Source organism: Equus przewalskii, chromosome 7 (genome assembly GCF_037783145.1).
Source record: "Equus przewalskii isolate Varuska chromosome 7, EquPr2, whole genome shotgun sequence".
Taxonomy (NCBI): domain Eukaryota; kingdom Metazoa; phylum Chordata; class Mammalia; order Perissodactyla; family Equidae; genus Equus; species Equus przewalskii.
In genome coordinates this window covers 48,240,024-48,384,202 of record NC_091837.1, presented here as the reverse complement: position 1 = coordinate 48,384,202, position 144,179 = coordinate 48,240,024, and the positions used below count along the sequence as shown (strand labels likewise).

At 41.7% G+C, this 144,179-nt stretch overlaps 2 long non-coding RNA genes across 3 annotated transcripts in view; both read right to left on the bottom strand.

Moving 5' to 3' along the window:
- LOC139084516 (uncharacterized) overlaps window positions 1-21,081 on the bottom strand; it is a 41,938-nt gene extending 20,857 nt beyond the window's left edge. Inside the window, exons 1-2 of the long non-coding RNA XR_011541954.1 lie at window positions 20,970-21,081; window positions 3,207-3,294 (exon numbers count right to left, since the gene is read on the bottom strand). This is a non-coding gene — a long non-coding RNA (uncharacterized lncRNA). The remainder of the gene's footprint in view (window positions 1-3,206; window positions 3,295-20,969) is intronic.
- Window positions 21,082-91,881: 70,800 nt separating this feature from the next.
- Window positions 91,882-115,799, bottom strand: LOC139084515 (uncharacterized). Of its 2 annotated transcripts, XR_011541951.1 has the most exons (4): window positions 115,371-115,635; window positions 113,462-113,627; window positions 112,775-113,005; window positions 91,882-92,562 (listed from the first exon to the last, which is right to left on the bottom strand). It is a non-coding gene; the product is annotated as an uncharacterized lncRNA (long non-coding RNA). The 2 variants fall into 2 exon arrangements; XR_011541950.1 differs by lacking the exons at window positions 91,882-92,562; window positions 112,775-113,005 and adding an exon at window positions 113,742-113,781 and having other exon boundaries at window positions 113,428-113,627; window positions 115,004-115,799.
- Between the last annotated feature and the right edge of the window lie 28,380 nt (window positions 115,800-144,179).

Here is a 144,179-nt window from a genome sequence, read left to right as displayed (position 1 = left end):
GTCTCACACAACATCTGTGCTCTCCTCTTATCTGTCTATGTATTTAGATGGCATCTATCACTGTGGTGTCTAAGCACTCAGAAAACCTAATTAGGCTAATTTCAATTTCCTCTGTGAGGGAGAAGCACCTACTTCTCTTCTTCACCCTCTCTGCTAGAGTCTTCTTAAAGCGAGTCATTATTATCTCTCGGAAGAGAAAGGCAGTGGAATGAGCCTCAAGCAAGAAGCAGCATTTCACACCTTACTTGAAAGTTGGGGTTTTGGCTTCTAGAAGTGTTTTCAGCTTGTAAACAGCACCAGAAAGGCAAAAGGGCGGTCAGCGCTAAAGAGTCTGTGAAAGCGATAAAGGACGAAGGACACTGGAAATTTCCTTGCAAGCTCTGTGTTAAAGAATTTGCTGATGGATTATGCTTGGTTATGCACTCACAATGTCCTAGGCCATCACCACCTGACACATGCACAGTTTTTATTTATGAAAGAAGCATGAAGGCAGTGTTCTCTTTCCAACGGTGATCAAGTGCTGTTGTTCTCTGTCTGTGGGTCTCTGTTAACATCCCGACATCTTAATTTCTGTGTTGAGGAAAGCTGCCTGATTTCATTGGTTTTCAATGCCTTGCCTGCAGCTAGAGGTATGGATAAGGCAGCAGCAAAATCATTATGAGCTCCATTTTGCAGTTTTAACACACATGGGCTACTCTTCAGGAGTGAGTCCAAAGGAATGCATTTGTGCACAAGCAGAGAATTGCAGTCCCCAAGCAGAGCTTGTTAGGTGGAAAAGAGAAAGGATCCAGGATGACCAAATATGTTTGCCTGAGCTGGATCAGCAGCTCTTGTGATGGAATGTGAAGAGAAAAGAAGGAGGTAAAAAAAAATCATCGCTTCACCTCACCTCGGTCACAGATCAAGACGAATGTGGCTAACTAGTTCCCACATTTTTAACGTTAAAGTTGTTTTTTCACTCTTTGCTTGGAATCTGTGTTATTTAGAGTATCCGAGAAAGTGGTGGGAATGTTTGGCTGGGAATGCTAAGATTAAGTTCATTGAAAAAGAGGGAATTTAAACATTTACTCCTTCTGGTAAGGACAATGAAAAGGATTATGGTAGACATGAGAATTTGGGATAGAAAGATTGACCCCAGAATTGAGAGGGTGGCGGCCTTGGGGCCTGTGACTGGCCTCCAAGCTCCCCTGGTATTTGGAGAGGCTTCGTGGAGACTCTGCGTACGCTTGTCAGGATCACATTAAAGCTGTTAGTGAGTATCCAGCTTTAGAGAGATTTTACAACCTAAGGATGTGCCAAATTACGACAAGAAAGTAACTGCTGACCAAAGCCAATCCATTACCCTAACAGCTTCAAAGGCCGGGCCTCGGAGCAAGGGCGTCCTTCCAGAGCTAACATTCTGAGAGAGTGCTGAAGGTGGCGGTGCCGCAGATAGGAAGAGTGGAAATTACCACGTGTAAACGACCGTGCAGCAAGAGCGGAGCACAGTACTTCCTCTATCCCTTTTCTCAGCATCACTCAGTAACATCATAACTGGCTGAACACGCTCTAAGGAGCACCACTAAATAAATGAGTCATTTCACTGTCCTGCTCTTTAAAAGCACACAAACATGGTTTGTAGGTTTAGGCTTGGGCCTGACTCAGTGGTCACTCTGGATCTGGAAGACCCAGGCTAATTTCAAGCTTTCTTTGGTAGGGTGTCAATTCCCCTATGAGTTGCTTCTCTACCCAAAGTGCCTGTATGAATACCTTTGTCGGGCGACAGCCATCACCATTAACTGTAAAATGTTAGATAGTCCAACCCCTCTCTGCTGAGGCTCGCTGGATAATCTTCCCTGGGTCTCTGACTTTTTCATCTGGAACAGATTACACTCAGGTCCTCTGTTCTGCATGTGGGTGGCAATAGGGGCAATATTTAATCTGGGCCATAAATCTTTGGGACTACTTAATTTTCAGCTTTTCTACCTTGAAATGCGGCTGCTACTTTATGTATTTAGGTTACATAGTGCTTTTGGAGTAATTCAATGTGAATCCTTCAAGAACAAGAAAATGTATCAGATAGGTTTCTGAGGCCATGTAGGGCTGGGGGCAAAAAATAGATTCAAGATTCTATGGGGTATGAAAACACCAAACAAATGACACCTTCTTCCCCACCTGACTTCTAAAACACTTGAGCAATAAGATTAAAAGTATGACAGGAGCCAAAAATATTACCTTTCCATCAACCCTGGTGGCCTAGTGGTTAAGATTCAGTGCTCTCACCACTTAGGTCAGGTGTTCGTTTCCTAGTCAGGGAACCACATCCGTCTGTCAGTTGTCATACTGTGGCAGCTGCGTGTTTCTGAAAACTATGCCAGCTGTATTTCAAATACCAACAGGGTCACCCATGGTGGACAGGTTTCAGTGGAGCTTCCAGACTAAGACAGAGTAGGAAGAAGGACCTGGCCACCCACTGTGGAAAAAATTGGCCAACAAAACTCTATGAATTAGCAGTGGAGCATTGTCTATACTGGAAGGTGAGAGGATGGCACAAAAAAGAACAGCCAGGATTTCACTCTGCTGTACACAGGGTCTCCAGGAGTCAGAATCCACTCGATGGCACTAACGAAAAATCCTGATATGGAAGAATCCTTCTTCAGGCAGGAAGGCTTTGTAATATAGAGCCCCAGAATTAGACAGACTTTCTGAGTGGATCCTATTGGTTGGATCACCACTAGCCCCCACACATGGGAGCCTGCCCTAGAAAACTTTGGGCATGGAGAAGCAGGGAAAATGTTCTCTTCCTATGAACTACTACCTCTCATGAGCAGAAAGAGAGAAAAAGTCTGGGAAACATGCTCACTTTCTTCTTCCCAACTATTCCAAGATGGTTGATTCCACCATACTCCCAAGGGCAGAGTGGGACAGGGTGGAAAGAGGCCAGGAGTGTTATGTTTACTCCCCATAGAAGGAAACCTCAAGAACAGGAAAGAAACATTCCCTCCTAACATTAGATGGTCCTGGAGGGTACCTGGGTCTTTTCAAAGAGACCTCTTATTTGTATACCTCCCCAAGAGGAGGCAATGTTGTCTGACTCCTAACCACCCTTAGAAGTTAAGCCTAGAAGCTTGGTACCCAGGGATTATGCTAGGTCAGCTTTGATGAAATATCTTAGTCTTTCTCAGGATTTTAAAATAGCATCAGGAGAAGGCATTCAACAAACTCACCCCAGCATTATTCTTATATTTTTATTGCTGTGATGTGTTCAAAGTTATTCATTCTTTTCTGACTTCCGGAGGGCAGGATCATGGTTATCTGGGGGAGAGAAAGGAAAGCTTCAGTCTAGATTTTATCACAGTGGCAATGATCCTCTTGAAAGATGTACTCACTTATAGTGAACTTCAGGAGTCGTTTACTCATTCATTCATTCATCCATCTACTCAGTCAATTATGCATGCAGTTTTGAAATTCAGTAGAGTTTACTGACTTTTTTCTATATACCAGGCACTATATAACTGAGGCAACTCTGTTTATACTAACAGAGCTCAGTAAGGTATCAAGGTCGTCCTGGGAGACTAGGACATTATTTTGGCCAGCATCTCACCACATACTAATGTGTCCATATATCTCCTTTAGATCCTGGTATGCACTGAGCTTGGCAGTTAAGAGACATAAATATCCTGATTTGATTTCTACATATAAAGTATGTTACTTTAGACACGTACCACTTAGATATTTACATCTGTCCTCCAAAAGATTTGTACAAGAATTTTCATGGCAGTGTTATTTATAATGGCTCCAAACTTCAAACAACCCAAATGTCCATCAACAGGTTAATGCAATGGAATAATGCTCAGGAACAAAAAGGAAAAAGCGCAACTCAGATGAATCTCAAACCACTACACCATTATGTTAAGCAGAAGAAGTCATATTAGGGCTGGCCCAGTAGCATAATGGTTAAGTTTGTGTGCTCCGCTTTGGTGGCCCAGGATTTGTGGGTTTGGATACCAGGCATGGACCTACATACCACTCATCAAGCCATGCTGTGGCAGCATCCCACATAAAAAATAAAGGAAGATTGGCACAGAAGTTAGCTCAGGGACAATCTTTCTCACCAAAAAAAAAAAAAGAGAGAGAGAGAGAATCTAGATTAAAAGAGCACATGCTACTGATTCCATTTTTGTGAAGTTATAGAATAGGCAAAAATAAGTTATAGTGATAGAAATCAGAACAGTGCTTGCATGAGGCCTGGGGTGGGGAGATTAACTACAAAGGGGCACGAGGAAGCTTAGTGGGGCAGTAGAAATGTACTGTATTTTAATTGGAGTGTTTGTTACACAGCTGTATGCATTCATCAAAACTCACAAAATGATACACTTACTGCATGTGCATTTTATTATATATGAATTAGACCTTTAAAACATAAAGAAAAATATACAAAAGGTATAAACTGATCAGAGAATAAAAGCACTATCAAACATTTTAAAAACTGAAATCTATCAAAACATTTCAAATGTTTCCTGTTATTTGAACTGTACTAATTTTCACACCTTACATAAATCATGATTTGTAATCCCAAGACACAGAAAGTTTTTCTCCCTATTACCAAACTTGTGGGGAAAAAGTTTTATTACAAAAATGGGATACAATAGAAAAAATATGCTTGTGCTCAAATATTTACCTTACTAGGTAAAGAAAACTAGGACTGTCATAATTAGAGAGAACACAGTGAGTCTTTCTATGTCCACATCTATAGCTGACATTGTTTTCATGTAAATTTAAGTGGTAGTAATTGCCTTGGTATGGAAGTTTGTGAACATGTGTATGTGTGTACCAAGCAACACAGATAAATAAAAGAAAAAGCAAGAAGGAGAAGCATAATTAGCATAATTTGAAGAAGAGGATGAAATTATTTCAAGAATGTCAAATTATAATCATTTACAAAAAGAAGATATATTATTGGTTATTTTCATGTGTATTAATTGGCATTCAAGCCATCTGTATCATTTACTCATATATATTTAATGGGATCATAAATATCCCTCTGCCAGCCAGAAAAGAGCCATATATCAGGAGAGATTACAATCTTGGGGCTATCATTCACTTGGTATTAAAGGCTGAGCATTTTCTTGAGGTTGTTAGAGTTTTATTTTAAACTTCTTTTATAGTAACATACAATAGCATATAAAACACATTGTTTCAATGGATTTTTAAAGCCCCCTACAAAAAATCCTCTGTAAGTATAGTGAATGCTTATCTATGATGACGTCTATTCATAAGCTGTAGTAAGTTTTTGAGCTTTTAATAATATACTTTGTTCTAGAATGCTGGTCAAATTTCAGTCGACCTAGAAATAAAAATGGAAATTGTTGTGAACCCGTTCAGCTTCTATGTCACAACTTTTTTCTCCAGTAGTTGTGCACACATTTCCTGGAATTCACAGAAGAGTTTCAGTTCCAATATCAATGAAAGTTAGCCAACTTTCATTCTGAGAGTTGTCTCAATATGCTACAGCTATCAGCATTGCCTGAACAGAACTACCAAAAGTGCTTTGAAATGAAATTGTATGTTAAAAGAAAAGCAGAATGTGACTTGGTTGGTTTCAGCTCAGCCTGGGAGTGGTCAAGCTGACCCTGGGCCACCTGACCTCATCCTGGCTTCTGGGACTTCTCAGTGCCCTGTAATCTCCATGTAGGTCTTCTGTGTTGCTAGGATCTTCATGGTCTCACGGAGGACTGCCGATTAGCTTACATCATAGCAGACAAGGTTAACTACTGTCACATTCGGAAGCAGAGATGAAAATTTCTTTAAGCAGAATGAACGTATGGATTTAATCACATTCTCCCATTGTCTGGAATAATTTGTTCAAGCGTATGCTTACTGTCCTCTGATCAGCGAAGGCGACCTTCCGTTACAGACCACCATTTTCAACAACTGGCAGAAACAGGGGCCGTTATTCCTTTGCTCTGACTACAGAGAATCCATTGGTCTTGTGTGTACAGTTTCTAATAACCACCTTTGTCTCAAAGTGAGTTGGAATCTGTGTCTTTAAGAATGAGGACTGTTTCAGATTTGATGAGAAGAATAGAACGACCTCTGACTTCTGATGTAGAACTCTGAGTTCAGTTAGTGGTTCGATGTGACTGGCTGAGATTGGATTGCTTCTCAACCCTGCCTGTACCTTGGAATCTCCTGGGGAGCTTTTAAAAAATTACTGATGTCCAGGCCCCACCCCCAGAGAACTCGTTTAATTGGTCCAGGGTGGAGCTTGGGCACTAGTAATTTTTTAAAAGCTCCCCAGGTGATCTTAATGTATACCAGGGTTGAAAACTACTGCTTTACAGTGAAATAGTTTCAGTCATATAGCAGCAGCAAAAAGGGGGGCCTGGGACTGAGTGTGGCAACGAACAGAAATGTTTGTGCAGCTTCTATAACTCTAGCAAACACCCACAGCGAGGTTCTGGAGGTGCAAACATGAATCAGGCAGGGCTCTGCCCCCAGGGGCTCATGGACGGTGAAGGAGGAAGACTCATAACTCACGACTAGAGTAGAGGGTGGTAAGTGCCCTCCGAGCAGGGGTGGGAAGGGAGGTGAGGCTTTGTCCTTAAGTGAGAGGGGAATGAAACGTCCCTGGGTATTATCTAAGCCAAGGTTGAAAGAATCACTCTTACTTAGTTGAATCACACCTTAAACACCTGGGCTTACATTATTCATTCATGTCGTCTTCACAACCTCCCTGGGAAGAAGGCATGGCCTTGTTGTGGACTACATGTTGAAATCCTAACCCCCAATGGGATGGGATTAGGAAATGGGACTTTTGGGTGTTAATTAGGGTAGACAGATTCCTAAGAGTGGAGTCCTCATGATAACATTAGTATCCTTATAAGAAGAGGAAGAGACTAGAGCTCGCTCCCTGCCATGTGAGGACACAGCAAGACAGCAGTCTGTAAGCCAGGAAGAGGGCCCTCACCAGAACCCCACCATGCTGGCACCTTGATCTTGGACTTCCAGCCTCCAGAACTGTGAGAAAAAATTTCTGTTGTTTAAGCCACATATTCAACAGATGAGGCTGTGGAAATACAGAGATGTTGAGGATTTGGCCTACAATCACAGCATCAGAGGCAAAGACAGTAATAATCCTAACAGGCATTGGCTAGATGCTTCATATTGCATGGCCTCACTCAGTCCTCACTGCACAACCCTTTAAAATAAGTAGTCACTACGTTTTATAGATGCATACACTGAGGCTCAATCTCATGAAGTATCTTGCCCAAGAGCAAGTTACTGCCTATTAATTGCTAAAGCAGGGTGTATTCATCTCCAATTGCTGCTGTAACGAATTACCACAAACTTCGTGGCTTAACACAACACAAATGCATTGTCTTACACTCCAGGGAGGTCAGGAGCGTTGGGCTGGGTTGGCAGGGCTGGTTTCTTTTGGAGGCTCTAGGGGAGAATTTATTTCCTTGACTTTTCCAGCTTCTACAGGCTGCCTACATTCCTTGGCTCATGGCCTCTTCCTCCATCTTCAAAGCCAGCAGCATAACACCTTCAAATCGCTCATCTCTCACGGACCTGCTTCCATCGTCACATCTCCTCCTCTGACTCTGACTCCCCCGCCCTCTCTTTCCCTTATAAGGACTCTCGTGATTAGGTAGGACTCACCTAAATAATCTGAAATAATCTCAAGCTTTTTAATTTAGTCACATCTGCAAAGTTCCTTTCACCATGTAGGGTAATATACTCACAGGTTCTAGAGGTTAGGATGTGTTCGTCCTTGTGTAGGGGGAAATCATTCTCCCTACCCCACAGGGACAAACTCAAACCCAGGTCTGACTCCAAAGCCCTTATTCCCTGCATGATAGTCCTTGTCTCCTTTTCCAAAACACACCCCTAGAAATGAGATCTCTTGACTTCCCCAGAATGGAATATTTCCCCTTTCCAATACTGTTTGATTCTTTCATGCAAATATTTCATGGCCTGAACTATTGGGATAATTGTCTCAGTGCCCCCTTTCATCAAGAATGTGGTACATATATGTTCTGATGATTGAAAGTGCTGGGGAAGAAGCCGGAGCTAACACACAAAGTTTTGCAACTAAGATAAAAAAACGTTTGAAGTCTTTAAAAGGGGATAGACTTGTTCTTGGCCTTCATTATGGCAAATACACATACATTTCTATCAATATTTATCCAGTGCTGCTTGGACTTAGTTTTTCACTAATGATCCAGAATGTCTCTTCTCACTGCATCTCCCTAAAGTTCAGAAATTGCATCTCTCATGTTTGGGTTGTTTTCTACGACTCTGGCTGAATGACATCTGTGACCTTTTTTCTGAAGTTGAAGGTTTAAAACAAGGGGACAGGTTGAAGACTAAACCTGCCTTCTGATACTGTTGCACCTTCTCAGCCCAACTCCCTGATCTTCACTGAGAAGAAGCCAGAGCTCATTTGAATCAATGCAGAAGGAGAACTTTTTCCCACTGCCAAAACGGGAGTTATAATATTTATAAGAACATTAAATACATTTTTCATGACTATCAGTAATACGTTCTTGGACTTTCCCAATGCAGACCTTGAAGGAGTGGATTTAGTTGAGACTACTTTAGACAATATTAAAAGTAACCTGAGTTTAATTGAATACATGTGTAACATAATACTCAACAGCAGCCATTTACCAAGGATGATTAGAAACAAATAGTGAGTTCACTGAGGTGGTCTCACCGATACTGTATTATAGTCTATTAAGTTTCTGCTTTTCATACTTACTTTGTTTCTTTCAAGACACCAAACATGGGAGAGATGAGTTTTTGTGCTTAGGCCATAGTTGGCCCTCAGCCAATGTTAGGTGGTAATAATGTGTAGGAGAGTGAGGGGTTAACAAGCACTTTAATTTTCATGTAGATTTACCTGAATCTGGAGTAGAGTTGACTGTTGGAAAGGATCAGACAGCGAGGACCGTGTATGCCGCGGCGGAGCCCTGGCCACAAGAGTGGGGAGAACTACCCCGTGGATGATGTGGAGGACTCCCTGGGGACTGCGAATGCTGCCCTGGGCAGGTCTGTATAAGCAAGTTGAGCTTCTGATTCTGTTTATTCAGCCTTGCTGTCAGTGCAGGAGCAGACTCTACCCATCTCTCACGCCATAATTAATGTGCTCCCTCTTCCAGACGATGTTTTTTGATCCCACCAAACCAAAATCTTCTCTTCCACCTCTGGATTCTCAGAGCACGTTATCTGGTTGACTTGCACTCATCTGCTTGTGCTGCCATAACAAAGGACCACAGACTGGGTGACTCAGACAATAGGACTTTATTTTCTCACAGTTCTGGAGGCTAGATATTTAGCATCAAGGTGTCAGAAGGGCTGTTTCTTCTGAAGCTTGTCTCCTTGGGTTGTAGATGGTCATCTTTTCCCTGTGTCCTCACACAGTCTTCCTTCTGTACTTGTCTCTGTCCAAATTGCCTCTTTTTATAAGGACACTTGGATTAGGGCCCTCCCTAATGACCTCATTTTAACTTCATTACTTCTTTAAAGACTCTGTCTCCAAATACGGTCACATTCTGAGGTACCAGGGGTTGGGGCCTCCACATATGAATTTGGGGGGACACCGTTCAGCCCACAACACTCTCAGGGCACTTGTCTCTTCAGCCTTGTCGTATCGTTGCTTATTTACCTGTTGTTTCTCCTGTACTCCTTGGCAAGCAAAGAAAGGAGAAGGGAGGGAGGGGGAGAGGGAGGAAGACAGAGGTTAGATTAAACAGGTGTGACACACACCGTTTAGAGGTTAAACAATCATGCAACTGAAGAAAAATAAAACCAAGGTGTTATAGAATAGGAGACTGTGGAATTGTAAATAACTGAGGAAAAGTTTTCAAACTCACCGGAGCTTCTCAACTGGAAAAAAAAAAAATGTCTGTGAGAGCACATGGACATTCTCTTAGAGAATGTCACTAGCAGATCTAAAGGGAGTAGGTTTCGTGTGATTCTGGGTGGTGCGTTCGTGTCAGAATGGAAGTGGTCTCTTTTGCCTGAAGCAGTCCCCCAAGAAGGCGTTGAGTCCTGAGAAGGCTGTGAGACTGGTCCCCGCGCTCTCCAGCACCCCTCGTGCTTCCTGCCTTTGTTCTGCGCTCTCTGGAGGCCCTGAGCAAAGCAGGACGTTTTGTTGCTTCATCCAACTGTGCAGTCCTGTGATGTGGGCCTCTCCAAGTCACCCTGCTCAGCCGGGCAGTGTTTCAAGGGATCAGGAAACCGTTTTCCATCCCAGGAGCCAGCCTCCAAGTTAGAAAGTTCTGTGGTTTGGTTTGGATTTCGCTCATCCCTACAGAGGACTTGGTCTGCCAATCTCTACATACATGTCAGCATAAATAGCAACAGATGTACCTTCAACATGTAAAATCTCCATAAAATATAACAAACTCTGTTTTTCCATTTGGGATGAGTCATTAACCATATGTTTGTGATCCTCTTTCATTTGCAGATCTGAGGCACACATTTCACCTTGCAGGAGACCAAGAGCTATTTCTTTTTAGGAGGTTCCTTCCTGTCTCTAGAATTGATTCAGCAACGCCTTGGTCTCTTTCTGTGGGGTATCTTGAAGCAGCCCGTGGAAAATGCATGGAATTTTCTTTATGTGAGCTGCGTGGCGTGCCTCGGCTCTGCCCTTGGAACTGTTCTTGGCCAGAATATTTGAAAACCCGCTCTGCTGCTCGGCGTACTGCTCATGTGACTGTCAGTGGCTGGGCGCTTGCAATGGAATATGCTGATTTCAGGAGAGTTTGCTTGGTTTCTCATACTTCAGAGAGAGAAATGTGGTGCCTGGCAAGGCTGCAGGCAGGGAAGACAGGAGGTGAGTAATTAGTGGATGTCATAGTGCAGAGAGAGTAGGAGGGTCTTTGTTTGTTTTTGTCTTGTGTGAAAGAGTTGTTTGAAAGTCCTTTTTGTGCGTAGGTCTCTGAAAGTAAGCTGTCCTTTTAGGAGGAATTTTGCCTCCTATCAAAGTTAGTGTTTTCTGAGAATTTACATTTTTCTCTTCCAAAAGACAGATTAAACTTTTTATTGTGAAAGATTTTGAAAATACACAGAATAAGGAATATATGAACCCTCATATGCTCATCACGCAGATTCAATAATTATTAACATTTTGCCACAGTTGCCTTATTTATTCTATTTTCTCTTTCCTTTTTCTTTCTTTGTTTGTTCCTTTAAAGTATGTAAGAAAACTGTGACATCATGTCAGATGATTTCTGACCCTTATGCATAAGGAATTTCAACCTTATGCATCTCCAAATAAAGACATTTTCTTACAAATATAATGTTATTTTCACAACTAATGAAATTAACAATAATACCTTAATATCATCTAATGCCAAGTCTGTATTCGAATTTCCTGGATTATCTCAAATACATCATTTTACAGCTGGTTTGTTCAAATCCAGATCTAATCAATGTCCACATGATGCATTTGGGTGTTTTGTCTCCTAAGTTTACTCTTTTATTCTCAAATAGTCCCCTTGTGCTTGGGGGGGGATTTCCCCAAAAGCAGACATTATGATAAGGACTTCGGTGCAGGTATTTTGAGGGGAGGTGATGGGAGGAAGCAAGAATGAGAGAATAGGAAAAGCAAGATGGGAAAGGTCAAGAGAAGATGCAGTGGTGAGCAGGTTCTCGCTGGCCTAGGGGTTAATTCTGCAGGGGATGCTTGAGGGAACTGCGTAGCATGCATCGCAGAGTTGCCTTCCCAGAGGTCTCCCCAGACTCTCATGCCTCATTGGTTACTTCTGGACTGCCTTGCTCACAGGCTGAATGGGCTCCTGTGATACCAGAAGAAGGCCTGAGACCGAGACGCAAAGAGCTCCAGTGACCCTGGTGGACACTGCCAGCATGGGCAGGAATGGCCCACTGTGGCTGCTGGGAACTCACCTGGGGTGTTCTTATTTTTGATGCCATTGACTTGTCCTGCAAAATGTCCCACATTCTAGACTTGACCCATTGTTTTCTTGTTGATGTCTTAACTGGTCCCCGCTGCCCGCTATTTCCTGTGCACTGGAAGTTAGATCTAAAGGCTCATTGGAGTCTGTTTCCATTTTTTTTCAGCAAGAGTTCTTCATAGTTGGTGTTCTTTCTATAGATTTGATGGAGAAGTTCCCGGGTAGTTTACATCAAGGAGAGTGAGCTCTTACTTCGCCTTGGCTGCCCCATACAGCAGCAGGGACCTTGGAGACTTCAGGTCCAGCTTCTTATGTTATGAGAAAGGAAATGATGACTAGAGAGATCATTGACTATCTCTCCTGCCACATGTTCCTTTCACACGTATTTCACATATTTAGTAACCTCCGGCAATCTCTTCCCTGCCCCAGACATGCCACTGAAGCTTCCTCCTCTATTCCACCTACATCAGTGGCCTCCCTGTTGTGTAAATCCTATGGGCTCCTCTCAGTTCCCATTCTATAGGCTATCTCTGCAGCATTTAATATTAATAACCACACTATCCTCTCAAAATACTTGCTTTGCTCATCTTCTCTGATCTCATTCTCCAATCTTTCTGATCAGTCCCCATCAATCACATCCATTTGCCTCTAAAATGTAAGCATTTCCCAAGATTTGAGAAATACCTATCAGATATGCTACAATATAAAGGAAAATTCCATGTCAAATTCAAAAAGGATTCCAGGAGTCAATATGTAATTCCTGTACTTGTGAGAATGGCTGAAAATTAAGGGAAGTGGGTAGAGACAATTCTGTCAGTTCCTGATAATGTTTCTCAACTTGGAAAGATGGGAACAGAGACGGGAGTGGGCTACGGAAAAGATGGGACCACATTACCAAGAGTCCATTCTCTCCCTATGGATCAACAGAGGGTACCAATCTGATGGAACCTCAGTGTTCACTGGCTCCACGTGGTTTTTTTCAAGCTTGAGAGAATGATCTAGAAGCAAGATTAATAAAGATGAAAAATTTGAGAGAATCTTCTAGGAAACAACATTACAACCATAGATCAGCAGCAACAAACGTTAGTCATTGAGTTGAGAAAATATCTGACCAACCAAACAACATGCTTAGGTGCTAGGTCTCAGGATAACCAAGTTCCCACTCACACTATAGTTGGTAAACAAACAGAAACCTCAGGGCCCCCTCTTACCTCCAAGTGCTGGCCCCATTGAAGGAGTTTCTATTTATGTCTATCAAAATTCAATACACAAAGTTGTCCATGTATCTTAGCTCCTTCTCTACTTCCTCAGGAAAATGAAGTGACACTTTAATCTACAACATCCAGCCCCCCATCTTATATCTTATGGAATGAGGATTTAGGAGATTCAGCCTCTCTCTGTTGATGGTAACTTCAGAGCTCCAAGGACGAATCTCCACTCAAAGGCAAGAACACAGAATAAAAACAGACGCTTTCGACCTAGAAAAATTATACAATGAAAAGGGAGAAAATGAACCTAATATGCAAAAAAAATATGAGAGATAAAAAAACGTAATTTGAAGTAAATTTTACAGCAGAAGACACACACAAAAAGTATACAACTCCATCATGCTCCTAAGAAAAGGAAAGGAAAAGTGAACTTATCAAACAAGAAATGGGAGAAGATAACAAAATGAAAAGGGACCTGGACAGGTAAGTAAAAAACCAAGGAGAAAAATAATGTTATTATAGAACTAAAACTATAGTAAAAGTATCACAACAGAATTGATGCTAGAAAAATTGAATGAGTAGAGAATCATCTTGAGAAAATCACTCAGAATGAAGAGAGAAGGACAAAGGAAAGAAAATAATTAGAGCAAAGATGATAGCTGTGGAAATCCAATAATGAAGACTCAACAGATAGTTTGTGGGCCCGAAGAAGTCAACAATGATAAACAAAAACACAAAAAGAGGCATATGCAGTTTGCAAAGGCTCACTATAGCAGGTAAAATGGATAAAATTTTTTCTCTTTTTCATTTGAGCAAAGGTACAAAACTTTAAGGACAAAAAGAAAAACAATCCTTCAAATCAGTATAGTACTGCTGCAGACTGCAGTCACATCATCTGGGTTCAAACTGCGTGCTCAAATGTTGGACAGACAGTATACAGTTTAGAAGATTATCCCACGGTGGTGTGTGAAAATCCACGCCAAAGTACTTAGTCTGTTGCCTGCCGTATAATGTACTCGGCAAATGCCATCTGTTATTCCAAACGTTTAGCTAGAGGAAACATGTAACCAACAATAGAAATCATCAAGTCCAGAATTCACATTAGCAGTACTAGAGAATCTTAAGGAGGAAAATTTGTAGCCAAGTATTCCATAAATAGTCAAGCTATTATTTTTGTAAAGGTAAAAGATATGCATACTCGAAAGAGCAAGAATTTGGGACGTAGATCACCAATGAACAATTCATGGAAAAGGTCAGTTGCAGTAGTATCCCAACAACAGAAAAGATGAACCAAAGAGAATAGGGAAGTTGTGGTATTAAAGAACTCTTAGCGAATATGGATCAAGTAATTCTTTTCTTCTTAAACCCTGGGAGATTCTGAGGAAAACAAGGACCTTCTCAGAAAAGAATGTACATACATATACAATAGAAGTGTACATAATATTTCAGGTTATTTAGAAATCTATAGGAATTAATCCATGGGCTCCTTTGGAATCCTGATAGATGATAGATCCTGTTGTAAATATGAATCTAAGTTTAAGTAAGTGTGATCACTGTGATTACAAAACAAAAATTAAATGCTAAATTTTAAGTATTAAATCTCTAGATATACAGATACATATAGATATAGAGAGATATTTATCTATATGTATGATATAAATTAATAATTTGAATATAATGGATATGGATAAGAACTTCACAGCAAACAGAACACACACACACCTGCACATATACATACACACATCAGGAAGTGAAGGAAGTCAGTGGCAAGAAGAAAAATGCACGTGTGTAAATTTCTGCATTTTTCCCATTTTTTTCAGGGAATAGATGAAAAAATATGGCAATTTTGATAGATTTGAGCAAGTATATCAAGACATAAAAGTAACAAAAAATACAAAGTACACAAAAACACAAAATATACACATTCTAAATAGTAAGAACACATTAAATAAATACAAAGTATTATAGATTAATCAAACATGGCAAAATTCAAATAATTGGTGTATCTAGGCAGTGAATGTATGGTTGTTCATTGTACTATTCTCTCAACTTTTCTACACATTTAAATTTTTCTCAGTAAAGCCATGAATGAAGAGAGAAATAAACAAAATATATAGTAAAAGCTAAAGAAGTAAAGAAAGCATAAAACAAATCACAAAAGCTACTGTAGACCTGCTCTTATGCAACTTAAAAACAAATCTCAAAGGATTAAGCCAAGAAACTTAACTATCTCTCCAACAAAATTTAAACCCTCTTTAAAAACAGAACAAAAAAATCCAAGTACTCAATAACAATATTATTCATAATATGTCATCTAATCAAAAAGTACAAGATATGAGATGGAGGAGGAAATTGTAATCCATAATGAGGAGAAAAATATCAATCATAGGAACAAATCTACAAATGACAGAGTTGATGGAAATGTCAGGAAAGGATTTTAAATCAAAATTAAAAACGTGTTTGAGGACTTAAAAAAAAGCATTATGGGGTCGGCCTGGTGGTGTAGTGGTTAAGTTCAGTGCCCTCCACTTTAGCAGCCCAGGTTCGCAGTTTCAGATCCCAGGAACAGACCTACACCACTTGTCAGCCATGCTGTGCTGGTAACCCATATGTAAAGTTGAGGAAGATTGGCATAGATGTTAGCCCAGGGCTAATCATCCTCAGCAAAAAAAAAAAAAAAAAAAGCATTGCATAATGAAGAAAGAAATGGAACAAATGGGGAAAAAACAAATAAAAATTCTAGAGATTAAAAATACAACATGTGAAAGGAAAATTTCAGTAAATGGAAATTATCGACACAACATAATAACAGATCAGTGAACTTAAAACATAGCAATGGAAACTATGCAAAATGAAATATAGAGAAAAAAGACTGACAAATGTGAATAAAGCCTCAGTGACCTGTGGGACTCTATCAAGTGGCATAATACACAAGAAATTGGAGTCCCAGAAGAAGGGGAATGAGAAAAGAACAGAAAATATATTTGAAGAAATAATGGCTGAGAAAAATTTCAAATCTAATAAAAAGTATAACTTCAAACAACCAAGAGATTCAAGGAAACCTAAGCAGTATAATACTTTTTTAAAACATAAAGACACATCATAAACAAATTTCTGAAAACTCAGTGATATAAAGAAAAGTTTCAGCATATCCAGTAAAAGAAAAAAAAGATACCTACATAGACAGGGACATACATAAGAAAACCAGGGCCGGCCCCGATGGCCTAGTTCTTAATGTTTGGCACACTCCACTTCGGCAGCCTGGGTTCAGTTCCCGGGCATGGAACCACACCACTCATCTGTCAGTGGCCATGCTGTGGCAGCAGCTCATGTAAAAAAAGAGGAAGATTGGCAATGATGTTAGCTCAGCGTGAATCTTCCTTAGCAAAAAAGCAAAACAAAACATAGACTTTGCATCAAAAAGAATCCATTAGAAGACAGTGAAATGGCATATTTAAAGGACTAAAGAAAAATTTTATAAACCCAGAATTCTTTATCTAGCAAAACTATTCTTTGAAAATGAAGGTGAAATAAAGATATTTTCAGATAAACATAAGCTGAGAGAATTATTAAGGAGAGCTACACTACAAGAAATGTTAAAGGAAGATCGTTAGGTGGAGATAAAAGACCCCAGATGGAAACTTGGATCTACATAAGGGAATAAAGAACTGAAGAGGTTACATTAGTGGGAAATAGGAAATATTTTTTCTTGTTTTTTACTTTCTTCTAAAGATGATTGACTTTTCAGATAAAAAATAATACCAATGAAATTCTTTATTTAATATTTCATATTTTTTAAAAATTATTTTTGATCATTGCACTTAGTTTTTTATCACTGTTACAAAATTATATAATTCTATTTTGAAGAGAATTTATTGTTCACTGTTTTTTTTTTTGCTATAATGTAGAATTAAAACAGTGAACATGTTTTAAACCTGAATGAAATAAATAAAGGTGACTCATATACAGTTAAAAAAAGTTCTGTTTATCTACACAATTAGATATTTTGTACCACTGGAATAGTATTTTCAAACATTATTTAATAAAATAAAGAGTAGTTCTGGTACAGTGTGAAATAAATTCAAAATTATAATAATTATATTATACATCATACTTATTACACATTTTATAATTACATATTTTTACTGTATTATATTTTATATAATGTTTAATACATGTTTAAATATAAAAACACAGGCACATATACATATATTTTGTGTACATTAATTTCTATATTTTGTTATTCAATTTGTATTTTAAAATACATCTGTATCTACACATAAATATTTATGTTTGTATATAGAAATTTAAAGGAGTTGTAGCAGATTGAGCGTAAAAATCGCCTCAGTTTTTCATCCTTCCCTTTGCAATGTATCTTTGGAGCTTGTACCACCAGGAAGTGGAGTTTGTTTTCCTACTCTGGTACATGCTTTGACCAGCAGAATTCAGCAGAATTGACAGTGTGCCAGTTACAAGCCTAGGCCCCCAGAGTCCTTGAACATTTCTCCTTTGCCTCTTGGAATGTTACTTCTGCCAGGAGAACACTAAACCTAGGTTCACCTACTGGGGGATGAGAGACCATGTGGAACAGAGACAAGTCATCCAAGCTGAAGCCATCCTCGATCATCCAGACTCCCTGCTGATCCCAGCTGCCCCTTTAGCTAACAACAGCTGCAAAAATGAGCCCGTCTGAGACAAGCCAGGCCCAGCCCAGATCAGAAGTACTACCCTGCTGACCTATGAACCCACAATCCACAAGCATTAATAAATGATTACTTTTTTTAGTAAAAAAAAAAAGAACTGTAAGATTTATAACATACAGAGAAATAAATTGTATGAAAACAATAACACAAGGATGGGAAGATGAAAATGAAAGCACACCTGCAGTATAATATTATTTAAGGATAGAGTATGATACCTTAAAGATGTATACTGTAAAACCTAGAACAAACACTAAAAAAATAAAACAGTGACATACAGCTAGCAAGTCAATGGTGGAGATAAAATGAATCCTAAAATAATCAATTCAAAGAGGGCAGGGAAAGCAGGAAAAGAAAGGAACAATGACACATTGGCCAAATGGAAAACAAACAGCATACTGATGACTTCATTAAATGTAAATTGGCTAAACACTCCAATTAAAAGGCAGTAATCCTCATTTAAAGAAAGAAGAACATCCCCATAGAGATCTTAAGTATTTGCTGGTATTCTTATGTTCAGTAGAGTTTTGTAGGTTCTTTGGTTTTGTTTGGTTTTGTTTTTACTATTATGAAAGCTAATTTCTGGTATTTTTTCTATTTAATTATTACTGATGTAGGAAAAAATGCTACTGATTCTTATAAATTGATCTCAAATCAAGCAACCTGTACTTGTAAAGTCTATGGATTATTTTTTTTCTATATAGAAGATCCTATCATGTAAAAATAATATCTGCTTTGTCTTTTTTTTTCCAGATCTAACTCCTCTGATTTTTTTTCTTTTATTTCTTTTGAACATCGGTGAGGACCTAAGGTGGAAATATGTGTCTATTTTGGGCTGGAGTAGTTAAGAAACAGGTACACTTTATTCACCTTTTTTCCCCATCTGCTGGCAAATGTTTCTAAAGCATGGGAGGGGAGAGCCAGGATAAAAACACAGAAGAAGGTTTGACCCCTAAATTATGAAGTAGAATGTAGTCCCTTGAACCCTGATTGGACTTTTTGTGTTAAGCCATTGTATTCAGAAGTTATCTGTTTCAGCAGCTAGTGTTCCCATAACTAATACAAAGAAACTTGAAAAATAGAGATTCACATCTTATCTTAGGCAAGAGATCTCAGGACTTTGAGATATAAATCTTCATTACATCAATCTATAATTTAAACACTCTCCCAATCCCCTTCCCTAATTTGGTATCTATGAGAACATGACAAATATTCTAAGTTTTATATTTAAGAGTAAATATTTGAGAACAAATATAAGAAAAACTAAAGAATAAACAAGGTTATTGAAGAATTTGTCCTATAAGACATTACAATGTAGATTAATGCTATATATATATATTTAAATGTGATGCTGGTGAAAGAATAGAGACTAATTAATGTAACAGAACATATAGTGCTGATATACAGATTCAGTATATGCTAAGGGGGATTTTAATTCAGTAAGGGAAAGGACAGAGTAAGCTGAGTACTTACTTTATATCTTACTACAAAATAAATTTCAGGTGGGTTGAAGATTTAATTTCATTCATTCAACAAGTGTTTTGTTGGACACTTACAAGATGCCAAGCCTGTTCTAGCTCCTAGAGATAAAACAGTTAACAAAAAAGACAAAAATTCCCACCCTCGTGGAGCTTACATCCTAATGGAGGTTGGAGGGGACAATAAGACAATTAAGTAAGTGAGATATGTAGTAGGTTACACAGTGACAAGCGCTATGGAGGAAAACAGAGCAGAGAGTTAGTGTTTCCCCAGTTGCTGGGCGTGGGGTACAATTTCAATGGAAATGGTGACTTTTAAGTAAAGTCTGAAGAAGGTGAGGGAGGAACGTTGTACTGCCATGTAAATAATGAAATAGTAAACTAATAGAAGAAAACCTAGTGGCTATTTCTATCCCTTAGAATGGGGAAAATTTTTCAAAACATGATACTGAAGCTGGAAATCATAAAGAAAAAAATGGGCAAAATGTATAACAAAAATTTAATCAAACTTTAAATTTGACAAATGATAACCTGAGGGAAAATAGCAACATGTTCTCACACTAAGGGGTTATATCTAGGGTGACCATATAATCTATTGTCCAAACCAGGGTACTTTGGGAGTGAAATTGAGTGCTATTTATACCTAGACTGGAAAAACAGGCAGAAAGCAGAAGAGTCGCAAACTAAACTGAGTCCTTATAAATAAAACAGAAATCTCAAGGGAGAAGTCCACATAAATGAGTAAACAAACGTATGACATTATGTTAGACCTCACTAACAATGAGGAAAACAATGAGGAAAACAATGAAAACAATGAGACATCATACTTTTTGCTCATTTATGTTAAAGATGAAAATACTGATAATGCCTTTGATGAGGCTATGCTGGTGGGATTTCAAAATGATGTATATTTAGTTTGGACACAAGCAAAATACATCAAATTTAAAATATCCATATTCTTTACCCCTACATTTTCAATTACAAGAATAAATTGTAATAAAATAATCAGACAAATGGACAAAACTTAGTATCAGGATGATTAAAGTGGGGCTTTTTACATCGCAAAACAACTGGAAACATGCCAACTGTTCATAACAGGGGTTCCTTTAAACAAATTGTGATATATTCCTACAATAAAATACTATATAGCCATATTAAATTAAGGATATCTGTTTTAAAAACAAAACCAAAAATGTCCACATGATAGAAATTTAATTCTCTTGCCCATTAAGTCCAAAATGAACTCTCAGGAGTGTCTTTCATCTCTGCTTGAAAAAGAGCCAGTTCTAGCTGCAGCATATCTTTTTCTTATAAAATCTGGTTAAAATCAGATTATGATAGCCACCACATACTCATACTGACTCTTTCCAACAATTTCCCTGAGTTAACAGTCTTGGTATGGACATGGTTAGCCTTCCAAGTTATTGCAGGCAACAGTCTTACCAAATGTTTTGCCAATGCGTAATGGAGTACTACTGAGGCTTCTAGACTGCTAGTTTTCTTGCTGTCTGCCATTTCACCACTAAGTCAGATGACATACACTTTAGGTTTTGGTTATGGAAGCACTCCACTTCAAAGTACCAATTTCTTTAAAAGTTAAGGTAATGCTAGCTGCTCCTGTAAGCAACACCAAAAATTGCAATGGATTGAGCATGATAAAAATTTATTCCTACTCACATGAAGCTGGCGCAAACATTTCAGAATGGCAGGCAGCTGTCCTCCAAGAAGTATTTCAAGGATCCATATCCTTTTAAACTTGGGGTTCCTTCCTCTCCTAGGCTTCATGGCCCTCAGCAGGAAGACATAAAGGGGAGAGAAGGTGTACCCACTTCTTACTCATCTCATCTCCAAAGTAACGTGCATAGCTTCTGTTCACAATCTATGGGCTAAAATTCAGTCACAAAGTTGAGGAAGGCTGGGAAAGGAATCTGGCTGAGTACCCAGCAAAAGGAGGAAATGGATTTGGTGACCAACATATTAGTCAGGGTAGGCTTACTAATGCTGCAGTAACACCAAACATCTCAGTGGCTTGACCAACAAAAATGTGTTTCCTGCCCACATAAAGTCTGGATGACATTACAGGCAGCTGTCCTCCATGTGATGATTGAGCAGTCCAAACCACTCTCATCTTGTGGCGCTATCATCTCAACGCAAGGCCTCTTCCATGATTACTAAGACGGTACAGCGGGAAACTGGAGATTCACATGTGGTCTTTTTGCTCCTTCAGCCAAGAAGGAGCATTGGTCGCTTCTGCTCACAATTAGTCACATGGCCATGCCCAACTGCAAGGGGGTGAGAAGTGGGGTCTTCCATATATCCAGGAGAGAGAACCAGGTATTGATGAATACTAGTAACATCTATCATAATTACATAGCCAATCCCTCTCACAGCCACATTAACATGATGATTATGGGTATCAATTTTCATGGATGGCCTTGAAATATTTGTTACGTGAAAATCTGTAGCGTGTGAAATAACATACCACTTTTAAAAGGATCTGCATGTAATCTAGGTGAAGGCCAAGCCACCCTACCCTTTGGAATTCACATTAAGTTCACTCCAAACCCATTCCAGGTTCTCTCCCTTTCTCCTTTTCTCTCTAGAGATGCTCTTCCCCAGGTCCAGGACTTCATGAAACAGGGGGTGACAGCTTCCTGTTTTCTTCATTCTTTTTGGCTCTGAGCTCGTGCTGTTGCTGAAGCAGGTCAGTGTGCAATCTTGTCCTTCTCTGTGCTACCCCGGCTTTATGTCCCAGCACATCCCCCTGGATGTGGGACAGAGCATCTTTCCCTGATGTCTTCCAGAAAGCATCCCTGAAGTCACTGGAGATTTGAGGAAATCGCAGGAAGAATGACACTTCAATTCCACAGAAAAGAAAAATCCAAATGAATGTTAGATTTTCCTAAAATGTCTCAAAATGTCCCTCTGCCACTTTTACAGCTCCATCTCTAATCTCTGAATATCTGCACTTTGGCCATCTCTTTGGTCTACTTGTCTCTTGTCAATCATGAGTTTGGTGTCACACTGTCCAACTTTGAGCAATATATTAAGATATTTTCCTAATTGTATTGTATTTATTGTTTTTCTTTATATAGTTGCCTCCAGAATGGAAATTCTGATTTGTTAAAATAGTTAATATTAAGTTATGAAGATAATACTAATAATATATAATTATAGATAATTATACTTGAATACACATGAATTCACAGACACACATACACAGATACACACACAAACACACTCGGAGAGAAAGGTTTCAAGCCAACGTTTTAATAGCAGTATCTATGTGGTTAGATTGAAAAATGATTTTTCTCTCTTTTCAATTTTCTATATGTTTTTTACTTTTCCATAATGAGCAAGTATTAATTCTGTAGTAAAAAACAATAAAAATAGCAAAAACCATTTAAAAGCGTCCATTATTCACCAGTCCCTTTCAAATACCAGAAATTTTGCTAACTCCATGTTCCCTTTCCAGTTCAGAATCAGTCTCACCGAGATTGTTCAGCCTCACTCACTACAAGGCCCTGGCATTCAGTGGGGGGGGGGGGGGGGGGGGGGGGGGTGCCCCTGGATGGGAGAAAGCAAGGTTAGCATCTCCTTTTGTTTTGCTTTGTCATACTACCCTTTAGGCCATATCACATGGCACTAGGATCTATGCTCCCCAGGGAAACCATCTCCTGAATTTAAAGTCAGAGCAGAGAAGAGGGCAAAGGTGATAAGAAGCAGAGCTGAAATTTTTAATAGGAAATGCCTCACGGTGCTTACAGAGAGTTAGAGAAGAGAGAGAGAGCTGTGTGTTTTAAGGTTGTTTGCAAATCAAACTCTTTTTCCCTTCTAGCTCTATATAATAATTACTTATTTCTGATGAAAAGAAATTCTAGAATATTTCTGATGGAGCCTGCTGTAGACAACCAGGTAGCTGTTTTTACTTAAAGATAATTACTTTTTCTAGCTCAGGCTAGTGAATTCTGTGTTTTTAAGATCTAAGGTGAGCTAAGATAGGAGTGCAATGAATTTGTTCATTCGAACTCTATTGAACACACTCTATTTGGAGGTCTGGCATTTGAATCAGTAAATAGTGGCCCATGAATGCTGACCAATGTCCATACAGAATGGATATATTCAGGAGCCTGGCTGAGAAAACAGCTCTGCACCAAATAAGAGTTTGTAATTATTAAGTATTTAAGAAGTATTAAGTAATGATCCCATGTAAGAGGTCAAATAATGATGTCGAGGATGGGGCCTTTAAAAGGCCTATGATGGGAAATCCAAAAGGGTTAAATATCTGATCCTATTACTACCCTCCATTATCTCCGTCTCTGCCATCTGATGACTGATTTGCGAGGCTGTAATTCAAGAATTTGTGTAAGGAATGTGCACAGATGTTTATAGCCCATATGTCACTGCATTTCCCTTGAATTTTCCATAACACACTCACTGAATTCTCTCTGAGCCTGTCAGCCTACCAGGTTCCTTGGGCCCTCAAAGTAAGGTGCATATTGGTTACCATGAAGAAGAGACAGTAGACCAATGGATGACATCACAATCCTCTCAGTGTTTCTGGCACTGAGTAGTGCTACTTCATAAGTATGCAAGAAAGTTTTAGAACAACTTGCCTGCTCTAGTCTGGATAGGTCATTTGCCACCCCAAAGCTCAGTGGCTTATGACCACAAACATTTAAATTTCACTCATGCAAACTCAGCTGTGGGTTGGGGCAACTCTCCAAGGCATCTATTCTCCATGCAGTGACTCAGCAATCCAGGCTGCTTTGATCCTCTTGCTCTGCCATCTCAACATGAGTCCCCCATGATCAGCACAGCAAGGAATCAAGTCTTTGGAGAATTCATGCCTATTTTTCTATGCTTTGGCAGAAAAGTGACACACATCACTTCCAACTGCAATCCAATATTCCACATGGAATATTTCAGGGCATTATTATCTCTGATCTTTGACTTTCCTTTATTCTTCCCAAGAAAAAATTTGATTGGTTGGCATATGTGCATTCAGTATGGAGCAGTTGTAGTGGGTGGAATTCCTGCTGGCATCTCCAAGATGGCCAAGTTTCCTGTGCTAGGAATATGTACGGCTATCTTGCTGCTCATCTTGCACCCCTGGTTTCACCTCCTCAAAAGAATATACCATAGCAACTGAAATTTTAAAAAATCAGTTGAGGCCACTTTGGTTTTTAAAAAATGCTGTGCATGAAGCCCTGCAGCTTCATACAAGTTCCTTCTACTGCATCCATCACGCACACTCTGTCACCATGACCACAGGTCCATGGCCCAGGTCTGTACCACAAACAAGTGTCTAACATAAGAATGCCATCTTCTCACCAAACATTGACCAAATCAGGACCATGTACCAGAAGGGAATATAAAGAGAGAATTTCTACCTTCCAATACTTTTTGGTCCAGTAGGAAAGATTAATAAATTAATTATTCTAGCATCTCATGTAATAAACGATATGAGGGATGCTAAGGGAGACCTAGAAAGGGTAAACTAATTCAGATTAGGAAAACCAGAAAAGAACCCAAGAGACAATGAGATTTGAACTGGATGAGAAAGACGGAGAGTAAAGAGCAGGGAAGAGAAACTGAAAGTCGATCCTCCAACTTCCTCGAGCGAAAAGTGTGTGTGGGGCAGGGGGAGGTGGGGTTGGGTGGAAGGAGTGGAAATGAGGCTGGAGAAGTAGGTGGAGCTCTACCAGGAAGGTCCTTCGGGCATTTCCTAAAACAAAACCTTTCTATACCTGGCCTTTTTTCAATTTGACCCTGGAATATGGAAATGAAGATTCACCCAGGATCTCACAGGGTCACTTCCTCCCAAACGTCCACATCTCTTTAATGTAGCCCTGAGATCAGAACCCCAAACAACGGCTAAAGCCTCATTTGCTTCCTCTGGTCTGGAGCCAGCTGGCAAAGTAACAGGCAAATAAAATCAATCCAGTACAATTGGCGGCTGGTCACCCAGACACTCCCGCAGCCCCTAACATTTGTGTCCAAGACTATCCTCATGGCTCACAGCGTCCCCTCCCCGACCTGGTTCCTTCCCGGAGAGTGGACTGCATAAGCGGCAACCCGCCAGGCTTTTCACCTCTACGCTCTCCTAGACTGCATAACCCCAGGCCACTCCCCAGACTCCCCAGCCTGGCTTTTCAGGGCTTGGCAAGAACGTGGAGTTAAATACGTGGCAGATGTGCTCAGGGTCAAGTGGCTTTCATTCTTTTGCTGATTTGCAGTTTCTCTGACAGTCTTACTCTGTCCAGGTCCTCTGATTATTTCCTATCCCATCACACTATGAGGTCTGGAGGTCTGTGAGTTTAGCTTTGAGCATATGACCAAACTGAGCAATCCAGGAAGTGTCAGGGACCCAGGAGCTAGTCTACAAAAGAGATTGAATAAAATGGCATCAGTGGCTGTTGCTGGGAGAAACCAGTCACAAGAGAGTTTATCTTGGGAGGTGACAGACAATGATGGGTGTTGCAAAGTCTTAATGTCAACCAGTATCTTGGCAGTTGAAGTTCAGCTTGCCAAGGGTAAGAGGACGTTATCAACTTTGCTCATGCTCTGAGGAATAGACGTGTCTGCTACCAATCTAAGGAGCCCAGGACACTATAGTAATAAATGTTATGCCACCTAGCAACAATGGCTGTGACCCTGAAATGAATTGTTTGGGGAACAGGTGATATCAGAGTGACTTTTAAATAGCTGTCCCCTTTCAACCTCCTGTTTTTCAACTGGGCAAACATTCCTAGCTTAAATGCCACTCTCTGTCCCTTAAGGGTGTATATGTTTAGGATTCTATGTGTCTGGAAAAGCATATGCTTTCTTGCCAGATCTGGAGAACTTCATCAATTTTGATGGAAAATGACTGAGATAATAGTCTACAGTAAGTCTGCATAGAGGAGAGTAAGGTCCTAGATTGTTAATATCTTTAGAAGCCACATCTCAGCTCCTTTCTGGAGGTGGCAAAGACAACAGCAAATGCATGAAATGATACTCCTGTATTATATTGGTCTTATAGCTTTGCATTCTAGATTTAAAATGGAAAAAAAATTAAGGTGCAAAAGAATTGTTCTCCTATTCACCTAGGCAAAGAACACATTTTAACAAGGCAGCTGCGGGCTGTTGTTAATGAAAGGGGAGTCCCATTTGCAGTAAGCTGAGTAATGGTCCCCAAAGATATCTGCATCCTGGTCCCTGGAACCTATGAATGTTACCTCATATGGCAAAAAGGACTTGGCAGATGTGATTACGTTTGGAATCTTGAAATGGGGGGATTATCCTGGATTATGCTGGTGGGCCCTAAATGTCATCACAGGTGTCCTTATAAAAAGGAGCCAGAGGGAGACTTGGCTACAGAAGAGGAGAAGACAATGTGACCAAAGAGGCAGAGATTGGAGTGATGCGGCCACAAGCCAAGGAATGTGTACAGCCACAGCAAGCTAGAAAAGGCAAAGAAAACCTTCTCCCCCTGGAGCCTCTGGAAGAAACCAGCTTTGGAGTCAAGGTGTCAACCTTGACTTTAGCCTAGTGAAATTGATTTTGAACTTCTGACCTCCAGATCTGTAAGAGACGACATTTGTGTTATTTTAAGCCACTACAGTTGCAGCAATTTGTATAGTAGCCACAGGACACGAATGCACTATTTTACACCAATGGCCTACTTTCAAGATGAAGCCTCAGCTATGTAGTTACTTCTTGTATATTTTTTCAATGGATTATATATTTTTAATGGAAGCAGGTGTGCGGGTAGCTATCTGTCAGATTTGCCCCCTTGTAAATCTACTTGTATCATTTATAACCAAATGTTGAAAAGGAACTGTGGCAAAAGAGCCTCCTGAAGTTCAGGAATTCTCACTAGTGCGAGAGAGAAGTGTTTCTGTCAGTCACTCCTTGAGGTTTTGGCCAATCAGGGCCAGGGGGCTCCTTGTATACTGCTGTGGTGAGCAAGTGCTGGGCATAATGCAGGAACCTTGTGGGGATCAGTGCTGTGGGGGTAGGGTAACTGATGATGAAAAGTCCATGACAGATATGGCACAGCTCCCTACATTGCCATCCTGAGGCTGAACGGGCTGCTTCCCTTTTACTGCTGGCACATATATTCCTTAGACTTTTCCTTTGGTGATATACCCATCTTCAATTCAAAACTTTCCTTGAAATTCACTTAAATCTGATTGTGTCTTTGTAAACATGTTGGGAGTGGGGACACACGGTGTAATTCGCTTCAGCCCCACATACCCTAGGGATTTTCTTGGATCCTCCATCCTTGGACTGGACACAATTGTTTTAGTGACGTAGGACCAGGAGAATTTGCACAGTTATCAACAAGAGCATAGGGTCAGAGAGAAAGAATGAAGCAAAGACAGGGAACTTTAGAAATGTAATCTTATTTAATCCTCACAAATACCCATAAATTGAGGATGATATCTCACATTCACAGATAAGCTGAGGACCGGGAGACTTAAAGTACTTGCTCATAGTAACCCACTTAAGTGGCAGAGCTGGGCTTCGAATCCAGACTGGATGGATTCCAAAGCTCTTGTTTTTCACTACACAATCCTGAAGGCAGGGCAGGTTCCTGAACAAAATGTTCTGGGCATCTCAGCCTCTCAACTCTCACCAAAGAGCCCAGCAAAGAGGAGGGGAAATCCATTCAGAACACTATTCTCAAGTGACCAGAAGAAAGAGTCCTGTTTTGAAGGCAAAGCCTTTTCTTAAAAGCTATGCTCTCTACCCAGTTTATTTCTGAAGAAAGGCTTTGGCGTGCAGAGACTACGGCCTCTTGCTTGAGTACTGGATGGGATCCATGTGGCATTGTTCTGGTAATAACTCTGCCCCGGAGATATTCGATCTCCAGCAGTTGTCTGAAAGCATCACTCCTGTTTCATTTCACCTTCCTGCATCCAGTTGTCCTCCATCTCTGCCTCACGCTCCACCTGCTCCAGAAGGAGAATGGCAGCACTCAGAGCTCCAGAAGAGAGGCGTGGAATGAATTCAGTCTCTCTTGGGGGGAAATTTGTTTTCTGTCATGTTGATGACATGAATGACTCAGGATGAATATCCAAGGACATATCAGAAGTTGGTCGACAGTGGTGGGGGAAAGGAAGAAAGGCTGAGTTGAGTTTATGAAAGTTTTCCACTAAAGTCAGCAACAGCTTAAATTCAAACCAGGCACAAGACGCTTGAATCTCCATATGAGTTGTTCATCAAAGGAGTAAAAGAAAGGAAATCTGAGCTGGAGCAGGGTCTGGCCTAAAAGCTTTCAAGTGATTCCTCTCCTTAAGGAAACTATTTCCTTCGTCTGTACATGGTCAGGAAAACTGCCTGTTTGGAACCTGGTTCACTCAATTCAGATCACAGTTCTTTTGACTAGTTTAAAAAAATCCTTAAGTATGGAAATGTCTACTGTGCTTGACACACACACAAATACACACACTCAATTATAAGTATCTGGACCTCGCTTATTCATGCTGGAATACTCCATGACTTAAATATTTAATCTGGGCAGATTTACACTGTGTTTAATAAAGCAGGGGAGTGAAGTGGATATTTAGATTATCTATGACTATGCATGCTAAAAATCAGGGAAATCGTGTGTCATTGTGATATCTCTGACACTCCTTTTAAAAAAAAGTGAGCCCAAAGCTTAAGCCCAGACTCAGCTGCTAAGGAAAGTAGACCGTTTAGACAAGATTGCATTGATTAACAGCAAGAAGGAATAGCCAGACTCCACCAAGAAAGGAGTCTGAGAGGCTGCTTGCTTCATCGCAGGCTTCCTTTCCTTCAACACTTTCTTTAGACAAAGGCTCCCAAGTTCTCAGTGTCATTCAAAGTAAGTGCAGCGGGGTCTCCCCTCAGCCCCTCTGGTTTTCAGCTCCCTGCCTGTGTTCCCTTAAGACACCCAGCCTTCCGCGGCAGCCGGGTTGTGATAGTGGCTGGATGGGGATTAGGGTTTACCAGTGTGTATTCTAACTGTGTGCCTTCACATGATCACATCATTCTCTCTTCTGGCTTTTGTTCCTTTTTTTTCTTCCTGTTTCAAATTTTATTTCCTTTTCTTCTCTGTAGTCTAATCAGGTTCTTAGAAATTAGAGCTGGAAAGACTTCTTAAACTTGTCTCCTCTATCCCCTGCCAGGGCATGATTGTTCCCTATGGTTAATTTTCCATAGCTCCAGCCAGGCCTCCTTCTAAATGTCTCTGGTTGTGGGGTTCCCACCACTCCCGTTGGGAGACACCTCCCTGGCCACAGAGACTTGACTGTAAGGAATACTTTCCGAATACCCAGCCGTCAAATTTCCTTTCCTTGGCTTCATGCTTCTCCTGAAGGCCTCCTCTCCTGGAAGCGGATTTGGGTTCCTGCGTCCACTGCACCCCCTGCAGGAGACACTTATTTGATATCCGTGTAGAGCAATGGCTATTTTTAAGTGGCTTCTCTTTTGGGGAAATATGAATCTGATTCTGGGTAATCCATCAAGGGACCAAAATGATAAGATACTCAATTCAGGAGACTTTTACATTTACGTTGTGGGTGGAGAAACTCTAAAAATGAAATAGAGTCAAAATTTTGCTTATTGGTTGTCCCTATTTGTACTAATTAGTTAGTTGAAAATAAGTACTACTGATTGTCTCCTTTCTACTTATTAACAAAGTGACTGACTTTATTACCAGGGTGACTAGATGCTTCTGTCCACTTCCTAGGAACTAGTCCTTATAGCATCGGGGGAGAGGGTGTCCACAAACGTTCTCTGCATAAGGGACCCCATTGTAGTGCTCACTGTAGACTCAGCGGAGTGTTCTGGCTGAGGGCCTGCACGCAGACGCCACCAAACCACCGGTGGAATTCAGTTCCCAGTCAGTCTTTCTACATGAAACCCTAGACTCGGGAAACTTCCAAACAGATCCTGGAGTTTTAGAATAAAGAAAGCTTCTCAAAATGAATTAACAATAAGTATAAAAAGAGATTTACGACTAGCTTTGGAAATCTTATTTGAGTGATGTAGGAACCAAGTTAGGATTTGCACAAAGTACAACATATTATCTTTTCACCCTAGTTGGAGAAAACAATCCCAGCCATTCTTGGAAAACTTAGAGACCTGCCTGATTACAAATTTACAATTTCCTTCCTTATTGCACTGAGGAAAAAATATGTTAATTAATAAAAACTTGTGCGCGGCTTCCTTCATTTCTGTCACGCTACACACGTCAGTTGTGTAATTATAACCTACCTTTCTTTAGGTCTCCTTGGGATAATTGCCAAGAACCTAATAAAGTTTGGGGAGGCCAGAAAATTGCCCAGCTGAATGGAAATGTCATTTCCGGGGGAACAACTTAACACAATAGAGTCCTCTTCTCCTACAAGCTAACACTCTTCCCTTTTTTGCCTCGTGTCTCAATTTTACACATTTTGCTTCAGCACTTCATCTCATTTCGAAAACATTCCTTTCTCAGTTGCTTGGCCCTGACCAACCCAGGTGGGAAAAAATTTTGCTTTTAAATATCTTGTTACACCAACAGTTCTTTTCCCTTTAGCAATAATTTTCATCTTCAAACTCATTTTGGGCATAGGAGTGATTCCCAGTAAGGGATCCCCAAACACCTAGAGGTCCTGAAAGTAGTAATGTGAGTCTATATATTTTACATATTTCAAAAAAGCCTAATGGAAATCACATATTTACTCAGAATAAGGCTGCAGAAGAAATCAGTAAAATTTCTTTGATTTGGCTGGAAATAGGCTAGAAATATAGCAAGTCCACGTGCTGAGAATGGATAATTTGTGTGGATGAGAAAGATGTCATTGTCATCACAGGGATTCATGGGTGTGGCTAGTCAATCTCAAGGTGTCACTGGAGCCCACTGCCAACTTTCTTTGGTAGATTGGAAAACCTTGGAGCAGAGAGTCTGAGGTGGGAGGAAGGGAGGAGGAGCAATTTCTAAAAGGGAGTTTGAGGAGGAGAAAGTCAAGAATCATTGCTTTGTAGTGTTTCTTAAGTGACCCCTCAGTCCTCTAGGGCCAGGACCATCGCTTTTGCTGCCTTTCCAGAAGACGGGCAGTTTCATGAGGAATCCAGTGGCCCTGGGGTTTGTCAGGGTGTCTTGTCCGATTTCTTCCTTGCCTGCCTCCTTCCGCTAGAGCAGGAATGTGATGCAGATTCCAGGGGATTGCTGGTTCTAATTCTTACTCATTGCTGCCTCCATCAGTTTCTTGGTTTTCCTCTCTAGGAAATAAAAGGACATGGCATCATCTATTTCTTCATTCACTATAGAAGTGGGAGAATAAACCAGATATTTTCAATGTTTGAATTCCTTGGAGTGTGGTGCTTTGTAAACACAAGTTATTATTATCCTGTAAATCCCCCAAAGAGCAAGAATCCAAAGACAGATATACGTAAAGAGATATTGTTCAAATGGAGCCCTACATATTTATACATATAGATAGACGTGTGTGTATAAGATATATATATATATATATATATCTTATACACAGGTATACATATGTATGTCATATTATTTGTGCACACACACTCACTTTTTTCCCCTTTTTGGTCTGATTTATTAATAATTAGTGTTCCATTGGAAAATGAGTTTCACGCGAATCACACACTCCTGAAATCGTTTCAGTGGCAGATCATATTTTACCATTGGGGTTTCAGAAGTCGCTGCAGAGCACAATGCCATCTCCATATTCATATTTCAGATCTGTCAAGACACCCGGATAGTTCATCTGATCACATGGGTTTCCATTCCAGGCCTTGAGAGACAAGAAATCCGGCCATCACAGAGAGCAGGGGCAATTAAACTGAATCAGCGCTCCCAGTCTCAGCGGATGTCTTCTGGGTTACCATGGGGGACACGGGTTGGTATGAGGTTTAATCAGGCACTAACAGCACCTTGCTGGGAACTTCATGGTTGATAAAGGCAGCCGCATCAGACCAAGTAGCTCCTATTTTTTAAAGAGAAAGCAGCCTCTTTTGAAATGTAAAAGAGGCAGGCTTTGTTGCACAGGCAGGACTGGAGAATCTGAGAGGAGTTGCCCGTTGTTTTCTTTCAGAGTCTCCGGCATTCTTTCTGGGTTTTGATAATAAAGTGAAAGACGCCCTTAAGGCTAAATTTTTACAGGGCCCTCCCCAGCGCCCCGAGCCTGCACTCCCTTGTGAGTCCCATTGCTGGGCCCGCTATTATGTGGGTCTCACTATTACACTTGTCGTTGTCACGCTGCTTTGTGAACCACTCTGGTCACAACCAGGTTCTTGTGCCATTGAATAGCTGGATCTATGTGCCAAAAAAAAAAAAAGGAAGAAAGAAAGAAATACTCTCCAAATGGGGCCCAAGGATGCATGAATGGGGGCCTCTTCTGAGGTCTAGCAGCTCTTGTCTCTGAGAAAGAAAAGTGATCTTGAAGGAGTTATTCTTTGCCTTGGAGTTTCATTCTGCTGTAAACTCTTTTCAGGTGGTTTTTATTCTCAACAGGGTGGGGTTGGTGATAGCTCTGTTAAAGGAAGCCCTCAATTTGCCTATATGTAGGTGGCCATATAATTTATCATGAAAACAAGGACACTTTAAAGAGTGAAAGAGAGTGTTACTAATAATCACTCAGGGACAAGAGGCAAAGCTCAGGTCTGTGCCAGGCAAGCTAGGACAGAGGTCCACTCAACCCAGTGGTGGTCTTGCAGCCTGAGCAGCAGAATCCACGCTTCCTCACAGATGACCTCCGTCCTAACCGCAGAGAATCACAAGTGAAGAGAGTCCACTTAGAGAAACGACTTAGGAATCCCAAGATGGAGATTAAGGATTTATGGTTAAAAAAATAAAGAGATATATGGCATTTCTTTCACAACTGGATAACTTGGTATTCTTCCAGAATTACTTAATGCTAGTGGCATCTTCTTTAGTATTATTTGCCCTCTTTCCTCCATTTTCCTCTTCTTCTTCCTCTTTCTTTTCTAGCTCTGAGACGTATAGCAATGTCCATGTCTCTTGGTGGCCACAGCGATGGGGGTTACTAAGTGTGCCCTCTCATCCGTCCTTGACATCTCTCTCCTCTGTAGCTACCAGGGACCATCACAAATACCATATTTAACCCCTTCCAGCTGCCGGCCTCAACCCCTGCCTTCTCATCAGATTCTTCTAGAGTTGCTGACCTACAGTGACATTGCTGGGACCCACAATGGTACTGCTCACCTGCCAGCTGTCCTGAAGTCCAGAGGCACCTATTGGGGCTGGTGGGGGTCAGGAAGGGGTATGTGTTGAAATAACCAACAGCACTCACCTGGACCACTCACCACTGCTTACGTCACCCTGTCCTTACCAGCCTTTGCCTGTAGCCCTGTCCCAGAGAAGGGAAAGGTGCCAAAATTCCTTCTCAAAAGCTTTCAGGTACTTTCCCAGCGTCAGTATATTCCCTCTCCATATTTTAATTCCATTTAGTTATTGTATTCCGTTTCAAACAGGACTAAGAGGAGGAAGAGAAAAGAAGACAGGGGAAAACAGGAACTCTGAGGCACTTCTGGGGGCCATTCCTGGGGTGAAATAACACAGGGTGACAGTTATTTTGCGGCAAAGGAGAGAAGGAGCAGGAGCAAGGATATGATCAGGATAATGAAATGTTGGTGACCAAAAGGTCCAGGAATGTAGTCAAGCGTCAGAGGGCCCTGGAAGGAAAGAATTCCCTCTTCACTCCTCACAAGTCTGTTTTTAAGGCCAGTTCTTAAAACCTGAAACACAACTTTGTGTCTGTTGTCACAATTTCTCCTCAGTGTGAAACACGACAGTATTTAAGCCTTCATTGACACATCTGTAATGCCCCAAAGAGAAAGGGGTTAATTGGAAAGGTTGCCAACCGTCCAGTACACAGGGCTTGAAGCAGGCGCACAAGCGCATTCCTGTGTATGTGTGTGTGTTCATTTCTGGGCTTTTCTTTCTAGAAGATGTTGACGGTGGCTGCACTGTATCTTAACTGTCAAGCTATTTTTTCCTTGCTAGCTTTCATTTGTGTTTTTCTTCACCTTTTGGAGACCCCTTACCTCTCCTCTCTTAAATCTACACTCACCACAGAGCAGACATAATCCCAGATTTTCAGTAAATCAACACTATTTGCTCCCCACTGACTGAGAGAATTTGATACTGACAGACTGTTATACCTAAAAGAAAAATACTGCCATGGTTCCTCTCACATTCTTCGCCTGGAAAGTAACGCGGGAGAAGTGTGTGTGGTATCCATTATAAATTAGGTAACACGGGCCCGTTATTCTTAACGTGTATTTCATGAAAGTGGGTGCATATGTTACACTACCCTTGCCCACAGCTTTGACCAAACAAACCCCAGTACCTGGAGTATTTCCAAATGCAATTAAGTCCCTTCAGTAAGGGCACTGGTGATTTATTCAGACTGCAGCAAGGGTAGAGTCCACCGTCTGAGAGAATACACAGCCCTCTGCATGTGAGAGAGGCTGCTATGTGGGGACTCTGAACACCACACCTTGACAATTCTGGGTTCCATCTTATGAAGGCACATTCTGGCCGTGGGGTGGAAAGAGTAGTTTTCTTTGTTATTCATCTCTGCATCTACGATGGGCATGGTGGCAGGATTTAGACTTTGTGTTACTGGGTCAGAATTACTCAGAATGGAACTAGCTTCAAGGTTTCTGACTCTATCTCGAGTTTAGCTATCAGGTTGTGAGCTTATGCTTAGAGCTAGAACTGACTCCCTTTGGCGAGATAGGGACTTTACTGATGTATCCCAGGCTGCCCAGTGGAGGGAATCTGAAGGTAGTATGCTGGAGGCCAATGAGGTGGCAAGTAAGCTCTATGTAGGGTCCAGGTGGGCAAAAATGCCTTGAGATACAATAAGTGACAGCTGTAGTTTTACAGTGATTCCAATCATCGCCAAGACCAATGAGCATGGAAGGCTGCTATTGCTTGGCAGGTCTTGGCTGGAAGTGACCACCAAGAGATTGTGAGCTACTTAAAGGGAAGGAGCTATGAGTTTTCCGAGGAACAAATACCACTAGCAAATACACTCCAAAGGTGTGTGTAGGGAGGAGAGGAGGTTTTCACCATCAGTTGTGCTTGGGAAATGATGCAAATCTCTTCCTGTCTGGGAAATCCACAAAGTGGATTCACTTATTAAAGGATATGAGAGATCCTTGTAACATAAAGCTAAACTTAGCATCTCTCATGTTTATTTGGACCAAGAACTTCCTTCTCCCCACCCCTTCAGAATACCTATTAATACTTCACAAGACTAGTTTGGGAATGGCTGACTTAGTCATCTCTCCATTCCCGATGCCTGTCAATGCCCAACACTGACAAAGCAGTCAATATGATCCCACAAATCTGGATTGAGCCCCAGGTATTGGTCTAGGTCTTGGGGATACAGAAGTGAACTAACAAAGACAATTCCTGTCCAACTGAATGTGATATTCTAGTCTGTTCTCTGTAAGCTCGGTTTGATCAATGAGGTTCAATATCAACCCAATCCCTGAGGGTCACTAAAAGTGAACTGGAGGCAGCTTGGGCCACCCAGGTGACCTACCTATGGACGTGACCCAGCATGGGAGTCACGGGCCACACCTACAGGGTTCTTCAGGTAGAAGATGACCAGCCTCTGCCATGTGCACATCGGGTTCCCTGGCATTGTTACATTCAGCAGCATGAACCCAACCAGTCTGCTTTGCAGGCATCAACTTTAATCTGTCAATCCCAGTTCTGTGGCTGCCACAGCATGCGAGTCAGGAGGTAAAATCACTCATTTTCACTTTACCTCGGTTTCCTAACATGTAGCAAATAGGGATGATTAATAATATTCATCTCCCATTTCATATCCCCTTTGGGAGACACCAACTTCTCTGTAGCACATAATATAGTGCCTAGGCCCTCTGGGCATTCAAGACTATTTAAATTATTTCATAAAAGCCGAATTCCATTCCTCCTATTTCATCCTTTTCTGCCTCTATATGTATTTTCTTTCCACAGGCAATGTTTCTTTTCTGGTTTCTGTTTTGTTTTCTGAGGGCAACGACTGATGAAAGAAAGCAATCATCCCGGTCCTCTGTGAAGTTGAAAATCCCCCAACTTCTCCTTTGGTGCCCAGAGATACCACTGCGTGTCAGCATGCATCTGTCTCCTTCACTCATTTTCCTTGGACCCTCTCTGTGTTTTTAGTAATTGATTAGGGGCCCTGCAGAGGTCTCCTCCACCCCCTGTGGTCTGTTTCATTTGTGATGACCACACCTCCCTTACAACCCACTGAGATGTCAAAAGCTGCTATTCAGAGGCTGGTTGATCAATGGAAGTAGGTTTTGGCTGGGAAGACTCCCCCACTGCCTCCAGCTTTCCCCTCAAGTGCCAGAATCTTCTGAGATCCTCCTGATCAGGGAGCTTGGCAAGGAAGGAACTCAAACTCCAAGTGCTGGAACAATGAGGTAGGGTTTGCCTTTCTGTGAGGGACACAGGTCTCAGTCCCAGCTCCCAACCTTGTGACCTAGTGTATCTAACCTTCTGGCGAATACTAAGCATGTCCCAGGCACAGATTAGCTTCCATCTCCATCACCCTTGTTTCTTGCTATCTTGTTTAGGGAACTGGGTTCTCCTCAGCCTCTGGGTTGAAGCCTGTTTTCTTTACATAAGCTCACCACCCCCTCCACCTCTTTACACTGGACCCAATTATAGGTTTGAATTATTAGTAACAAGTTCTAGACCCTCTCATATCCCATTTTCATTGTCACTCAATAGTCAGTGCTTTATTTGCCTATGTTCTTGAGAGGAGAGCCCAAGAGACAGAAAAGAGAGAGAAAGAGAAAGAAAAAGAGAGAGTATGCTGACTTTGAGAACTTGAGAGAGTTAGCCCATTTAGGAAGCTACTATAAATGGACCCTTGGGAGAAAGGTGCTCATCTAAAAGTTTTAAGTAAGCTCTTTTAAGATGCCAGATAGTAGTCTTATGCCATATACCGAAAGCCAGACAATCAGAAATTGACACAAATGAGTGCAGGTAAAGCTGGTGGAATTTTGAACAATGTCTGTGGATTGTGCTGATGTCAATTTCCTGGTTTTGATGTTGGACTATAGTCATGTAAGATGTTACCATAGGGGGAAACTGGGTGAAGTGTACACAGGACCTATTGAAACTCCTTGTGAATCCTTAGTTATTTCAAAATAAACAGTTTTAAATATTTCATGGTTAGAATAAGCAAACATTTTACACTAGAAAGGCCCTTTAAAATTCAGGGCCTCTTTATGGATCTTATCCACTCTTGCTGCAATAAGACTGCAGCATCCAAGCTTTTCTCAATAAACATTTTATTGAGGGCCTACTAAGTTGGCAAGTACTGTGGATATATTTTTAGAATGATTTTATACATGTGGCAGAGAATAAATGTTGGATGAATAATTGAACGAATGTAAGAATGAATGAAAACCTTATCACACCAACTAGATGGCAGGGGAATCACCAGATCTTAGGACCTGAAGTGGAATGATTCCCCTGGAGTGGAATAAAGAACATCAGTTTGGACAAAACCAAGCATCAGGATGATTCATCCACTTGAGCTCTTTAAGGAACATGAGTTTCATACTTCCTACTTGCTCTTCATCCTCCCTCCAGATGCTGGACAGCCCCGCCTGCCCCAACCAGGCTCACCTGCTCCATCTTCCCCAAGACAGGAGGACCAATGCCCACTCTTGACAAAGTGGAGAGGGACAAGGCATGGTGGCCAGAAAGTGACTATCTCCCCTGGGCCCAGGAAAGTAATATGGCCCTGTAGCCCTGCACAATCTCATCAAATAATTCAAGAGACCTGTCACCTAGAAGAGTGGTTAAGCTCCCTCTGTGTGGCTCCGGAAAGCAGACGGAAGAGAACAGTGAAAGTTACAAGGCCTCCTCTGGACAGAGTCTTGGTACCCTCAAGGATTTCCTAACTATCAGATCTCGCTCAAAATTGAATGAGTTTCCAGCTCAGGAGGGCATGTGTTTGCCATCCCTGGGGGCATCCCTGCAGAAGCTGGGTGGCCATTTAAGTGACATGGGGTGGAAGAGATTGTTGCTTAGGATAGAGTTTTGAGTTTGAAGCTCTGTCCCAACCCTCCTAAGTCTGAGTTCATGTGTTTCTGCGAAGTTCAGCAGAGGCTCCTGATGAATGTGTGAGGCCCGAGAAGAGGCCAGCAGCGTGAGAAACAGGTAACCAATGCTCCCCCATTATCTCCATCCCTATCCCTCGACCACGGCTCAAGACAACAGTCCCAGTGGCCAGTGGCCACTGGCTTCTGCATTTCAGCCTGGCTTGTATGGAGTGCACCCTCTCCATACAAGCCATTAAGGGGAGGTAAAGGGAGGATGTAGAAAGGATTACTTTCCCTGAGGGCTCCCCAGGGATTGTGATTCTCTCCCAGTGTACTGTTGGGTGGGAAATCATGTATACAGCTCAGCATTTGGTCCAAGGGCCCAACCAAATACCATGACATAGCAAAAGCTTTCAAAATCTTCTCTGGAAAAGAATTCCAACCTCTCCTTCAAATTTTAACTCATTATAGCTTGAAAGCTTAATTCGGAAACCATGTCAGATGTGAAATTTGAAGGACACTCATTACCTCCGAGCACCCGCTTTGTGCCCAGCACGGTGGTTTGTGGTTGTGCATCCTTGGTACAGAGATATGCACAAGCACCTTCTTGTCTAAAGTAATTTTTTTTGGCAGACTTTTATTTGAATACAATAGCTCCAGTATTGTGAAGTAACTCCAATGGAGCCACTGTTCCTTGATCTATGACATTTCCCTTTACAAGTAAAGATTTAAGAGGGAAATGACTGGGAAACTTGGTTTGGGTTAATGTAAATAAGACACAAGGTTTCTATGCCCTTCTGCTTTCACTGGGGACTCATTTCCCTAATACGGTCTCGTTGTAAAACAATCCACTCCTGAGGAGGTCAACAGTGAAAAGTTTGTCTTCTGAAATTAGTAATCAAAGAGTGAAAATAATTAATAGAGAAAACAGCACAGTTCCACACTGCGTTCCCATGTAGATGTCTATAGAACAATAAATCAGTGAGGGAAAGAAACAATATAGGCATTTACAATTAGGCCTCATGCATAATACCCTGGAAGGAGAATTTGTGTTAAAAAAGACAACATCTGCTGCAAGTTGGTTTATAAATAATACAGCTAGATATTCAGGTAATGACATGACAGACGGTCTCTTGTGTCCTTGTCCTTTTGTGTCCAGTGCTGAATGTGTTTACATCCTGCAGCTTATGACATACATGCCTGGCCTGTTTGTGCTCGGGCCAGGAGCTTCTCTCTTCTCCAGTTAAATGCTTGTTTGCCCAAACCATAGCATTCCACATCGACGACCCAGATATCCAGAGAAATCTGCTCCATTTGGTTTTAATTGATCCCTTACTGTGAGAAGGTAACTGCCTGAAAGAAGTGTGATCAGATGCACATTCGGTACTCTCATCCATGAACCAATTTCTTTTGTGTTGACACCCAGGCTTGACAAAAAGAGTGATGGTTAAGGTCAAGTGCATGAAAGCTAATTCTAAACAATGATGGATGAGCCAAGGCTTGGGCTCTATCTTATCTAGGATGTTCTGCTAAAAGGTTGGGTATTGTCCCCCCATTTTTAAAAGTCTCCTAATTCTCAAATTAATGAAGTTATCATAGATCCAGTATTTGTGGGGGCTCTTTCTTTTCTTTTGTTATTCAGTTCTTCACCAGTCTCCTGACAACAGCGTGAGTGATGGCCTTCAAGCAGATGATTCTTCTTTGCCATGAAGGAACTGATAAATACTGCCTGTCTCGGCAATAAATTGTGCATGAAATAGTCCACTCTGGTAATCTACAGAGTTACGGTAAGGAAAACAGCATTGTGAAGAAATACAGCAAACCTGCAATTAACTGAAACCTCAAATAACCTGAACTATGTTTTTATTTGTTATTGTTTCTGTTTGTATTCTGCATTAGGGGAAAGAGTCATAGCAAAATAAGGTGCTATTGGGGGTTTAATTCAAAAGTTTATTTTCAGGGTATTTAACGGAATTAGTAGACATTTATTTCAACCTCTGGTAACTGCTATGGCCTCAGTCCTGGAATATGAGGTTTCCTGTTTATGATGATGATCCATACACCGAGAAGCACCCAGAATTCTCACATAAAAACAAAAATAAGCTTACTAATTTTCGTTTCCTACAATAAGAAAGCAAATTTATGTATTATATACATTTTTCAACAGTAAAGATTGAATTAAAAGAATAAAAAGTAAAAGATTTTAAGTTAGAAATCTCAGGCTCTGATTTTGGTATGTAAAGATTTTTACTGTACTTAGAAATACACAATATATTTCAAAAATAAATTTAAATAAGTTGTTGGGTCAATTTTTGTTAGTTTTTTTGGATGGGTGCTTTAGACTACACTATTTTCTAGAAAGTGGTTCTGGTGCTTCTTGTGTAACATGGAGATACTCTTTGAGTGTCTTTCTCTAGGACTACAGCCATACACAAATGTTGCTTGGCCTGTGAACTAACTGGACATGTTGTCTGTCATTTCTACACGTCAAACTTATATATACTAGGAAACTCAATCATACACTCAAATACTTTGTGTCTTTCCCATGGATAGTTATTAAAATGTGCTCTGATGTTAGTCATTCACAAGAGAGTATAAATTTAAGTCAATATGTTAATGCTTCCAGGGATGTTCCCAATGTGAGGATTATCTCAAACAGTGAAATAAAAATGTCTGTTGTCATTAAAGAATGAGTAGGTATTGTGTTGTAGACCAAGAGTCTCTCAGCACCATGCTATTTTTGGCCTGGAAAGAGCCTTCGAAGTCATCCAGTAGCCTATTCCAATTATTTAGGTTCAACTCATATTGAAGCCTTGCTTTATGTCAGGCTCCTGCTCTGTTTCCTCAAAATGCTATCTCATTTCATCCTCACAAAACTCTATGAAGTTAGGATGATTATCATTTTTACTATCATAGGTGAGGTAATGGAGACTTCGAGAGTATTAATTTATGGGCTCAAGATCATATAACTAGTATATAGCAGAGCTGGTATTTAAACTAGGTTTTCTGGCTCCCAAAGTAGAGGTCTGTCAGCTATATGACTAATTGGGAAGCATATGAAAAAGAACAGGAAATATAGGACTTGACACTAGTGTTTATAACGATGAAATTCTTGGGAGAATAGCTTTTGCTATTAAAATACTATAACAAACCTCCCAAAACCCAGTGTATTAAAACAACCTTCAGGTATCTGGATCAGTTGGAAGTTGGCTGATCCAGGCTGGTCTCAGCTGGGCTTAGCTTCAAGCTTCAGTTTGGGTCCTGGTCTGTTTTATGTATCTCTCATCTTCCTGGGAACTGTGGGCTAGCCAGGGCATTCTTTTATCATGACAACTGCAGAAGGACACGAGAATAAGATTAACCACATAAGGTCATTTCACTCTTCATTTGTGTCAATTCGGATAACTTTCTATTGACCAACACAAATTGCAAGATCAAACCCAAAGTTTAAGGTGGCTGTTAGTGGAAGGAACCCCATTACAAGACTCTTAAAAGTGTCATCCAGTCATGGCATCAGGCTCAAAACCCAGGTTCTTATGGATTACATAAATTCTGGGTTTAGCTGCTCTTGATCTGAAAACCAAAGGACTGAAAAAATGAGTGCTATTCTCCCTCCACACCTAACGCGCAATGGTGGAACAGAGATAGGATTACTCCTCTTTGCAAAGGGAAGAATGGGAAGGACACAGCTGCTACTGATAATAGCAAGTCTGAAATTCCAACGGGAAAGTGGTGTGAAGTGCCCTGTCCCTGGACGTAAGTAATGTTCCTTGATCAGGCCCCAATTCTGCTCCCTAGGAGTCTACCTTGTGTTCATTGTTCTCCATCACTCTTGGCTCCACCCTCTGGAAGATCTTTCCTTTTCTAACATCCTCTTTGACCACTTCTGATGAAGCCAAGAGAGAATAGACTTTTCTTAAAGGTTGAGCAACTTCCTCAGACTGCTTCCTGTCTCTAGAAACTTGGGGTCCCCCAGGACAGTTTACAAATTGAACAATCTTGGTCTTTATATAATATGTCCACCAGTGGTTTTGACAATATAGATCTCTCAAAAGCTGCATAGGTTTTCCATGTGTTTGATTCTAGTCAACTTCATGTGCCAAAAACACCCACAATTATTTCCAACACATGCCTCTCTCTATACGTAGACTCAATTATGAATATTTCAGCCTCAATAGACTATGAGGTTGGGGACTGTGGGACTATGCCCTAATCTTTCTATAAGACTTTTTGTTCATCTGACATGATAAACTAAGCACTATAATATTTCTTTAGTTGGTCATTCCTCTGCTTTGTTTTTTATGTTAAGGACATAGCTTACTGTCAGCACCACAGTTTTTTCACAGAGTATCATACTGGCTGCACCTTCAGAAAATGAGATTCCAGCATTGGGACTTATTTCCAGCCTTGGGATTTCTGGACTTTATATATTCCCTCAAAATGTTGCTTGCAAAAATAGCTTTCTCTTAGCCCATCAAATGCAGCCATAGCAACAGCTAAAGCTTTTAACATTTTGCTGTAGCTCTCCTCCCTCAAATCTACAAATGAATTAGGTACACCATCTACCTTCCAGATTATTGCAGTAACAGTTTACCAGTGTTTGCCATTATGTAACGTGGTTTCTCAGTTTTTCATCCTCCTCTGTTGGGTTGTTGGGGTTTGTTTGTTTTTTTGCCATTTTATTCTAGTTGCCTGTAGCAGCTTGTATATCAATTGCTGTCTGGTTTCCAAACCACTGCCACATATTTTACGTTTTTGTTGTGGGAATAACCCATTTGCAGGACCAATTTCTGTGTTCATCATTTATCCACCATAACGTTTCACAACAAACCATCTTAAAATTCACTGGCTTTTAAAAACAATCATATGTAAATGTTTATGCGTCTGTGAGTTGCCTGGGGGTTGGCTGATCCAGGCTGGGCTTAGCTGAGCTCAACTCCAAGCTGCAGGTTGGCTCCAGGTCTGGTCTGTGTGTCTCTTGTCCTCTTTAGACAAGCAGGTTAGCCAGGTTATGAACTTCTTATGGTGACGGGGAAAGCTCAAACACATTTCTTATGGTGAAAGTAGAAACCCAGACACATTTGTAGCCTCTACTTGAATCCTGTTTCTTAACATTACTTTGGCCAAAGCCAGTCAGATGTTAAACCCTATATTAGCTTTCTATTGATGTCATAACAAGTTACCACAAACTTAGTGGCTTAAGAATTACACAAATTTATTATCTCACATTTCTATAGGTCAGAAATCTGACACAGGCCTTTTAGGGCTATAATCAAGATGTCAACAAGCCTATGCTCCTTACCAGAGGCTCTGGGAAAGAATCCACTTCCAAGCTCATTCAGGCTGTTGGTCAAATTCAGTTCCTTGTGGTTGCAGGACTGAGGTCCCTGTTTCCCTTCTGGCTATCAGGCAGGGACCCACCTCTGTTCCTAGAGGCTGCTTGCTTTCCTTCTCATGCTTTTCCCCTCTATCTTTCAAAGCCAGCAAGGGCACATCAAGTCTTTCTCATGGTTTAAGTCTCTGCAGCTTCTCTTTGTGCTGCATTTCTTCTGCCTTCCTCTTCTGCCATACTTCTCTGATGGACTCCAGTTAGACAAATTTCTTCAATTTTAAGGGCTCTTGTGGTTAAATTGGACTCACCTGGATAATCTAGGATACTCTCCTTGATTTAAGATCAAGGAGATCTGCAACCTTAATTCCTTCTGTAAAGCCCCTCCACAGCTGTGCTTAGATTCATGTTTAATTGAATAGCCAGTGGACAGAAACCCTGAGTATGGTCTACTGCAGACTCAAAATCAAGGGGCGTGGACATGGACTCTGCCCAGCAGAATATGGCAACTCAGCATCATAGGGTGGGCAAAAGTGTAGTCTTACCAGAGAGAAGAAAGAAAGAGAGTGAATATTTTTGAAAAACCAAAATCAGAGGTCAGCATACCTTTTCTGTTAAGGGCCAAATAGTAAATATTTTAGGCTTTGTGAAATATATGGTCTCTGTCATAACTATTTAACCCTGCCATTGTAACTTCAAAGCGCCCGTAGGCAAAATATAAATGAACAGGCATGAGGGTGTTATAATAAAACTTTATTTACAAAATCAGGCAGCAGACCAGATTTGGCCCACAGGCTATCATTGTCAATTCTTGATCTAAATCACCCACCAGGCTCCTTCCCCTATAATAAGAGGCTTTGGTGACGGATCATGTCTTGTAATATAAAGTGGGCCCCAAAGAAAACAAAAGAAAAGAAATATTAGTTTCTTATCACAGGAACTGATTTTACCCTGGACAGCTTTTTGTCTGAAAGCTTCCTTCAAAATTGGTACATTCTACCATTTAAGGTAAGGTTTACAGACTGAAACATTCCACCTGATTATCTATCGATAGACCACACCGTGCAAGATTGCACCAGGCATTTCTGGGAAAATCATAGGCTGAATGTCCAGGAAATTCTGGGTATCTGTTATGCATCATACCCACCTTGCTGGCTGAGGCAGGGGCAGCCTAAGGTGGCTGAATCACTTGTGACATGTGGTGATTGCTTCCCTATGTAGGGATTGTTCCCACTCCTCATAGATATGGGTGCAATAGAGGCATATTGCTCATTCTGAGAATTTCTATCATATTCTCCTGGGACTGGGAAGGGCATTCTGAAATCTGGAAATGCTTGTCTTGTGGAGAGACGCTTGTCAGAAACCTTAAGAGTCCTCCAAAATTCAGTTAAGTTCAGCTTGATAAAGACAGAGCATCTCCTGTGTGTCCAACACGGGGCTAGAAGATAAAAATGACCAACTGGGTCCTTCGTGTGGCCCCTTCACTGTAATGGTGACTACCCTGGGTCCTGTAGGAGGTGCACAGGCAGGCTGAACAGGGCCTCTTTGCATTCATCTTCCTTGACTTTCTTGAGCATTTGCTTATGGAGTATTAAGCATTTTCTTTGTAACAGCTGATTAAAAGATTGCTGTTACTGAAGAAAACATAGATTTAAAAACAAAAGCAGTTAGTAGCTTTTATCCATCAACAAGGAATTAACCAATTGGCAACAAGTGGGACAGCTCAATTTCTTTAGATATCTGAGGCCTAAATAGCTTAATTGGGGAAGCATGTTAAAAGGGATGGAATGACATTCATTATGGATTAAGCTAATACATTTCAGACCCATCACATGGCTTAATTTAACAAATTCCACATCTTACTGTTTGGCAGGAAATGGCATCTCATGAACATCATTACCAGTCAGTCTGACTTGAGTTAGTCGAAAAGGCTGACTCCATCTGAAAACTGTTAATCCTAATAATACTGTGCTTTGCCTTGGCAAAATCCTCTGTGTGCTTGGGAAGCTTAGGAGTCTACTGCCAGCCTCCCCAATGCCCTTCCCTCCCACCATGTTACTCAAAGTGAGGAGGGAAGGAGTAGCACTTACACTTTCCAGTTAAACCCATCTGAAATGGAGTGGGGCTAGTCCACTGTCGGGAAAACTGGATGTATGCTCCCATGATTACCTCTAAATTTTAAACAGAAATCATGGAATTGTAGTATGTTCATGTTTCTCTTTCATTAGATTAATTATACTCTTTTGATGTAGGAAAGGGAAAATGAGAAATTTGGTGAAAAATAATAAAATTACTACTTTTTATTATTGACCATCTACTATGAACCAAGGAATCTGCATGCATTAACTCATTTCCTCCTTAAAATAACTGTGCAAAGTGGACATTATTCCTCCTAATTTGCTGTGAGGAAACTGAGTTTCGATAAAGTTAAATAATTTGGCCACGGTCACACCTGCTAGAGGCAGGATACCAAACAAATCATATTGATTCCAGTCCTTCAGATTTATACCTTCTACTTGACCTTGTGGCCCCAGGGGAAGAAGTGGAGCTTTACTCACAATGCTTAAAGCAATCAATCCCCCTTCGGGATACCAACCAAAAGGTGTCACTTCCAACTTGCAGGGATCATACTTGGTTGAGACATCTCAAATGCCCCTTACAATTGAGAAGGGATTCTCCCAACTTTCCTCCTCTCCTCAGTGGGAATTCCACAAGTTTCCTCCAATTCTCACGTGTCACAAATGGGAATAGAGGTAGGCTGCATCTCCCCCTGTCCTATAAGCTATGGGCCACAGAACTTTCTTGCCTAACTTGAGGCAGCCCTGACAAAAGTATAAAGAAGGTAAAATTGGCCTGTGTTTCAGCCCCTCCTACTCTTTCTTCATTATTCATGTGTCAGTCTAATAGTACTACATAAAGACAACCACAGACTCTCAGGGGCTGCAGTAACAAGCATTTATTTCTTGCCCACTTATCTGCAGTCATTTTGGGTGGCTCTGATTAAGGCAGTGTGTTTAGGTTATGGCTGCAACTCAGCTGAACTAGGCTGGTCTCTGACCTCTGGGCCCTGGTGTGAATCAGGGAGTTGACTGGATTGTGCTGATCTCAGCCCGTCTTAGGTAAGTTTCCAGCCTGCTCTGTGTGCCTCTTGCTCCAGGGCCAGTAGGGTATTTCTGCTCATGGAGATGGACTAAGTACCAGAGAGGTGAGAGAAAGAAGGCAACGCTCTGAAGTATCAGAACAAACACATAGTCACTTCTTCCCACATGTCTTGGGCCAATTTGACGTCTTAGGCTGAACATATCTCTGACATGAAAAGGAAATTATAGTTCTATCGAAAATAAAGAAGGGGAGAATGGAGCTCTGCCACAGGGAGAATGGGAATAACCTATGAAATGCAGTTTACCAGCAATCAACTCTCCCATTTACTTCTAAGGCTAGCACTAGTATAGGCAGAGGTGAGCCCCCACATTACCCTCTCTGAAAACCAGCCTGGATTATGTGTACCTGATAACTGCCTTGGTCAGTGCAATGAGCAACACTGTCAACCCCAGTGGGCCACATGATGAAGTTCTTTCTCTTGGTGTGACTTTGCAGTGCAGCATTACCCACGAGTGAGAGTCTGAGTGGGCCCAGAAGCATGGTCCCTGGATGTGAGTCTAGTCTAACTTCAGAACTCTGGTCCTTTTCCAGAAGGACTGGCTTGGAGCAGGCCATTTCACCATGGCCACCAAGGCAGCTATAGAATACACCCCTTATAGGAGTTTCCAAGAGATCCAACTCACTGACAGACAATGCCCACATGTCACACTTATCAGCACAGTCAATAGCAACCTTTCATTCATTAATTTGGGATTTATAGAACCTCAGCTGTGTTCCATATACTGCTCTAGGATTTAGAAGTAGGAAGATGCCAAATTCATAGATCAAGCCCCGTGGGAGATTACTGTCTAGTTCGTAAGGCAAACACACAAAAGAACAATAATAATTTTTTAAAGAGCTAATAATTATTCATCAATGATTACATGCTGGACATAGTTCTAAGTGTTTTATTTTCATGTATTAACTCATTGAATTCCAACAGCTCTATGAAGTAGGTACTGCTATTATCCCTTTTTTTTAATAGATAAGAAACTGAGGCAGAGAGAGATAAAGTAATTTGCCTCAGATCATACAACTATTAAGTAGTAGAGCCAGGGGGCCAGCCCCGTGACCGAGTGGTTAAGTTCGCGCACTCCGCTGTGGCGGCCCAGGGTTCGGATCCCGGGTGCGGACTTGGCACCACTCGTCAGGCCACGTTGAGGCGGCGTCCCACATCCCACAACTAGAAGGATCTGCAGCTAAGATATACAACTATGTATGGGGGGGGTTGAGGAGATAAAGCAGAAAAAAAAAAAACAAACATTGGCAAAAGTTGTTAGCTCAGGTGCCAATCTTTAAAAAAAACCAAAAAGTAGTAGAGCCAGGATTTGAACCCAGAGAGTCTGGATCAGAGTCTATGTGCTCAATCACTACGATGAACTTCCATGAAAATGTGATAAGTGCTAAGAGACATTCAAACCTAGTGCCTGTGGGAGCAAAGAGATGGGAGAGCACCTAACTCTGTCTACAGAAAGTTTTTATGAAGAAAACAGCCCTTGGAAGGGGGTCAGGAAGGACCAGGTTTGTACATGTAGATAAGTGAGAGGACAGCATGTCAGTCAGAGAGAATAGCACAGAACAAGCATGGAAGCAGGAGAAATTGGAATTCAGAGTTCAACATGGCAGGAGTTGAGGATAACGGAGCCACCTTTACTTGGCAAATGAACTGGTCTGAGATGGGTCTCCTTTTCTTCACCCTTACAACCATTTAGTAGCAGAAAGGCTGAAATGCTGGAAAGCTGGAAGAAGGAAATCAAAACATATGGATAATATTCAGGTAGAACAGTCCACCCATAAATGAATAATTGAATCTATGTGGGAAATATTTTTACTTCTGTGGAAACGTGCCCAAATTCAGCCTGTCTTGTTATGGTTACATGGGTCTTAGCCAAGGATGGGTCTTTGCCAACCATTTAGGTCCAAACGAATGCAAATTTATCTGTGATTGAGCAAAACAGAATAAATAACCAAACCCATTAGAAGTTACTTTGAAGAGATTGAATCATTAAAGAACACTGCTGAGTTCACTGCAAAGTGGAGAAAATCATCCAAAATTAGTTTCCACTTAGATAGAGACTAGTTCAAAGACGACTTCATTCATTCATTCATTTAACAAATATAAAAACAAATCTATTGAGCACTTACTCTGATTCAGGCTCCATTCCAGCCTCTGGGGACACACTGGCACACAAGGCTGACTAAGACCTGCCCTTGCAGAACTTCCATCTAGTGGAAGGGACAGAACCCAATTAGGGACGGCCTGGCCAGGCACCCATCAGTTAGAGGACTGGATTCCATAGACAGGCTTGTAAAGACACGCCTCTCAGGGAGACGAATCTCTTGAGCTGTTGGATGAGAGAATATTTGTGTGAGAGCTTTGAGCATGCGTGGTGTGTGGGGGAGGGGGCTGCACTAAGAAGCCTCATATTCCCCCTCTGTTCCTCTCTCAGTGGCTACCTGGGATCTGGACTATGAGAAACAGGTTCATAAAACTATTTAGCTGAGATTGGAAGTCAGCAAAACAGTCCTGGAGTGTGAGGGGATGAAAGCACCTTTCAATGGGATCCTTCTCCAAATTCTGGACTGATTAAGAGATGGACACAGAATTTAGACAGATGGAAGCAACATATCAGCTTTATGTCTGAAAAAGCTATTTTGGAGATTACAGAATGCTTAGATGTGTGGCAACAATTGGGCTTCCTTGTAGTTTCCCTTCTGAACTGAACTTACCCACTCAAGCTGTAGACCACATCCCTTTACCACCAAGTAGGGTGGCACCTGCATAGTTAGCTCTGTGTCAAGAGAGACAAGAATGTGTCTACCCTGAAGACGGGCCACTTGAAAAGAGAGGGAACCCAGAAAGAACTGAAACAGGAACATCTAGTTCCTTCTCCCGCCCTTTGCTTCTGGTTGTTTGGACTACACATGTAACAGAACTCCAGAAGAATTGTTTAGACAAATAGGTAGTCTTGTTCTCACTTGACAAGTTGTCCAGAGTTAGACAATCTAGAGTCAGAGCCTGCAGTGCCATGAGAATGAGACGTTAAGCAATCCCAGTTCGTTTCACCTTTCTACTCCATCCTCCTTAGTTTGCATTCTTGTCTTCATGGACACAAGATGGCTGCTCCCCCTCTAGTCATCACTTCTATGTTCCAGGAAGTAAAAAGGGGAAGAGCAAAAGGCAGAAGCCAAAAAGATACTTGTCATTTGAGTCTGCCCTCTTTAAGAAGCTTCACCAGAAATCCCATCCAGTGACTGGCATTACATCTCAGTAGCCAGAACCAGAGCAAATGGCCAGCTACCCCTGACTGCAAAGAAGTCTAGGGAGGTGAAAATATTTTACTGGGCATATTGACATACCCAACAAAATCAGGTTCTCCTACTAAGGAGGAAGAGGAGAATGTATATTGTGTCTGCAACTAACGGAATCTGGAAGCCTTGGGGAGAATTCCTGAAGAGATGTGGGGGAAGGCTGGAGCCATTTTGCCAGAGTTCTCTCTCTGAAGACTATATATTCCCTCCAGTCAATGGAAGGGTCATAAATGTGGGGTAAGCTTTTCCCCAACAGACCGGCCTGAAAGTATTTGGAAAAGTGCTGTCTCTCTCTGCACCCTGTCTTCTCATGCTCCACTTGCACCCTCCCCAAATCCTGTCCCTTTTCCTGCCCCTATTAGGTACCTGTATCTTGCCTTCTTCTGTGGCTGCCTTCCAGACAGAACTCCAAACCTGGGAACTTCCCTGACCCTCACTTCCCCATTACACTTTCACAGTGTCGAGTCTGACGATGGTCAAGTCCTGTTCTCTTTAAGGAGACTGGCTAGTGAATTTGATCAATTACACCTCATGACAGGGGCAATAGCTACAAGTAAGTTAGTGGATTGCCCTTTCCAGACAAAATATTTTAATATGAGATGACATAGGCCAAAGAAATATCTAATAGTTGTATTTCAGGCAATGGATTAGTCAAAGAGTAGGGGAGGATTTGGGGCAGGGGCTGCTCAAAACATTTCACTTGCATGACTCCTACAGGGCTCCTGAAAGCATTTATATAGCTAGTACTGTGGAAAATAAGACCACAGAGTCAGACTTTTTGAAAGGCCTTTGTTATTTTCTCAAAGCTGTGTTGCTGGATAATAGGAGAGGTTTGCTCACCAACCAGAAGCTGGGTGCCATGGATAATGTAGGTGCTCCACAGAGATTTCTTTAGATCCTGTTCTGCATATCTCACACCCACCCTCCCTGCTCACACAGCACACCTGTGGTTCTCCTCTGGGGGACCACATAGACTACTGGAAGCTGCTTTGCCCACATTCACAAGAAATTGAGGTAGCAGGGGATTGACATCCTCTCTGGGGCATCACTTAACCCTTAACTTATGGGGACAGAAGTATGAAATTCCCTGTGTTAGAACAGGACAATTATGAGGCATAACTTAGGGTCCAGAATTCCCAGAGAGATCAGGGTGAAGTCCTCTGCTGGACTTTACAGCTGAGATCACATACTGCTTGGTTTCCTCCCCTTCCCTAACCTGATGCCCCATTTCTTTACCAGGTTCCCTGGGAGCACTTCCTTAATATATGGATTTTACACAAATCTTCATCTCGGGGTCTACTTTTGAGGAACTTAACCTGAGACACTGGACAACCTTAACACATTCTTTTACACACCAATTTTAGGCTTTCTTTTGTATATGAGTGTAACCCAAGACTCCTTTCAAGCATTGCCTTCCGGTCAACAGACACCAGGAGTGCTCTCATTGTCAAGTGAAGGAAGGAGGGCTTCTGATATTCAGGGGAGGGATTTTTTGTGATAATTAGAGGAAGATAGGCGAGACATATTAGTCATAAGGGAGCTGACCTCCAAAGGTGTTTTTAAGGAGTGCTAATAACAAACATTTGAGAGATAGCACAGCATTTTTCGGTCAAGTATTAAGTATTTTGATTCTGACACCAATTCCAATTTGTGGGTTTTTCTTTTCCCATACCACCAAGCAATTCTCCAACATCAGCTGAGTGAACTACAATTCAACACAATTCTGACACTATCTATCTGGAGATAGTGTTAGATCACACATGTGAAGGGCTCAGTCCCACAAGACTACCCCCCTCACTTCAGACGCCAATGCAAATCCAGGTTGTCTCCTGGGCTTCTGACCAACTGTCTATAGATCTGAGGTTCCCACGACCCCCTCCTTGAGTTCCATTAATTTGCTAGAGGAGCTCACAGAACTCAGGGAAACATTTTACTTACTAGATTACCGGTTTATTATAAAAAGGAACATCCAGATGGAAGAAATGCGTAGGACTAGTATGTGGTAAAGGGTACGGAGCTTCCATGCCCTCTCCAGGTAAGCCACTCTCTCCAGATCTCCATGCCTTCACCAACCGAGAAGCTCTCCAAACTCCATCCTTTGGATTTTTATGGAGGCTTCATTACACAGGCATGATTGATTAAATCATTGGCCATTGATGATTGAACTCAATCTCCAGTCCCTCTCTCCTTCCCAGAGGTCAGGGTTGAAAAGTTCCAACCCTCTAAGCACATGGTTGGTTCCTCTAGTGACCAGCTCCCATCCTTAGGTCACCTGGGGGCCCAAAAGTCACCTCATTAACACAACAAAAGACAATTTTGTGCTCCCGTCACTTAGGAAAATCTAAGGGTTTTAGGGGCTCTTGGCCAAGAAGGGGGATGAAAACCAAATTTATATTTCTTCTTATAAATCACAATATCATTTTGCTGCAATTTTAAGCTTCCATACCTAGTAAACTAAAGTGGAGCTTAACCGTTACAGAGGCTAATCCACATCCGTAGACCGGGCACGGGTCTATGAAAGGAGGGGATGCAGTCCTAGTAACTTTTGGTAGCTCATGCATTCAGGTAGTGAGTCTCGAGCTTCCCTAGTTTATCAGAAATTTGCATGCAGCTCTTATTCTGATTTCAGCACTGTTCTAGGTTCTCAACACACAGTGACGAACAGGTGAGACCACAATCCTGCCCTCATAGAGCATTAGATTGGACCTAAATGGTTCTCTTTGATGCCTCCTCTTTCCTATTGGTGGGATTTGTAAGCAGTAAGCTGGCTAAAGCAGCAGGCAGCATGGGGGAAAGAGTATGTAGATGGCACATTAACAACAGGAGGAACCATGGAGGGAAAGAAGAAGAAAGAACCAGCACCTCAGTTCTTCTATTGCTTCTCCAGATATGCACTGTGAACTCCCTGTGCTAACACAAAGCTGCTTGGAGATGAACAACATGTGCAACAGGGCAGCCAGAAAGAGCCACTGAAGTTAAATGGCGACTCACGGGCTCAAAGGCACAGCAATAAAGCAGGTCCCGTGCTGCCTCCCTCTCTGGAGGATGGGGCTGTGTTTCTTGGTTTTATGAGAAAACTCCCTGTGATTCCAGTCTCCGCAGCCTTGCTGTACTACTCATTCCTTCAAAGCAATTTCTTTCTTCATCTAAAAGGTTCTCCACAGCTGTCTGGCACTGCGCTCTCCGAACAAGAGCCACGTGTGACTGAAAGCAGACAGCTCCCTGGTTTCCATCACCACGGCTAAGAGAGTTAATGGGCTCAGGCATGGGGACGACACATCATTCCTAGCATTTTGGGTAACTGTAAGGGAGACACCACTTGACTTCCAGCCTGCTTGGGATGTGTCACGGGAAGGCTTCAACCTGCAGAAATCGAGGTTGGTGGAAAGATCGTCCTGAGGTTGAACAACTGCTGAAATGGTGTTATCAGAGCTGAGAAAGCACTGACTTGTAATAACACACCCTCTTAAGCATGTGATCATTTTCTCAGGACTTGGGGACAATGCAAGAACAAGCTACTCTGACGGCCAGCTGACTTGCCTGAGCAAGTGAATTTGGGGTTGACCCTGGACAAAGCAGATGAGGGCTGGCTGTAGACACTCAGGCTCTTGCCAGGGTCTTCCTAGGGTCCAAATGGGGGTGACAGTACTTACCGGGTGGGGGCAGAAAGGACTGAGCTTCCAGAGGAAATGGCAAAATCTTTGTGCCCTCCGTTAAGAACCTTCACGAAAACGAGGCGTGTGGAATTTCAGCTGCTCTCGAAAGTGCCTCTGAAACCCCATGGCCAACGGAGTCCAAGGTTAATGAAACCCACACCCCATCCTTCTCCTCCTAATCCCTCATTCTTCCATAGTCTCAGTTCATAGGACATTTGTCAGATTTCCAAATCCATGAAGATGAGCTTCCCTCCCTACTTGCTCTGAATCAGGGAAAACTGGGAGGTTAAGGAAAGATAAGGATATTAACTAACATTATTATTAATAACTCTTATTAAGTGCCAACCGTTTGCCAGCCATTGCACTACATGGCTTGTATGCATTTGTTCATTTAATAGACACAACAAGCCTAAGAGGGAGGGCGGTCTTCATATTATCTCCATTTTACAGAGGAGGAGACAGTCTCAGTGATGGTAAAACACTTGCCTGATGGTCACACACAGCTCATAAGTAGCAAAGCGGAATTCAAAGCCCGTCTCACTTCAGAGCCCAGGTTCTTAACCACTACACTTTACTGGTTTCCTTTTCACACCTCCGCCACATTCCTTCATCCAGACAGCTCCCAGCCATTCATTGCAGGCTGTCACACTAACTGCTTTTGGGCAGGCTCTGTCCTTGACCGGACTATAGGGGTGCACTTGTTTGGGCACTTCTGGCCTCCTCTAAGTGCATCCTTTTATCCTATCCATCTTTAGGCATGCTTCTGCTTCCCAGTATAGAAATCTCCAGTATGGAAATACATCAGGTGTTTCCATCATGCTGTGAATTTAAGTCCTCTCTTTCAGGGCCAATTGCCTTGTGGAATGAAGGACTTGTTCCTTGTTAAAGAGCCTGTGCCAGACTCACTGGGGAGGTATTTGGGGAAATGGAAATCTATGATCTATTCCAGTTCCTGGAAATTATAAGAATAAGTGATTGCACCTCTGCCATCATGGAAGTTACTCCTTAAATCAAGTCCACTCAGGAGACACTCTTGGTCCCACTGTACTTTGGTTGGTTGAGATTAGGAGGTAGGAATGGGTGTCTGTCCAAAACTAGCTTGGCGATTTTAATTCTGGGTTGGATCAAGAGACACAGACACCCTCAGACTGTAGTCACTTCATCATTAAGGGGCTTATTTGGGGGGTGCAGATTGGAGGGAAGGTGGAATTCAGACCCCCAAAATCTGCGTGGGCCAAAGTGGATACCATCTGACCTAAGACAACCATTTATTTCCAAAGTCATTCTATGGCTATAGGAACATTCTATGTTCCCGAATAATGAACCCTGAAAACTCTGATTTCTCATGGAAGCAGTAAGGTATAGTGGTTAGAAGCACGCTCTTTGGAGTTAGACTTCAATTGGAATCCCAGCTTTGCACACGAGCTGTGTGTCCTTAAGCAGATCATTTTCGTCTCTGAGCCTGAATTCCCTGTAACAGTGGGAAGACCAAATGAGACAAATATAAGTAAAAGTGGACAGATTTTAAGTACCCAATGAATATTAATTATTATTTATATGATTATTGTTAGTAAATCACTTATTACAATGGTACAGAACAAATGTTCAAAAATAGTAACTCACTGAAGTTATAATTATTAAAGTTCTTAGCAAGTACCCAACTCATTTTATGCTATGGATATTATTATTGTTGTTATTATTATTATTTTCAGGAGCCTAGAGAATTCCAAAATCATGATGACAATGGGTTTTGAAGCTCTGCCATGCTTAGCTGACATTCTAGGGGCTCACAAATTTCCTACCACCAGAAAATGACATGGGATCAAGCATCATGGGTTAGGTGACCTCTGTCGGATAATCTCCTTGACCAAGCGAATAATTAAACTCATATTAATTAAGTTTTCACCAGGTGCTTCCACATAGGCTCACTCATTCAGGCCACTCAGTGCCCTTTGAGAGAGGTAGCACAATCTCCATTCTTACAAAGATTGAGCAGAGTCTTGAAGAAGCTAACTAATTTTTCCCAGGTGGGGCAGGTAGTGAACTGCAAAGCCAGGATTAGATCCCAGGATGATGTGACTCCTTTCCGTTATCCAGTGATGCAGGTGGTGTGGTCATAAGGCAAAATATAGCTCATGGAAAAAGAAAATTCATTAGTGAAAAATTCCTCATGCCCTCTTGAGATTTTCCAAAGATAATTTCAATGTGTGTGCCGGGTGAGGCAGCTTTAGGTTTTGACTTTCAGGGCTGTCTCCCAGGTGGTGTGATAACGAGATACCTTGGAAAATCTTCATCCCTTCTTCCCCCTCACATTTCTGCCCACTCCCAGGAGAAGGCACCAGCATTAGGCCAACCAGAAAGGTGATGGATTTTGGTTATCCTTAGCTATTAAAGACCAAGGCAATGAGACGGACGATATCTCTAGTGCCTCTTTCGATTTTCCCACTTGTGGAAAAGGCATCTGCACGCATGGCTCCTTTGAACTGAAGATGAACGGCAGAATATTTAGAAGGAAGTCAGCCCAAATGTAAACACTTTATCTGATGACGCAGACTCACTGTTAGCTGTGCCCCTCTCCATTAAAAAATCAAAAAAGAAAGGTAACAGAAGAAGACACTTCTATGCAGTCCTTGAAGAATAAGGGTTCTGGATTTCCTCCTCCTCTTCCTCCTCTTCACGACTATATTCAATACAATTGCAAATCCAGCCAAAAATTAGCTTCTTCCGTTTTCTCTGTACTGTTTATGTTTGTTTGGGTTTGGGTTTCTTCTCTCCTTCCATTTTTGAGAATATTTTCTTTGTAAGGGCCCAGTTCTCTGGCACAGACTCAACTTCTCCAGGAATCCACATATCCTTGGCTTCGCAAAAAACCTACTCACACTTCTCAAGGCCTGAAAGATTTTCAGATCCCTTTGACTACAAGAGAGGGAGAGAGAGAGACAGAGAGAGGGAGTGAGAATGAGAGAGTTATTCCTCCACATCTGCAGGGAGTTTGGCTGTCTCTGTCAGCAAGGGAGGGCGACTTCTCCTATTGTAATCTGCAGTCATTAGTTTCAGGGAGTCATCATTTGTCTGTCTTCATTTCAGAGCTCATCCATCAATTTCAAAATAAGAAGATGGTGTTTACTAGTGAACTTTAGCTTTCCTGGGGTCACTAGCCCAACAAAGCAATTGCCTGAAACTGGGAAAGTGAGTAAGGACCAACTCCTCCCAGGTGAATTCTGAGGTATATGGCAAGTCTTATTTCAATAACCTACCCTCTGTTAAACCTCATCTCTTCGTCTTCCCCAGTCCTAATGGGTGCCCCACTGGTGCTCTTGCTGCTTGTATATACCATTCCCAAAGGCATTGTTCTTAGTGAACTGTTCAAGACACATTCTTTCATTCATTCATTAATATACACACACATACACACAAATATACCATGTGCCAGTCTCCGTGACAGGAACTGAGGATCCAAAGAGGAATAAGAGACAACCTCCACTCTCAAGACACTAGCAGAAGAGAAAGGCATATATACAGATTAATTATAAATGCTATAATAAAGCAATAGAAAAAGTTCAGCAGCGTTGGGTTTTGTTTGGGCTCAGTAAATAAGAAAGGCCCAACAAGCGAATTCTTTCTAAGGTATTAACTGATGGTCACTTAGGAATTACCCTTTCAGGGGTTAGGGATATAATCCATGCTAGTTCTCTTGAATTCACCAAGGTGTTTGATTTCATGATTATCTAGAATTTCTGGGAATCATTACAGTATAGAAATGCCCTTGTTATAAATTTGATATTAAGAATATTAATTAACAAAAACATTCTGTTATTGCTATACCAATAAACTAGTAAGTAGACTATATGTCTTTTGAGAGTGTCTGCGCAGCTTTAGTTTGCAGAACCCTCATAACCTTGTGAACACTGACTGCTGATTTCTTTTCCTGAGTGGAGATACAATGGCTTGGTGTCCAGTTGTCTCTATGTTCAATTATTGAGCCTGTTTCTGTGACTACAAAATCATTTTATCCCTTCCATAGCCACATGATTCTTCTTTCAGGAAAATGCAGTATTATCTTGTGGGTCAGGGTGCTTATTTCATAGATGTTGTTTATATCAGATTCCATTTCTCTAATATGAAAATTAGTACCTGATTCTTAGCAAAGGTGATTTTTCTCTTCTATCTGGTTTATTCTATTTAACTAACATACTGTAGACTTACCATATGCCAGGCATTGTATTAAGTGCCTTTCCATAGAATATTTCATATGCTCCTCCCCTTGTTTCTATGAACCACGTTTTGGTATCCTCATTTTTCAGCTGGGAAAATGGAGACCCACAAGGATGAAGTCTCTTGCTTGAGGTTCACAGGTCAAAAGTGACAGAGTTGGAACTAGAACCCAGGTCTGTCAATTGCTAGTCCAGCATACTCTCAGCTACACCATGGCTCCCCCTATACTTTGTGTTAACATTTGAGTTTCCCCAAAAACATTACTGGTAGGCCTACAGTTTCACTTCCCATCTGATAGCCTATTTTCAGCTTTGGGTGGTGGTACCTCCAGCTCCTATTAAGTCATCAGTTAGGACAGTACGTGTAGGAAGAGGTTTCTTGGAAGAATTCAAGGCTCGCTCAGTCTGTCTTTCTTTATTTGAAAATGTCTTTTCTCTAGTAGTTGGCTTTCAAGTAGCACACTGGACTTATAACTTCTTGAGCTCGGAGATGCTCTCCTGAGGACATATTCTTTATTTTAATTGAAGTCTTCATCATTGGCTGGCTTCCAAGTGGTCTACCAGATGTCTTTTTCTTTGCTGTAGCTGAAGCAGATTATGATGTTCCAGTTCATTTTTCCAATTTGCTGTACTTTGCTGGCAGCCTGATTTCTTTAGCAAACCACACTTGAGAGGCCAAAATCATGGAGCAGGCAGCAACAAGTGAGCCTTCAGGATATGTTTTCTTAGATACTCTCAGGCAAATTATGCACACACACACACACACACACACACAGAGACACACACAAACTCTCCCATCTTTTATTTTAGTGGCTAGGCCTAGATTTTCCTAAATTTTCACATACATGTAACTTTCTCAGGATATGCAGCCCCAAAATTAATCCTCAAGGGACTAACTAATCCCCCAACTGGGACCTTAAGAAATCTCCTTTCTCAGAAAACTTTCATTTTCTTCTTGGAAGCTTGAAGAAAAATACCCACTGCCTTTTCCTATTCTTTTCTTCAATCCTATCTTTTTATGTCCCGAGATGCTTCATACTTCGGAATGACTTGTATATAGCGTGTGTGTAGGAATGAGGGAATGCCTTAAAGTTTGTTCTACCCTTTGAAGCAAATACAGAGTTAATTCTTACTCATAACTGTATCAACAGTACCTGGAACAGTTTCTGGTACTTAGTAGTAGCTAAAAAAATATTTATTGAATCAACTAGCTCATAGTCAAGCATCAGCTGGTAGACGAAGGCAATTTGGGGAATGTGGTCATTTCTTATTTTTCACAGTGACTTTTAGAGTCTGTGTGACCTTTACCCCTAACTTAAGTGGCACATCATGAGTGGTTTCATTTTACTTTCCGGTTCCATAGAGGAGCAAACCAATTAAATGTATAATAAAACAGATGGGAATTTGGGCTTTATAGGACTCTGGGAGGGTCCAAGGGCCTCCTGGGACCTGTCACTCAAGTGAGGACTGGAAATCTCCATCTCTTGGCCAAGTTTTGTTAGCCTCAGGTGACAGCTTTAACACAGTGTCAGGCTGCCTTTTCAACAAAATACAAACAAAACCAAATAGAAGAAAAACAATCAAACCAACCCCCCACTGCCCACTGGCTGACTGAAGCAGCAGGGTTGTTGTGTTGAGGAAGGGGCTGGAACAGGAGGAGGTGGCAGTTTTCTAACAAACTGTATTGTTTGAACAATTTTATTTAGTGTAGAAAAAAGAAGTCCCTTGTACTGAAGATTTATTTGGAAGTTCTGGGCAGATTAACTTTTGCTAAGAGTAGGAACTAAAAACTTTACTGGGAACGCTGCGTACACTCCAAAGACCAGCAAGAGGATTTAAGTTAGATATGATTAGTATGAAGAAGGTTACATTTATTGTACTCTTATGTATAATCGATCACATGAAAGGCCTTTTGTAACTATAAAAGAGACAGCCCATTAAATTGTTTTACCCTGAGGATTATACAAATTTGCGGATATCGGCTTGGATCACCAGCCTATTGGTTTCATAGCAAAGGTAAATCATTAAGATGCTTATTTTTATCCATATATCTTTCTTGCTATTTATTATTAACCAAATAGCTCCTCCCAGTTCTAGCTCTATTTTCAAACATGTGAACCGATCATTCTGCCTCTCCACCACCAGCAAATGATTGAACTGGCTGCTAGTAGCTCCATAGTCACCTTTAAGGGACCTTAAACCAGGAAAAAATATTTGGCAAGAACATAACTGTGTTATTTAGTCATGGACAGAGAGTCTATAGAGAAAGTCAGAGGCCATCTAATCTCTTGATTTGAGTAGAGAGGCCACAACATCCTTGGCATTGTTTTGTGCAAATTAGTTGAGCTCATTTCCAACCCTTCCATTATCCAGATAAGAATGTGCTCAGAGAGTTAAAGGTTAAGTTATGAATATTACCTGGCACATGTGGGACAAGCAAATTGGCTCTTATGCTTATGCTGGAAAAGGTTGTTGAGGTTGGTTGCCATTTCTTATTTATTTCAGAGAGCCCACAGAAAAACATAAGCTCAAACTCCTCCTGTAGATGTTTTAGGAGGGTGCAGCTGCAAATCATAGCCTGTACCACGGAATGAGGCTGAATCCAATTTGTCATTGTCTGTTCCCTTGATTTAGAGTTTTCATTTGAAGAAATACACCTGGCAGATCTCAATCATTAGAAATGGGAGTAGTTGAAGTCAGATGGTTGTGCTGTCATGTAAAACTTCTCTAGTTAAGCATCTCACATTTCTTCCAGGCTCTATAATGAGTACCCAGCCCAGTGTTTTTGGGCACTGCAGAAACTTTGGGATGTGCTTGCTGCCAAGGACATCTCCAGTATCTACTGTTCCCTTTGTCCCAAAGCAATCCATGTGCTATGCTGATTTTTGTGTTGAACCAAATCAATTTCACTTAGAATTTTAACTGGAGAGGTCAAAAGGTGTATGTGTATCTATAAGTCTGGGTCTGTCAGCCTAGTGCAATTTGGTTGAGAGAGAGAGAGAAAGAGAGATTGTGCTAAATAAATGGTATTCAGTTTTAAATGAAGTCTCTCAATTAGCATTAAATATTTTTTTAAACAATCAAGATATTAAAGCTAGAAAGAAGTTAATGAGCCTATGGAGAAAGTAACTTCTAAGGATCATTTTGTGCTTGGGATGATAATTGCTTTATGACATTTTGATGTCATTACAACATGAAATTACGAGGGCAAAATGTTTCCAGAGTGTTTCTTCAGATACCCTGTTAGGAAGCTATTAAAAGGCAAGATTATGCTGGCAAAATGATTTCAGTGTGTGCCTTTGGATACCTGCTTTGAAAAACGTCATGGACTGAGGCTACAATGCAAAATGATTCCAGTGTGTGTCTCTGAGAAGGCACCCACTCTGATGCTGCTATGTTTAAATTGCAGGGGAAGATTAAAACTTGGAAGCAAGATCGCAGAGGTGGGGGGGAAATCGATGGAGATTAGTCTCAATTATGATGTCAAAATGAAATGAGACAATCATAAGCATTAGGATTGAACTTCAAACCCCCCTGAACCAAGCACTATCTGAGCAGTGATGTTCATGAGACTTTCCACTTCTTCTCCCCTTCGTAACAATGAAGTCCTTTATTGAAGGACCAAAGCAGTTTTATAAAATAAGAAGTTGCAAAATGATATGGTTTATGGTAAGGAGGAAAGACAGTTTACAGCTGGAATTCTAGAATTGCAAGAATGCAAGAAAAAACTCTTTTCTTTAGAAAATTGAAAATTCAAAAATTCAAACCTCAAGAAGAAATATTGGCATACACCTCTGCAATGGTACCTGGAAATTATAAATGATAATCTACAAAAGAGACCGCCTTTAAAAAAAATCTCTGACACACACTCAAGAATCACAACTAGGCACACACTAATATTCTGAGTCTTTCTCACAACCTCTCCTCTTTCCCCCAGATGTTGCCTCCTGCTGTGCAATCTTGACATCCAAAGAGGCACTAAGAAGCAAACATCTGGGACGCTCCATTATAGGAGTTAGTGCTCAGAGGAAAAGAGGGTTAAAATAACTGATGCTCCTTTCTGTCAGTCCATAAAATCGTGCTTACGTTTCAGATGTTTGCCAGTAGGTCAGTGTCTTGTCAAATTTAACATCTTTAAAAGTCTCTTGGCCCATATCTTCCATGCTCATCAATGGATTCATTTGAACTCAGAATTATGTTTTGTTTTGTGTGCATTGTTTGTATATTTGTGTGTGCAGATGTGTATGTGTGTGTTTCTGTGTATGTGTGCTACTGTGGCTTCAAAACTATGGTGCCTGTAAATATAGATGTTATGGTAAGAAAATGTGTAACTTGATTAGCCTGTACTCAGACATGAAGAACTAAGAAATTGGTTGAGATTAATATCTCCCATCATGAGCATAGTGGGAAAGTCGGTTCTCATAGGTCCCTGACAGCAGAGTGCCAATGGAACCATTAGGCATCATGCCCACCTTCTCCTCTCATGGTACCACACATGTTTTTCCCAAACCCTCTCTTTCTGTCACAGTTATACGAAGAACTGTGGAATCCACATCATCAAACACAAGAGAGATGGCCTAGGGACAGATTTCCTTGACAGTGTGCCCATGGTCTTTCTACATCAAAGAAATTGGGGACAGGAAGGTCCAAATGTATTTTTTCTGTCTTACTCTCCACCATCCTTGCTCTTACCCAGTTTTGCTTTGTTTTAAAACCAAAAATAATTACGGTTTTAAATTAGCTAAACATTAACCAGAATAAAGAAAGAGCCCTATTCAATTTCAATTCAATTCTATAATTTGGTATATCTCTTAATTTTAGGCCTATTGGTAGCAGCTTGGGGATTCACTTCTATTTGGGGAAAAATCTGCCTGTCAGGATATCTTCTTGGGGTTCCTTCTGACTGCATAAACACCTTCAACCTTGCTCCATGATGCTATCAAAGCTCTCAATGAAGTTTGAGTTTCAGTTATTTGCTATTTATGTATTTTATAAGCTCCTCAGAGAAAGTGGTGCTATAACTGCTCTGTATTATTATTAAGGTTATTATATGCATATGCACTGCCACTTATTTTTGAAGAGTAAATATTTGTGCTAATTATATCAGTGTCATCCACTGTGCTAATTATATCCGTATCAACATGTTGATATTAATATAATTAATTAGCACAAAGATTTGCTCTTCAAAAATACATGGCAGCGCCTCTGATTCATTTGCCATGAGGGGAGGTGAGTGAAGTACTGTTCTATAACACTATATTCAGGCTCTGATATGCAATCAGCTTTAATAATTACCAAATACTGTGGGTGGCCTTAGACAGCAAAATGGTTTTTTCCAGCATTTTCTGGGAATTGGATGTTAACATGAAAAGCATCTGAGTAGCTTTCTTCCAACATTCTACTCAGTGCTTAACCAAGGATCCAAGTGCAAAGCTGCTCTAATTAACCCTGAAGACCCCCATGGAAAGGTAGGCAGAGGGAACTAAAGTGTTAAAAAAAAGAGGGAAAATAATTCTCCTGAATTAGCTGTTATTATTCAACAATATTTAGCTTGTTAAATTTTAAACGGAAAAACTACCCAGCAGTAGGAATCGGAAAGGGCAAGGAGAAAAGCATATGAGTCAGAAGCCACCATAAACCGCCAGTGAGCAGAATTTAATTTGAGGCTACTCATTATGTAAAAACTTCCTGGTACTTGTATTAATGACAGTGACACTCTAATAACAGTTTACATTTTCTGTTTTTCCTCTGTATCAGACATAATGCAGTGTTTTTCATGTATTATTGCATTTAATGCATAGAACTCTATGAAGCACAATCTTTATCCTTGTTTCATGGATGAGGAAACCGGGGTTCGAGAGGTGTAAACAGTCTACTCAAGTCACACAGCTGGAGGCCTACACCGACACCCAGCTCTTAGCCCCACCAATCTCTTCTGTCTTTCCAATGGAAATGCAACACGTCGCCCAGGAAGGGGTGACCCAGGGGGACTTGAGAAGGGCTTCTTGCACTTATTACAGCAGGAAAGGGAGAGAGCCTTGAAGCACACGCCTCTCCGAGACACTATACTGGGGCTTTCTAGAAAGAAGTAGAAATCTCAGCCATATCTTCACCAGGCAGTTAGCAAAAGTAAGCCCTAACTACAACCAGTTTATTTCTCCCGGATTCATAAGCTGATAAATGGAAGGCAGTTTTTTGAAACAGGTGTCAAGAGATAATTAAAATGTCAAACCTCCAAATTTTTATTAGCAAGGTCCTGATGTTAGGCCAATTTAGAAAAATAGATCTTTAGAAGCAGATCTCTGGAATACCCTAGTCCTGATACAAATAGGAGGAACTGAAACCCAGAATCTGGTGAGAGGCCAAGGTTGAATATTCCAGAAAGAGAAAGAAAAAAGAGCCAGAGTTTTGGATTACCACTTCCATGTTCTTTCAGTCATGCCATGAGGCCTCTGCCTGCCCTCCTCTGCAGGGTTGGTCCACTGGTGTTAAAGGCTCCCCTAAATTTATGAGTAAGCCTCAGGAATGCTCCTCTGTTTTTAAATCAAATTATGAAAAGAAAGAAGTTAAGAATTGTATTTAAATATAAGAATCACCACTCTTTTCATTTATTCGCCTTTTTGGCCATGATATTCTAAGTCTTTGAATGATCCATCCATTATCTTAGCAATCTTCCTAAGCGAAAAAAACAAGACATAGAACTGATTCCATGTAAACAAGTTTCTGCCTTTGTTCGTGATGTCACTTTTTGCTTTTTCAGATTTTTGAGTATTGTCTATTCCCACTTCAGTTAACTTTGCTTCTAGTCAGAGAGAAAGCCCCAGAGACAGTAGAAACACAGAGGTGGAAAAGAGAGGGACAGAGAGAATGCCAATCCAGGAGCAACATTCTAGTTTTCCATTATTGCTCATTGGCATCCTCTTTCATGGTTTTCCAAGGCCAGTAGCAAAGATTTGGTGCTTAATGCCTTCTTACACAGGTTAACGTCCCTTCTCTAGAAATTTCATGATTTCTACTTCAGCGTGACACAATTCCTTTCTTCTCACGTGGCCTGGTCTCAGAGTGGCTTTCGTTTTCCCTTCGCAGCCTCACACTTGACATCTCACATCTAACATGTTTTCTCTTCCACCTCTCTCAAACTTTCTCCTCCCTAAACCCTTCTTTACCCACCCTGTCCAGTGTCTGACATTAAAGAACAATCCTGTTGGTCCTGCCTATGCCTGTCCACCTCCTAACATCCCCAGCTTATTTTTCTTTACTTCACTACAACGTCTAAGTATGTTTAGAGGGCATCACCTTCAACAAAACACTCATAAATGTTATAACACATGGAATACTTGTTTTTGTTTCTTTCCCCGTGGAGTTAATCGCGCTCATGGTCATCATCAGAGTCAGCACTTAAAAGTGCTTTTCATCTTCCAAGAATTCCTGAATTAGATGAGGCCCCTTAGGTGGGCTTAAATATGAGATTTTTCTGGTCAGGTAGCTAAATGCATTAATTAAGCTCCATGTGCTTCATTTCATGAGAGGGTCACAAACAGATTTATCACTTCCTTTGATTCAGTTCAACGAGGTTTTTTCTCCTCCTTTCTTCAAAAGCTATAGTCCACAACGTGCTTTTTTTAGGGGGACACTTCAGAGAGGTATGTTCTTCAGGTGGAAAATAATCTGTTTCATGCCTTTGACTCCCACAATGTTTTAATTCAGTTTCAGGAGAAACGCTTCAGAGCATTCACTGACCCAATGTATGCCCTTTTTTCCTCATCTTTCTTGTCACTGAATTCTCTGGAACAAATTTAGCTCTTCCTCTGCCTTGTTTCTGTAGAAACCCTCACCTGTAACTTGCCTCCATTAATCTGCCCCTATGTCAAGCTTTCTTCTTCTTGCAGGGGGTCCTGGTCTTCTGCTTAGGATGTTGGATTAGAAAAAATACCCTTTAATCAATAAATGGACAGAGGACATGAACAGACATTTTTCCAAGGAAGATATACAGATGGCCAACAGACACAGGAAATGATGCTCAACATCACTAATCATCAGGGAAATGCAAATCAAAACTACAATGAGATATCACCTTACACTGGTCAGGATGGCTATAATTACCAAGACAAAAAATAACAAATGTTAGAGAGGATGTGGAGAAAGGGAACCCTCATACGCTGCTGGTAGGAATGCAAACTGGTGCAGCCACTGTGGAAAACAGTGTGAAGATTTCTCAGAAAATTAAAAATAGAAATGCCATACGATCCTGATATCCCACTACTGGGTATTTATCCAAAGAACTTAAAATCAATGATCCAAAGAGATTTATGCACCCCTATGTTCATTGCAGCATTATTCACAATTAGCCAAGATGTGGAAGCAACCCAAGTACCCTTCTACAGATGAATGAATAAAGAAGATGTGGTATATATATACAATGGAATACTACTTGGCTGTAAAAAAAGACAGAATTGTCCCATTTGCAACAATATGGTTGGACCTTGAGGATGTGATGTTAAGTGAAATAAGCCAGACAGAGAAAGACAAATACCACATGATTTCACTCATATGTGGTAGATAAAAATACATGGATAAAGAGAACAGATTAGTGTTTACCAGAGGGGAAGCGGGTCAGGGGGTGGGCAAAAGGGACAAAGGGGCACATATGTGTGGCGATGGATAAAAATTAGACTACTCGGGGTGAGCACTATGAAGTGTATTCAGGAACTAATAAACAATAATGTACACCCAAAATTACACAATGTTATAAGCCATTATGATCCCAATAAAATTCCTTAAAAAAAAGATTTTGACAAAACTCAGGTATAAAACTTGGTTTATTTGTTTCAAGGAGGAATAAGGAATTTAATGTGTGAGTGAAGTATTTAGCAAAAATTACTCTATCAGTTTTCCTTTTTATTTTTTATGGAGTATTGGAAATTATTTTCTAAAAAAACTTCAATATACAAATTTATAATATTGATGAATTAAAAATTTTCATAATCTTCAAAAAAAATACCCTTTAGAAATCAACTCCTAAATGTCCCAGCTCCTCAGTGGCTTAGCCCATGCAGACCCCTCTCTCTTCGTGTCTTTTCGGTCCCTCTATTGCGCGTCAAATGTTCCGCTCCAACCTGTACTTGTTCCCTCCCTTTTCTTCCTTCTTTTTCTTTACTTCTCTTCTTCCATACATTCCTCCTTCCTCTCTGTGTCCTTTTCCCTCTCAATTCCTTCCTTTTTTTCTTCCTCTCTCCTTTCCTTCTGAAAGTGGGGCTCTTGCAGGTTAAGTAACTTTTCTACTACCAGAAAATGGTCAGACCAGGATTTGAACACCAAACTGAGAGATTCAAAGGACTTTGTTTTACCAATTTTGAGAGAAACTGAGATATTGTGGGTTCAGTTCCAGATCACTGCAATAAACAAAATATCGCAGTCAGCAATTCACACGAATTTTTTGGTTTCCCAGTGCATATAAAAGTTACGTTTACGCTATACTGTAGTCTATTAATTGTGAAATAGCGTATGTCTAAAAATATGTACATACCTTAATTAAAAAAATTCTTTATTGCTAAAAAATGCCAATTATCATCTGAGCCTTCAATGAGTCGTAATCTTTTTGCTGGTGGAGGGACTTGTGAAAAAATGCAATATCTGCAAAGCTCAGTAAAACAATGTATTCCCGTACTAAGTTTTACAAGACTTGAATCTTTGATAAACTAATGAATATCTTCTATATTCTCTGAGAAAATCACACTGCCTCCCTAGGCCCCATTTCCCTCCTATGTAATTCAGAGGGGTTAGTCTAAGCTCAGAGAGCCTTTCAGTTTAATTGAGACCTGTCGGCATCAGAATTAGAATGTGAGCCACAGAATGTGTATCCTTAATACAGGGATAATAATAACTACCTCCTAGGTTTGGGTGATAATTAAATTAGAGAATGGACATAAGGCCCAGCATGGTTTTGTTACACGTAGTACAAATATAATAAGAGGTATTTACCATATATGTATTGCGCTACTATTGAGGCCAAGCACTGTGCTGGATACTCAAACCTCCAATTCTTCGTTTAGACCAGTGGGGAGAGAAGAGGCCACCCACAGCCTCATTTATATTCTAATAAGTAGTATATCTTAACCCCCCAAAATATTTCTAAGAGATGCCTTTCAGCGTAAGTAACTGAAGGCAAAGGGGATATTTTGGGGCTAAAATATTCCCATGCCTTATGAATAATACTTATAGGCAGTTACCAAAGGGACCCTGCTCATAATATCCTTTCCTGGAAAAACATCCAAGGTTGGACCATTTCCACAAATAGGACCAGGAAAATTCCCATGGTGCTGAAGCACTTGTTTCCAGGGGGTTAGTGGGTCAACAACTGCTCCCTTTTCCCAGTGGAGGAGTGCAAGTTATCCCACGGGCCACAGGGCTAAGGAGAGTTGATGTGGTGTGTGGGAAAAAGCACAGGATTGGATGGGGAGACCTGGATTCTCCTCCCACTTCTGCCCCTAGCCTGGTGAGACCCTGGGAAACCCACTTCACCTGTCTGCTTAGATGAGTCATTCACAGTCTTGTGCCCCAGAGTCACTGGGAGAATTTTCTTTTAAATATTGATGCCTGGGCCCCTCCTCAGAGTTTCTAATTCAATTACTCTGGAGTGAGGCCCAGGCATTAGTATTTTTAGAAAGCTTGCCAGGTGATTCTACTATGCAGCCAGAGTTAAAACTGCTGGTTAGACTATAATTCCATAACCTAAATTCATCTAAATCTGTTATTCTCTAAATATCTACAAGATTGAAAACTAAACCTGAGCCAAGATTCTGGGTTTTAATGGAATGTTTTTTTTCATAAGCCACTTGCCCACTTTTCTTCTTTGGTGAAGAATTAGCATTGATTCATGCATCTGATAAATCATTCTTGTGTGCCTACCACATGCAAGGTGCTTGGAGATGCCACCAAGCAGCTTGATTCATGCAGGCTCAGTTGCTTATAAGAGCAAAATTCCCCCTTATCCAATTCACTCCATCCTCTGGGAAATGCTCAGAAGCCCAGAGTACTTTTCCATCTGGAAAATTCACTGGGGAGAAGGTCTTTGCTGCTGTAGCAGACAAGGAATTTGGCTGACCTCCCTCTCTTTGCTGATAACTGCCCAGGGACTGGGTGAGAATCACCCCCCTTTGCGCTCCCAGCTTTATCCTTTCTGCTCCAGGTCACCCTCACAGATCCAGAAGATGATGGGAGCCATAATCAGAGAGCTGAGGGAAGTAAAGCAAAGCTAGAAATTGGCCCTAGCTTTGGTGTGGACTTAGAGGGCAAAATACTCTCAGGTACTCAAAAGATTTGCATCTGAATAAGATGTACTGTTGCATTTTTCAAAGACGTTTAATCTAGTTCCTCCTAAATCCAAAGATTTATGCATAGCCCACCTCTTTCCAGAAAAGATGTGAGGCAAAGGATCCAAATTTGGCCAGACACCAAAGCAGATCTCCTTAAGCTAGAGGCCAGGTTGATGAGCCACTCGTTATACCTTTTCTAGAAAAGCAGCCCTCCTGTTTCCATCTCTTAAACCTCTGTGTCCCTTTCCAGATTCTCCACTTATGTTGCTAATTTTCCCTTCAGAAGCTCTCTCCAACAGCCAGGCTTTCTTGGGAGACATTGAATATTGTGGTGAGAGAGCCACTTATAATCTTGGAACCAGGAATAAGAGTGTGTGGTGCAATCAGAAACACAGACAGAGAACACGGAATCAAAGAAGAGGGAACTGGCTTCAGAAAACCTTCTAGTCCTTGTACCCCAGGATAAACAGGCCCCCCTTGACAAATCAACCTTAATTGATGGCAAGAAATTTCAAAAATTATTTTCACGTGAAACCAAACACATACATTACTAAGTAAAGTGCAGAAGTCACGTAAATTATTAAGACAAATTCCAATACGTCAAGCGCGTTTCTCGCTTGCAGTGGATCACTTATTGCCACATCTCCAATCCCCCACCCCAAGTTACCATCCACTCTGTTCTGCCATGAGGGGCACGTTGGTGGAGAAGTGTGAGTATTATAAAGAGTATAATAAGAAGAACATTATCAGCCTTTGTGTATGTTGGTCTTATTTCACTAACTGAATTAATCTCTCCTTGCGAGCGGACTCTGTGGCTTTTACTCTTTGGTGTCCCCAGTGTAGTAATGAGTATTTGTTTCATGAATGAATCCTGGGCCTTGTTGACCTTCTAGGGGAAATACAAAGAGGACCCCACAAGGAGCCCCTCTTTATCAATTCAATCAGTAACATAGATTTATTTCAGTTCTGGTACACCTAAACCACTTTTGCTTCCAAATGATGGCTAAAAGTTGTCCAGAGGCATTTATACGGATAACGGAAGAGAGAGAAGGTGAAAACTTGAGTCATTACAGGACAAGAGTACTTTCTGAAAGATTAGGTGATTTTTAGGAAAACATCTCCCCAAATATTTTCCACGTTAAGTCATGTCAAATTTTATTAAACTTTATACTTTTCTTTTAACTTAGAAAAAGAAAGTGCCATCTCTATTCATGAGTAAATAAGTGATGCCTTTTCATTGGCTTTCTAAAGTCCCAGGAAAACTCTTTTGAAAAAGATTTAAAATAAGCAATAAGGAAAAAGCTCTGCTCCTGATGTAAATCTTACACAAATCTTGTTAGTGTGTTTTCCTACTGACGTTGTTCTACTCTACAGAAATCCTTCCTATAGTGCTCAGTTGCTTTGTTCCCTTCTCTGTTTGGTGAATCAGGAATAAAATTGTTCATCTAGCATTTGGCACATCCTCACAAAAGGTTGAAGAAGGTGGGGGCTTGCCTAATGCATCCCTTTGAAGTACAGAAATGCTTCACTTTGCATTTCCACTCTTTAACCTCAAGGTCACTGGCATGGAGGGTTGGATGGGAAGCATCAGCTTTAAGGCAGGGGGAAAGTGCATCTCACGCTACTTTGGGCCCCTCGTCTCTCAACCCTAGATTTTTGAGCCCATTGCACTCAGTGGTGTGTGATATGCCCGAATAAATCTCTTTTCTTGGCCAGGTCAATCCTGAGCTGATCCCACCATCTTCTGAATCTAGAAGAAAAGACTCCCATAGTTTCCTGATACTCTGCCATCTGGAGGTGGCAAAGTCCTTGTGTACTGACAGACTCTTCTCCAACTGTAGAAGGTCCCTATTTAGCCCCTTCCCTCTGCACATGTGCAAACCTCTTCCCCATTCTTTATCTCCTGGGAACAAGCTTGACATTCAGAAAAGAAATGAGCCACCTTCCTGCTAGGACAGGCTTAGGAAGCTAACTGTCCCCCAAGGGTCAGAAAGCCTAAGGAACCCTAAGGAAACACCATTGCAAAGATGGAAAGGGTATCAGCCTTTGTGTCAGCTGATGGGGCTCTCAGCTAATGCTAGATGAAGGGGAGTTTTAGAATAGTGACACTTGGCAACTAAACAGATTGAGCGTGTCAGTTCATTGCACTGAAGCTAAACTCCAGGCAGGAGGATCATGTTCTGGGTCTTCATGGCTGCCTGGCAAATGCCCTTGACTGAGAAGGAGGCTCTCTGATAACATGCAGCAGCAGGTTAGGTGCTAGACAGTGTGGATGGACCCAAGCCATTCCATTTGGAGTTGGAGCATCCCACTCCAATTTTAGTGGACTATGTCCTTGATTCCTGGAACCCCCTGTGCTTTAGACTAAATAACAAATTCGGGCTTTGGATAACTTTAGGAGGGACTAGAGTGCTGGCTACCTTTTCTGTCCCATCTCCCTGTTCAGAACACCCCTCGAGTCCCTTCCTAGGAAAAGGTCTGAAGCCCCAACCTAGTGCCCTGCCTTTGGCAGGTTCATGGCCCCTGAGGTATGGGGCCTATTAGGGATCTGAGCTTAAAAGGCCCTCCTTTTCATTGACCTTCTGACTCAAGTTAACAAGGGTTTCATTAACCTCAGCAAATGGGTTACTTAAATTTGGTTAATTAGATTTGGTTAAAATGGGTAAATTAAACTGATTTTCCCCGTAGCTCTTCCTACCATACCAAGTCTTGGAATTAGAAGCCAATATCTGTGAGTTTCCATTAAGTCATAAAATGGGGTTTCCACTGAGGCAGACAGAGGTCCTAAATGAGACACGGTCAATTCTCCAAGTGGGCACTTGAACAGTAATGGGCCCGAGTGACCTCATGGTCTCTGGGCCTGTGTGCATGGCTCCCAGGGCAGCCCTTTGAAAACGTGCCCTGTTATCATGTCATTTACAGTGTTGTTCATCTGGAATAAGAACATGTCCACAAACAGGACCGCTTCCAAACATTACCTTAGCTAACGGTTCAAACAATTGCTCAGCAAGAAGCTTACTCACCAACCCCCACCTGCCCAACCTTCTCAGAACAGACTGCTGCTGCTGCTGTGTGTGCCAAGTTGAAGCTCACGTTTTAAGCAGTGCTAATTGGAAATGAACGTCTTATAAATAATCCATGCCCACAATCTTTGACGTGCATATACATTCAGCAAACCAAACCCAATAGATTACATTCAAAGTGGTTCAAGACGGAGCCGTGTGACTTGTGTGGCCTTTCAGTGCCCAGACAGACAAAGGGATGCAGATGTATGCTGGGACAGTGTTCTCCTTGCCTCCTTCAATTATACTTCCTGTCCTGGTTAGATTGTGTTCTAATATGTAGAATTCAGATGTAAGTCTCTCTTCTTTCCTCTGTTCATCCATTCTTTCTTTCTTTCTTCCTCTGGAAAAAGTGAGCAGGATAAGAAAAAAAGAACTTGGCTTTCATGGGTTTTGGGGGGCCAAAGCAGGTCTGAGTAATTGGAACCAATTAACTTAAGTGAGAATTTCTGAAGCTGTATTTTATTTGAGTGTTTGGCACTTTCAGGAGAAGGCTATAATTATGTTGCTTGGAAAAATAATTGGTGGTTTGGAGCCACACAGATGTACAGTACCCCAGAAAAGAGATGCATTTTCTGAGTGATAGGAAACGTGTTGATTCTTAGGACCCATTCCCCAAATTCCTTTTATACTTATTTTGTCTCTTGCATCTGGTCTTTCAAAACCGCAAGAGCTTAGCATAGTTCTGCAGTGCTGTTTGGGGAGTGGGATGGGGGAGTTGGAGCTGAATTTTCCATATTCATGCCCTCAAATAGACCCTCAGAGGTCCCCTGTGGGAGGGAAAGAGAAACTCAAGCCCAGTACAATAACATACGCTTCTGGGGTCTCCACGCTCCTCAAATCTATTTTTAAAAGCATGCTTTAGTGAATTATATATAACATATAGCACATCATAAATGTATGTGTACAAAATGATGAAATGGAATCACTTCAGGTTGTGAATGTCATTCAGTTCCTTCCTTCATCCAAGCTAGCATCGAGGGTGAGCCACACAGCCTGACCTGGAGATTAGGCCCCTCTGGTGTGTGGGTCACAGCTGCTTGTCTCACCATGGGCTGTTTTTTTTTTTGCAGAGCCATGGCATGGACCATTGGGCACCCTGGAGACAGCCACATTAGTCTAGTAGACACCTCATCTGCATTCCTCACATTGAAAAGCCATGGGCACATAGAAACCACCTTTGTCAGCCCATTCTGCTTTATCGTCATCCTGATGAAACCATGAGTCTGATTTCTCCACTCCTCATCTTGAAGGTGAGCAATGTTTGGGATGGTTTGAAATTGAATTTCCCAAAGTCACACTAGAGTCTGTAGCAAAGTAAAAAAATACAACACATAAAGATGTTTGATGCCTGGCTCTCAGCACCCCATAGGGAAGGAAAGTGGATACCTCTCCCAGGCCACTGTGCTTCTTGCATTTCTTGAAGGTCTGGCAGTTTCCCCTACAGAACCTCCCTTTGTGTGGGGCTACCAGCTCTATATGAGCCACTGGTTATCTGAGGGCAGCTATATTGAATGGAGTGGCAGATTTCCATTCATCCAATTCTCCTTGGCCAGTCTACAGAGGCAACCTGTACCCACTGTGGCTGACATAAGCCGTGGAAACAAAACGAAGGGAGTAAAGTGAGCTTTTTCATACTTGGAATGGGGAACTGACTGAGGAGGCTGCAAAAAACTGAAGTCTACAAAGACTAGTTGGTGAGTTGGGAAAGAGTCTTTAAAATCCCTCAAAATCTAGAAACCTCCTAAGCAGAGTCTAGACTGAAAAATCAGCCTAAATCGATAGAAATGTTGGAGAGAAAGAGCCATCTCTGTCCTCTCTTCTTACACAAATTCCTTCAAAGAAGATGAAGAAAGAGGCTGCAAAGTAGAGAGGGAAACTGCCACCCTGCTGGTTGGGCTGACGCAAAGGTTAAAGAGTGACAAGACCATTCTTGGGTATAGCTTCCTCCACTGGAGCAGCCAGAAATCACACAGGTTATGCTTATCTAGCCACAAAGCATGGAAATAAATCGGGCACCCAAGCAGGAAGTACTCCTGAGCTCAACAAGGCTATCAACATTTGTTTACCAGCCTCTAGACAACAAAATATTCTAAGGCAAGATCACAGAGTAAAAGAAAACTTATGTGTTTTGACCAAATAAAACACTCTGGGCTAAGTTCCAGAGTATATTCCTAAATTCTTCTTTTTTAGGGGGAGATGGAGCTAAATTTCATTAGCTAAACTCTTTTAAAGCATCATTTATATTCAGCTTTTGGAAATGAAGAATTGCCTTTTAATGACAAATCTGGATTTCATCATAAAGATGGAACATGACATCCTTGGCTTGGGGATTCTCCTGAGAAGTAAGCCCCTGTTTGTACGGTGTGTTTAGAATAGAGTAGAAACCAAGACTACAGCAAATTTATTTCAGGCACAAGAGAGTAGATGCATATAAACATATCAAACTGGAGCCATGAACAATGTAGCTTCTACTCCAAGTGGTCCAAATCCCATGTAACAAGACTCTTGAAGTAATTTCATTATTCTATTGTTTCCAATCACAATTCTAAAGATGGAAAAAGTCACAAACCTAGGGAATATTTTAGAATGACTGAAAAAATTTTATCAACATTTTGATAATGTAGGCCTAATATGTCAGAAGCATTGTGTTAGAAGCAGTTATGTCAAAAGCAAGCTTAAGTACTTAAATAATGGGCAATGGGAAAGATTTAGGTATTATATGTTACTATAATGCTTCCAAATACAATGCCTTTAAAACTGTATAATAAAATAATATTTATAGCTTAATTTTACAGTGCTTTTTTTCAGATTGCAAATGAAAGAAATTTTGCTACTTTAAAGAATAACTAACACGGTTAGTAACCAGACTAACATAGTTGAGGCTGACTGAGGAACACCTCAGATGTGTGCATAGTCATAGCATAGTTATAATAAGCTCTATTTGTAACAACGCATCTTGAGGCCATCAGTCTTGTGTAAGGCATTGGATTTGTACCCACAAATAAAAACTTTAGGAACGTGGGCCTTTTGCAAATATTGCTTGCACCAGCACCAAGACAGGATGAGAAGAAGAGAATTGGAACAATTATCTGTGGTAGGAGCTGGATATTTTTACATGAAATATCCAGATAATAAAGGCAAAGGTATCCATGGAAGAGACTGGTCCCCTCCCTGGCACCAGTGAGCTTACATTTCCCAGCCCTTTTATATTGTGGTGGGGGTTTGGGACCAAGGCAGTCAAGAATGGGTGCGTATACTCCGCATTCTCTTTTCTCTCTTTTGTTTTCTGTGGTTACCTTGGAGACCACATGGTGAAGATGGAGGTGACAGAAAATGGAAGGAGCCTGGATTCCTGGATGACTTCATGGTGCAGAGCCTCATGCTACCCCCCAAATCATATAAGACTGTGACGGGGGGCACAAGATACCCATATTATGTTAAGGAACTGAAATTGTAGGGGTCATTTTAATAGAGTCACTTATCCTAATACAGTATCCTCATCCTGAATCAATGAGATAATTAATTCAAACAGCCTCTTTGCCTAAAACTGTGGCCAGAGCCTGAGCAATACTGGATCCAAGTCAAGGTACATTTGTCAAGTGCTACTCAATGTACAACACAGCTGCATGTGGCAATCATTTCCTCACTTCTCACCCAGTCTGCTTCTAGTATTCTTTACATAAAGTAACATTGCGTGAGCTACTTAGGCACAAAACAACCCAGATAACTACGTCAAAAATAGTCTTTGATTTCCCTCCAAATAAACGTGCGTGCATGCACACATGCACGTGTATGTGAATATGTGGTTTTAGTTACAATTCAAAGAGTCTTTGCTTCTGGACAAGGTTCATAATTTATTTAAGGCAAGATTCACCAGTTAGAAATTTCTAGGGGATTCTTTGTGAAATCTTTCCTTGTATTTAAACTTACTACTTGACCATAACCATTGGTGTGCAAAAATCATAGAGGATATCAAAGTGGGCTTCTTCTTATTCTTCCAAGAGGGAATCATATTAAAATTATTCTCCTGGACAGTCAAGCTCAGAGATGGACAGTCAGCCAACAGAAGCCTTGTCCACCACAAGAATGAGGGACTTGATCCTTGGCAGTGCAAACAACACCTACTTTTCCACTACTACCCCTTGAACTAAGACCAGAACAAATTTGCATTTAAACCATTCAAAATGCCACATACATTCAATTCTGTGCCTGGGCCAGGCAGCTTCCGAGACAGATGGTATGCAGTGTTTGAAAACTCAGTATTATTTAAATGAAACAAGCATTCCATTGCTCTCAATCACACTGAACAATGAAGATTTCACACCCAGCGATTCCATCAGTCGAGCTCCCTCTGTCTCCCTTTGTAGCATTGGACAGATAAATAAATACTCTTTAGATGAAGTTATCCGCCTGATGTTGTTTATAGAGACAGAGGCACTAACAATCAAGTTGGTGTAGCGCTGGGTCATTATCATCTTCCTTTGAGACCTGCTGTTCAAGGGAGAAGCGTGCAATATGCTGCAATATGACTTTAAGAAAGTATTAACTTCCCTAAGATGACTTGGAATTGCCAGCCTTCCGGGTTGTTGTGGGGGACATTGGAAGGAATCAACGAACATTTCTAGGAGATTACATATATCGCAGGGGAAATTGTTAGTTAGCACTGTGCACACAGACCGACTTTAGACACCTGCAAAAATCAGAATCACTGCTAAAGAAGGGGAAGGAAGAAAAGAAAGAAAGTGAGGATGCTGTATCCCATTCCGAATAATCACGCCCTCGTTTTCCAACACGTCTATACCATTTTCCAAGTTCTCTTACTGACCGGGTGTGTCAGTTCTGTCTGGTTCATACTGGGTTGCCTTATTTGCTGAAAAATCTCAGTGATGAGCTGCAAGGAGTTGGTTTCTGTGCTTTAGAAAAAGCAGGGTGAGAGGCAAAGAGCGTGGCAGAGGGGATCAACTCTGCATTCGTCTCGAGAAACCATTCCCACATCTTAGTAGGACAGACCCTGACGTTAATTCCCTCCTTGGTGATCTGTCCCCGATCCCTTGGCACTTAGGATTAACACGCCACACTTTTGCTGACTCTTGGGAGGAAGGCATTTATCAGGACAGAACAGGAACCTGCGCTCTCAAAGCTCTACACGGGCAGTCATCACCTTTGCTTGCATTCTGCTCTGAAAACAATGCCTTCTGGACAGCATGGGCAGAAGTGACAGGAGCCTACAAGAACCAGGCTGTGACAGCCGGGAAGCTAATGTGTGTTACCACGGAATCCACCAAGGGGAGAAACTTTGAAACATTTTAAAAATGCAGGTGCACAAATTACTCATGCCAGGAGCGGCAGTGGCACTTTGTAATAAAATCTTATGTTTATTTTCCACTGTTGAATACACATACCTTAGTGTTCCCAGAGAGAGAAGCCTGCAATGCTATCCGATGAACAGTTTGCAGATGGATTAAATACATGTACCAATGAAATAAAACGTGCAGATTTGGGGCTTTTTGCCTTCTACCTTTGCTCTGGGCCCAGAGCTCCCTGATGATGACACAGGAGGTTTGTGCAAAGATCTGAAGTCGAGAAGGATTAGTTTAAAGAGTCAGATGGAAAAGGACATAAATGAAAATACTTCTGCATGAGCCTGAAAACCAAAATTTAGCAATGGGTGATTCTAGCTTTGGAGTCTGTGACAAATGATAGCAAATGAAGGAAGTTTCCAATGGTTTCACGGTGGGGAGGGCAATGCCCAGCAAAGCACTGTGGGATTTATCAGTCAACAGGATTTTCTGGTTCTTAAGAAAGCTTTGAGAGGGAGGAGCATGGGATTTATGTAAGGGTCTTTGTGGTTAATATTTTTTCTGAGGCATACGGCTTGCAGGGGCAAATCTTCAAGTTACAACTTCCTGAGAACAATTCATTTTAGCCAAAATTTATTTCAAGCCTAGAAGTTGAATAGCACTGTTATTGGCACTGTGTAAGGAAGCAAAATGTATAGGACAGAGTGCCAGCACCCACTGTCCTAACTATCTAGGGGACTTCACAAACCATACAGTGTATAGCAGAATTTGTGAGCTATTCAGACAATAATCTCCACAGAGGGAAGGGAGAGGTCCTTCTGGCCCAGGTGATCAGAAAGGAGATTATGAAGGGAGGGCAGGCCAGGCTCCAGGCTGTAGATAAGATGCTTGAACCAATGCTTAGGGAGAGAAGAGGAGAACTAGGTTTGAGAAGGATGAGAAGATCTCTGCAGTTGCTGTCCAGGATTTAGTAAGGAGAGGAGAAAACGAGAGTCCTGGACGTGTACACTGGGTGTGCTGCTCAGCTAGCCCTGAAGCATAGCCCATGACTTTCAGGGCCTCTTCATTCTACAGGCTTCCATTTGGACCCTGGAGCTTCTCTTATTTGCTGGGTCTGGCCAGCATTCCCTGGGAGTCCCTCAGATGGCTACTCAAAATGGTAACGGAAAATCCAGAAGACATGTTGACTAAACACCATTTGTGCACAGCACATGCACACAGCCCAGTATTGGGCTGGCCACTCCCCAGCCCATTCCACCATCAGCATCTCTTGGGCTGGGCTGCCAAGGAAATTGACCTCTTTGAGAAGAGAGGATAGCAGATTCCAGCCTGCAGTGCAGGAAGTTAACATTCTGGTGTGCCTATTATCCTAGGGAGGAAGGGAAAAGAGGGCACAAAATGAATCTCTATCCGTGTCAGAAATTCTAACAAGGAGGCACAATGGCCTGCTTTCCCCCAGCGTGGTGACAGAATTTGCATCTGCCACAGAGGGGAGCCCAATTTCCTGTGTATCCAAGGCTTTCAATCTGTTTTAAATCTTGAGGCCCTCCAGGGAAGCGGGTTGGAGGTGGCACCAAACAGTGTCCTGGGGCATTACATGCAAGATGGTGTAGTGCAGGGAGGGGTTGGTTGGCCCTCACCATCTCTCACTCTCTCCACAAGGGGACAGAGTAGTGCAGGGGCACAGAGAAGAACCCAAGAGCGATTTCCTCGCTGCTCTGTGCACTATCCCCAGCCCGCTCTAAATCAAGTAATTGGCATGCGCAGATTGATCAGCAGCGGTGTGTGGCATGCTCGACAGACGGATCAGCTGTGGCATCTGTACAGCTGGGCAAACCTGGCACATAGGTGTGTCAGCCGGTGTTTGGGATCCATCAGCAGCCATCTTGTTTTGTTTGTTTAAGCAACGACAGATGCGAGAGAGAGAAAGAGAGACAATATTTCCACTCCCTCCCTTTCTTAGAGATCTGTCCTGAGGTTTAGAATCTTCTTTCCCACTCTAAGCACTCCAGGCCATATCAGATTCTATTTTTGTGCCCCTCTTCAACTGGAATGAGGTTTGCTTTGGCATCTGAGCTACCACCTGCCGTATGCTCTTTAGTTCCTGTTTGCCGTAAAGCCTGCTTTGGGTCTTGGGTATCTTCACAGCTCGTTCTATGCAAGAGAAAGGAGCATTTCTGTCTCGAGGTAACTCCCGGTAGGTCGCCAGCTTTCTCCAGATGGAACTCTGCCTGCTGTAGCCTCCGTGAAGATCAGCTGCCTCCAGCTTTAGCATTTTTCTCTAATGGGCAACAGCCCTGAGAACGATTGTCTTGGAGAAGGGAGGAAGAGACTAGGCTGAACACTGCCATGCAGGGAAGGGAGCCATTTTTAAAGCCCTTCTGAAACGTTCACTTGCAAACTCAAGATCCTGATTGTTGTGGAGCTTCAAGCAGGTGAAAACCTGAGATGAAAGGAAATGAAGTGACTGCTGACAGACCAGAGAACATGACTTAATCAGCAGCTAAAATCAATGAGTCGAAGGCTGCCCCTAGCAAAAATCAATGGGGGAAAAAGGACTGCTGGCCTCAAGTCCTCCTATCTTCGTATCTGCCCCCAGACCACCCAGAACTCTTCCTACCCCACTACAAAAGCCCTGCCACAAATGATAATTTAGGCTGTAACTTAGCTGCTCTCTGAAAATCTCCTGGAAATCTAGCCTCCTACCCTGAATTAATAAAGAAAGGCCAACGGTTGTAATGCAACTTCAAATCTCGAAGGATTAACACAATAAAAGTTTATTTCTCCCTCACACAAAGACCAATATGGATATTTCTTCTGGCAGTTTTCCTGGGGGGCCCTCTTCCAAACTGTGACACGGGAACCCAGGCTTCTCCTACCTCAAGATGCTTCCAAACTTTAATCCAGGGCCTGTAGAAGCAGAGAGAATATTGGGAAGACACATTGGTACTTAACCTTCTCCGCATGGAGGTGATACGCTGCTCCCATTCCATTAGACTGCATTTGTCATTGAGTCCCATGTATATGTGAGGGGTCGGGGAAATACAAGCCCAGGCCAGACGTCTTTGGAGTTCAGGTAGTTGGCTCTGCTGCATCCCCACCAAACAGTACCCACATCCCTGGCAAACAAAACTCAGCATCAAATCCTAGCACCATCAGTTGGAAATGTTTCTATATTCCTCCCTTCTCTGGACCTCCTCTTTATTGCTTCAGAAACCCAACCATCATTTCCACTTGCTTTGGTCCAATGTAGCCTGTTCCACCATCTCTTCTCTCTTATTGTCTAACTTTTACTAAACTTCACAGGACCTGTTTTCCTTTGTCTTTGTACTTTTTGGTTGGTTTCTGGAATTCCTCTAGTTTCTCCGCATACAGTGTTGGTCCTTGTCCTTAAGGTAAATCATTTGCCTTAGTTGTTACAAAATCACTTCCCATTGTGAGCAGTTTCAAGTTGTAATTTAAAAAAATTCCTGAGATTAGAACTGTAGGTGATACTAAAGTTATTATTTTTTATTTATCCTGGCATTCCAGGGCACAAGGGGGTTTTCTGATATGCCATACAAACGCTCTGGGTATCAAATAGCAGACGCCCCAGCTGAGACACACTATGTAGGAAAGTGCCCAGCTCAGATCTCACCCATGATTTTCTTCTGCAGATGGTAATTGAATTTAAAGATGCTGAAATGTCAAGGGGTTATTATCAAAAAAGTAAGACATTGTACTCCTCCAGGGAGAATATCCAGCATTCCTACCTATTCAACAAATCACCTTTAGACTCCTTCTTCCATTAATGTTTTCTTTATAAGTTACCTAACTTTATAAGTTACCCCTTATTTAAGAACCTGTATTGGTCTCATTGATAGTATCAACAAGGCCACACTCTTCTGATGTTTTGGGGCCTCTACAAACTGAAAATTCCCTGCTCATGAATCGTTCAATCATCCTTTGAGGAAATGTTTACTGCCCACTACTATGTGCACTATGGTAGGCACCATGGAAATGAAAGTGGATCAACATGTTTTTTTACTTCAAAGAGGTCATATTCTTTCAGAGGAGATAGATAGAAATGAAGACAAGTAATTCTAGTATAGTGTAAGCCCTATCCTTTTGCTTTGCTCAAGGTACCAGACTGGTACAAAATGAAAAATTGCTTAGCTCTGTTTATGAAGCGAAGAGATTGGAGAAAGTATTGCTTCATGGAAAATATAATGCTTGAGTTAGGTCTTGAGAGATGAGACAGAATTTTCTTTATAAACAAAAGAAGGTGATATGGAAAGAACAGTCTAGTCTATAAGAATAGCTTTTACAGAGAAATAGAGGCATAAATTAGTAATGCATAATGAAAAAATTCTCAGTGAGATAGGAGCTTCGAGAGTATATGTAGATGCAGGTGGGGAGGGGGTGGGAAATGGCAAAAATAGTTTTGGGTAGAAAGAGCTAGAATCCTGATTGCTGTGGCTTTGGATCTAACAAGACTTGAAGAAGAGGAAAGAGGACAAGCTACTTTTCTGAGTAGTTCTTACTGTGAAGAGGAAGCCCGTTTGTTCTGCCCTCCAGACTGTGCTCGGTGGAAGGCCATGCTGCTCTCTGCCCACACCTTCACAGCTTTCACTCCAAAAGCCTCTTCCTGCTCTGTGCCTTGGCAACTGATGCCTTCCCCACTCCCAAACCCTGCCGATTCTTCCTCAAACCACTCCATTCCACACTGATGCAACCAGAGTGGCCACAGCCATGCATGGTAGCCCTGTACTCAAAATCTCAGTTCATGTGGAATCGGCCCCATGCCATTTGTCTCTGACTTATCTCTAGTAGTTTCATTTGAGCAGCTTTCTTTCCCCTACGTAGATTGCAAATTCTCTGATGGAGTGGGGTAAGTTATCTTCCACTAGTTGTGTCTCCCACAACACTCAGAAGAGAGCTAGCCACATGGAAATTGTAAAATGTGTACTTACTGATTAATTGAAAGGGAACACATGTAAGGTCAGCTTATGCTCACCTACAATAGAATTATCTTTGGTTGTTAGAATGCAGACACTGGGGGACCAGTCCAAGATCTGCTAAGTCAGCTGCCTAGAGGGGACAATCTGAATATTTAATAAGTGCCCTAAGTGGTTTTTACAAACATGGAAATTTGAGAAGCACTGGCCTGGAGCAGGAGTCGGCAAACTTTTTCTATAAAGGGCCAGATAGGAAATAATTTAGGTTTTGTGGGCGAGACACAATCTATGTTTCTCATTCTTCTTCTTCTCCTCCTCTTTCCCCTTCTTCTTCTTCTTCTTCAAACCTTTAAAAAACGTATAAGTCATCCTTAGTTTGTGGGCTATACCAAAATACACAATGGGCTATAGTTTTCTGACCCTTGACCAAGAGGATAGATTCCTCGATCTCCTCCAAAGTCTTCAAAGACATGTGAAATCCAACGGCTCCAGGTGTGGACAGTCCAGAGAGAAATCTCCACTTATGTTCTTTGCAGGGAACAGGGCCCACTTGTCCTACAACTTTACCTGGTACCTTGGCATCCTGGAGATGCTTCCGGGCTTCTTGTTGGATCTCGTCTAGACCAAGCAACAGCATGAACCTGTTGGTTCCCTCTGCCAGTTCCTAGGACCCAGCCCCCTTGGCTCACTGTGGGTCCTAAACCCAATCTTTCAGTGTCATTACATTAATACGGGCAAGGGAGGCGCTAAAGTCAGAAAGGGGATTGCAGTTCCTGAACGCCCTATGTCTTTCGACCTGCACTCAGCAGATTGCTTTCTGCAGGCATCTGAATACCAGCTTCTATATGGCCTCAGGACTACCATCAGTCCCCCCACTCACACCGTTCCCTGTTTTAGGTCCTCCATGGGCTTTTTCTTTGGGGAAAGCAGAAAACCCACCCCTCCTGCTGCTCATGGTTAGAGTTTGACAGTGGTTAAGAGACCACTCTCCTCTTTCAGCTCCTCAGTGAGGTGCAAATTTGCACAAGACGATTCAATATATTTTTCTTGTGTGTTCTTCAGCATATTTCTACTGCCGGGTGAGTTTTTGACATTTCAGTACTCTGCTCTAAGCTGCCCGTGTTAGGGACCTGCCCCTGACCCTGGGAAGGACTTTTAAGCAAGGAGAGCCAGAATAAACACATAGAAATAGTCCTTTATAGTGTGAGTCAGTGCCCAGGTAGCCCTTGGTTATCTGTGTGTTCAGTTCTCCCAAGGTTGTGATGAAAAGTGTACCAAGCCCTCCTTCCGAGATGGTTTGTCAGCAGTCCTGCCTGCAGGTTGGGGGTGGACAGGATGACCCCTCCTGTCCCATCGGGCCTTGGGATCCTATGATTTCTCACCTGAATCCATATTGTGCCCTGGGCTCACGCACATCAATTAGAAACACAACAGTTTATGCTTCTACAGGAGGGAGGAAAATGAACCATAGCAGTCTTCGTATCCAAACCAGACCTCATTTTTCCAAGTCACCACCTTACTCTCATCTGTAAAGCGCTAAATAGCCTGAGACCCAGTTATCTTTGTGACAATCTCTCCCCAGGTGCCCCATCATGGTAATTATGCTCAGCGGGAATGCGCTAGCTGCCCATCTCTGGAGTTAAACTCATTAAGATGAGAGGCTGAGAAATCTCCACAGAGGGTCCCCACCCTTGAAATGATGGGCATTTCCCTTCCTCGGCTACCAGGATTGGGGGTTGGAGGAGTCTGGGGTCTGGTGTGAGGCTCTGGATTGCCACAGAGCTTGCTTTAACCTGGATTTGCTGCTCTGATTTGTCCTCTGGGGAAGATGCTTGCTATGGGGTCAGGAGAGAGGAAGACTGGAAGAGAGGTCACGAACAGCTTCTGTATGAAATGAAGTGTGGTTGAAACAAAGCCATTAAGGTTGCTTATTCCAAATACTGAATATGACAAACATGTTGAGTAGTCAATATTTCTCAAAGAACTTGAAAGGAGATTTTCCTCTGCGACACTTCAGTGGATGGGATATTTTCCCTCTACTTTGTGAACAGAGTAAGTTTCAAGAACTTGTGTAGGGTAGAGATTGGGCTGGAGTCAGGAGGTCATCTGAAGCCTGTCGGCATGAGACGGCTCTCGGCAAAGAGAGGCAGCAAAGGACAGAGCAAGTCACAGAGGTGCTCCCTGAATGGAGGTCATGAGCAGAGCAGGGACTGAGGCTGAAGGGAGGAGGTGGGAGGGAGAGGGAGAGAGGAGGAAGTGTGAACAGCTGGGACCAAAACAGAAACTCTACATTGGAGAGTAGGATCAGCGTTTGGTTGATAAGGGATGACACTCTCTTCTAATTGATTAGTGAAAAGGAAACGAAGTTTCTAGAAGGAAAACAGTCAAAAGTCCAGATACAAGAAAATCAGAGCCTGGGATAGGGACTTAGTTATAAAGAGAAAAAAATGTTCAAGGAAGAAGATGAAAGAGTGAGAGAAAGAGAGGAACTAGAAGAAGACCTGAGGTATTCTCTAAGGGAATAAGAACATTCTGGTGTCTCAGATTTTGATGGAAGGTTGGGTAAGATTTTTTAAGAGACAATAGAAAAATTCTCCATTTGTCTTGTCTAATGAGATGAAATGTCAGAGATGACCTGCACTAAAGGATAAGAAGTGAGAAATGTATCATAGTGGTATAATTTCTAGATTTTCCAGTCAAAAATAAGTGTCATAAAGGCCACATCCTATTTGTCTAGGTTGGGCACCAATATTATTCCTATAATGGTCAAGAAGGGACCACCCTACTCAAATATCTTATCTGTGACAATACCTGGAAGAATCCCTCAATGCTACACTTTATGAAGACGATAAAAACATTAATTGAAATGACTGAACATATGCTATGAAATGAGAACTATGTGTGGTAAACCATAAAGTATAATTACATGCAAGAAACCATAAATGAATCTATACTGGAGGTCTGTTATCAAGTTTCACTTATTCTTTATAAAAGAAATAGCTAGAAAAAAACTCCTCATAGATGGCTGTGGGTAAGACTAGCCTTTGTTCTGATTCGGTTGAGATTTATTTTCTTCTTGCATGTCCAAGTGCTTCTAAATCTCTTGAATGTGTCCCATACAGTTTTTAGCCCACAGAAGTCTGCACTGGAATTATTGCAAAGTACTGGGTTTACTGGGTTCTAAATTACTTTAGGTAATTTAGAGTGGGAGGAAGGGAATCCAAGGTATTTCTTCCCTTTCTTTCTGCTTCAGGTGGCATTTCTGCCATCTCTGCTGTGGTCTCAGATCCTTGGGACAGGCCCTCCCTCTGTGACACCAAATGCCATTGAACTCCGGGCTCTGGAAACACCACGGCTTCTCTCAGACCTTCGAGCCCTAGAGGCTTCCTGCTGTTATAAATCTCTGGTTTGCCTCCTGCCACCTGTTTTTTATTTTTGTTTTTCTATTCTTCCAACACCTCTGTGACCAGTACTCCATATAAAAATCCCTCTATTGAATTGATGCAAGGTCTGCTTTTCTGACTGGATTGTCTTGATATAGACACTTGGAGCTATTTGCAGAAAATGATTAGATAGTATATATGATTTTTCAGTAAAAAAGCAGGGACTACACAAATCTGTTGCTAAAGAGCGTTTGCTTTTCTCCAGTGCCCACTTCAAAATGCCTGCTGCCAGAGAAGTATCGCTGAGAATGGTTTCTGTCTACTTTGTGGATGACCTGAGCCGTACTGAGTGAAGATGGATCTACATTGCTCCTTCTGTTGGAAGAATAACTTCCAGCAAGAACTAAGTCTCCAAACGCATCCTCGTTGAGCAGAAGCATTGAGTCTATGATGTTTCCTGTGAATGACTGTTAAAGTCCTCCGTGGTTTCAGTGTCTCCTCATTTCACACTCATGGTGGGCACGGGCCAAAGCAAGACTGGCTTAGAAGCCACTCAGGTGGTTTGTTGAGCAAAGGAAGCAGAGGCAATTTTTCAGTGAGAAAATGTAGGGTAAGGGGAGAGCAAAGCCTCCACCCCCAGGAGCTGAGAACGGTTTCGAGAGCCCGGGAGAGCTGAAGACATTGACCACTGAGAGACATGCCGGAGTGTGTAGTGAGTTAGGAAAGGGTACTGTTTAAGCGCCATTTTATTAAGGAACCCCAGGGGAGACAAACAATAGGAAGGAGAAGGGATAATCCGAGGACCACACTCAATAATTCGATTCAATAAACACTTTTAGAAACACCTTCTATATGCCAGAGACTGTGCATCTGGCTCAGGGAGTACGGAGAAATAAACGGAACTGTTTCTGTCCTCGTGAAGTAAATAAAAACTGAGTTGAAAGGAGTCACAAAGAATTAGGTAAAAGAATACAGATGGTGCGTAACATATTGTAGAAGTCAAGGTGTGAAAAAGAGAGACGAGCTAAGGCAGGAGACTGAGGCAATGAAGACTTCAGAGAACAACAGGAAGCAGAAGCTTGATTCCTCACGGCAATACAGGGTGGGTTAGGAGCAAGTTTCTCACTCTGACTCTGGCACGTCTTGTACGTTCTAACAGTCAGATGTTTCTGTTTTCCCATATAGCCATTCTTGTACAGCATCTGCCATAGCATCTATATAAAGCATTCTTGTTCCAAATGGAAAGAGATGTGGAGGGACATACAGAGAGGGGAACTGGCTTGTTTTGGGTTCAAAAAACACAAGTTCTGTTCCCTGGTATCCTACCCCCCAAGAAAAAAAATCAAGAAAATTCTCATGTCCACTAGCTACTCTGTGTTCTTAGGCACGTCGCTCATATTGACATTGTCGGTAATTAGAGTTAGCTCAACATGGAAATTGTGTGTATTTATCAAGGACTGAACAGAATAGAATTTACTCTTTAGTACACAGGCACAGGAGGTCACCATCTCCATAGAACTCTGGTTTGCTTTGTGTGTAGGTTTTAGAGATTTAATTCTTAATTGTGAGTTTCTTTACTTTGCCAGTTCCTTTTCCTACCATGAGGACCTTTTGCATATAGTTTTCATCGACTATTTTTGTTATCCCATATTTACATACTTATGAGTCACTTGTTTAATGAGGCAACTGAAATAAGTAGCATAGTCTTGTGTTTATAAGGCTTAATGATAGACATCCTATATAGCGACACAATTATGACATCTAATCTTATTGTAAAATTTCTGCTTAAAATTTCTGGTGATAAAAAAAGAATTTTTATCTTGAGTTTCAGCATCTCAGGTGTGTTCAGATTTATTTGGCAAATTGCTGAAAGGAATGGATCTGCTTTTGAGACCCAATAAATGGGAATTTTTAAGAGCACAAAAATACATGGATGTTCGATTTTCAACTTATTTTTAATTTATATAGCTGAAAAATTGACAGAACTTTCCTTGAATTGAAATTCACTCTCACTTGAAGTTGTAATACAGGATGTCAAAATCAAACAGTTGAGAGTGAATTTGCCTGCTAGCCGAGTTCATCACTGAGATGGGTTAACTCCCTTCTCCTCTTGCTTCATACTCCTTTCGAATTCGGCTCTGCCTTCGCTGAAGTCTGGGCTATAAAATACTACATCTGACATAACAGCAATACCAGCTACGGTAACAGCAGGAAGTGCCCTTTGTTGAGCATTGACATGTTCCAGGCACTGGATTTTAGGGACATTATCTCAAGGCTCAGAGAGTTCAAGTCTAATGAAAGTGGCAGAGTTAGCATTTGGACAGACAGTTCAGACTGACTTGTAGTTATGCCTGGACCATGGATGAGTCTGCATTTTACTGACGTGCGGTTCTCAGATGGCCCCATGTTTACTTCTCTTTATGGAATTGGTATTTAACATTCTCAGCACAGGAACGCCAAATGAAGTCGTGTTGCTTCAGTGGCTGATTCCCCGCACCCTGTCTAAGGCCTTTGTTGGAGCTTACTGACTCTGAGGCGAACTGCCCCAATAGGGTCTTTTAGGGAGCAGAGGCAAGGGGGAACAGCAGCCTGTGTGCAGGAAGTTGTGAGGATGCAGTCAGCGAGGATGTCACCAAATCCAAGACCAGAGATGACAGTGTTCTGAAGCTGGCGTCCTAAGCCGGTGTCAGGTTATCTTTTAGGCTGTCGGTGGCTCTCAGAAATGCACTCGGCTAATTGCAGAATGCCCAAGCCCTCGCAGAGGGTACAGTATAATCCCCACCGCTCCTTATGAAGCAGCCATATAGTTAGCATTATGGCTCTTCCTTTACGGCTGCGTTATGTCAAATAGAATTTGTCAGCCATCAACTCGCTGAATGCAGTAATTGATCATTATTCCCCAGGAAATGTTAAAAAAAAAAAAAAAGCAACAATTAAAGAAGCCATGAGAGAATTTATTAAAGCAAGGAGGAGAGGAAATCTCCAAAACCCTTTCATCAAGTGAACTGCAAGGAGACCAGGAGAAATATAGAAATGGTACTTCAGGTCCTTCATTGATTTGCCAGGAGGCAAAGCCCTGAAAAAAGCAGCTGATCAATTCAGGGAGGGATCGGTTCTGCTGGATGCCCTGTCAACGTCCCCCTGCGAATGGCAGCATATTAATTGCAGCAGCGTTTGCTCTGAATGAATTTCTTTAATGTTCATTCATTCATTTATTCGCTAATTCATTATTAAGTGTGTTGTTCAAGTATGGACACTCACATTACCTAGCTATTGCTGTATTTGTTCAACTGGTCCTGCTAATGCTGGGCTGCCTCAGAAAAAAGAAACAGAAAAAAAACACGCATTGAATTTTCTTACAGTTTTAGATTGGGGTGTAATATCAATAACTTTAATGGAACCGGAGTTGGTGCCCTGATAGGAGCCCCGCTGCTACTCAGATAAATGGCTTGGCTCCACCTCAGCATCTATCTGCCAGGGCTCGGCTTTATCAGGGCACCAACTCAGATTCCATTAATGTTATCTCTTAATTAGCTATGCGATTAACCTGTGTTACTCCTGCACGATAATGAGTCGAAGACAGAACCAGAGAAGTTCAGCTGCCTTATAATTCCCTCTCCAGAAGCCAAATCATTCTGGAAACCATTCCAGGAAAAAAACTCAAGGCAGTTTTGATTCGTTCTCTTGGATACAAGAGCGAGTTTTGCGCTCTTTGGAGGGGAAAGCAATTGAGATTTTAGCTAACATTTATGACACTTGGTACCAGACACTGTTCTCGTGCTTTCTATTGATTATCTCATTGAATCTTTATAGCAGCTCTATAAGGTAGGTCCTGTTGCTACCCCCACTTTACAGAGGAAGAAATTGAGATACAGAAAGATCAAAATCTCTGTCCCAAGGTCACACAGGCGGGAACTGAGCCGTGATCCAAATGCAGGCAGAAGCCAGGGCACCTGGGCACCCAGCCATTCCTCTGGGATCCTGAGTACAGAACAGAAGGAATCATCAGACAGCAGCAAATGGCAGCCCCTATACCCCCTTTGCGGAGACTGTCCGAGCCTAGCCCCCAGGACATCTTCCTCCCACAGGGCACCTCTGCAGCAGACAGGCTCCCAGCTGCGTGGGGCTGAGAGGAGCCCTCGCTGCTTAGATTTTCTGCCTGTAGAAATTTCTCTCCAGTAGATCTCAGGGGAGCCAGAGCTTGCACTGGTGGACTTGGATGGCCCTGAGCAAAATATAAAGATGGAAAAATACCTTGGCTTGCCTGCCTCTCCCATCTTTTTTCTGTGTCCTTTGTCCCCTCAAAGTCAGATCCCCCTCCCCCCACAACCCTCTCCCTTCCCTCCTGGGCCTCCTCCCGTACACATAGGCGGGGGCCCTCATTTCTGCTGAAATTACCCAAATCATCAGAAATGTATCGTCTGGACAAACAAAATTGAAGAGATCGTGACCTCCTCAATGCTGCCACCAGTAAAGACCGATCTGAGCAGCAAGGGGCCCCCTATTCCTCCTCTCCTCGTGTCTCCTCCTCCTTCTCTGCCCTCAGTCAATGGGGGGCGGGGGAGGTGAACAAACCTTTAAATATAAACCTCATGTTGGTGGGGAGAGAGAACCCTGCCTGAAACCCCTAAAATTACATCATTGTGCTGCCCCTTTTCCCACCCTAGCCACACCATGGACTCAGGCCACTGTACCTAGGAACATGACACTTTGGACATTATGGAGATTTGTTCTGGCTGATAAGAGCAGATACTGTCATCACTGTTCCTCCTCTTTCCATTCCCTGCTTCTCTGCGGTCTTTGCCCTCCCACCCCGTGGAATATCATAAAGCAGCTTTTCCAAATAAGTTTTAGTATTTGAACCCCCTTTGTTAAGCCATTCACCTCTTTTTTCTCCCCTCTAGAATATCCCATCAGTCCAGGCCCTTCCAGAATCCTAGGGCTTCCTATTATTTGTAATTGTCCTTATTGAGATCAGACCATAATACTATAGATCAGTCAATCATATTATAAAATGTAGATGAAAAGAAAGAAAACCCCAACACAATGAATGTTCCATTTTATGAACTGACGTCAATCTATATACAGTCCCTTAAGATGCCAAAGTCAGAGATGTACATGATCAATTCTTTATACGAGTAGGTTTACTTTAAAGTGCATTGTTTATAGGTGTAGCGTTATTGAATATAAAAATGAGAAATAATAATCTTTTGGAGCCATATTTTTTAAAAAATCACCCAAAGGGACACAAAGAGCTTTTCTTGCTGTTCTGTTTGAGGAAACACCCAGTGGTTCCGCCAGGAATTTATCTAACCTTTGGATATCCCTCTGTTGCCTTCTCCCACTTTTGTTGCTAGGCTGGGAAAACATGAGAACAGTTTCTGTTTTACGCTTTCTATAGCTTGCAACCTTCCAGGCAAATCCAGAAAACACTACTTCTGTAGGAATTAGAGGAGGAGGAAAAGATGAAGATGAAGAGGAGATGGACAGGGAGGAGGAGGAAGCTGCCTCCATCACATATAGAGAATATCCAACACAAAATGCACTTTAGTTCACATTTTGATTCTGTTTCAGCAAGGAGTGGGATAGAGAGGGAGGGCGGCATTTGACCACACGGTCAGGACAGACCAGATTCATTCCTATTCAGCTAATGGAGAATTTCCAATAAGGTAAATGTTGCCTGTCTGATATTTACATAGGACATTAAAACCCACAAATCTCTTGTGTGTGTGTTTTTTCCCAGAGACTCAAAGACCAGTTTATCATCTAAGACTTGCCTTATTTTGAAAATGATGTGTGCCTAGGTGAACACATTTTCTCTCTGAGCGCTCGAGTTTGTTTTCAAGGCAACATTAATGACTAATGGTGAGTCATACAGTTTTGTGGCTTGGTACAGTAGTTTATATTTATGCAAGAGCTTAAAATTCAACTTTGAGCAATGTCCACAGCAGGGAAGAACAATTAGTAAATTCATTAATTGTGCTTTTGTGTACACTTTTATTCTCAAGGCTAATTATTTGTTTAAATTATTTTGCCTCTATCAGAAATGTTACCACATGAAAATATTTCAGCTTAGGTTTCTGGTGTGAAATATAAGGCTTGGGAAGTTCAGACATTCTTCTGAAATGTAATCAGCTTGCCTTTGCTAATGACTGGTACCCAAAGTAGAGCCCTTTATTTAAGCATATAAGCAATTAGTTTGGGGGCATATTAGGGCACACAGAACTGTGATTCATGCTGCTGCTTATCCTTCTTCTGTGATGTGGACAATGGACATCTTCCGTGTTTGACTTTTAAATATAATCACACTCTGGTGTACCGTAAGTTGGAATCATGCAGTCTTATGCAAAGCAATGCTATAAAAGGAACACCTCAGTTCCCAAGCCAGTACGCTAGTGTACATCATAAAAGTGAAGCTTTCCTCTTTTTTCGCGGAGAGGGATGAAAATCTCCTTCTCCTCTCTTCTCTAAATTCTCCATGTGTCTGGGCTGTAGCTATAAGATGAACCAGCTGCCACTGGAGCCGATGTCTTCCAGGTCCCAGTTCCAGGTGTGTGGCCTGAAAAGAGATTGATGACTTTGTGTGGGCACAGCCAATTTCCTCCAACAGGTACAAGGCAGCCCTCCCTTCTCGAGCATCTTCCCAGCCTGGCTCAGTCCTCAGGGAGACCCACAGTCCAGAAGGCGCAGAAGGAGAAGGACGATAAGGACTCACTCAGCACCTGCTGAGTCCTGGTGCTGGGCTAGGCATTTGACCAACAGATTTAATCATCGCAGCCTCCCTATGAGGCAGGCGTTGTGAGTCCCATTTTTGAGAAGAGGAAATGGAGGCTACAACATAGATCGGAACCCAGAACTGTGTGACTGCAAATCCAGTGGCCTTGCCATTAGACCATGTTGCTTTCCTGGCACCTAGCACAGTACCTTGCCATAGTCGATGCTTCATTCATTCATTCATTCAACAAATATTTATTGAGGGCATTCTACGTGCCTGATGCTATTGCAGTAAACAAGTTAGATAAAGATTCTTGCCACCAAAGATTATAGCGATAAATAGTGAATGTATCCCATTCTAGTGATAAATATGTGTTGAATGAGCATTGGACAAATGTGGGACAGACCTATAGCAAAATATTGTAGCCTCATCATCATCTTGCATTTGTGTTCCAACTGTGCTAATCATTTTCACTTCAAGTGAAAAAAAAGCTGAGGCTGGGTATCAAGCCCCAGAGGGATAAGCAGGAAGTCTGTACTCTGTCCAAAAGTCCCAGTTATGTCAGGGCCAGTTAATAAAAGGTGGCGGTGGAGGGGTGTGGATTCATTCTCTCCTTCACGTTGTGGCAGACTGCAGTAGGAAGCTCCATTGCCTTGGCAGAGTGGGCTCTAGAATGAGCTTCTACCATCACCTCAGGAAGACAGAGCTTCCCCCAGCCAAGGAAACCAACAAAGAGATGCAGCCCATCCCAAACATCAGAGAGAACAGAGATGGATCTCAGGCTGAAAATACAGAGGAGGAGGACGCGTCTGTAACTCCACAGGGGCTGGTTTAGTTGTTAAATGTTTGTCTTCTGAGTCTGGTCAGATTCTAAAATCAGTTCCAATAATCACCAGAATTACAGATGGGAAGGACCTATGAGGTCATCTAGCCGAGTGTGGCCTGTGGAGCATGCCATCCTCACACAACACTTTTGGAGCCCTTTCTCCTCCTAGTTTAGATGTCCTTGAGGGCTGTGCTTCGCCCTGTCCCTCAGGAACCAATTCCAAAATCCACCCACAGGACATTTTAGACTAAAGATGTGGCCTGGGTGGGGTTCTACTTTTAATTTTCCAAAGCACTGAACAGAAGCCTGGTGTCACGAAAAATTGCTGGGAGCCTCTCCTCCTTCTCCCCATGGTGCTGTCCCACCCTCAGGGGTGGCTCTCAGCTGGGAGGCCCCGGCCCCTTGGCAGGGGTTCAGAGCACATGAGGAGGTGCCAGGACCGACACAGCTCAGCAAGGGGAGCCACGGTCTCAGTTGTCCAGTCATCCTGAGCACGTGCAACCAGGGAGACAACTAACTCCTAAACAAAGTTGTCGTCCCTGCAGCCTTGCAGAAGGCTTATTTCTAAATTCAGTCTATCTGCTTAACACCCTTCTTGAGATTAGAGTAATCATCTGTGTGTACAAAGATGAAGCTACAAGGTGTTCATCACAGTGCTGTTGACGTTTGTGAAAACTCGAGAACAATCTCCATGCCCAGTGATAGAAGACTGGTTAAATACGTGAAGAATAATAACAGAGAGAATATTATGAAGTCACTAAAAATAATGCACCAGAAGAGTACTAATGACATATTTTCATCATACTATCAGATGAAAAAGATAGGTTACAAAGAGTATGTATAGCACATTATTATTCTCTCTTTTTCTAAAATGCATGCGTGAAGAACAGAATATTGACATAATTATCTCTTAGTAAAGAACTGACAGGTAGTATTTTCTTCCCTGCTACTTTTCAACCTTTTCTACAATGAATATGTGTTACTTTTGCAATTAGATATAGAAATGTTACTTAAAAACATTAAATTGTCTTTCCTTTTCAAATGCTGCATTTCCCATATTCATCACTAACAGAATCCCTGTAATCAGAAGAAAGGGGAAGACAATTAGCCCCTTTCTCCGAGCTGGCTGCTGGGCAGCCAGGGTGTGAGTGTGTCTGTAGGAGGAGTGCTAAGCTGATGACAACTGCAAGCTGTGAGTCAATCCCACAGTAGCTCCAGCATTCATTTACTAAATGGACTCCCGGAAGCTAGAAAGGGTGAGTACCCTTCTCACTTCAGAGAATATTAGGACGAAGGAGTTTCATGCTCATCTGAGGAAACAAGAACACTGGCCCAGGCTTTTCTGATGTAGCATCACACATTCAGAGCCAGAAAGGACCTATTGAAGACTTGTTGGTAGCTGTTGTAACATATTTTCCCTGTAAAGGGAAGACTGAGACCCAGGGGCCAGCTGGCTTATCCTTGCCCACACAAGTAATGTTGGCCAAGCCAAGATAGGACCCTGGGATTGACTCTAACTCCCTCTGTCTCCAATATCCTGTCCCTCCCTTATTTGCTCCCAAACTCCTACTCATGTTTCATGGCCTGACCCAACCATCACCTTCTTAGTGAATTATCCTCAACTCCCTAAACAGAGTTAATCTTGCCTCTTTTCACTATTCCTTATACATAATCCTCTTGTTGCATTTTCTATACTACATTGTTATTATTTGACCTTAAGTCTGGACTCGAAGGCAAGATTTATCACCTCTCCTTGTATTCCCAGGGGCTGGTATATCACAGCCATTTAATAATAAACCCAAAGGCTTAAAGGCATTATAAAGCTATAATTGCCACTGTTTCTAAGAGTTAGAAGATGGAAGAAGAGGACACATACTCCTGACCATGAGAGACCGTCAGACATCCTGGAGTTGTTTGCACTGTGGGTCAGGGGGCTGACTAAGATGATCTGGAGGCAGAAACCTCTTTGCTGCCACTACAGGAAGATGGGTGATATAAAAAGTTGAAGCTTTCCATTAGGGGGGTGCCTGGGAAATAAGAAATTAGGAGTATGATGGCTTGGATGGGTAGTCACATGACATTCTAGAAAGACCATAGCTTTGGAGCAAGATGCACCAGAATTTGAATCCTAAATCTACAGCTTAGTATGACCTTGGACCCATTATTAAACTTCTTTGAGTCTCAGTTTTCTCAGCGAATGCTGATAGTTACTTTGCAGGGTTGTGGATATCATTAGAGATCATGATTGCAAAGTCCCTCACACACAGTACTCACTAAATAGGTACTCATTAAATAATGGCCCTCATTATTGTATTTCCTTAACTCCAAAGACAGTAAACCAAGGACCACACACAGTGCTCATGGAGTTGTTTCTCCAGATGGAAGCCGAGACAAGAGGGTACAAGAGAGCCTCAACTGACCCCCAAGGGGAACAGAGCCCAGGAAAGAACTCTGGGCCTCTAGAGTTCAGGTGAATGACCTTAACACAGCACATGATTCTCCCCACTCTTCCAGCAATAGAGAAAAGGATGAGAGTCTCCCTAGTGAAACTGGCCTTCTCGTACCCACTCAGGAGGCCGGGACAGGGAGCAAATGATTTCTTTGAAGTGACAGCAGCACAGTGACCTGGAAGTCCAGGGGGTGGTGCTTGGGCAGGTGCAGTGGCGCTGCCCACCAGCATGCAGCAGAGTCCTGAAGGCCACCACCACTGGACCGGAGCAGTGGGCAAGCCACAGGCGGGGAGGTGGTGACAGACTACTTACATAAGGAATGACACTCAGCCAGCGCCCTCCCTTGCCCAGGGCCAGGAGTGCCACATCAGCAAGACTTTTAGCAGTTTACTTGGGACCCACCTATCCTGTGTCAGACTGGTCATATCTCACCACCAGTGGGGAGCAGGTGGGGTCAGATGCTCGAGAAAAGAGTGAGACAAGGCTCTTCTTTAGACAGGAAAGTAGACATATCTCTTTTTCCTCTGGGCCAGTCCCTTGGAGTGGGGCCTCTCTTTTCAGTCTCAGCTTGAGCAGCACCTTTGTGAATGGGTGGCTGTCCTGAAGCCCCGTTTGATTACCTCTGTATCTGACACTTGCACTGTGATGGTCTATTTGTCTGCCTGTTTTTCCCACCTAGACTGTAAACACATACAGGCAGATACCATGTTCTCATTACTAATATCCACGATAGTGCCTGGTACATAACAGGCATCCAATAAGTATTAACTGAATGAATGAACGAATGAATGGTGAAAGAACTTTGTAAATTGAAAACACCATTATCATTAGTGTATGTTGTTATCTGGAACATTATAGCACAAGGAGCAAGCACGTGCTATGTCTTTTTCTTTCTCTCCATTCGACATATTTACACACGTACCCACATGTACTCATCCAACCACAGGATCAAGAATTTAAGAATAATTCAATTGAATTAAACTCAGTAAATATTTATCAGGCACTAACTGCCAAGCACTTTTCTAGGCACTTAGGATACATCAGTGAACAAAACGTGTGCTCTGATAAAATAGACCATTCTAATAACGTCTTTGAAAACCTGCCATACAGCCAGGGCGATTATCTCATACTTTAAGTTTGTATTTAGAGTCAGACTCCTTAACATTCTGTTTTGATTCAGACATTTCCAGGAGTAGAGTTCATCATGGAATCTTGAAAAGCAGACCAACTGGGAAATGATTTGCCCTTCACTACAGCAAAGACAGTGACTTTCTGCGGACAACATTGATTGTAAAGGTCCCCAGGAGGCGCCTCTTTGCAAAACCATTGGACATACTCCCTTGACTTTCAATGTTCTCCTTTGATGTGAGCATAAACAAATGTATTCTTCACTTTTATTAAATGAGGGCTGAGTTCATCTGTCTTTTTTTTCTTAGCAATAGAAATACATCTTCTATGAATATCATCTTGAGTTTGTCATTCAGCTTTTAAAAAAACAGGATTAAATCTCATATTTTCCCCTCCCTTGGCTAAGAAAGGGACACTCCCCATCTGTTGGCTGCCTTTCAGAATGGCAGGTCCATCTACTGAGACCACTAAATTGCTTTCAGTGAGTCAGCTTTGTGTACAGATGAAAATTCTATTCCACTCCTGCTGAATGAAGATGTAATCCAATCACTCATGGTTTGCACATATGAAACTAGTCAAAAGGAAGACAGGATTAATGATTACAGATGTCTGTGACCATTTATCACTATGAGGGAAATGATTCGAAAGTTCCTGTTCTGCTCTTGGCAAGTGAGTAGTGCCACCTTTCAATCAAGAATTTGCTGTTAGTAAGTGTCCATACCTGGGATGAGTCCATGCACTATAGAAGAAGCAGAAAAAGATGACACAGCACCTGCTCTCAAAAAGGGAATCACACTTTCTTTTATTGAGGAAACCAAAATGAAATAGTTGAACAAGTAGGAGATGCTAAAAGACACATGAAGCTAACTATAAGAATTTGGAAAGATGGCAGAAGGAGAGATCTCTGGGCTGAGGCAACTCACAAAGACTTCACAGGGCAGATGGGACTTGAAGATGGACCTTGACAGTGGAGAAGTTTGGTTTGGCCTGAGCTTTGAGAAGAAGGCTGAGGAAGAACATGGTCAAAAGAGATGTGTTATGGGGAGAGTGAGAACATCATCCCGGCTGTCATGGATGGCCCTTCTACAAAAAGAATCAGAAATTAGTTTAGAAAAGAGAGTTTAAATCAAACTGTGGATGTTACTAAATTCTGGGCTGAGGAGTTTAGATTTCATCTGATATGCTGTGAAGAGCCCTTTCTGAGTCATGCATGGAAAAGCAATATGATGGAAGTGGTTATAGAAGTATTCATTAGGCAGCAGCCTTCACAATGGACTAGAAAGGAGAGTAAGACAAAAAAAATCAGAAGGGCGAGCTGTTGAGAAGTTCAGTCAGAGTCGCAGCACTGTAATATGAGAGAGAAGCTGACACATTTAAGACTTTGTAAGGAATGAGGATTAAAAATTAGGATTGATTAAGGATATGACAGGAAGGAATAAAACATAAATTTAGAAAGGGAAAACGACAAACTCCAAAAATACAGTACTTCAACATCTATAACATAACTTCAGTAAAGTTTAGAAGAAACAAAAACCCTGACAAGTCAATAATAAAATGTAAAACAAATTAGAAAAATGAACAAAGGATTTGAACATGAACATTTCAAAAGAAATTTAAAAGGCTATTAAACATATGAAGCCATATTTAACCACACTAAAGAAGGCAAATAAAAACAATAACAAGATATTATTTCGCCTATTGATTTGGGTAAAATTAATAATTAAGTTTTCAATAATAGCTAGTGTTTGTAAGAAATACGCTGCCCACAAGAAGGTAAATTGGTGTACTCTTATGTAGAGCGATTTGGCAATATCAAAAATCTAACAAACACACTTACTATCTTGAACCTAGATTTTCTACTTCTCATGAGTCATACCTCAGGTATGTACATCAAAGCCTTACTTATGGGTAATATAACTGAAAATAAGCTAAATATCTAATAATAAGATGATCTAAAAAGTATGGAATATTGTATAGACATTAGCATCATTGAAGAAAAATCTTTAATACTTGGGAAAATGTGCAGAATATATTGTTAAAAAAAAAGGTAGATTATAAACAGCTTGCACAATATGTTCCTAATTTTTAAAATTCTGTATATAAAAATCAAATACAGCAAGCAGACTTTGGATTCTAAGCCAAACAAGCTTAGAGTAAAAAGACACTTTTGACACAGCCAGGGAAAATCAAACATGGACTAATTATCAGATGAAATTGAGAATTTACTCCTACATTTGTTAGATATGATAATGACAGTTTAGTTATGTTTTTTAAAAGTTTTCAGTGTTAAAGAGTCTTACTGAAGTGTTATAGGGTGACACTGTATGAAGCCTAGAATTTGCTTTATAATACTCAAAAATAAAATAAGGGAATTAGATAAAACAAGAATGACAAAATGTTGATAGTTATTAATTATATAGTTCTCTTTATTTTGAAAATTCCCATAATAAAAATGTTAATTGAGAAAGGCAGGCATGGGGCTGGCCTGGTGGTATAGCAGTTGGGTTCGCATGCTCTGCTTTGGTGGCCTGGGGTTTGCTAGTTCAGATCCCAGGCATGGACTTATGCACTGCTTATCAAGCTATGCTGTAGCAGGTGTCCCACACATAAAATAGAGGAAGATGGGCACATATGTTAGCTCAGGGCCAGTCTTCCTCAGCAAAAAGAGGAGGATTGGCGGGGGATGTTAGCTCAGGGCCAATCTTCCTCATAGAAAAAAAAGGAAGGCAGAACTCTGCCACACTTTAAAAATAATGTATACATATTCACAGAAAAAGTATGAAATGGTATATACCAAAATAGTAACAATGATTATTGCTGGTTAGACAAATAGCTGATTTTTATTTTCTTATGTTTTTATAAATATATTTTTCAAATTTCTTCAATGAACATATAATACTTTTATAATCAAAAAAAACTCTTAAGTGCACTTTTTTAGGCTTCTTTGGTTTTGATTTTAAAGAGGTAAAGGAAATGGTGACACCAATAGCTGAAACAGAGAAGATAAAAACCAGGGGGGGCTTGGGAGGGAAACATACAGACGTACCATGGAGATATTGCAGGTTCAGTGCCAGATCAGCACAATAAAGTGGATACTGCAGTAAAGCAAGTCACACAAATTTTTTGGTTTCCCGGTGCATATAAAAGTTATTTTTACACTCTATTGTAGCCTATTAAGTGTGCAACAGCATTATGTCTAAAAAAGTAATGTATATACCTCAATTTAAAAATGCCTTATTGCTAAAAATTGCTAACCATCATTTGAGCCTTCAGCAAGTCATAATCATTTTGCTGGTGGAGGGTTTTGTAAAAAAAAATGCAATATCTGCAAAGCACAATAAAGTGAAGTGCAACAACATGAGGTATGCCTGTGCTTAAAACAGGACTTACAGATGAGGCGGTGACAGTATACAGCTGGACAAAGAGTCTGAACTCAGTTGGAAAGATGACGAAGGGGTTAGGGAAGGCAGGGACTTCGGGTTCAAACCTTAGAAGCACATTATAGTATTTAAAACAGCTTTGCAAATTTCCCTTGGGAATAATGGTTTTAAAAATTGAAGTTGGTTTTTTTCTCTCATTCATTTATTCTACATGGTCCAGGTACTGGTCTAGATGCTGGGAGCACAGTGGTGAAATAGAGAGCTCTGAATAAGTCCTCATGGACCTACAAACTAGCAGCAGAGAGAGATATTAGACCAAAACTTCACATAGTCAATCGTAGTAACTATTATGAGAGAGAAGTACAAGGTACCGCAAGAGCCTGTAACAGAAAGACTTGACCTAGTTCTCAGGCATGCTGGAAAACTTTCCTGTGGAAGTTTTGTTCTTGAAGGATAAACAGGAACTCAGCAAAGAGTAGGGCAGACGCATTCAGAACAAGAGATGGGCTCACCCAGAGGCCTTGAGTCTGAGAAAAAACATGATCATTTGAGGGACAAAGAGAAAGCCAGGGTGTCAGGAGCAGAAAGTGAATAATAGAGAGGCATAAGATGGAACTGGAGACGGAGGCCATGGAGAATATGCAGAGGTGTCCAGGCCATAATAAAGACTATTACTATTACCTTGTTTTATTCTAAGCTTACTGGGAGGCCATTAAAGGATTTCAAGTAGAGGGGTGTTTACTGTAGGGCAGGCATCTGGAGAGAGGTCATGCCAAGAATATTTAGAGGCCTATTGAACAGTCTGGGTAGAAGACGTTGATGCTTTGGACTGAGGTAGTGGCAGTGGAGGTGGAGAGAAGTTGGTTGATTAAAGACATTTAAAATTTCCTGAAGGAGAAGATGAACTGGCAAAGGAGAGTGAGAAGCAGCTGGAGAAGTAGGAGGAAGATCAGATGACCAGCATCAAGGCATGTTTTTCTGGAAGGAAGGAGAGGTCAAATAGGTTGGATGCCATCAAATATTTCCCACTGGCTTTAGCAAAATCCAAGTCACTGGTGACTTTGTGAGGGCAGTTTGGATCCAGTGGTGAAGGAGAGGTGAGATAACAGAGGTCAAGCACTGGCTGGGGTCAGGGTGGGAGAACGGACAGAGACAGCTCATGTACATGGATGTTGTGCTGTTTTCAGAAAAAGGAGAGAGAAATGAATGGGAGAGATTATTAAAGATGAGAGAAATTTGTATTTGTACATAGGAATAATCCTGGAAAGAAAGGAAGGTGAAAAACAGAAGTAGTAGAATAAGCTTTGTCAGAGACAAGAGGAGGTGGGCTTCAGAGCATGGTGAGTGACTGTCCCAGGCAGGAAGCACACTTCCCTTCATGCAATAGGAGGCAAGCCAGTGAGATGGTGATACATTCAGGTAGTTTTGTAGATCTAATGGCAAGAACTTGAGGGAATTTATTTCTGATTCCTTTTGGTTTCTCTGAGAAGTGAAGGGATAGTTGTGTTTGTTTGGTGTTTGTGGAGCTCGTAGTGTGTGTGTGTGTGTGTGTATGTTTGCAAAGATTAGAGTGAGAGGAAGGATGGCTGGAAGAAAAGGTTTCTTGCACAGAGTGGGGAAGCAAACTGGCTAAAGAACTAAAGAAGTGGTAAGAGGAGACTTTGAGTCAAAGTCAAGTTCAACTGAGTTCCATACATGGCTGAATGACAAGGAGGGAGCATCCACTTCTAAAGTTATGATAGCAGAATAGCCAGAGCTGCCAGTGGGTCACTAAGGTCCATGCTAGAAGCTGGATGAGCTGAATAATGACAATAATAGTAATGAGGGCCAGTGCTCTTAGAGGACGCACCACATATGCCAGGCACTACGAGGATCTACATGCATTAATTCATTTAATCCTAACAACAACGTATGGGGTAGATGCTATTATTTCTCCTTAATAGCCGAGGAAACCAGCAGGGTTATGCACCTCGTCCAAGGTCACACAGCTTGCAAGTAGAAGAACCAGAATTCAAACAACTTCACTCTGCAGCTCTCCATGAGGTTTCAGGGCCACAGGAGGCCTGCAGGACACTTGAGTTGATGTTTTTTGCTTCCTTCCTTCCCTTTGAATGCTTGCACTAAACCTCAATCACTAGAATTAGCCAGCTCGTGTTTCTGTTTGTTGCAACCCACTGAAGAAATGTAGTTTTCACTTAATTTGTCCTGGTCCTGTCACATGCTAATATTGCCACTTTCTGCAAATGGAAAAGAAGGCAGTAGGTAGTTGATGTTTTAGCTACATAAGTTAACCAAAGGCAGTCAATTTTTGTTTTGAACTAACACGTAATGAATCAACGCATGAGCAATCTGTTTACACAGTTGAGCACAGGAGCTGGCTGCATTCTAAATCTAGCCACGTACTTGAATCATCCTGGTAAAAGTGAACCAAGTGATTGAGAAGCTCCCTGAAAATGGGCAATTTTGTCATCCAAAAAGATTTAGATTTGTGTCTCCTTCCTGTAGTTACCAAGGTTGTATCTTTATTTGCAATACAGTATATCTGGGCCACAGGACTACTTAATTGATACAATTCAGGCTTGGTGAAGGAACATGTAAATTGAATTAATCATTGTACAAAATCAACACCTCCCCTAACCGTAACCAAAGGAATAAGACAGGCTGGCTCCATTCCTTGACTCCATAAGTCATAGCATGAGTCCCTTGGAAGCAAAACCGTGTAAGAACTTTCCAGGTCCCGAACCCCAGCCTGGGCACTTCAGTTTCTTGCCTCTATATCCTTCTGTCATTGACGTTAACTTTACCTAATGATTCCCTGCAGTCTTTCCCCTAAGCTTTCTGAATTTGGAATTGGAAAACCATACCAAGACTAGAGGAAGAGCATCTTGACTCTAGGTCTTGGACCTTAACATCCAAAGGATTACTCTCCATGTGAATTTGTCTAATCCATTGCATATGCATCCTAATTCCTGTGCACATTCATTCACTTGTTCACTTAACAAATGCTAATTGAAAGCCTACTGTGTGCCAGGCACAGCTGAAGGCACTAAGGATACCATGGTGAAGAAAATAGACACAACCCATTGCATCATGGAGTTTATAATATGGAAGAACAAAGATCTTCACTTAATATTTATGCTATTAATTAATTTCGGATAAAATCAAATTTCCCCCAAAACTCCCTACGTCTCTCCTGCTTTCGTTTTCTCCATAGTACTTACCAGTCTCTATTGCACTATAGCACATGCTTATTTACTCTGCTTGGTATTTGACTCCCTCCATGTTTTCAATCTCAGCGACTCATTTTTGGCTTCATGCCTTCTCTCTCAGCATTTTTAATTCATGGTGCCTATATCCCTCCAACTCCCTCAAGACAAGCCATGAGTAGATCCAACGTCAGGCAGACCCATCAGTATGAAATTATCCACGGATGTGTATTTTAATGTCATTACAGTGTTAGGACTTGCAAAAATGTGGCTGTTCTTACGAAGCACTTGGAGTTGGATCCCAGTTCCAGCACTTACTGTTGGTGTGACTATCAACTATTTTATCTTTAGGTAAAGTATCTTTATCTGTAAAATGGACGTAATAATCCCTACTTATTGGGAGGGTTAACACAATGTATATTGCATCCCAGGTGCATTGATGGTGCTTAATCAATAATCACTTCCCCAGCCCTTTCCTTACTCACTGTTTGGCCTGCTGTTACCAACTCCCTAAATAATGTGACCAGGGACTCGTCACTCGTTTCTTTTCTACTGCCCTAGAACAAAGGGAACATAATCAAGAGTGGAAACATTATTTGATATCTGCTTCAAAAACACACTGTGTTTGATGTGTGATGCTGATGTGTGATACTCAATCTATTAGATATTAATATTAGACTGCCGGCTTTGTGCTGTTCATATTGGTAACATGACCCTGATCAGATTCCCAGCTGTGAGAATTACAATGTGAGCTTTCAGTCGTTGCTGGGCTTTTTTTCCCCTCCTACTGCCAGGAAGAGGTTGAATAAGCATCCGATGATGTAACAGCCTTCAGCTGAGTTTGCTGAGCTTTTAAAATTCAAGAATCAGGGTCTAGGGAATTGTTTGTACCTCAAGTCGCCTCCCCACCTCCAGGCCACCTTGGTGCTCCTTGCATTCTATTTCTTAGGGTGGGTTCACCATCCTTACCTTGTACCTGCCCCTCCGAAGGCTCCTCAGACTCTGCTTACTGTTGAAGGATGGGTGATTAGGTAGAAGTTCAGAGAGGAAGAACCACAAAGGAGAAAGGGGGCTGGGTTATGTTCCCAGTAATAATGACAAGGAGAAGAAGGAAAAGAAGAAAGGAATGAGGGAGGAGGAGGAGACAAGAAAGAGAAAAAGGAGGGGAAAAAAAATAAGGATAAGAAGATCTAAGGTATACTGAGGATTTCACTGCCTACCACACCGTTCTCAATCCATTTCAATGAATTTTGACAACAATCCTACAAAGTAAGTCCTTTAGTATGAGAAGGACAGGTCTCCTTCCTGCTTTTCCTGTCCTTTCCCCAAGCAATTCTGGGTATCAAACATGTTTTCCCACCCCGCAGAATAAAATCCAAACTGTGTAGCACGCCATTCGAGGTTCTGTGTGAACGGGCCCCCATAGGTGGGTGGACCACAAAACACCAGCCAAATCCAGACTCTTTTGAGAGTAAAAACAGGTGCCATTTGTAATTACACTGGGAAAACAGATGAACACCCAGATTGCCATGGGCTAACTGGGATGTGTGGTCACTTCCCTGTGTCCATCCTATGCCTCCCACCTCGCTGAGCTCCTGCATTCCCCAACTTTACCACGCTCTGCCATGTGTGTGGAAGACTAAGCAAACCCTACCTACCCCATTCCAACCTGGAAGACTCATTCTTCAACGCCTAGTTCAGAAACAACTGTCTCTGCGAAGTCCAGCTAAAGTTCTCAAAGCCAGTTTGCAGAGTGGTTAGAGCCCAGACACTATACCCCTGTTGAACTTGTGGGTTCAAATTCCAGCTCCACCATGCGCAGGCTGTGTGTGCTTGGGCAAGGCCTTCAAGCTCTCCATGTGTCAGTTCCCTTCTCTGTGATATTGAGATAATGGTGCCATGCGGTGACTATGAGGACAGAGTGACAGGGACTGACTCTGTGTAGGAACTTCAGGTGGAATGTGTGCTGCACAAGGATATTGCCAAACCTGTTGACACAGATGTGCATGTGCTTGCACGTGTATGCACACGTGAACCCCACCTGTAAGGCATGTATTTTCTCCTTTGAGGGAAAAAAATAAAACAAAACAAAAATTGTCAAGTGGATGTTAAATGCTAAAGAGTTCATAGATCATTTTGTCTATAATAAGGCTTCATTTTTAGTATGGTGATTTTGACATCATCTAATCAATACAACATGTTAAAATTTCTGAGTTCCTTTCCAGGATGCGAATAACTCTATAAGCCATCCCATGTAGCCTTCTTGCTGGCAGGAGTGTGGGATGGTCTCATAATGTGTTTTTTGAATAAGCAGAATAAGCTTCTATCCACGTGATGTTACTTCAGAGCTCAGTAACATTTATTTTAAGACCTGCCTTATTAAAGTGCTAATACTCCTGAGACAAGTAACTGATCTTTCCTATCCTCAGCTATTTTTACCTTAGTGTGAATGCAATTCAAATCCTTTACTAGTGAAAGCATAAGAGAAGACACTGGATATTCCTCAGGGTTGGAAGCAGGAACTGCGAAAGGTAAAAAAGGGCGAGGAAAAGCAGGACTTCACATGCCTGAGATGAAGTCTGTCCACATCACGCTCTGGCTCAGAGCAAAATACCCTTGCTGGCAGTCTAAGGCTAAATGCTCAGGCTGAGGCTGAGCCTTCAGCTAGGGGTGGCCACAATACCACTACAGCCCCCCGCCCACGTCCCCAAAACACACACACACTTGACTCATTTCATTGTCGTCCCCCTGCCTAAAGCCTAGGTTTACAGTGACTTTTGTTGTTGTTGCTGTTGTTATTATGCTCTGGCTGTCATCTTGAGGCTTTTCCCCCCACAGATTTTAATTGAATGTTCCAGAAGGGAGAGATTTCTAGCATATCGTTTTAAACTTTTGCTTCATATTGTGACCAATTAAAATATGAGTAACCACAGAATACACTTTTCTTTTTCTTCAAGCATCACCCCCAACAGAGAGAAGGGAGCTTGAACGCCATATTATTATTTTCCATGCTGTTTTGACTTAAATAAGAGAAAAGTTTTTTATAAAGTTCTTTAAAAGTTTTTGACAACCCCACTTGGGTTTTTTTTTTCCCATTCTATGTCTATGTTGGGAAGAATTCTCTATAGTCTGTTTTCTCTCCAATCCTCAGGTCACACCTCCTCGTGTAATATGAAGCAGTGGTCCCCACTGAGTGACTGGAAGCCAAGCTCTGGTGGATGACTTTAAAGATGATCCTAATATCCAGATAGGGGGTGCAGATCCATCTCAACCCAGCCCGCCCACAGCCCTCCATGACTGTTCCCTTGTGGCTTCCTTTCCCTGTTCCCTCAAATCTTTGGCACATTCCCAGGCTGCCAGGCACCTCTCAGTGAAGAGCCTTGCCTTCTACCATGCAAAGAAAATAGAGCACATTATTGATGAAGAGCCCAAGACTTGACTCTCCACATCTGAAATGTACCCAAGACGGCACCCTTTCTTCCCTGTGAAGCTCATCTTCTTCAGAAATACCTCCTCCTCCTATGCAGTTGATTCCTTTCCTTTTTCCTTCTCTGGCACTTGTCTAAAAATTATTTGCCCTTCTGTCCCACGCAGTTTTATTCTCCCTCTCTTACCATCTCTCAAACTGAAAATATACGCACAATTCTTTCCTCCTCCTAACAAACCTCCCTGCAAACCCCTCCCCCTGCCGCATTGTTCTGTCTTTCTCTTCCACCACCAGATTTCTAGAAAGAAGAGTCCATGTTCTTCACCACTACCTTCTCAGCTTCACATGTTGACCTACTGAAATTTGGATCCCACCATATTCCATTCTATTGATAGCGTGATAGAGTTTCAGAGGCTCAGATGAAAATCAGAAGGCCCTTAGATTCAGGGAAGGACTTTGGTAATAGGAACAACGTAGTAAATGAAAACAAAAAAGGAGCTTAAAATTCAACTGCCCCCTTTTGGGGGGGAAAAAAAAGCATTTTGTTTCCTGAACCAAAACTAGTCTGGAAATGCCTCTACACAGAGATGACAATAAATAGTACACCTCAGTGAGGGCCAGGAGGGCGGGTGTCAGTGCCCACACCTGTCCTTGACATTGACTCCATAGGAGATAACAAGAGCAGTGCATGGAAACTCTGCCTTCCCGCAGGGAGTGTGGAGCCAGCTGGGAGAGAATCAGGCAAAAGAGAAACAACAGGAGCTCCTACTGCTGGCTTCTCTGGGCCTCTGGCGTTCGCATGATTGTTTACATGTGCAAAGAAGAAATGGAGGTCTCTGCCTCTGTAAATGTTCACGCCTGTTCCTCGCTGTCCTGTTCCCCTTCCTGTCTGCTCTCCAGTCTGGCTCCTCTTTTTGATCAAGACAGCAAGATCAGTTTCCTCTCTACAACATTACCTGCATCATCTACTACTGGCAATTGTCTTCTCTCCTCTGCTGGATAAATTTCCAAAAGTGAATGACAAGCTGGGAGTCAACCCCTACCCTAGGTCTGAAGAGAGGTATCTTCTTTGTAGTCTGAAACTGGAAGGGTAAGACGATGGCTCGTTCTCTCTTTTCCCAAGTAACTCATGCCCTTTTTCCCTTGCCCCATACGTATATTCTTTAGGAGGCAAGCTCAGAGGGGTAAAGCTTTCTGTTGAGGTCTTGGCCTCTGCACTGAGAATGCCAACTGGTGTCTGGCAATGCCCATTCTGATGTGGATAGCAAGAGAGCTGAGGCCATCAATTCATTTCACATGAACCGTGAAACAGACAAGAGATGGCCAGTCATTAGACTTGTGGTCACTGCTGACCCAGCCTAGATTTGAACCTGCGACCTCTAGGTAAAGGGTTTTATATTGCAATAATCATGCTTGAAGGGTCTAGGGGCTCTCCCAGTACTTACTTTTTAAATTAACACTTTGTAGCTAGTCACTGAGGAAGGAGAGGAAATGAAAGAAGAAATGAATTGAACACCTGATGTCCTTGAGGGAAAGCGGAAAACTAGGAGAGAAGAGCCTTGGTCTTACACGCCTCGGTGGATGAAGCTGTTGCTTTTTAAAGCTGTTGCTTTTTAAAGCAGGGTGCCATTTGAAAGGTAGATGCCTCTTACCATCACTCTGCAGGGCTATTTGAAACACCTGTCTTGGCCTTAGCTCTGCTTCGTTAGTTGTCTTCATTTGCCTGCCTAACAACTGGAGGTGTTTATACCTTCGTAACAAAACCACTTTCTTGCACGGAACTGTGATAATGAAAGTTAATTCTCTTATCCCAGAAAACTCTCAAGAGTTTAAGTGCACTGCTTCATTAACTCACTCTACCCAGCTCTGAGGTGAAGAATAAATGCTATCATGCCCATTTTACAGATAGGGAAGGTGGGAAATTCAAAAGCTTAATGCAAACTTTGTTTCCCACATATCAAGAAATAGAGTCTTAGCAGTTGACAAACCCTGTGACCTTTGGAAAGTAATTCATTCTAAGTTTACGTTTTCTCACCTTCAAATAAGGATAGTAGAAAGTTTGCGGGGATAAATGAAATAATGCATATAAAGATCATTGCACAGTGCCCAGCTACACAGGGCTGCATTGCACAACTCCACCAGCATTGTGCGGCCAGTCACATAAAACACAATGTGAACGACGCCCCCTAGAGTTGTACAGTCAACAGTCGTACAGCCACGGTCTGACACGTAATACTTTCTCTATAAGTGTTAGCCATCGTTAGTTTGGAAGTTTTTCTTCCGGCAAAAGCAGAGTCGGCGGTTCAGAACAACCCTCTCTCTGACTGTAAGAAACATGTGAAAAGAAACATCAGTTTAAGGACATTGGAAAGTTACCAAGGCAGTGAGAAATTATGCTGTCAAGATCCCAGGGAGGAAGGAATCCCATCTAGGGCTGCCTTTCCGCCAGAATGGTGGTTTCAAAGTATGGGCACTGATAAGCAGTAGCACCTTGGAACCTGTTAGAAATGCAAATTCTCAGGCTCCACCCCACATCAACTGAATCAGAAACTCTGGAGGAGTGAGATCCAGAAATCTGCTTTAACAAACCCTCTGGTTGAGTCTCACGTACCCTAAGATGTGAGAATCATGGCCCTCCAGGCACCTGTAATACTGAAAGCACAGCTGAGAGACTGAGAAGGTGGGTGGGAATTTTGGCAGTCTCAAGGGTCTGAGAAGTCAATAATTAGAGTTCCAGGCCTGCCTGGTAAACACCCCAGGAAATTAGCTGGAACCCCAAAGGGCTACACCCAAGAAGTAAAAGTGACTTGGAAATATACAAGCCATCACAGAGACGAAAATTTCTTATTTCAACTCCTGATCGGATGAAGGTGACGTATTGTTAGTGCCTTTCACTTAGCTCCTTTCCAATAACAAAGACAAATCTTCTGTGGAGGAAGAAACCATCCCCCAGTGTCTCAAATTTTCTCTATCAAACACTCGGTCAAAAATAAGTGAGCACTCACTTCCATCATGTTCCTTACATCCCTCACTCTAGAGAAGCCAGTCGCCACGTCAGAGGCCTCTCAAGCAGCTCTCTGGAGAGTCCATGTGCTGAGAAATTGAGACATTGGCCTTCTATGAATGGCCACGTGAGTGCGCTAACTTGGAAGGGGATCCTACGGGTCCAGTCAAGCCTTGAGATGACTACAGCTCTAGCTGATACTTTAGTATAAGCTCATGGGAGATCCGTAACTAGCACCATCCAGCTCTGCTACCCATGAATTTCTGACTCAGAGAAACTATATGATAATAAGTGTTTACTGTTTTTCAAAAAGTAACTGGTTATTCAATAAAAAATTACTGAGCATACCAGAAGAGAAAACTTGACAAACAAGCAAGATTTTTCAAATGGGCAATATAAACAAACCCATAGGCAATAGAGTATTTAGACATAGAATTTTAAAATAGCTATGCTTAATTTTTCAAGAAAGTATTACTGCTTCACTATAAGTTCATGATCACCCACCTCAAATGGGCCATCAGTACTGCCCAACAATACGTGTGTCCACACACGTGTATTGGTCAACTCAATCTCTCACTTTCTGTGACTATACAGATCTTCTCTACTCTCCCTCTGCCCTGCTCATAGCTTCCCTTTCACTTTCATCCACTTCACAGAGGAGATTGAGGCCGCCCAACAAGAATTCACTGGCCTCCTGGTCTACGAATCTACATCTATGCTTTCCTTCTCTCCTTTTATGATGGAAGAGCTATGGATTCTTCTCCCTAAAGTCAGTTCTTTGGCTTCACTTTGCATCCCATCCCCTCCCATCTTCTTAGGACCTTCACACTAACAAGTATTCTTTTTCTTTCATAATTTCAGACTCTTTTTCTCAAGCAAACCCTTACCATTGGACGTACTAAATCATCTTAAATCACATTTAAAAATATTCTCTAACTTCAGTTCTACCTTTCTTTTCCTTCCCTTCACAGAAAAATTTCTAGAAGAGTTTTCTTAAACTTACTGTTTCCTCTTGTAACCATCTCTCACTCAGTACTTAACACACTCCAGCAGGGTTTCTGCCCCATCTCTCTAGTGATAACTTCTTGTTAAGGTCTCAGTGACTAAATTCAATGAATGAACCTGTTTCAGCTCTTGTCTTCCCTGTCTTGACAGGGTTAGACAGAGTTGAGCACAACACTCTTATTTAAGCTTTCCTCCTGGCTTCCATGGTATGCTATTGGTTTTCTTCCTATGTCTGTAATTTCTCATTTTATTCTCCTTTTCAGGCTCATATCCCTCTTTCTGACCATTAAATGTTAGTGTTCTGCCGGTCTTGCTCTTCCACTGTATTTTCTACAAACTTTCCCCAAATAAGCTCACCCAAGCCTACAACTTCAATTACCTTGTGTACATATATATATATATATACCCCAGACTACCTAGCTACACTCAGGACCCATATGTTCAGCTGCCTTTTCTATGTATGTCTAAAAAGGCTTGATTTCAGGCTCAACAAGTCCAAAACCAAACTCTTCATCCATCCTCCTAAATATGGTCTTCTCCAACAGTTTTTCTTTCAGTAAATGCCTGACCTTATCCATCTAGTTATACAAGCCATAAAGCTGCATGTCATCCTTGATACCCCCATCCTACCCATGACTAAGTTCTGTCAAGTTTATCTTCCAAATATTTCCCCAGCGTGTCTCCTTCTCTCTGTCTGTATCACTGCCACCCTAGTCCAAGCTGCCATCATCTGTCTGACCTCCTGCCAAGCTGAGTGCTTTCCTGTTGTTCTAAAGATAAAGACCAAACTCCTTACTTAATGTGGCTTTCAAGGTTCTGCATGACTTGGCCCCTACTATCTCTCCAAACTCATCTACAATATCACCTTATCTCCTTCTCCTCAATCTACTCTGGACTTCTTTAATTCCCTTGTATTTGCCATGTTCCCTCCTGTCACAGGGCCTTTGCACGTGCCTAAAATATTCTTTCTTGCCCCCCTCAATTAGTTAATGCCAATTCACTCCTCAGATTGAATATTGCTTCCTTATCCAAGCCTTTCTTGATCTCCACAATTAAATCAAGTCCCTTTATTATCTGTTTTCATGGAAGATGATGTTCTGTCCCTCTCCTTAGTAGTACTCAGAATAGTCTAATTTTACATTTGATTTTTTATTATATGAGTCATGTCCATTTTTGCTGACCACTGCATATCGAGCACATTTATAGCATATGTAATAGATACTCAATAAATAATCGCTAAAGAAATGAATAAGTAAACGACTAATCAGATAAAATAATAGCATTGTTATGATTATTATTTCAAAAATGAGATTAGTTTCCTGACACTCAAGCAAGAAACATTCCAGAAGAATTCCACACTCATGGCTCTAAGTCAGCATTTGAGGTCACCAATTAATAATAAACTTCTTTTTTTCCTATGTTTGAAATCACTTGAGAAGTAGACACAGGAGAGAGACTGATGGAGACCAAAATATCAACTTAATTACTAATAAAGTTGAATTGGAGATCCATGCTTGACTAATGGCCACAATTGGATTTCCTAATACATCCCCTTGGATTTGAACTTGTCCATTCCAACTGCCGGCATCACCCAAGCAGGAGCAGATCAAGACCCGTGAAGCTTACTTACTACATGGATCAGCAGAGGTATTTACATCCAGAGGTCAAGCTGCTTCACCAGCGACTGAGAAGCCAGGGAGAGGCTGGGTGGAGTATGCCTGGAAGCTGCTCCCCAAACTTTCTTATTAAGCAACTCACTCTTTTCGTGGAAAGGAATGAATAAGAATGAAAAGAAAGCCCAGGAATGTTGCTTTGGCAGAAGCCTCTTGAGAAAACATGAAGACAAGGAACGGAGGTTTCCCTAACAAATAGCAAAACAAAATTAATATGTAATTATTAGTGGGACATTATTTATAGCTAAAATTTGGTTATTTAAAAAATTAGCTTTTTCCCCCAGTTAGTGGGATAATGCAATCTTTCTTTTCTTGCTCAACTGTCCTATTATTCAATTGATTGTTATGGTTATGAATTAACTTTAAAGTTTGTCATTGAAAAAGTTTATTTCTCTTGTAAATGGAGTATACCCAGAAGCATCTGCTTATGATGTTAATTTCCTAAAGATTTCTGTTTTAATGAAATATCACATCTGCCCGTGTGGTGGTTCAAAGCATTTGATTATATGTACAATGTTCATGCATCATTTAGGCCTGGAAATATGAATATGGTTGTACAAGTTAGGAGTGCTTTCAGCTGCAAGTCATAGAACATCCAACTAAAAGTGGCTTAAGTATTAAAGATATTTAATTATTTCACATACAGGAAGTTGAGAGGCAGTTGCATGTTGACATGGTGATTCAACAAAGACACCAAGCATCCAGGTTCTTCCTGTCCTTCTGTTTACCATATCCAACACACTGACTTTTCATTCTCAGACTCATTTCCTTACGGTTGCAAAATGGTCAGTATGGGTCCCAAACGTCCTGCTGATATTCAAGGCAGAAAGAAGGGAAAGGTTCAACACTAATGCGCTTTCTCTTCAAACACTGTGTCTTTTTTCAGGAAACAAAACCCTTCTTAAAGAGATCTGGCATGCTTACCAGTACAGTGTCACATGGCCACTCCTCGCTGTAACGGAAGCTGAGAAATAGGAGTGTGAGAGTTCTGATTAGCTTAGATTTAAGATTAAACCACTATGCCTGGGCACATTACAATATTGAATAAAATAGGAGTCTTGCTGGTAAAGAAGAAGGGAGACAGACATTGGATGGGCAACTGACAATGTCTACCATAGTATGTCTGACTCAAACCCATCCCTTTCCCTGAAATTCTTCATTATACTATAACAAGTATCACCAATTCTGCCAGGAGCAATAAATAGAGAAAGTGGTAGAGGCAAGTCCTGGAGCCATAAGTAATAAACTCATTTAGCATTTGCTCACTCCTCACTAGTGAAAATGTCTCAGGGTAATAAGGACCATAGAATATCTGGGAGTAGGGAGGAGAGACTGCCAAGGATGGCAAGACTGGCCAGAGGAGACTACGTGGTTGAAGAGAGCCTTGGATAGGAGAGCTAGAGAGGCAGAGTAGAGAACTCCAGGTGAAGAGCAGAGCAGAGGAGTAGAAGTAGAACCCAGGAGCTGCTTGGTGGGGAGAACAAGTTCTCATTGGAGAACGAAAGGGAAAGGAGGGACAACCAGGGTCTGAGAGTGGAGATCAGAACTCCAGGCTGAACATTCTGGAGTTTTCTCATTGGGTAGAGAGGAGTGACACACAGTTTTAAGAGCAGAGCAATGACATGAGGAAAGCAGTATTTCAGACAGAATAATTTGGTGGTAGGGAACAGAATAGATTAGAGGGGAAGAGACAAGTTGGGAGGCTATTGCAATGCTCATAAGGTGATGGAGGACTCAGTGAGAGCATTATTATTGGCAATAAAAATGGAGCCAAAAGTGTGGATATAAGAGACATTTTAACCTCATTTCAGGAGATCCTCTAACAGAAAACAACAGAGGAGAAATGAAAAACATAGACCCTCATAAGTGCTCATAGCCAAACATTTAATCACCATGCTCCCTGTTTCAAGTGCTCGCCTGAAAATAAAAAAAGCTAATTTTGAATAATGAAGGGAACCGTCAGGGAGTTCCACCAATAGTAATTTTTTAAATCTCAAATCATTGCTCTTCCAGTTAGTTACTCATGGCCTGGTTTCACAGAAATGGGCTGCAGGCATTCCAGAAAATGAGAAGTTATTCTAGGAAGAGCCAAGACTCCTCCAATTTCACCCTCAAAGGGCATATGTGCTCCCCACCCATGAGGAGACATTGCTCTTGTGAAGGTGGGGAGCAGGGAAAGGCCTTACCTGGGTGGCCTGCATGGATTCGGCAAGGAATCAAAGCTCATATGGAAGCTGAGAGCCTCACATCTCTCCGTTTTTGGTGCCACCCTGAAAAAGCCTGAGAACACTTTCAGCCAAAGAGTCTCAGGGTGGTTAATGCCCAGTAATGTACAGCAGAATCACTACTGCCGGAAAGCCCACCGCCTGCGAGCCCACCTCCCACCACTGTTAGTTGGATGTTCTGTTACTTGTAGCCAAAAGCATTCCTAACACGAGAGGCTTTGCTCCCCTTCTCCCACTGAATTCATGCCACAGCTCTAGCGGACCTGGAGCAGAGGGCATTCCCCAGAGATATGCTGATTAAGTGCGTAAATAAATTAGTTACACGTACCTTCATTATCCCTTCATTACAGGGTGGTGAGTAACTTGTGGGCTCTGGAGCCAGACTGCTACCTTCAGGTTGTCATTCTGCCACTTAACCGCTCAGTGACCTGCAGCTTCTTTATGCCAGAGTCTTCCCGTCTGTAAAACAGCAATAGTTCATACTCCATGGCTGTGTTTTAAGGACTCAATGAGATCATGACTGTAAAGTGCTTAGCTCAAAGCCTCATACAGGGTTAGCACCCAATAAATGTAAAGCACTGTATTTTTTACAGATGAGAAAACAGTAATCCAAAAAGGCTAGAAAACTGGCCCAAGGTCACACAGATAAATGCTGTGCGTGCTTATTTTCATGGACACATCTTTTCTGAGCAGTGTGTCAACAAGTCAGCAAATATTTATTAAGTGACCATGAGGTGCAGAGTTCTGAACTAAACATTCAGAATTTATGCTCAAGGATGGGTATAGTTCCGACTTGAGTGGAATTTACTATCTGACAAGGATGTTTAGTTTTTCATGGTCAGCCCAGCTGCACACAAGGCTGGCCTTACAGATAAAAGAGTCAGAAGCCTCTGCAGGACTGTTTGAAGGGTCCCAGGAAGGCCATTCTAACAATGTACGTCAGTGGGCAGCGGGGATAAACTCAACACAACATCAGTGTATCGGCCTGAGTTTTGTCCTCCTGGAGGACGGATTCACCCAGACCAAACCCATCTTTCTCCCTCCTCCTTTGCAATTCCTCTGCAGATAAAAGAGTTGCCCCTAGGCCTTTAACTGATGCCTGAAATGTCTCCAGCCAGACCTGGTTCTGTGAGTGTAGCACTGCTTCCTATCACCCAGTAATCTTTTTCTTTTTTAAAGATTGGCACCTGAGCTAGCATCTGTTGCCAATCTTTTTTTTTTTTGTCCTTCTTCTTCTTCCTCTCCCCAACGCCCCTCTAGTATATAGTTGTATATTCTAGTTGTAGATCCTTCTGGTTGTGCTATGTGGAACACCACCTCAGCATGGCTTGATGAGCGGTGCTAGATCTGTGCTCAGGATCCGAACCGGCGAAAGCCTGAGCCGCCGAAGCAAAGCACATGAACTTAACCACTAGCCCATGGGGCCGGCCCCCACCTAGTAATCTTTAAAACTGCAACTATCCCTGGGAAAGAAAAGGGCTGATGTCAGCGACATATATTTTTGTAAGTGTGTGTGTGTGTTTGTGTATATATATATATATATGTATATATATTTTTTTCATATCAAGTAAATGTGGGCTAGCTTGAAGGAAAGGTTTGTTCAGGCCCAGGGAGCTGCTGCATGATTGGTGATCTATTCCATTCTGCAAAGATCAGCTCTCATAGGTGCCTCTGAGTGGCATAACATCCCTGCCAGGCGCTGTCTAAGTGGATTTTACCAAAGGGCAACCCACCAAACAGCCTGACTGGAGAAAAAGAGGCACAGTAGAGAGATAGGAGAAGCACCTGTTCCCACCTTTGGGAAAGCAATCACCTGGTTGGCCGCCGAGAAGTGATACATGCCAGCCCTTCCTGTCAATGGCTATGCCGTGGTCAGAAACATGAGCTTCCACTGAGCTTGTCTGCAGGTTGCCAAGAGCCTGCACCTGACAAGCAACTGGCGGGGGGAGTCCTTCCAACAGACAGCAAGAGAGAAAAGGAGAGCCGGCATTCGAGTCCAAGCCCAGGCCTGGTTAGTCCTTTGAGAACAAGGATCTGGTAAACCACTCCTGCCTGTGAAAGACAGAAGAGGAGACAAAGTTCTGGCCCCGCAGGCTTTTCTGTGAGGTCTAAAGGTCTCCCACCATTCTGATTCTGCAATACCTCTGCCAGCATTGGCTCTGCAGGCAAAAATTGCGTTTGAGAAAAATGGGCACAATAAAATCAGAGTGTGTGCCTGTAAGGAACAGTCCTCCAGATAAGTATTGCTAAAGTTCCAAATATGTAGCCCATAAAACACAGAGGATATTTGTACTGTGGCTAACGTTCAACACTGATCATTACTGACTGATCATCACAAACAAATCAACCTGTGACGTTAGCTGGAAGAATACAGGATGTCAAAAGAAACTAAAAAAATCCCAGGAAACAGCCACTTGATGAGCAAACAGTTGAATTTAGAGTGTCATTCAAGGATATCGACAAGAGCATTATTAAAGTTGCAACAATGTACCAATTTGCAATTCATTCATATTTCACAATAGACAGCCCCCCCTTCTTCCAGCTAATGTTGACTATTACCAGTAAAAAACACAATAACAACCATTTATTGAGAATTTTCAGTGTGCCAGGCACTGTGCCATGAGCTTTAAAAGCTTTCTGTGACCTAACTCTAATAGCAAATATTTAAGTAGAACTTGCTACGTGCCAGACATTGTTCTAAGCTTTTCATGTGTATTCATTTACTTACTCATCACAAAAGCCCCATGAGGTAAGTACTATTATTATCACATTTTACAGATGAGGAAACTGAGGCACAGCAAGGTTAAACAATTTGCCCAGGGTTATGTATCTAATTAAGAGGCAGAGTAAGAACTCAAACCCACGCAGTCTGCTCCAAAGTCCATGTTCTCAACTCTTACCTCATAATTGCATCTTCAAAATAGCTCTTGAAATACATATTGCAATTGCTCTCTTTTTATAAGTAAGGAAATTGAGGTTTAGAATGATTAAGTAATTTCTCTAATTGAACAGCCAAGCAAGTGAGAGAGCCTGGGCTTGAACTCAGGGGTTTCCGGCACCAAAGCCTAGGGGCCCGAGGCTGGAGTTATTTCTTGTTCCTGTTGTGGTTCATTAGCTGTGAGTATATACTCATTCTTCCTACTCAAATATCAGGTCAACATATTTGAATGGTTACTGGGGGCTGGACACTGTGCTTGATGCCAAAGGTTAGATGGTCCCTCCCTTCAAAGAGCTTACACTCTAGCTGTGGAAGGGCTGATGCCGAAGTTGTCATTCAAGTACAAAATAATCTCTTCCCCATATTCTTTGTCACCCACAAAGACTCCTTGCCGTTGGTGGCTATACCTATGGGTGTAAAGAAAAATATTGACGTCCCTGCCTCGGTCAAAAGTATCTCTGATAACAAACTGGTATTTTTGTTGATGCTAATTATCAAATTCTCTAAGCCATCTCATGTTGCTTGAAGCTATTGTTGAACTACTCTTGTGGGATGAGCTCACTTTCTTTTGCCCATTCTGAATGACGGTCCTTCTGCATCTCCCCACTCTAGCCTTTATCGTTATGTCTGCCACAGGCCATTGAGTTGTGCTGAGTAAGGCATCACTTCTAGAAATGGCCATGCTCAAGGACTTCAACAGCAGTACTGAGGGACATTAACAGAACATCTAGGGAGACCTACAGTGTCTCATTGGTAGCGTCAAGAATAACCTTTCTGAATCTGCCACTTATTGGCCATGTGATCTCTGGTTACTCAATTTCCGTGTGCCTCGGTGTCCTGTCTTGCATTATGTGTATAACACTAGGATCTTTCACTAGTGTTGTTGTGAGGATTAAACAAGTTAATACATGTAAAGCACTTAGAACAGTGCCTGGATGGTTGATGCTTAATAGATGTCAGCTGGTGCTGTTGTTGCTTATTTTTCTTCTTCTCCTCCCCCTCCTCCTCCTCCTCCTCCCCCTTCTTTCTTCTTCTTCTCCTTCTGTCCTTGCCTTCTCCTCCTCCTCCTCCAGCTCTATCTCCACCTCCTTCTTCTTTTCTTCCTCGTCTTCTTCCTCTTCCTTCTTCTTCTTTATTATTATTATAATAAAATTCAGCGTTTTCTAAGAGTTTCCTTTGTCTTAAGAGTTGATAAGATACACATAGTATTAACTCTTTCAAATGGAGAGAGAACATGCTGGTACCCTCAGTTTTATTTTCATCAACTCTTAGCACATCTGAGCCGTATTTAACGAAAAAAAAATTTTATAATCTACATTGTCTAAGTAATAATTGGTCTGAATAATATTTTGACTATATTCTATAACACCTTAGTAGTGTAAATGGATCTAAAAGAATCCTGAATTGCATTTGGTTTGTGGAAGTATGATCTCTGACAAAAAAATACAGAGAAATTCAAACTTGCCAAAAGGCAAAAGAATTAAATAAGTGGCGTGTCTTTCATTTAAAACTCTGTATTCCCATGAGTCTTCTGAAATAAAAAAAAATGGGTTGAGGAGGTGTGTTGTTATTGTTGGCACTGTTGAGTATATTGATGCATTCTGGAAGTGATCAGAAAAGGTTAAGTCACACGGTGATATCTATCAACCTCTTTTCAAGAAGTGTGAGCAAGTGTTCAAATTAGCTGCTATACAGTTTTGAATTAGATATTTGTCCTTGATCCTCTCACTAAAGTCTTTGTCATTGGCCACCGTGTCTTTACGGAAAAGCTTCTGGTTCTTATTGACCTACATTAACTTCAGCTATTACTTCATCCCCGCATGACTCCAGGCTGTGTCCTAAACCACAAACCCATTGTTTCACATCATGAAAAACGTTCTCTACTATCACAACCTGTGGTAAGAGAGAGGCTTTAATATCTTCTTGATATAATAGTATCTGAGAAAGTTGCCATTAATGTGTATCAATACTAGAAAAGTAGCAAATGCATGATGGTTGTGGCTCTTTTGTTTTCTGAATTAATTGACTGGCATAAAGGACGACAATATTGGACTCTAAATCAAAAGGAGGTATCTCTAAGAGGTTAGCTACAGCACAGCTTCTGGTAACAGGAAGCATGGAGAGAAATAAGTGACAAACCTCTGGGAGGTCAGAATGAACCTCTCTGGGTGCAATTCAACAAAGGAGCAAAAAAAGAAGAAAGAGGAAGAGGAGGAGGGGGAGGAGAAGGTATCACCTACCTATAGCTTAGTAACAAACTACCCCAAGATTTAATCACTTGAAAGAACAGGTCTGGGACTAGGGTGTGGCTAGTGACCATGCACTCACATGGCCCTGGGAGCGAGTGCCTCCTTAAATTTTGTACTCTAGGTTCCTGGCTTGCCTCACCCTAGTCCTAGCTCTCTAAAACGACAAAAAATATTTGTAATCTCTCATAGTTTCAGGGGTTCAGGAGCTTTGGAACAGCTCAGCCAGAAGGTTTTAGCTCAGGGTCTCTCATGAAGTGCATTCAAGATGTCGGCTGGAGTTGCAGTCATCCAAAGGCTCAACTGGGGCAGGAGGAGCTGCTTCCAAGGTGGCTCCCTCACCCAGCTGGCAAGTTGGTGAATGGCTGTTGGCGAGAACACAAAGATTTCATCCCAGGCACGTCCTTTCCATCAAGTGTGTCTATCTAGAAAGGACACCAGTCCGTAAAATCCCAGCTTTTGCTAGCGGGGTGCTAGATGATTTGGGCAGTAGAAAAGATAGAGTAACTTCCGTTAAAGATGGCTCCTTCCATTGACGTGGCTTTGTTCACAGGATCTAGGGCTTCATTCACCTATTCCCGGGTGATCTTTACAGTCTCTGTGATTGACTGACATACAATTGTCCACCCATGTTCTTTGCCTGTTACATACAAAGTTACTACAAATAAGTACCACAAAGTTTTCTATCCCTCAAAAGATTAATGTAATTATTTCTAAAAAGAAGGCCTTTTTGATTTTTCAAACTTGACATTGACTTCCTTTCTGCCTGTTTGGAGGGCACAGGCAGGCAGATAGTCCTACTTTCTTCATTTTGTGGTCAACCTCTCTCCCTCAATCACTGAACTGCCCAGAAACTTATCATACTTTCTGCTGAACCAAAACCCTGAAGTTAGCACATGGATCTTCCTTTTCACCCAAGAGTGCAGTGATTTTTTCTTAATTCAGAGAATGCTGTACCCCAGGGACTTCATCCCTAAAGACTCCAACTCCTTCCCTCCTTCTCCTTGACTGAGTAGTCCCCAGCCATCGGGACGGGGGATCTGCATCACACCCAGAACTGTCTCCTGGCTGAGGCTCCCTGGAAGCCCTCCATAAGAATGGAAGGAATGTGTCTGTCTTTAATCCTGAGGTTGTCCATCAGAATGAAGAGTCCGTGTGCAGATGCCCTTCACTGCTCTTTTGTCCCTGTGTCTTATCATGGCTCTCCAGCAGGGCCTCTGATTTCCACCCCTCGCTGGGGGTGTCTGGGTCACTTTTTAGCTTGCATCTCTGTTTGCAAAGATATGTATCCAATTCCTCACACAATGAAAGAATAACAACAACATGAATTACAAATGTTATGATGCATTATGCTTTGATTAAATAAGGAATGTGATCGGCTGAACCCAAAAGGATACAACTAGAATCTCGTCAAGAGAAAAGATGAATGAACAGAACTACAGTGACATCTGCTGGTCCCTCCCATAGAGTTGTTGGTTTAAGTGTCATCAGAAATGTGTGGTGGAAGGAAATAATAATGGTGATAATTTCATGCTTAAAATAAATCCTTAAAATGTGCTTTTATGTAAAAACATAAGTTCAACTGTTTTAATTGGTATGTCATGAATGAGAAACCAAAATTCTTTGGAATAGAAGGTGAAAATTATTTACTCTATAATTGCTCATAACAGGAATGGAAAAGACCACTTGTGTCATCATTTTAGCACAAAATCACCCACACCCACACACCACAGTAGCTAGACATGTCAGTCTGGAAAAGAGGGTGAGTGTGCAAAATGAAAGGGTTCTACTCAGAAGTATCTCTGTCTTAAAATATTGGCTTCTTCAAATGGTTCCAAAAGAAGCTGAGTTCCACGGGACACGAATTACCCTCCCCACCCAGGATGTACAACGCCTTGCACGGTTTCTCTGTAAAGAAATGTCTACTGCTGTGATGCTGAGACACATTAGAAAAACATTAAGATGTAATCAGGCACTCCCTGGGGGCCAGGGCTTCAGTGGGATCAATAAGCTTTGCCACCCTGTTGGCTTCCGTTTGGGCAAATCTTCAATTACCAATATTCGTTGCCCTCTCTGCCAAAAAATGAAGTGAGATCCTGCTCGGAGGTTCAGCAACCTGAGCACAAAATACCCGAAGCTGCCTCCCTGGAGCCTAAGAAGTCTCAGTGTTGCATTCCCTTGAGCATTTCTCGGCCAGAGCCTTTTGTAGAAAGGACAGGGTTTTTGTTGGACCCCCAAAGCAGTATCACAAAGGGAGCCGTCATCTGGACTCTGGATAATGACCATTCTGTTTTCAATGAAATACAAACCCGCATGGATATTTTTTTTCCAAGCTCGACCCTAAATGCCTTCAGTGTACGGTGTCCACAACAATAGATGATAAAGCTTTCCTAACAGACTTACTTAGCAAAAAAATTAGTAGAGATTGTGTTTTTCAGAAATTATCGAAATTATTTTTAAATGGTCTGCATGTACCTTAGCTTTGGGGGCCCGCATGACAAAAGAGGAGCATTGCTTTAGGAACAAAGGAACTTTTCGCTTCTGTCTCGTGTGCTTGGGCTGTGGGGCTGCTCTGAGTGGGGAGGCAGAGCTGTCATCTTGCTGTGCTGAAAGCATCCTTATCCCACATCTGAATAAAGGACAAAGAGACCCCATCCAGGCAGTATGTGGGGATGTGCACATCTAACAATAACCATATATTGTGTGGAAGTGCAAGTGTGGACAGTCTGCACTTCTTGGAAGCTAAGCTGCATTACAGCTATCTGGGTTCCTTTTAATGACTCTGAGGGACAATGTATCACCTATGAGTCTAAAGCACATTCGATAAAACATCTTGGAGTCAGTGCCTGTGGAATTCATTTTCCAGAGACAGCCACGCTGGGGGATTTGGTTTCTAAGTTTTTTTTTTTCTTTCTTTCTTTTTGTGTCTAAACTGCAAAGCTACTTTTTTCCCCTCTATCATCTTTCGGCCCTGGGTGAGTCTGCACGATGATTCATCATTGTTTCAGCAGGGTTTCTACAAGGGAAGATTACTAAACTACTCAATTGTTAATTGATTATCATAATAGTCACATTCTATTTGCAGTGATTCCTGAAAGCAAGGTATGCCCTGGGTAGTTCTCAGTAGTCCGGGATTTGCAGACCCATAGCCAGGCTGGCACATCCTCTAGGGACACATCCATCTGGCCCTGACAGTGCCACATCCATTATCCCCACAAATAATGCTAAGGGATGTAGTATTGGGTGAAATAGAGAGTATTGTTTTCTGTAGTTTCTTCCATTTGCAAGATGTTTAACAGTTCTTTTTTCTGAGTAATTCTGACATGATGCCTGTTTATAAGAAGAGGAAGAGTTCTTTTTCCAGAATCCTTCTCTACCTCCCTGTGGCCAAAGACTTCAGGCCCCCTGGGGTCTGTGGGCTGTGGGCATAGCTCTATCTACTGAAACATGGTTCAGCTTGTGACTCAAATTCTTTCATTAAAGAGCCACATTGTCACATTCATTCATTCAGCCCTGCATTTGGTCATCAAAAGCCCTTTACTGGCTGCCCTCTTTGCCTCAGCCCCTTGCTCAGGCCCTGGGGACACAATAGTGCACAAGGGGTGCCTTCAGGCTAATGGGGTAGAAAGACAATTACCTTGACCAGAACAAGAGGATATCATTTGTGTGGTGGCAGCACAGAAAAGGGAGGCAGGAGTCAGGGAAAGCTTCCCAGAGGAAGGGACATTTGAGCTGAGTTTTAAAGGGCATGGAATTAACTGGGTAAAAAAGGGAAAGTATGGTCTAGGCAGAGGGAGCATCACAGAGAAATGATACCACAGCTGAGTTCAAATAAACAGTTATTCCCAAGTGTCCAGAGGGAAAGTAGTATGTAAGTGGGGTCTGACAGTGACGAGTGGATCAGGGAATAGAGAACCCCCATACACAGAGCCTAAAAGTGTAGCTTGATGACCCGCTCTATTTAACATTTGCTGAGCACCTACTGTATACAGGGGACAGTCCCACATGCGGTAGTTGGGTGGGATTGGGAGGAAAACCATCTTTATTCTCAATAACAAACACACATTGAGTGCCCACTGCATACCAGGCGAGCTGTTGTGTCCTCTCCTTTTGCTATTGTATTTAATTCTCACAACAAACATACAAAGTAGGTATTGTCATCTCAGTTTTACAAATGAGGAAACAAACGAGTCCTGAGAGGTAAGAATGACTTGCCCAAGATAAAACATGTAGTTTGCAACACAGCTGGGATTAAAACTACAAAGAAGACAGAAGAAGCTTATGAGTCAACATTTCCAGTGCTGCAAGACCAGAGAAGAGAGGGGGAGCAAGGGGAGGGGAATGTTAAATTTGGCGTGATACTCCCCCTGATCAAGCCAACATGTCCCCTTGTACCAAAAAGGAACCCCGAGCCCAGACTTTCCGGAAATGCCTGTGTGGACATCCTCCAGGCGGGAAAGCTCCACAGAGATGGCTTCCTTGTTCCTTCTGTTGCCCCTCTCTCCGTCTCCAAGCCCCCCAGCCTTTAAACACCTTCTCCTCTCCCGAAGTAGCCCCAGCCTCTGACCTATCAGCCACCGGTAAAGGCATAAGTCCCCTCTTAGGTCGTATAAATTCCCATGGCTCCTGGCCTGGGTGGCAATTCCCACCAATTCCCACTTCAGACAATTCTCAATCTGGGAAGAGGGAAGTAGAAAGATTCACATCCAGGAAAAGAAGGATCAAGAGACTATTGAGATGATTCTCAACACTGGGTTGCAGTTTCCTTTACAGAATACTTGTTTCTTATCAGTTGTCCCTGATTAGTTTTCAAAATATTAAAATCCATAAGTAAACATCTTGTCCTGTTCGGGTTAGTTTCTTGCCAGTAGCTCTCATTAGGCTTATAAATTCTGTTTTAACCTCCCCTGTCCCAACCCCCAATATTCTCTTAACCTGACACCAGAAGGTCCGATAACCGATCACATAATTCCTGGGTCACAGTCTCCCCTATAACAAGGGGAGAAGTGTAGTCTCACCAATATAGAAAGCTGTGAAAAGGAAAGGATAATCAAGGACTTCTTAAAATAACTAAAAGTTGCCAGATGTGCTTAGAAATAGAATGTTTTATAAAGTAGAGACATTTGTGAAGAAACAGAATGCTTCAACATAAGCTGAAATGTAATGAACACATGAAAAAGGAAAAGAAGGCTGTGGAAACAGTCATGAAAGGATCAAGCCAGTGTGCAGGGAATATGACCGGAGGTTTCTAGACAATGTAGGCCTTACTTATTTAGGCCTGAATTCCCCTGGTAAAATTTTGTTGTGCCCAACCTTTGAACCCTAACCCAACTGGACAAAGTCAGAACTTAACCACGTGTTGGGTGCTCCCTTGTTTAGATAGCATGTTGGCTGCTGGCTCATTGTCTCTTTGGTCTCTGAGTTCTCCAATATTCAAAAGAAGATGCTGAAAGGAACATGAAGAGAGAAAAAGATAGGAGACTTTGTCGGGAGTTTTAAACTTTCTTATTGAGTTAGAAGAAGCCCCTGGGAGAAGATGCTTTAGATGTTTGGGCCTTCTGGGTTCACTGTTGCCATAGAGAAAAAAGAGCTTGATGATTTAAAAGTAGTCAGGACATGTGAGGGACTCAAAGAGACGACTGGAGGAAGGTGTCTGTCTCACAATTTCACTTTTATGTGGCATTAAGGCTGTGACCGATATTGTCATCATTTACAGGATATATTTCCTCAGAAAAGCGTGAGAAATCTTGGCTTTTGACTGTATAAAGAGAAAACTTTCCAGCTTTTACCCGAAATCTTTATCCCATGATTCACAGCGTTAAGGAAAGGACTTAGGCACTCAGGGGAAGGGATTTCGAATTCGTGTTGCACTGCTGGTTTGTGCTGCAAATTTTGGCAGGTTTCCTTACTTCACTGGTTTTACAATATTAACCCTTTGCAGCCAGAGCACAAATGATGAGGAAAGTTGTAAATACCAAAGTGGTAAGCACCTTTGTGGCATTGTTCTCTTAAGTCAACCAAATATTAGACAAGACGTTCTAATATAGGGATCCTGACATTTAGAACAGGGCAGTTTCTTTGACTTCCCTGAAGTAAAAGACCCAAGGTGGTTGGAGATGTTTACAGTAACCAGAAGGAAATGAGATGAATAAATAATCACCTCCGGCTAATTAGCTGTCCAAGAAGACTGTGTCAGTAGTTTCCCTCACGTCCCCTCCCCTACCACAAATGCCTGAGAGTAGTGAAAAGGGTCGTATGCTATGGGTTACCAACTTCGTGAACATCAGTGGGGTCAGCCTCAAAGTTTGCCCAGGTTAGCCCAGTTTGACACATATCCGGTACCTCTTATGGGCTGAATTGTGCCCCTCTAAAATTTATATGTTGAAATTCTAATTCCAAGTACCAGCAATTGGAGATAGGCCCTCTAAAGAGGTAAGTTAAACGAGGTTATTACTGTGGACCCTAATCCATCTGACTGGTGTCCTTATAAGAAGGCAAAATGAGGACACAGACATACACAGAGGGAAGAGCCTGTGAAGACGTTGGAAGAAGATGGTCATCTATAAGCCAAGGGGAGAGGCCTCAGAAGAAACCCCCCTGCTGATACCTTGATCTTAGACATCTAGCCTCCAGAATTATGAGGAAATAAATTTATGTTCTTTACACCACTCACTCGGTGGTATTTTGTTATGGCAGTAGCAAATTAATACAGTGGTAAAGAAAAAAATAGAAGAGTCAATCTATAAATGACGATTCTTAGGAAATCTGAAATCTGTAGACATTATGGTGAGCAGCTGACACTATAAAGTATGGCCGAGAGTCTGACATTAGCTCTTCTGCTCATGACTCAGATGAGCTCAGGCAAGTTTGCAAACCTTTCTGAGGACCAAATCCTTCTTTTGTGAAATGAGGATAATGATCCTTGATTATATACCATATATTTACAGAAGAAGTTCTCCGATGAGCATATAAAGATGAATGACATTATCCTGTTCTGGTGATGCCTAAGGTGATTTAAATTAAGGAGAGAGAGAGATGTTCATAAATGAGAATTGCAACACAGTGAGATATCCACTTCAGTAGAAATATGTCCATGTGCTTCCATAGAAATATGTTCATGTGCTAAGGTTGCATCAGATTAACTTTTAAGAGCGAGGTCAGGAAAAACTTCACAAAGGTAACAAGTAGACTGAGTTTTAAAGTAGAAGTTCACATAGCAGAAAATGAGACAAGAGGACTTTGGGATAAATAAGCATGCCCAAAGGCATGGGCGCCCAGAAGGGCAAGACAGGCTCAGAGAATAGTGAGTAGCTGGTGTGAGTAGAGAGCCTCACCAAGACAGGCAGAACATGAGACAGGAAAACTGGGTTGGTGTCAAATCATAAACGGTCTTGAATGCCTAGACAGGCTGTCTAAACTTTATTCTGCTGGACTTTAGGGATAACCGAAGGTTTTGAAGCAAGAGAGTGACATGAACAGATCTGTCTTTGGAAAGCATACCTTGAAGGCAGTGTGGTAAATGGATGTGATGGGAAACGTTTGGAAACAGATGCCAAGTAGGTATGCTATTGCAGTAGTTCGTGTACTGGACAAGCCCCAGGGTGTTGGGAGGATTGACTTAGATAATAGCAAGCATATGATACCAGGTAATTTCTTAGTTTGCAAATCCCTTCACTTAACATCAAAATAACCACTCACTTTGATATAACAGCCACCAATTCAAAAAAGAAATAGAGTTTCATCAAAATGACTTTTTAATTCATGTCTAGCCTATTTCAACCTTTACTGTAACTTATAGTTACTTGGTGGCAGTAAGAATGAGTATGAGGGCACATTTAGCAGAATAAACCAAGGGTTTAAATTCTACAGGTATTGGTGTTGAAATTCCATAAATTATGAAATATAAACAATATTATGTCTTAGAAACTGATAATATGCTTTCTTCACCAACATGCTCCCTTTTTCTTTGTACGCCCTACTCCAACTGCCTAGTAGAACTGCCTGCTACCTCCTCTGTGCTCCCAGAGCCCTTTGTTTGGTGTCGTATGAATCACACTGCAGGAATGAGTACACATAAGCCTCTGTCTCCATTGCTAGATCACAAGCTCCCGGTCTTCTTCATCTCTGGCTCCCCAGAGCCCAGCACAGGGCCCTTTGGCTCCTAGCACAGGGCCTGCCTGGGCGCAGTAGATGCTCAATATGCAGTCGTTGGATCACTTTAAAATTACTCCCAGGATGGGGTGTGTGTGGTGTGTGTGCATGTGTATGTGTATTTCTGCTGTAAACTCAGAGTGAAAAGTGATGAAGTGATATGGATTCCACTTGATGGCCTGTTTCATAAAGTAGGCCTCTTTTTAATGTAAAAACCCCTGTGAATGAACTGACACATGTCAGCTGAAGCACACATGCCAAGGCTCTGTCTTGGCAGTCTGCTTTGGGGAGCCCACCTCTCTTTGAACGCAAGCGTCTGATTCATAAGCACTTGCCCTGCTCCGTTGCCCTAGTGCAGATCACATTTATCTGTTTGACTTATGCAGGACTACTGTGTATACATCTCCCATACAGGATCTCATTATACCAAGGCAGAAAATGGTTTAATGCACATTTCGTGCTTTTGACACCTAAATAATCCAGTTATCATCTTGACACGGAAATTGGAATGTCTTTGTTCTAGTGGCCTGATATACTCAAGTTAGAATACATATATCAGTGATTTCAAAACACGATGTGTTCTACAAATATCAAACCTTCTTGATTGTGTTTCAACAATGCAGTCAAGACAGTTCATTATACAGGGATACGAAAATAAATTCTTTTTTTCCTCTTTCCTTTTCTTCAGTTGACTAAGGAAGCACCAATAAAAAGGCCAGGTGCTCGGATGGCTAATGTTTTCATGGACAGAACACATACTCAGCACACAGACTTGCTGTCATTTATTATTGTTTTCCTTGGATGTTAGTAAAGCCATAGGATACTTTTAAATGTGTCTTCCTGTTCTTCTACTTGCTTAAATCATACTTAATATTGAGATATCTTAGAAAAGCATCCTATCTCAATAACAGCTGATTTTTTTGAGATGTTATTTGCAAGGTGTCATACTAGATGCTTTAAAGATACCATCTCCCTATAATCCTCACCAGCTCTACATGGTAAGTATGATTTTTTTCTCTTCTGTGTACAGATGCAGAAATCGAAGGAAAGAAGTCGCTTTCTACCACTAGCAGAGTGGAAATGAGATCTTTTATCTCTCTGACCCAAGTCTGGCTTGAGACTCCGCACTATACTGCCTCAGCCTTTTGAGGTAACACACAATCCCCTGTCTCTTCTGACTTCAGTCTGAAGTTAGACTTCGAATGGCAAGTCTGCAATCATTTCCAGCATGAATCGGGAACTCCGTATGTGTCGATGAGTGACTAATGTAGGGCTAATCACTGACTGTAGGTCCGCAGGGGAAGATTCAGAAATAGCAGAGATACGAATATTTTTGCACCTGTATAACAATAGCATCAACAATGGTAATAAAGATAATAACATTTAGTTCACTTGTGGAGAAAATATTATAAACTAATCTCGGTGCAGGCGATAAAATTAAGGCAATTGGTGGGTGTGAGGTAGCAGTTTCAATACACTCACTAGGCTGTATGCTATGGCCCAACAAAGATCCGTGAGACTTCCCAAGCCACATCCAAGGGGTAATGACAAATGTTGGATAAATCATTCCAAAGCTATTACAGAGAGACTCACTCTGCCATATGGAGAAAAGCGGTTAGGGAACAATTAACTTCAACAATGTATATTGCCCCTGGAAACAAACCCGGGTTAAGCCGCTACGACAAGGATGACTGCAGCCTCTATAAATTAGTCAGTAATAATGGGCATAGTTGGAAACCATAAAAACTTTGAAAAATAGAATAAATGCAAGCCATGAAATCACTTATAAAAGACCCAACAACAAATTCTAAGGTGGACACACCAAACACCTCTTTTCTACTTAATTTGTCATATTTATAGCTTGAGGCAAGCAAATGTTTGATGAGTGCGAAGGTTCTGGTGTCGTGAACCAAGATACGGTAATTGGCACTAAAATTACTGCAAGTGTTTAATACAAGAGGCCTTGTTTACGAAGTACAGAAGATGTAAAACAACTGAACACAAATGAAGACAATGCTTTCATGGCTGTGTGCTACCAACAGACATAAAGAAGCTGCTAAGGTTAGAAATCATTAACTAGCCCTCAAATGCAGGTAAAGAGTGGAATTGACACAGAGCTCAGTTAAGACTGTAAACTAGGTAAGTAAACACAAAATTTAAAAGAAAACGTTTACTGAGACAGGGCCACAGTCGCAAACCCACAATTTCTGGATAAGGGACCAACAGTTTGCTACAGGCTCAAACCCATAAAGTAAATGGGATCACGGGCAGGAGCAGACAGAGAGGCGAACAGCCAGAAGAGGAAGGCATGCGTGTTTTGAAGAGCAGCCCAGGTGTCTCTGCAGCTGGGGATTTAATAAAACATGTTTACGTTATAATTTAGGGACAGCTCAGAAAATTGTGCCATTGGATTTCTATTCCAACAATAAATTATCTTGAGAATTTGTACATAAATATGAAGATTCAGTCAATATAATGATTAGACACAACCTTCATAAGAATTTTTAATCGTTATTTTTAAGAGGATATCTAGCTTATCCAAATGCTTTCATATGTCTCATGTAACTTTACTTTTACAATAACTACAACTATTATTCTCAACACCATATAGCGGATGAGGAAATTGAAGCTTCAGAGCAGAGAAATAGTATGTCCAAGCCGACACAGGGTGTTGGTGGTAGAACCAGCATTAGAACATAAGGTTTCTGACTCTACAGCTTTTTCTTCTCATGTAATCAGCTCTTCAAGTTTAAAAGTGATCTGAAATGTAAAATACCAGTTGATTATAAGAAAAACATGTATCCAAGTTGGGAGATATATTTAAATCCTATTAAACTAACTGAAAAATTCATGAGCAATACATGGATAATTTGTTTCTTATTAAAACATTAAACTTGTAGAGAATATTTAGCTGTTCAAATGTCAAGTAACAGGATAGCTATAGTAAGTTAATTAGGTACCAATTCATTGCTAAAGATACTTAATTGACATTTAATAAGCATATTAAATACCAATTAACCAACTATATTTAGTGCTAACTTTATTTAGTCAAAGCTGTTTTGTTAATTGCTTGCTCAGTGCTTTAGTATCTATGGTCAATAGATTATAACCCAATTAAATATATACATTAATGTGTTTGCATATATGTCTCCCCACTGGGGACTGTTGCCCAGATGCCCATGTGTGGGCTTAACCATCATCACCCAGCTCGGTGAAGAGGATATCGACCAGCAAGCTACTCCAGCTCATGGAAGATCCTCTACAGAGAAAAAAAGTCAGCCACTGTGTGATGGCAAATATGCAGCACTCTCCTGTCACTGCCAAACTCAGAAACATGGAGGAATTAACAGGTTCTGGTGACAAGGGCCACAGGGCTCTTTGGGGCAGAGCTCACAGCCCCTTTGAGACCTCTACAGAGGGAATTTCTTGATTCAGAAGCCACAGCCACGATGTTTCATAAATACCACTTTTATTACCATCTACAGGAGGGAAGAACATACTGATTGTGATAATTGTCTCCAGGATCTCATGACTTTCTCGGGCTCAAGAGATCTTGGCTAGCATTCTTTGGGACTATTTGCTGAATAACATTGCCAGTCACATGCTGTGGGACTCTTATTATGTATTCTGGTCACAATGCATTCCTGCAGACATGACGCTTGCAGCACAATAGAGAAGAGACACGTGAAAAGAGATCAGGGACCAGAGCACATTAACCTTGGCCACTCTTCCTGACCCCATGAAGGCATTTAATGTGTCTGCAGGTCCCGATGTTGGGAATCCTTCCCAAAGTTTGAATACGCAGAAGTGCTGAACAGTGGTGTGAATCTGTTACTCAGAGGGTTGAAGGACAAGGCTGGTGGTCACTCAGACTACTCCTGCAGGCAAGATGCACCCAAATGAGCCTAGTTTCAATACAGTGAGACCACATAATAAACACTTGCTACACGAAGGTCAATTAACATTGAGGAAGTCAATCTAATGTTGAAGTTTGGAGAGTGCTTTCCATTATTAAAATAATCAAGTTGTTGCACCCAATGTGATCACTGAGGCTGAGCAGCGTCAAAGTCCAGGGGCATGAACATTTCATTGCGAGGTCTACGTGATCACATTTGCTCTGCAATTCAGAAAAGTCAGCCTCTTGGACAGTGAGTTGAGCCATTAGTTTTGGGAGTTCCCAGTTTATGGGCAGAACTTTTCCAAGGGCAGTCTGAAATTCAAAGTCCAGGGAAAGCTGAGTCAGGAACTGACAGCCTTATAGCTCTGGGAGACAGGAATCAGTGGACAGGAATAGTCAAAATTATTCCAGGAACACCGTTCTTAGGGTCTTAGATGGATGAAAACCCTGCAGCTTTTGTCTGAGATTGTCTTAAAGTACTGCTGCCCCATCTCTGTAGGCATAACCAAAAGAAATTCCCTAGAACAACTATAATTCAAACATGGTAAGGCTGGAGTAATAAAAATAGATTTTGGTGAGACAGTATTTCTAGGTGACAGACTACAGTAACGCACGTAAAATAAGAATAGTAATAATTTCAAGTACAAACAATTATACATATGCTAGGTGTGATTATAAAATGAAATGTGTGGCTTTAACAAAGATCATGAATGTATTAATTAGATACTAAGTTGAGGGCGTGCCTAGTCGTGGTGACCTGAGTTGACCTGTTCTGTCATTTTTTTCACACTTGAACAATGGTCTTGAGTATTTCTCGTCAGAGGTTATTAGCAGGACTGCATCTGTGTGTGGCAGGGGTGGTCTCCCTCCTTCAGTAACTGCTTTGGGCTCTGATGAGAATCTTCCCATCATCTTGAGACTTGGCAGCGTATTAATATGTAACACTGTTTAAACTGTCCCAGGGCGGTGTCAAGTAATGCAATTTACCTCATTTGGCTTTTGCATCGAATTTTCCATTGGAAAGACTTGTGCACTTTGCATGTTTTCAGTTAATGAAGGATTGTAGTGTGCCTGTGAGCTTTGTTGGAGGAGGCCATGAAATGGGGGAGAAAATTAGTATCCAGAGGGAGATAATTGCTGCCCTGAATAAGTCTGAACAATGAGAGAAAGGAATAAAGAGATAGTACGTGAAATTTAAATTCTTCAATATGAGCTGCTCTTGGGTAAGCAAAACACTCAAGCTAAGGTTAGTAATGAATTAGTTAACACAACAGAAGAAGAGAGTCTGACTCGGCAGACTGAGCTAGCATTTCAATTTTCAGCTCAGTTGGCAGTAGAAGTGAGGCTGACGAGGGGGCTTGGCATAAAGCATGAATTCCAGGATATTGTATTATGGCCTTCTAGGGGCTGGGGAAGCCACACTGACATACAGATTTGAGGTTCAGAATCTAGTTATGGTGTTTAAAGAAAAAAAAAAAGAAAGAGCTAAGTTGGAAGGTAAGGATAATGCAGGAAATTCAAGATAGTGAATTAAATGGATGCTCTTCTGATTGAAGAGAAATGGACAAAATGGGATTCCATATTTAGTCCTAAGAGTAGGTGATTAAGAAGCAATCTGAATGAAATATTGGACTCGATATGTCTTATAAATTTTTGGTTGAGGATCAATTTGAGTTTATTAGGTAGATCAGAACAAAAGGACATAAATGCAAATCAAGAGGGAATGTATGCAAAAGAAACTTAAGTAGATATTTTATGAAGAAAGTGATGACATTTAGGATGAATTTGATAAGTATATGGATTTCAGTAAATTAAGAAGAGTATAATTGGTTAAATATATGTGAAAAGAAACTCCCTGAATGTCAATGGGTCTCTATGTTGCTTTAGGAAAGAAAATAGTGATTTTACTTTAAACTGCAGAATCTAAAGCTAAATTTGTCACCTCCAGGCAAGTACCCAAGAGACACCATCTCCACATACACTTGTGGAGGGTGGGGGAGCAGTAGAGAAACACCTTCTGTTTCATGACCTCCAACCCCTACCATGCAGGGTGGTCTGTGGTCCAGCAACATCACCTGGGAGCTTGATGGAAATGTAGAATCTTGGGCTCCACTCTGGGCCTATAGAATCAGAACCTGCATTTAACAATATCCCTGGGGCCGGCCTGGTGGCACAGCAGTTAAGTTCGCACGTTCTGCTTCTCGGCAGCCCAGGGTTTGCCGGTTTGGATCCCGGGTGTGGACATGGCACTGCTTGGCAAAACCCATGCTGTGGTAGGCAGCCCACATGTACAGTAGAGGAAGATGGGCATGGATGTTAGCTCAGGACCAGTCTTCCTCAGCAAAAAGAGGAGGATTGGCAGTAGTTAGCTCAGGGCTAATCTTCCTCAAATAAAAAAAAAAATATCCCCTCGTGATTCATGTGTACCTTAATGTTTGAAAAGCACAGGTGTAGGGCTACCAACCACAGCTCTACCTTTGCTTAAGGTGAGATTTAAACTGGCTTGGATATGAGTCTTGGCTCTCCCACTTACTATGCAACCTTGGCTAAGGGATTTCATCTCTGAATCTCACTCTCCTCATGTGTAAAATGGAAATGATGACAATAGTCACTACCTACCTTGAAGAGTTCTATTAGTGTGAAATAAATTAGTGTTGCCATTCAAAGCCCAGTCTCTGAAACCAGACAATCTGGCTCAAATATTGGTTCTGTCATTCACTAGCTACATAACTTTGAGGTAAGTCATTTAACTTCACTGGGCCATGGTTTTCTCATCTGTAAAGAGAAAGTAATAATAGTACCCATATTATACAGTTGTTTTAGGATCCAATGATGTAACAGATGTAAACCTATTAAAACGTTCCTGACATTAAGATGCACTATACATGTTGGCAAGTATTATTGTTACAAATGCAGTGCCAGGCAGACAATAGGTTTTCAATAAATGTTAGCTACTCTCAGTAGTCTTCTCGCATCCAAAATGACTTCTTGTTATAGAAGCGGTTGGATTAAGGAAGACAGAGAACAACAAATTCAAGATTTAAGTAATTATAAGTTTGTGGCAGTATTTGCCTTTAATTTCGAATAGAATAACATGGTTTTGGGCAAAATGTACCACAAAAGTATTGTAGGCTTACTTGCCTATACAAACAAGTTGGAAAACAGGGCAAGTTAATTCGCCCAACTCAGTTTTTAAAAAATGAACAAACAACCTTCCGCAGAAAACAAACAATGGGGTTTCCCCCCACTGGCTCTTCCCCCCATTGGTTTGGATTAACTTCTTTTTGTCTACGTAAACTGAATTTCCCTAATTCAAACTACATTTCTTTAAGGTTGCATCTCTCTGTCTATGCAGGCACGAAGAGAACAATTGAGATGGTAGGGGAGGGTAGGAGTGGGACTAACTCCGTTTCTCTTTCTTTCCCTTTAGCCTCTCCTGACCTCCCTCCAAGAATCTCAGTTCACACCCACTCCCTCTAGCTAGTTTCTTGAAACCTCTTCATGGAAGTCTGGCCGCCCCCTCCTTCCCTGTGACCTGGTTTCTGGCTCTGGGTCTCCCTGTGACCTCAGCTCAACCCCTTTCACTTCTCACAGTGTCATTTCTGAGCCCTTAGGTCACAGAGGATGATAGCTTCCAATTCCACTGCCTTTTACCAGCCTGTGCAACCCAGAAATAATTTGCCTGAAACCCATTCTTGAAGAGAGAAGCCTGGTCAGACAAGTGAAGGATTGTATTGTATTTCGTTCTTGTAAACCAGTGCCGGCGGCGGCAACATCTGTTTGTAGCAACAAGATTGGGAAGTTGTTTTGTGCTCCTTTGTTGAGTGTTCTGGTTCTTTCCCCGGTGCATTGTCTTCCCCTGAGGGGTCACCTCGCAGAGTTTTCTCGGCAGTCTGGTCTTGATGCTAAGAAACTCATAACTAATTACCATGACTTCAATTCTTAACTTGACCAGCTGTGTTGAAGAAAGGAAAACTTGGTCCCCCAGTGCTGCAGGATCTATAATTCATCCTCTATAAAAAAAAAAGTCAATATTGGAGCAAAAATGACATTTAAAAATCATAAAATAAGTAGCCTGGTATTTACCTAAGAGGTTCTTTTCCTCTCTTCGTTATATACCATGTACTGTGTTGTTTGTTTTCTTTGGGGCACTGTGTGTGCCCGTGTGACAGCGAGAGGGCTCTCCTGCTTCCAATGACTTCTGGGTAAGGGAGAAAACAAGACCACTGAGAAAAGATAATGGGCCCGCGCAGGAAGAACCTCTGCAGACACTCTCTTTGCAGTGTTGATCTGGTGAAACAGGTTAACTTTAAGGACGGAACTATGCAATTTAGCTTTTTCTTGATTCTAAAATTGCGCTGTAAATTTTTATAGCTTTACAGATTAAAGAAAGATTAAAACCACAAAGCACATGTTAATTACAAACGGCTCACCAGTGGCAAATAGACTTGTATCCCTCATCAAGGTGGAGCGAACACTTGTCCCAACACAACAGTGGCCCCATCAGAAGACAGCCACCAGCCTGATTACGGGGAGGCAGGAGCGGTGGTCCCTCTGCGCCAGGCAGACTCTGCGTCAGAGCCTCCAGCAGCGTCCACAGGACTCCTCCAGGCCGCTTTGCAAGAAGCCAGATTGATTCCCCTGCGCCGCTCAGAGTGGGGAAAATATTTTTAAAGTCATGACTTCCCCAGTAGGCTCAGGCAGCTCAGAAACAAAGGAGGCAGAAACCTTCCCCAGGTCCTAGTGGTTGGGCCTAGCAGGCATTGGCAAAGAGGCCTGTTGGCCTTCTATGTTCATCAGTGAGCTGGAAGGGAAATGGTCTGAATGTGGAGACGTAAGTCAGTGACTCTAAACTAATTTGTTAGGAGAACCCTGGGGAAGGAGGAGAAACCTGGATAGATTTAACTGTTGGGCTCTTGCACAGATGTAGAGAATTTAATATAATTTCCTTTTGTTCACCAAGAATTTGTTGAGCATTATGCTAAGCAAGTAGCAGACCACATGTAACTGTGCTAAAAGCAAGATAGGATGGGTAGAGAAAATAGTACACTCGTTCATGTACTCTTAAAACTTTCTGGTCATTTACTATGAATAAATTTAGGAGGGTGTACACTCCTGTGTGTGTGTAAGTCTGTAGAACGTGTGTGCCTTTGTGCGTAGTCCATTGCTAAGCAAAAAAGTGTAATAGCAAAAGTCCAGGCCCTATAGCCATGATGGATTACTTAATAGCATGACATGGGAAGTAATCAAACGATAGTTCTCATTGTGTTCACTCAATTGCTGGAATGATCAAATGAAAGGGGAAATTGTGGAACCCCCCCCCCCAAAATTCATATTTTCAACTCTATCATATTAACTTGGAACATTTTGTTAGAAGATAGATGATATATGCACAACCTTATAAATCTTAAACATTGACCGGAAACATTGGCCTCACAGAGGGTAGCCATGAGACATACACGAGACAGTATTTATTAAATACTTAGCACAGCGCCTCTCTCAATAAAGCTGAAACTCCCCACACAGCTCACTCAGGAAACACTCTTCAAGTGCAGGAGTCTGAGCGAAAAAAACTATTAGAACAAGCATCACTTTTCTTTCTGCACTCATTTGAAGGTAAACTATAGTCATCACCAAAGATGAAAAATGTATTAAAGAAAAACCAAAATTGAAAATATTCTATTTATGAATCTTTTATTTATTATTTGTGTTTATTATTTCTGAAGCCACAAAATCTAGATCTAGTTCATCAGACTCCATTTTTCTCCAAAACCTAATACTTGTAGTTAAAATTTATTGTGTGCTTATGAAATGTCCAGTAGTGGGCTAAGCATTATATTAACTAATCCTCACATAACCTTCTGAGGAAGGTTCTACTCCATCCTCACTTTGCAGATGCTGAAACTGAGGCTAAGTTACACCCCCAGGGTCACACAGCTAGTCAATGGCAGAGTCCAGATTCTAACGCCAACTCAAGACTGTGAGTTCTTAACCACTAAGCCCACTGGCTTTGGAAACATACTTTGAGAATGATTGCCCTTAGAATTAATTAGAAGTAAATTAATTCTAAGAGAAGGGAAAATTTTTTCAGGTAACATTCACGCTGAAAGTTATTGGTTTTCTGGCCAAAATCCAGGGTGATCCCTTATTTGCCAATGTCCATTGAGCTAGGCATTTTTATTGTTGCATATCTTATTTCACTTTGGCCTCACAACAACCCTCTGAAGGAATTAATACCTTCATTTTGTCAATGCAGAAATTGTCCAAATTATTTACCAATGTTACATAGCCAGTAAATGGTAGAGCCAGAACTTGCTTCTTGGCCAATCTGAAGATAATGCCTTATGTGACTCCACCAAGAGCAGTTGTGGGAGAGGAAAAATGTTGATCCTGTTGATGGTCAAGAGTTGGAATTGGCAAAGTTCAATGATGCACTTGGAGAAGACTACACCTTCTTACCTTCTGGTAATGAATGGATCCCTGCAGTAACTAATAGGAACACAACTCAGCAGAGTAAAAGAAGTTCAAATGACAGGCTCTGTGCTGAAAAAAGTAGGACTCAGAGCAATCATGGTGAAGGGCACTGAGGGTGCTCTGCACTTAGCACATGAAGTGAACATAGATCACCAGAGTGTCAATTAGCAGTAGCAGAAGAACGATTGACCAAGAACCAGAACCAGAAGAGATGTTTCTACACGTTAGTCGTGTGGTCCTGAGACCAGCAGCTTCTGCATCAGCTGAGAGCTTATTAAAAATGCCAAAACTCAGGTCCCACTGCAGACCTATTGAATCAGAAACTCAGGAGTGGGGCCCATCTCTCTGTGTGTCAATATGTCCTCGAGATGCATGTTTCAGTTGAGAACCACTGCCTTATCCATTTCTAGCTACATTTGCAAGGAGACCTATGTAGTTAACACTGGAATTGCATTGTAGCTATAGCTGCATGTTAAATATGGCTGATTGGTGCAAATGCATATGTACATATACATTCATTTACATGAACCTTTGACAGTTGAACAAATCAGAGATAGTATGTTCCATGATGGAAGTCCCATCATTCTCCAGTCCTAAGAAACATAGTAAATTGTTAACACTCAAACCGATATCACAATATTGTAATTCCCAGAGGAGCCACGTGTTAAGCAGGACCTCACTGAGAGCCTTATCAGAGTAGGACATGATCCTGACTGAGAATGCTTCAGACACACGGAAGACAGAAGGAGCTTGCCCTGTGATTTGGGTTCAGGGTGGCATTGTGGGTAATAAGATGCCACCTGGTGTCTATTGCAAAGGCCTGCAGGGGCAGCTGTCTGCTCTCCACAGTTCCCGTGGGGTAGGAGGAAGTGCAGGTTACAGACCACCAGCTTTGTCTGAAGCATTTTGCTTTAGAAGTTTGCCTTTTCTGATAATCTAGCCCAACTTCTCTGTCACCTATCCACCTGCATTCATTCTTTCATTTATTCATGTCCTATTTTCTGCTCATTGACACATATAGTTTGGAGGATCTCTCCAGATAATGATATCTATCAGGTCAAAAACTTACAACTTATCATCATCTCACTTGTCTTCAGTTGTCTTCCCCAAGTGTTGTAATATGTTAACTAGGACATCAGTTCCTCTCTGGGAGTGGACTCCACCTTTGCTTGGATATCTTCCATTTGTTCCTCCAGATACACTTTCCAGTCTTCTCTGCCTGCTCACTGCCCCAGTAGGCTGACGGTGGGACCACATCGATGATTCTGTACCCAAGACTTCCAATTCACTTCAGCTAATGGAAAGAAGGAGAAAATAAGGTCAGGCTCTCTCCCTGCAATTTTGCCTCAAATCAGTTTTCTCCTTTGATCAAAGGTTACTCCTCCTCTCAAGGGGGTCTGGTCTACACTTCCAGGTTCCGGTAGCCATTCCCTCTGCTGATCCCTTGGAGCTTTAGGGTGGCAACAGCCAGTCTGTGGTTAGCCCTAGCTTCCTGCGCTCTCCCTCAAGTACCTCCTACACAGGTGGTCCCCAACTTTGCTGCCCATTAGAATCCCTATGAGTTCTTTAAAATACCAATTTATGGGCTTCACCTAAAAGCAATTAAATTAAAATTTCTAGAGTGACTGAGGAGGCACTGAACTAGATAGCAGGGGGTCCAAATGGAAGAGGTTTCTGTTCTCATGAAACTTCGAGTCTTGGGGAAGACAGACATTGATAAAATAAACACAGATTGTCACAAAGTGCAACAAAATGAAAGACCAGGGACAATAATTTTTAAGAGCTCTCCAGGTGATTCTTATGTCAGCCAAGGTTGAAAATCACTGTCCTTACCCACACCTGTATAAACTTTGCTGAAATTATCTTATTTTGAGGGTTCCATCTTTTTCCTGACCCATACATCCCTTTACCTCTCTGTCTTACACTCATCTGGGGGAGAGTAGGGAAGAATTGTTTAGCTAACTCTTCTTTTAATCCTAAAGCTTTGTTTCCAAAAAGTGGTAAAAGACACACTGTCATATATTTCAAAATGAAAAACATGCACCTGTGTGCTGAGCCAGTGTCTGTGGGACAGCAAAACTGGCTCTCTCTTGAATTCAATACTTCCACTGGATTTGACATCATTCTACTTGGAAAGGAGACTGAGAGTGCATTCATGGGGCTCTTGGATCCCACTCTCTAATCAATTTATTTTTATTCTTTCTTCTTGATTGATCTATGTATTTATGGCTATAAAGTTTCTTCTCAGCATTGCTGTGCTGTATCCCTTAGATTCTGATCTGTAAGGCTTTCATTATCAATGTTTTCTAACTTGAGTTTTCATTTCCTCCTTAATCCAAGAGCTATTAAAGAGCGAGTTTTAAACTTTCTAGTGTAAGTTTTGCGTTTGTTTATTTTTAAGTGCTAGCTTTGTATTGCTGTCCTTCTTAACTTTTGTCCAATTGAGAAACCCTTCATGTCTCCTATTTTAGTGTTTCCATCTTTTTCTCCTTTACTTTGTGTTATTTCCGCTTTATGAATACTGTGTGATGCAGTGAACAGCTATCATGACTGTGATATTGTCATTATGCATTAGTGCATCCTTTAGCATTATCAAACCCCTTCTTTGACTCAACTAATGCCTTTTGCCCTTCATTCTACCTTGACTGATGTTAACATCTCAATGCCTGCTTTCTTATTGTTTTAGTTTGCATATATTTTTGCCCATTAGTTTATTTTCAACCTTTCTGAGTCACTTTATTTTAGAATTGTTTCTTGTCCCGAGTTAGGTTTTTCTTTGTGAGTTAAGCCGGAAATGTTTTTTTTTTTTTTTAGTGGGAGAGTTAAGTTCCTTTATATTGATTGATGTGGCCATCTTAGTTCCGTCATACTATTTTATGTTTTGTTTATGGTTTCTCAAAGTTTCGTTGTTTGGGTTTTCGTCTTTGGAGACTCCAATTTCGTGAATTTCAGATTGCCCTTTGTCTTCCATATCTATCTTTTTCTCTTTATTCCGTTTAAACTCCCATTCTGTTTCCATTTATTTTGTTAGCCTTTCTCCCTTCTATTTTCTCTCTTCCTTACTGTGTGTTCAGTCGTGTTAATTCTTTATGCTCCTTCCAAGTTTGCCTTCATTTTTGTGACGTTTTGCTTTTTCTTCTACATCTTTCTTGCTAGCTCATACTTCATCTCCCTATCACATCCTCCCTGGTTTTTCACATTTTTATTTTGGGGTCTTCCTTCATAAGGGCAATTATTTCATTTTTTAAAAGTTGTGGCAAAATGAACAAAATTAGTTATAACTTTTATGTACTCTATAGTAATAGATTTTGGATAGGTCTTCTTTCTATCGCTACTTGTTTCTCCTGTTTTCTTTCAATATTTTTATATCAATGTTGTGCTCATTTATTTTTATTGCTCATTATTTAATGAGTTAGGTTGCCCTGGACCAAGTCTATTAAGAAGTTTCCTGTAGATGAGAGATGAGTCAAGGTAATCCTCCAGTTGGCAGGTTTTATAAACCAAAGGTTTTTCTTCTCTACTGAGACAGAAATGGAGATTTCTTGCCAATATGTCATGTCTCTGTGAATCTTTGCACAGTCCCAACTCTTCTGCTTCTCTGAACCAAACCAGATCCAGAAAGAAGAAACAGATTTACTTTCTGGGAAGAAGCCTCTTGCCATAGAGCAATATTTTCTTTCTGGCACTTTCAGAGACCTGTCATTGGGACTTCTTTCTAGTCTCCACGTTTCTTTTCTTTGCTTTCTTCTGCATGGCTTCTGTTATATCTCAGCTCCTTTCAATAGCTCTTCCATATATTTTGGAGTCCAGAGACTGCATCTATATTCTAGTTTCACCAAAAAAAAGGAGAGAGATAATTGAATTAATTTCCTTTCTCCATGTTGCTGAGAAGGTGATTTCCAACAAGGAATGGGAAAATGTTGATTTATGCATCCATATCCGTATTCATATCCATGTCAGGAGTTCTGAGGGCTACCAGATGAATGGAACAATTCAAGTCAACAAGAAATTGTTGATTTATTGACAAAATTGACCAGTTATTTAGCAACATGTAGACAAGGACAAACCAGATACTCACAGCCTTCTTTTCTCACCTCTCTTCCCAGGCAATCTCATCCACCCCATGGTTTTAAATACCATCTTTGTGCCAATGTCCCCAAATTTTTACTTCCTCCCCAGCTCTATATAGCAAACTGTCAACGTGACATCTTCCCTTGGTATTCAAGATGTCTCAAACCCAACCGCCCCAAATTCAGCTCCTTATCTCCAGCCCCAAAATCTGTTCCTCTCCAAATCTTAACCAACATCTCTAAAGGACCTCTCTATAAAACAAAGCACTCAAGGCAGAAATCCAAGAGTTATTCTGACACAACCAGCTTGCACTCCACACATTTAATCTAACACTGAAGACCCTTATGGTTATCTCCAAAATATCTCTTGAGTCAATACACTTGTCCCCAAGTCTACCACCTCCCCTGCAGCTTAAGACTCCTTTAAAAACCTTTTAACTGGTCTCCTTGATTCTACACTCTACTCCTTCCAACCCATCCTCTAGAAAGATCTTTTTCAAATTTTAAATATAATCATTCACTCTTTTGCTTAAATAGTGTCAATAGCTTTCATTTGTTCATGCAATAAAATATAAATTCCAAACATAGTATACAAAATCCCCTTGACCATTTCTCCAACCTCACCTCATGTCTACCATTCTGCACCAGCAACCCTGGCCTTCATTGAGTTCCCCATGGAGATAGCTCATTCCTCCTCAAATCCTCTGTATGCAGTTTCCTCTACCTGGTGCATTATTCCCACACTCCCAATTTTTTCTTCTCTAGCCCCTGCTCTATTTTCAGGTTTCAGCTTAAAATTGCTTCCTTGGTGAGTTCTTGGCTCTGCCTTCTAAATAAGGTCAATCACACAAGTTCTTTTCTCTCATAGCACCTTATTCTTTCCTCTCTTTGCACTTACCCCTATTATAAGTACAAATCCTGTGTGATTATTTTATCAATGCCTGTCTTCCTCAGAACTGTAGGTTTCATAACCGTCTGGACTGCCCAGGTTGTAGCTCAGTGCCTGCATGTACTAGATTTTCAACACATATTTTTAGAATGAAAGAAACTACTTAAACCCGGGCATTGGCATTGTTCGTGAAAAGTGGCTTATTTTAAATGAATGTCTGCAAGTCTTGTTGTATTTAAAGAAGTTGTTTTTCTTTAAACAGAAGTAAATTATTTCAGAAGTTATAAGCATAAAGTATATATCTGGCTTTGAGTGCTCCCTGAATAGTCAGGCCTTGGGAAGTTTGGAACCATAGGCCTAAGATCCCTGACACTTATACCTGAGGCACGGAGGAACCCGCTGAGAAATCTTATGGCCAGCATCTCCATTAATGGCAGCTGTGCTACATTGGGAGGCAATGATAAGACTCTC